The 139449-nt window shown below is 41.2% G+C and overlaps 1 protein-coding gene across 1 annotated transcript; it reads left to right on the top strand.

The window, feature by feature from the left end:
* The first annotated feature begins 39088 nt into the window (after window positions 1-39088).
* SNX10 (sorting nexin 10) lies at window positions 39089-112950 on the top strand. The gene is made up of 7 exons (XM_082662322.1): window positions 39089-39305; window positions 87168-87214; window positions 99021-99107; window positions 102908-103008; window positions 103581-103679; window positions 110448-110660; window positions 111116-112950. Exons 2-7 carry the CDS (start codon window positions 87191-87193, stop codon window positions 111195-111197), a joined length of 606 nt encoding a protein of 201 aa, XP_082518448.1. The 5' UTR covers window positions 39089-39305; window positions 87168-87190; the 3' UTR covers window positions 111198-112950.
* Window positions 112951-139449: the final 26499 nt, after the last annotated feature.

The raw sequence follows: 139449 nt of genomic DNA, 5'->3' as shown, positions 1-139449 counted from the left end.
AGGTCACTTTTAGTATCTCAAAGCTCTTAGCCATTTTGATAAGCAGTAGGAGAGAATCAAGTGGGAAGAGAAACGAGGGGCAGATATCCAGGGGAAAATTCTAGGTGAGAATGGGCATGGAGAAATTTGAGAATGAGATTGGTAAGCCAAAGAAGATTCATATTACATTCAGGATCCAGGCTAGCACTTAACAAGGCTTTTTCGGTATTTCAGAAACTGAATACCTTTGGATAGATCCCAAGGTGGACTCACTTTAAAGTGAATTCATCTTTCTAGCAAATAGTGTCACAATGAGGCTCCTATTATACCTCCTCACTCCTATGGTCTCTCTATTTAGCTTTCATGGATATCTGATTCCTCTACACCAGGAAAGCTTTCGGAGTACTAGAAACTTATCTCTGCTGTGCTGAAAGGGATAAGTGTTTGTAAATTTTGCAGAGCGAGTGCTGTAGCTTTCTTGCACTTTGCTATACAGAGTGGTAACACAATGAAAAACTCAGTTTTACTCTGAAATCTCAGTTGTTCTCCAGAGAAAGCCACTCTCAGCAACCTTCTAGCACCAGAACATTACACCTAACAGGAGAGGATTCTTAAATTACACTTCTCTCATACTATCATAGATAAATAGAATATTGATCTCTCTACAGGTGGGTGTTATGCAACTGAGGGCAGAGGAGGACTCTGAACTTCTACTTTCTCCCTTCTAGAATGTAAGTGCTATGGGAGCAAGTACTTGTTTTTTTTTCACTGTAGTGTGCCTAGTACCTACAAGAGGGCCTGGCATCAATTTGAGGAAGGGAGTGATGGAGAGAGAGAGGGCCCTGGATTTAAATTTGGGCTTGTAATATAGTGTTTTTACCATTCAAAAACTGAAAATGGATCTGCCAAAAGAGTAAACGCGTAAACTAGGTGTGGAGAAAAGGGAACCCTCCTACACTGTTGGTGGGAATGTAAGTTGGTGCAGCCAGTATGGAAAACAGTATGGAGGTTCCTCAGAAAACTGAAAATAGAACTACCATATGATTCAGCAATCTGGCATAAACCCAGACAAAGTTATAATTCAAAAAGATACATGCACCCCTATGTTCATAGCAGCACTATTCACAATAGCCAAGACATGGAAGCAACCCAAATGTCCATTGACAGATGAATGGATAAAGAAGATGCAGCATATATATACAATGGAATGCTACTCAGCCATAAAAAATAATGAAATAATGCCATTTGCAGCAGCATGGATGCAACTAGAGATTACCATACTAAGTGAAGTAAGTCAGAAAGAGAAAGACAAATACCATATGATACCACTTATATATGGAATCTAAAATATGGCACAAATGAACCTATCTATGAAACAGAAACAGACTCACAGACGTAGAGAACAGACTTGTGGCTGCCAAGTGGGAGGCAGGGGAGGGAGAGGGATGGACTGGGAGTTTGGGTTAGGAGATGCAAACTATTACATTTAGAATGGATAAACCACAAGGTCCTACTGTATAGCATAGGGAACTATACCCAATCTCCTGGAATAATGGAAAAGAATATAAAAAAAGAATGTATGTATGTGTATAACTGAGTCACTTTGCTGTACGACAAAAATTAGCACAACATTGTGAATTAACTATACTTCAGTAAAGAAATTTAATTTAATTTAATTTAATTTTAAAAAGGCAGGGACTTCCCTGGTGGTGCAGTGGTTAAGAATCCACCTGCCAATGCAGGGGACACAGGTTCGAGCTTTGGTCTGGGAAGATCCCACACGCCACGGAGCAACTAAGCCCGTGTACCACAACTTCTGAGCCCGTGAGCCACAACTGCTGAAGCCCATGTGGCACAACTACTGAAGCCCGCGTGCCTAGAGCCCGTGCTCCTCAACAGGAGAAGCCACCGCAATGAGAAGCCCGCGCACCGCAACAAAGAGTAGCCCCCGCTCACCGCAACTAGAGAAAGCCTGCACGCAGCAACTAACACCCAACGCAGCCAAAAATAAATAAATTTTAAAAAGGCAAAAATAAAGTAAATCCCTAAAATAGAGCAAGCTCAGCATACGGACCTCATATTAAGGCTGAAAAGGGCAAAATTATATATTTTAAAATTTAAAGTACTGTCGTTTGGGTGAGTCAAGTGCCTGAATTAATAAAATACATCTGGGAATGTTCACTTTTTTTTTACAGAATCATGAAGCCTACTTGAATTTACTCCCATGTAATTTGTAATGGCCTTCCTTGTGCTTATCAGTGTTTTTAAACTGTTTATAATTTCTCCTTCTATTACCTCTCATTTGTCTAACTAAAGCGTATTTGTCTTCTGTAGCAAATATGCATTCCACATTCAGCATATATATTCCAAGAAAACTGGATTCAAATCGTCCTATTTTGACCTGAAAGAAGTAAGAGGAAGGAGGAGAAGTGAGAAGAACTTAGAGATTGTGAGTACATGTTCATTTTCATGGATGAATTAAATCAATGGTGGAAACTGTCATGGTCTGAGCGCAGGTTGGAAAAGAATTTCCACACACAAGGCAGAATGTAAGGAAGATAGAGTTTACTAAAGAGAACGGTCGCTGCAAGAACAGTGGGTCACCTTCCTGGTAGCCAGGCAAAGTCGATGATGAGCATGGGTTGCTTGTCTTTTTATAGCCAGGGAACAAAGGGACTTGTGAGTCACCTGCCGACTGGGCAGGGTCTGCATGTTTCCAGTGGGATGAATACCTTTATATGGGATGGGAAAGGAGCAAGGCATACTGCTTCGGAGGACTCTGGGACATTGCAATGGTCTCATTGTGACAGAGCAATAGGAGTCCTGTAACTCTTTGTTCCGACCTTTTGAGTTTATCTTGTTCTTTGTCCTTGGAACACACCACAGAAATCACTATCATCCCTTCCAACAAACAGGTTCCAGTTAAAAATGGTATAATTATTATGAAATAAGTGTTGTCCATTTGCTCTGTTCTTGCTTGGTACTGTCCTAGGTGTTGGACCCAGGTCTATTTTAGACAGACATACTTCTCTTCCTGCTGGCATTTACATTTTAAGATGAACACTGGTGAGAATACCCAATCAGGTTGGCCTGAAAATAAAGCATTGAATAAAAGACATGCAATTGTGACACCATGTTCAGCCAGCCGAAAGAAAGAATATGCCACATTTAAGAGTCATGCCTCCAGTTGAATATATTCAAAGCCATTGAATTGTACAATTTAAGCAGGTGAACCTTATGGTATATAAATTATATCTCAATAGTTTATTTTTCTTTTAAAGAAAAGGCTGAGGTAGGCTTGACAATTCTTGAGCTTTGGCAGGTTTTCAACAGAAAGTTAAAAAATATCCCATTTTTTACTGTTTGTTTACGGATTGATTTTTACTGATTTCTCCTTGACCCCCTCCCCCAAACCAAATTCCAAAATCAACATGCAAAGCCATTTCTAAAGTAACCCAAAGAAAAACCCTACAATAAAGTACTAAAAAAAGCTGGTGAATTCTTGGAATAATTTCTCCTAATGTGTCAAGTTAACTATTATTACCAATTTGTTCCTATGCAGCAATAAGCCAGGAGTTTAATTCTCAAACACAAGAAATAAATCTCTTTAGGATAAAGGCTCTAGAAGTTTGCAGACCATAGAAGAGTCCTTGATTGAAATTTTCCTGAGAGGTGTCACATTTCATGCTCATTGAAAGGATTCTTGTACTAAAGTGGTCAACTAAATTTTAGAAGAATTTTTTTTAAGTTGTGATTGTCATAGTACTTGTATTTGTAGCATAGAAAGTTGCTAGAGATGCTAAAATAAATAGGACCGCACTGCAGTCTGGCAGAATGGCTACCCATACCAATCAGTGAACAGACAATTCCAGGAAGGGGGTAGAAGGTGAAGTGAGTTAACTCTAAAATTATACCTTGATTTTATATCCCTTGATTTTCCCCTATATTTTAAATAAGGAATCACCCTAGATTAATAGTTCATATGTAGATTTATTGCATATTTTAAATTGTCTTAGCTTTAGTGATATGTTCCCTAAGGATTAATATGAATGTGAGTACATGAGAAAGATCTTTGTAAAATATCTCTCTAGTCCAACTGGTGTATAAGAAGTGCAATGATCTGTTTTTATGAGAATAATTATTTCATTGATATTAGCCCCAAATAATTCACATCGTCGCTTAGGTCTTCCGACGCCTACTAGCTTTATTTAAAGCAGAGGATGGCAAACTTTGCCTATCAAGGACCACATAGTACATAGTTCAGGCTTCTGTGGGCCATATGATTTCTGTGGTAACTACCAACTCTGCCACTGTAGCAGGAAAGCAGCCATAGATGAACGAGGGTGGCTGTGTTCCAATAAAACGCTTTATTGACACTGCAATTTGAATTTCATATATTTTTCACAAGTCATAAAATATTCTTTTGTTGATATTTTCCCAACCATTTAAAAATGTAAAACCCGTTCTTTGCTTTTGGGTCACAGAAAAACAGGCGGATTTGGCCTGAAGGCTGTAGTTTGCCAATGCTTGTTCTACAGCATTAAGCGTGTGGATAAACCTTCTCTCTAAAAGAATGGCTAAGAATCTTTACCCTACATTATCAGCGTGGCATAGCTTTTTTTAAATCATCGTACACTATTACCTTCCAGGGCCAATGTCTGGAAAATCGTGAGATTTCTATTTGAGTCCCTCCTCGTCACTTCCCGAGATTCCCCGTGCCCTCACTGGTTCCTCCACAGCTGCCCCGGCTCTCCTCCACTGGGGACTATCCACACCTGTGCTTTAAGCTGGGCCTTTTTAACCTGATGCCAGAGACCCCATGAATTTAATGCAAAACTCTGTGTGTGTGTGTGTGTGTGTGGGGTGTGTGTGTGTGTGTGTGTGTGTGTGTGTGTGTGTGTGTGTGTGTGTGCGTGCACACGTGTGTGTGTCTGGGGAAGTGGCCCATAATTGGAACATATTCTCAATTAATTCTACAACCAAAAGTTGGTTCAAGACTACTGTTTCAGTTCTTTTCTGCGGCATTTTGCAAACCCACAGATCCTGTTTCCTATCTTTCAGAACCATGTCTAAGCAACATTTGCAGGCATGTTAAATGAGATGCAGCCCTCTGCATAAAGGGGAAAGGTGGTTTGTGTGGGAGGATACGGACACAGCTGGAGCTGGAGCTGTGGGTGCTGCAGCTACATCAGAGTGGGCGCAGGGGGCTTCCATGAAATCCGTAGAAGGAAGAAAGGAAGTCTCCTTGCAAAAGAAAGTATTTTTATTCAATTGTATGTGTTAAATGGAAAAGAGGGAAATAATCTTGCACTGTCTTCTGTGGTGGAATTCAATTACTATGTTAAAAAGAGTTATATATTCCCCACTCCCCTCCTCCAAAAATACTGTTTTTCCACAGTATTTAGGCAAACTAAGGAAATACTTTGGCCCTCCTTCCTCATCCTTTAAATATGTGTGCACTTTAACAGTGTCATAAAAACGATACCCAAACACAAAGTTGGAATTACTGGTAGGCTAGAGGACTCAAAGTGCCCCTTTGAAGGCTCATATAGACTTAGACATGCCCTGCCATTCTGTGATCTCTCCCTTCTTTTACTTACCTCTTCCATTTCTTACCAGATTCTTTCTGCCTTCAGTTACCCTCTACCTACTAATTTACACTTTTCCCCTAAAAAGAAATTTATGAGTTAGACTTCCTGCCATGAGCTTCCTGTCTCTACCCCATCACACCTCTTACCTCTCATGGTATTGTAATTGCTAGTTCATTTGCCTGTTTTCCTATGACAAGCTCCTAGGCGACAGGGACTGTGTCCTGGTCACTGTTTGAGCCTCAGTCTAGCACACACACAACTGGTTCTTATTAACCATTTGACAAAGATGTGAATAAAATCTCAACCAGTTACCCCTGTTCAGGCACCACACACATCCACATGCTCCCAGAGCCTAAAGACCATTTCCGTCTAAATTTACAGGTTTATTCTTCATAATGTCCTTACCCGCCTTTGACCAAAACAATTCAACTCACTTCACAAACCAGACACTTCCAGCCCTAGACGGATGCAGTTCATGTATGTACACAACATCGTGTAAAATTCCAAATATGTCCAACATATTGTAACAGTACATCTATATCACACAGTTGTTACTGTATCACAGCAACAAGGGAAGCACTAGTCTGATTATTTATTGACTCCATATCAATAATTCATAGCTCACTTGCTCCTATGTACAGAATCCATTGTTCATTATCTATAAGCATGAAATAGATGCCCAAAAAGCTGTAAAGAAATCCACTCTTCAAAAAACAAATTGGGAGGGAGGACAAATTGCTTGAATTTATAATATTTTTAACTAGAGGGCTAAAAGCTCTACAATTTATTGTCATCTCCTGATGGCAACTCTGAAGCATCCTAACAGTATTTTAAAAGCTATAGTAAATAATAAAGTTTGGGGATTACACTATCCGATCTCTCACTCATTTTCAGCCCTTTTCTTTTAATTTGTCCTGTCTCTAAATTCTGTGTGTGCTGAGGCTGATCACTGCATTGATTCTGAAGGGAGATAGGAACTGGAATCACTAGAAACCAGGGTAGAGCTTGTGAATGGAATGGCTGACTGGAGAGTTGGGGGGGCGGGGAAGTTCCCAGGAAGATAGCAGCTCTGAAAGTGACTGCAGTCTGTACTAGGTGGGTCATTTCTACTTTTTGTCTACCTGTTGCCTGCCTTCCCCCACCAGAAGGTAAGCTCTATTAGAGCATCACTGTTTTGTTCTCCACTGTATCTTTACCACCTAGAATAAGCCCAGGTAGAGCAGATGCTTAGTAAATATTTGATGAACGAATGATTACTGGGGAGATAGTGTCTCCAGTATGTAATTAACCCAACTTTACCTTTCCCTTCCTATCCTCCATGGATTAGATCCAATTGGCTTCATGATCCTCAGGGATCACAGCTAAGGATTCCTTAATGGGTTACACCCACAACTCAGCAACTATATTACACCCACAACTCAGCAACTCTCAAACATTTTGATGGTAAATCTTAGTAAGATATAAATGTCACATGAGCATAAGTATACACACCCACCCACACACATACCTGAAATTAAAGTTTCACAAAACAATACGTTTTCTAATTTTTATTATTATAATTATTATTTTGCTGGTCCCAGACCACCACTAATTTCACGTACAACCCACTAATAGATGGGAGCCTGCAGTTTGAACAATGCTGCCATAGATCATGCTCAGTCCTGCCCAGCTGTTCCTGACTGGCAGTCAGGAGAGCCCTGCTCCAGGCAGGAGGTAGTAGAAAAAAGACCATAGCTTTTCTAAGACGTGAATGCAAATTCTCCTCCCACCACAGGGTGAAACTAGGGCAAAAACTTCTCAGCCTCAGTTTCTTGGAAAAGGAAACTGAGGAGCGGAAAACCTCCTTATCTGGAAGAAGAGGATAATATCCTTGTGGGGCTTCTGTGAGGACTAAACGAGACAGTGAATAGCACGGTTTCTCAATCTTGCCACTATTGACATTTGGGGCTGGATAATTCTTCTTGTGGGTGCTGTTCTGTGCATCGTAGGATGTTAAATAACATCCCTTGCCTCTACCCACTAGATGCCAGTAACACCCCCTCCTGCTATGACAGCCAAAAATGTCTCCAGATGTTGTCAATTCTCCCCTGGGGGGCACAAACAACCCCTGGTTGAGGACTACTGGTGTTATATAAAGTGTCTGCCACAGTCCCTGGCCACCATTATTCCCTAATGCTTCTTGCTTTGAAGAGACTGGTTTAGTTTACGGGAGAGGACATACAAGAAACACAGCACCAAGCTGTGTGTCCATCATAGTAAGTGAGGACATGAGCGCTGTGGTGGCAGGAAGACAGGCATGAACTGTGTCAGCTGTGCCATAATGAGGGGCCAGACTGAGTTTGGAGTCAGAGGAACGTTATATTGGTGAGAACACTATTGCAGGCAGTTGCATTTCAATGGAGGCTTCGGGAAGAGGGAATGAAGATCCGAGTTAGACTCAGGTGGGTTAGGATGGTGGGGCCTGCTGAGCCTGGATGTGGAGGACGAAGGAGACCAAAGCAAAAGACCAAAGCAGGCACCCGCAGCTGGAGGATTTGGTGGAGCAGAGGGGCGATGAAGTTGTTAATGTTATTGCGCAAAGTAGGAATGGGAGAGAGGCAGAAAGGCCAAAAGTCAGTGATGAGTGTGGCTGTTTCTGAGGAGTGGGCTATCTTACTCGGCACCCCAGTGCAGAAAGCAGCACACTCCTAGCTGTGAGCCAGGACTCCGGAATGAGGACAGCTTATTGTTTGAAAAGAAGTCAGAAGTCGTCATTCCTCCAATTTGCGTAACGGCCCAGAAAGGAATCCCCTCAGTCCTGCAACAGGGGGTGTACGTCCTTGGACAGTGTGCAGAAATTCTTGAATTGTGCAAAAATCTAGTAAGCAAAAGAAAACTAAGCCATAAAACAAATAAAATGTGGATTTCTATCTATAATTCCTTTTTAACTGTAAAGAGCAGTTACCTAAGATTACACCATTACCATCACAGTTAATATCCTTTATTGGGCATTTGTATCCTTTATTGAGAAACAGAATGCCTATTACCCTATGACACAAGGAGAAAGCAAAAGTATTAGTATTTTTTCCATGATCTCTCATCCCTTTTTGTAGAATGTTAGTTGTAAATACCTTTCATCCACAGATTTTTAAAAACATTTATTTATTTATTTATTTATGGCTGCATTGGGTCTTCGTTGCTGCGTGTGGGCTTTCTCTACTTGCGGTGAGCAGGGGCTACTCTTTGTTGCGGTGTGCAGGCTTCTCATTGCAATGGCTTCTTTTGTTGTGGAGCACGGGCTCTAGGCACGCAGGCTTCAGTAGTTGGGGCATGTGGGCTCAGTAGTTGTGGCACTCAGGCTCTAGAGCGCAGGCTCAGTAGTTGTGGCACACAGGTTTAGTTGCTCCACGGCATGTGGGATCTTCCAGGACCAGGGCTTGAACCCGTGTGCCCTGCATTGGCAGGCGGATTCTTAACCACTGCGCCACCAGGGAAGTCCTCATCCACAGATTTTTAAGTTAAATTGTAGGTTAACTAATAGAAGCTTTTATTTAGGTATAGGAAACTTTAAGAGTAAATTATATAGCTGCATGCCCACAATGTCCACAATGGTATGTGTGTTTCTTTTCTAAAACATGCTGGAATAGTGAATTTGAGCTCACAGTAAAACAAAGACTCTATGAAAAGATGTCATAATTATTAAAATAAAGGTAGAAAGCTTCTGGGGAAAAAAAAAAAACACCAGTAATCTTATAAGTCAAGAACTGGTAAAATGTTATATAAAGCTAGTTTCTCCGGTAAGGAAATAGAGACCTACGATAAAATAACGAATACCAACAGTACATTGTATACAACGTCGGGGTGTCAGATAAGCACAAAATGCCAATTAAATACCACCAAGACAGCAAGGAAATTTCCACTCCCAGCAACATACGCCTCTACAAACCAGATAGGGCCTGGTGAACCATGGGTAAGCTTACAATTCCCAGGGTGACTGAGTAGGAAGCTCATTGTTTAAAAGTGAAATTATATTCCCCTGTTTCTACTGATCTTCATGAGGCATAGGCAGGTTGCAGAGACAGGAAGCGTTGGTTAGGTGCTGTGGTAGCCAGCCTCCAAGATGGCCCCCAAGGAATCTGCCTCCTGGCATTCACACCCTTAGGTAGTTCTCTCTCAAATTGTACCAGCCTTGGTCTGTGTGACCAAGAGCATAGAGCAGAAAAGATGGTATGCCACCTCCAAGATTAGGTTATAAAAGATTGAAGCGTCTGTCTGGGTGCTCTCAAATTACCCCTCTCCCTTGCCCCCTCAGATCACTTGCTCTGTGGTGAGCAGTCCTACGGAGTGGTCCTCCTGGCCAGGAGCTGAAGCTTCTAGCCGACAGCCAGTGAGGAATTGAGGGCTGCCAACAACCTCGTGAGTGAGCTTGGAAGCAGATTCTCTGACTGGACTGATGAGCCTGGAGATAAATGCAGCTCCAGCCAACACCTTTACTGCAACCTTCTGGAGATACTCTCAGAACCACTGTGCTAAGCCATTCCCAGATCCTTGACTCTCAGAAACTAGTATGAGATAATAAATGATTGCTGTTTTACACTGCTAAGTTTTGGAATAATTTGTTATGCAGCAATAGATAACTAATACAGATGACTTCCTTGTCTTTCACAGAGAGAACTCTAAGAAAACTGGATGAAGTTAGTTTTGCTAATCTAGCAGAACACCAGCATGGGAAAAAATAAATAAACCTAGGACAAAAAAATCAAGCAAGTGAATAATCCTTTAAGGAGGAATACTACCTCATTAGATGGCTCCTATAGTGTTTATTCTTTATTAATGAAGTATTAACATCTGTATAATCTTCAAAAATTTTTCATTACACCCATGAAACTATGCTAGGTTGAGCATGTCTGCTGAGATAAAGGAGAAAACACTTATGTACTTCCCCTCATTTGTCTTCAGGGGGTTGGCGACTCACTCAATAATTGTACATTGAACTTCTACTTCTATAAAACTATTAAATGAGGTATAAAAATAAAATTCAAGTGGCACATGAAGAGCAAAATGTCAAACACCAGAGGAATGGTAAATTATGACACAGATATATTATGGACTTTTAATGGAACCATTTGAAAGAATTTCGATGAAGAACATTGAAATTGAGAAACGTTATGGATCTACTGCTAATATAGAACTATACCTATAGAGTATTACACTATATATATATAGAATACGTAATGTAATACTAAGTAATATACATTAAAGAAGAAAAGGGGTATGCATGAAGTTTTAATTGTGATTGTCACTGGGAGTGTGATTATAGGAGAATTTTTTGGTAGGGCAGGTAGAGCAGGAGGTGTTTCCTCATAGGATAATATAACCAGTAGGTCTGGAGTTAAAAATTCTAGCTGTGCCACTTAACAACTATATAACTTTTGGCCTGCTAGTTAATCTTTACCTCTCTATGCTGTAGTTTCCTAATCTATGAAATGGGGATAATGTTAATAATGTCAGTGCCTACTTCATAAGATTGATGTGAAGATTAAATGAAAAAATACAGGTAATGTATTTAGCACAAGGGCATGTTATATATTAAACAAGCAACGAGTTAACAACCATATTCTCTTCACTGTGTTTTCTGCATGACACATATCATTTTCATAATAAAAAGAAACAAAATAAGACACCTTTCCTTGCCCACTAAACTATCACCATGGCAAATCACAGATAACTGACAGAAAGATGTCTGTGACACACCAAAGATATAAAGTACCAATCTTCAACTTACGGGGTTATGTCCTAATAAATCTATCATAAATTGAACATATCTTAAGTCAAAAATGCATTTAGGGCTTCCCTGGTGGTGCAGTGGTTAAGAATCCGCCTGCCAATGCAGGGGACACGGGTTCGAGCCCTGGTCCAGGAAGATCCCACATGCCGCGAAGCAACTAAGTCCACACGCCACAACTACTGAGCCTGCACTCTAGAGCCCGACGTGCCACAACTACTGAAGCCCGCGTGCCTAGAGCCCGTGCTCTGCAACAAGAGAAGCCACTGCAATGAGAAGCCCACGCACCGCAATGAAGAGTAGCCCCTGCTCGCCACAACTAGAGAAAGCCCGCACACAGCAATGAAGACCTAACACAGCCAAAAATAAATTAATTTTTTTAAAAATTCAGTAACTTAAAAAAAATAGAATGTATAATATGTATGTACGTGTATAACTGAATCACTTTGCTGTACAGCAGTAATTAACACAACATTGTAAATCAACGATACTTCAATAAAAAAATTCAAAGTATGGTTTCTACTGAATCGTATCACTTTTGCACCATCTTAAAGTTGAAGAATTATAAGTCAAACCACCGTTAAGTCGGGGACCGTCTGTATTAGTAAATAGATAACACCTATTACATAACCCCTACTCATGACTGCTTTTTAAAAAATTTCTAAGTGATTTTAATTTCCTTGCAAGGTAGGGGCCACACAGATAATTTAACAGTTGAGTTCATAACTATATATTTTAGTTTGGGATTGGATTTGTGGTAAAAATGGGAGTATCCCATTGTATTGCACCCCCTAGGGTTGTGCAGAGCAAAATCTGTACAACCAAGCATGGTGGGGTAGGGCTGGGGTTGGTGGTATTAATGGGTAACTCTACATGATGGGGAGTCTTTAGAGAGGGTCTTAGAGGCAGTGGGTTTTAAGACCATTTCTTGTGGCAGAGGTAAATCAAGAGATGCAGGGACTACGTGAGCCCAACCTAGGCCCTTGCTAGCCTCTCCTAATTGTGCTGATACTGGGACCAGCTACAGCTCCAGGTGTTAAAGGCCCTGCTTTGCAAGGTCATCTGGTATGTCCCATGTCATCATGAAGCTGTGGTTGGTCACCGGACTAACCCAAGAACATGCCTTTTAGGCTAATCCTGGACTTCAAAAACTAGCCAAAATGTTATTAGGCCTGCATCCACAGCAACGAAAATAGCATAAAATTGAAAGTTTGAAAACAATCTGAATGTCCAACAATAAGGGACTGTTAAATAAAAATAGTGTTTCAAGCTGATAAACTAGTATACAGTCGTTAAAAACGAAAATTAGAAAGAGTAGGTGCTAATAAGTTTATAGTAAAGTTATAATAAAAAAAAGAGAGAAAAGTAAGTAAACTGTAACTATACAAATCATTTATGTTTATGGACAAGGTTTAAAAAGAAAAACATGGTTTCCCTGGTGGCTCAGTGGTTAAGAATCCATCTGCCAATGCAGGGGACACGGTTTTGAGCCCTGGTCCAGGAAGATCCCACATGCCGCAGAGCAACTAAGCCCGTATGCCACAACTACTGAGCCTGCACTCTAGAGCCCACGAGCCACAACTACTGAGCCCGCATGCCACAACTACTGAAGCCCGCACGCCTAAGGCTCATGCTCCACAACAAGAGAAGCCACCACAATGAGAAGCCTGCGCACCACAACAAAGAGTAGCCCCTGCTCGCCGCAACTAGAGAAAGCCCGCGCACAGCAACGAAGACCCAATGCCGTCAAAAATAAATAAATAAATAAATATTTTTTTTAAGTTAAAAATAAATAAATAAAAAGAAAAACAAAAAGATCAGAAAAGTTTGTTCAGGTGGTAGAATTAAAATGACTTTATTTCATGAATTGCCTTTATTGATAAAATATGCTTGTGTAAGTAATTTTAAAATATATTAATATTTTTAAACCCAGAAATTTGACTCAGCAATTCTATTTCTAGAAATGTAGTCTAAAAAAATAAAATAGAAAAAATATACATTTAAGATTATTCAAAATAAGCATTATTTATCATAGAGAAATATTAGAAGTAACCTATGCTGCTAAAAATAGGGTCAGTTACATCAAGAGAACTGTGTGGTGACATCCTGAGACCTGTATAGTTATTGAGATGATGCAGATTTATGTTTATAAATATGGGTAAATGTTGCTGATATGATGCTAACCTAAAGAGAATACAGCTATGCATATACCAACACAAAGTTTGAAAGGATGCAGTCCGAAATATTAATAGTGGTTATGTCTGAGCATTGCTGTTTCAGTGATTATTTGAATTTTTGCCTAATCTGGATTTCCAATTCTTCTACAATTAAAATGTACATCTTATGTAATTTTAAAAAGGGGGAGAAACTTAGGCATACAACTGTGCTGCATATTCTTTCTTATCTTCTTGCCTGAAACAATCAGAGGCTAGTTTGGTGTCCAGGTGGCATGTGGACAGTGGTGTTGAGCCCTAGTACACACCCCTGTCAGATGCACAGATGGAAGCAGCTATGGGAACCTGTGGTCCAGGGGAATGAGTAGCAATCCCAGAGTTAGTCTTAGTTCTACCCCTACTTCTTCAGCGCTTTGGACAAGTCCCTTAACTGCCACTTCTAATATTTTTTGAAAGCAGATTAAAAATAAATTCCGAGTCTTATTTCTCTGTTTACCAAATGAGAAAATAACGCCAGTCTCTCCTATCTTGCAGAGGGGCTTTAAGAATCAAGTGAAAGAATAGGAAAATATTTCTAAACATGTCAACATCATCATTTCAAAATGACAAATATGGACATTATGAAACAACGTGGGAAAATGTTTTCAAAATAAGTGAAAAAGAAAATATCACATCCGTGCACATACACACTGATGACACTGATATAAAACAGGTGTTGTGGTAGAACAGTGAGTAATATTTTTACAGTATTTTATTGAGACATAATTTACATACAATAAAATGCCTAAATCTTAAGTTTACAGCTCAATGACTTTTTCATAGGGTTACAACTATTGGACACTCACCCAGATCGAGGTAGAGAACGTTTCCTTCTTCCCACAGAGTTCATTCACGGTCATCTCCAGCCAATCCTCACCCCCACCCCAGAGGTCATCTGACCTTCATTTTAACCATAATGTTAATATTTAAAGGTTGGTCAGGAATTTCCTGGCAGTCCAGGGACTCTGTGCTCTCACTGCTGAGGGTCCAGGTTCAGTCCCTGGTCAGGGAACTAAGATCCCACAAGCCGCGGAGAAAAGGTTATTCAAAAATCCATTCAAGGTCATTTGACATGGAACCTGAAGTCCTGGGTTCATGCCTGAGATCTGCCCTTTCCTATGGGGAAGTCACAAATGCTTTTTGTGCCTCCTCATCTGTTTAATGGGAATGATAACTCTCCCATGGCCTTCGTGGCTGTGGGGAAATTTAAAGCACCATGAGTGAGTCCTGTTGCGATGCCTGCTCACGGGATGCACTTCACAAACGTTTGTTGCTTGTGTATTTTTCCTGTAGTGATTAGTGTTCCAGGGGCTGAAGTCCTGGGTTTGGATCTCTGTTGTCTCCCAACCCAGCTGAGCGACCTCGGTCAACTTTTAATCTATCTCTTTCGCAATTTCATCATCTGTAAATTAAATACCTTATTGTTTTCAGAATATATAACGTACAGAGAAAGGCACAAAAATCTGCACGCAAAAGGATTTTGAAAACTGGAGCTAGGGCACTATTCTGAACACTGCGAGGCTTTCCCAGGTTATTTTTTTAAACCCTTTTGGATATGGGCTCAGAGGACCTTGAACACAGTGGATTAGTGACGGAAGTAAGATCAGCTTTGTGTCATGTCCAGGTTTGACCTTCACACCACCAGACATCTTTCTTCATAGCCATATAATTTAAAAAGAACAATGAAAGCATAAAATACTCTAGGGAAACCAGTCAAATTTTTCACTGACAATTTTTTTTAAAACAGGATCTATTTTGTCTCAGGGACTACATAATTACTTTTTGTTATCTTGTCATCACATAGGCTTATTGAGTCCTTCTATGTGCCAGGCACTGTTCTGGGCACTGGACACAAGCAGTGAACAAACCAGACAGAGACCCTATTCTCAGGGAGCATACATGCTGGTGTGGGAGGTGGTGGTTGACAGAAAATATGTACAGCTCTATGATCTCTTATCTCCAGTGATGAAACTGAAAAGGCTACGAAGAAGTAGTACCCTTGTCCCTAAACAGTATTCTTTTTATAAGGAAATATTTGTTTGGATTTACCTAAAAGTCAATCACTTTCTATGCTCACCATCTTTTCTTGCGGTTTTTTTTTTTGAATTTTATTTTATTTATTTTTTTATACAGCAGGTTTTTTATTAGTTATCCATTTTATACACAACAGTGAATACATGTCAATCCCAATCTCCCAGTTCATCACATCACCACCCCCCCACGGCTTTCCCCCTTTGGTGACCATACGTTTGTCTTCTACATCTGTGTCTCTATTTCTGCCCAGCAAACTGGTTCATCTGTACCATTTTTCTAGGTTCCACATATATGCGTTAATATACGATCCTTGTTTTTCTATTTCTGACTAACTTAACTCTGTATGACAGTCTCTAGATCCATCCATGTCTCAACAAATGACCCAATTTCGTTCCTTTTTATGGTTGACTAATAATCCATTGTATATATGTACCACATCTTCTTTATCCATTCATCTGTCGATGGGCATTTACGTTGCTTCCATATCATCACATACTTCTGAGCCAACATGGTGTCATCTATATCCATGACAACAGCTTCCAGTGCCTACTTCTGCCTTCACCATGGGAACATGGAAAAACACAAGCATAATTGAGAGAAAAATCCCCAGAAAACTGGATTTAATACAAAGTAAAAAAGGCAAGCTTGGCAAAGCAAGAACTATTAGTAAAACACCTTGATGGTAAGAGCAAAGTGGAAACTGAGTATTTACAGTATATTATTAAAGGCAAAGCAGGAGAAGTTGTGCTTAGAAGCATTTCTAATAGCATTGTTTTATTTTTCAATTCCAAAGGTAATTCTTATTCATTCTAAAAAAGAAATGCTAAAATTGAGAAAAATTCACTATGTATTTTGATATATATTCTTCAATCTTTTTCATGCATACTTTAAAAAATCTTAGAATCATATTAGATATAAACTCAGCTGTGCAAGGACTGTAACTTTTGAAACTCTTCTATATAAATGAACTTAATATTTTTTTCAAGCCCCCTTCCATCTAGGAGTAGAAATTGACTCTCAGTAGAGTTCATATCCTTCCCCTTTCTCTGCCCAAGGCTGGGGGGAGGGAAGAGAAGGCTAATGTCAGGTCTGAGCTCATTTTCATCTATCTACACTGGCTTCCTCAACTTTTGAATCTTAAAAATCTTCATCTCTTCCACTGAGATGACTACCACATATTGAATGGGGAGAGAGCAAATGGTTCTAGGAAATGTGGGGGATCCTTTCTTAATCTCCCCAAAACATAATTACATTTTGTTCAACTGCAACTTATTCCCCATATGGATATTATAATTTATTTAACTACCTTCTATTATTAGATATTTTAGTGGGAATTTTATTTGCTTCCTTAGCACAAATTCCTTCAACTGAGATTGCTGCATCATGTGATATGCTAATGTTTAAGGATTTTGAAACAAAATGTCAAATTATCTTTGATTGTAGGAATTTACCCTTCCATCATACTATGAATTTCTATTTATTTGTACATTCCACACAATATGGTTTTGATCTTTCAGAATTGAAATAAATCATAAAATTGATATATGTTAATTTAAAAAATTAAGCAGTACCAAAGACCAATCAGCAGAAAGTGAAAACCCTGCTTCTCCCAACTCTACTCTCCATTGTTTTATCAATATCTTTCCAGGATTTTTTCAGATAGTAAGGTAGAGATAGATAGATGATAGATAGAGAAAGTGGGGGGTCAGAGAGACAGAGACATATATAATATATATAATATAATGTAACACAGAGATATGCATGTTTTTAAAAAACAAAAAATGGAAACATACATATTGTTTTATAACTTTTTAAACCTAATATAAATGAATTCATGTAATAAATATTACTGAATATCTACAATAGTATATAAAACATTGTTTTATATACTATTTTTCCATGTCAATAAATATAAATCTGTATAATCATTTCAATGGGAGCATAGTATTCCATGCTATAATACACCATAAGTAATTAACAAATTCTCTACTATTATCATTTAAAGCTACATTTAATTCTTGTACAACCACCTTTGTATTTTTGGATTATTTTCTTAAATTAAATTTCCAGAAGGGGAAATGCTGAGGCAATGGACATGCACATTAAAAACGTTAATACATATTCCCAGATTTATCCCAAGAGATGGTTAACCTCACCAGTAGGGTATGAGAATTCTTGTTTCTCGACATCTTTACCAAAATGGGCACTCCTTGTCTTCCTAATTTTTGCCAACCAGATAGTCAAACAAACAAAATAAAAACCTCAGCTTGCTATTCCATCTTGGTTTTAATTAGTACTTATTTCTATATGCAGTTGAGAGAGCCAGTGAAACTTCTGAGCAGGGAAGGAAGGACTTTGCTCATCAATGTGAGGGCTGGAGTTTCAGGAGGAGGCCTAGAGGCAGGGAGACCTGATGTGAAATACTGAGGTGTGAAGCACTGAGGTGTGAAGCAGGCTGTGAAGGTGGGATTGGCACTTCAGGGTAGTCAAAATCCAATTAAAATCATCTGGATGAAATATCAGGACAGTGTGGACTGATGTGGTTATGACTAAGGAAGATCAAACTGAATCATTTATATTGTGGTTTAAGAAAGAATTAACAAAAAGAGGACGATATGCATGACAAATTTGGGTGCATTTAGCCAGTTGTATGGAGGGGAGAGGGAACCTGACCCTAATACTCATAAATGAATAAATGACCTGCCCCAGGGTACCCTGGGGGGAGAGCTAGATAGTTCATTCAAACCTACCATGACCTGGATTTTTTTTTCAATTTAGCAGAATAATTTTTTTCTCCTGAAGGAAATCATGCTCACAAAGGAAAAAAAAAATCAAAGATTACTAATATTTATACAGCAAAAAGCAAGTGTCCTTGTCTTAAGATTGCCAGTTAGACATTGCTTTCCTTCCCTCTCTAGGTATAGTAATGATAATAGCTCACATTTTTTTTAGTGGTTACTATGTGCCAGAAACTAAACTTCCTACAAATATTAACTCATTCAACTCCTCCCCAACTCTCAGAATATGTTAAGTTTATGATCTCATTTTTCAGCTGAGAACACTGTATCACAGAAAGTTCAGTAACTTGAGCAAGGTCGCAGGATTTATGAGCCGTGGAGCTGGAATTCAAACCCAGATGGTCTGGCTTCACAGCCCGTTTGCTTATAATCTAATCACACTGCCCAAAAGTTATTTTCAAGATAGAGGGATGGACATTTCTGGACACAAAGAGACAAGGGCCACTAAAAGGGCTTTACATTATTTCCTATCACAGGGATGCTAAGCAGATTTCATCTACCTGACTTCAAAGCTGGTGTGGCCCCCTGACTGGTAGGGGTGGACCCAAGTGGTTTGTCCATAGCTGCACATTATTACCATTTCTCATCTGTCCTTCCTGGGTTATATAAGTATAGGGATAGTGTCTCTACATAACTTTTAACAAAGTGGTTACAAATTCATCTTGGACATTATTTTTCAATCCATAACTAACATTCTTTTTTTTTTTTTTTTTTTTTTTTTTTCCGGTACTCGGGCCTCTCACTGTTGGGGCCTCTCCCGTCGCGGAGCACAGGCTCCGGATGCGCAGGCTCAGCGGCCATGGCTCACGGGCCTAGCCGCTCTGTGGCATGTGGGATCTTCCCAGACCGGGGCACGAACCCGTGTCCCCTGCATCGGCAGGCGGACTCTCAACCACTGCGCCACCAGGGAAGCCCCCTAACTTATTCTTTTTTATCAACTGATATTCCATTTCCTTATTTAACCAATCCTCTGGTAATAGATATTTAGATTGTTTCTAAACAATGCCGCAATGAATATCTTTGGGTAGAAGTCCTTTCCATAAGTGAAAGCCACACTATATTCCTAGTTGTGAAATCATTATACCAAAAGGTATATGCATTTTAAAGTTTAATAGATTGTACTTAATTGCCCCCCAAGGTATACCAATCTGCATTGCCATCAAAGTGTATGAGAGCATCCACTTCGTGGATTAAATACAGTTGACTCTTGAACAACTCGGAGGTTAGGGGCGCCAACTTCCACGAAGTCAAAATCCACATATAACTTTACAGTCGGCCCCCCATATAAGTGGTTCTGCATCCTGGGATTCAAAGAAATGTGGATCATGTAGAACTACAGTAGGTATTTAGTGGAAAACAAAATCTGGTATAAGTAGACAGCACAGTTCAAACCCTTGTGGTTCAAGGTAAATATACCTCTGTCAGACCGTCCCCACCCTCACCTCCATAAATCCATACGCTGATTCCATGCTTCCAAGAAGCCTTTTGGTCAGTAATTCTGCCCCCTGGGCAGAAGAGGAATACAGTTGATAGAGGACATGCCTATTCCCTTCACTGGATACTTATGTGCTCTTCATTGTAAAATTAACAAATAGACATGGTATGGTTAACCTAAGTCTGTCTGCTTAACTGTGGCTTATGGACAAAAGCAAATTTCTAGAGCCACAAATCTATGCATGAGACCCCAAAATGCTCTGACAACATCAAGGCACTGGTCATCACAGGTGGGGCCTTATGCTTTTGATGATGAGTTTGTTTGTTTGTTTTTCTTAAGTCAGATATGACTCCAGTTGTCTTTTTTAAAAAAATATTTATTTATTTATTTGGTTGCATTGGGTCTTAGTTGCAGTAAGCAGGCTCCTTAGTTGCGGCTCACCAGCTCCTTAGTTGTAGCATGCAAACTCTTAGTTGCAGCATGCATACAGGATCTAGTTCCCGGACCAGGGACTGAATCCGGACCCCCTACATTGGGAGCGCGAAGTCTTAACCACTGTGACACCAAGGAAGTCCCTTGATGATAAGTTTTAAAGTTAACATTACTGGGGGTAGAAGTGGTAGAACATGTAGAACCTTGTAGATCACTGAAAGGACTTTGGCTTTTACTCTGTAGTGGGAAACTATTGAAGGATTGCCATCAGAGGAGGATCATTAAGGGGGAAAAATGCAGTAGAATTATCCTTTTCTCACTGGTCCTCCAAATGGGTTTTGTGAGAACTTGGTTAGTTGGTGTCGCATTTAGAAGCCCTCTACTTAGGTGTTCTTTCAAGTCAGAAAATAAATCAATCAAGGTTTTATATGCAGTATCATCTTTTAGATTTGGTGCTTACGTTATATGGCGTGGCTGTGGCTGGATCTGCTCCACATAAGCAGATAGGGACGATGCATCATCTTATAGGGAATTTCACCACTGTTCTGTTAGGACCAGCAAGGATCTGGTCTTCAGGTATCAGCAGGACAACTTAGATTTGCGGTTGGATACTTTCTATGCTTTGTTCTCCTTGATTTCTGCGCTCCAAGGAGGTAGTTAGGCTCTTTAAATGTCCTTGCCTTATGTCTTTTTTACAGGACTTGAAGAAAGAAACTTCTTGAAAATGGCTATTCCTGCCTTTTGTGAAGAGATTATGCTAGGAATCCAGGAGTGGGCATGGAGGACAGTGGATCGGGAATAGATCCCGGCAGAGGTGGGCAACAGGCCACAAACTTGGTAGTGTCCCCAGCAGGGGGCAGGCAAGCTAGACCCAGACAAAGGGATCCTAGCCTCTGCAGGGATTCCTGGTCCCCCACTCGCACTTCGCAGGGTGGCTAGACTTAACAGGGACCATGTGGCTTGGAAATGATTATATGAGTGGTGACTGATGGAATGGGTATGACCTAGAAATCTGAGGTCCTCTGTTTTCTAGATGCCCTGGAGCCCTCCAGTCTCTTGTGTGGAAGGTAAGGGAGCCCCAATAATGACTGAGATTGAATTTCTCACCAGTGTGGTGGGATGAAGACTCGATAATAATTAGATTGATTTAGAGAAAATAAAGAAAGGCAATACTTTGTTCATAATCGTTTAGAAAGAACACTGCATAGGTGATATTGTGTATTTCTGATTGCATCACATCAGAAGATCCCCTTATTTTAATTCTGTTTACACAAGGGTCTAGCTGTGTCACCTTGAGCAAGTTACTTAAACACTCTATGATTCAAAATTCTCATTAATAAAATGGGGAAAATAATGGTACTACCTTATAAAGTTTTATAAAAATTAAATAAGTTCATATATACAAAGCACTCAAAATAATGTCTGTATGTAGTGTTTGTTGCTATTATTATTCTCTATTTAAGTCATTATAATTCTTATTATAACCAAAACATTAATTTTTGGCTTGACACAACTAGCTGGTGGGAGCTCATCATGGCTATAGAGATGAATGCTGATGGATCTGGAAATATTTCTCAAGTCAAAACCAAAGCTTTATATCTGTACAACTGTTACTATTCACAAACTTCTTATGCATGCATGATTTCATTTGGTTCTTTAAACAAACCTTTGCAATGGGCAGATAAGGACTTCTGATTCCCATTTTATTTATTATTATTTTTTATAAATTTATTTATTTATTTTTGGCTGCATTGGTCTTCGTTGCCGTGCGCGGGCTTTCTCTAGTTGCTGCGAGAGGGGGCTACTCTTCGTTTCAGTGCACGGGCTTCTCATTGCTGTGGCTTCTCTTGTTGTGGAGCATGGGCTCTAGGCGCACAGGCTTCAGTAGTTGTGGCATGTGGGCTCAGTAGTTGCGGCCCGTGGGCTCTAGAGCACAGGGTCAGTAGTCATGGCACATGGGCTTAGTTGCTCCACGGCATGGGGGATCTTCCCGGACCAGGGCTCAAACCCGTGTCCCCTGCATTGGCAGGCAGATTCTTAACCACTGCGCCACCAGGGAAGCCTCGATTCCCATTTTAAAGAAGAGACATCTGAAACTCAGAGAGATGTCTTTTTAAAAATCTGTCCAGAAGAATTAGTTTGTATTTTAAGAGTATTAGGGCACCTGTGAAAAGGCTTGACAGATGACATTTTACTACTATTTTACATTTACAATGTACATATTATATCACTATTGTTGCGATTTATCACATATTACATATTACTTATTATCGTTGTTGTTGTTGTTATGAAGAAACAGCACTGCTTAGATTGGTAGCTCCGGTCTGGCTTCAGGTCATTTAAAATCCAGTACAGAGAATTTAAAGGCAGCTTAACTCAATCTACAGTAACAAGTCTTATTTGCACCTGCCTTAGAGGGAAAAGGGAAAGATATCTTGGTCATGCAAAGGCACAATCTCTTTGAAATTTTGCTTAATTACTGTTGGCTTCTTTTGGTTCTGGGATGCACCTTATGGAGCACGGCTCTGAGGAGCAGGCAGTCATTGAGAAGCAAAGTCCTCTTCCAGTCATTCTTATGTGCTGGTGAGCTAACAAAGGAACAATTATATTCTGTTTCTGGCTATAAAATGAAGAGAAAATTCCCATTTCTCACCAATCTGGACTATATATACACTTGAAATTTGAGGTATCTGGTAATCAAAATTGACAATAACAAGTAAAAAAGCAGCAGCAGCCTTTAACTTATGAAGAGGCTATTTTCTAATAGTTCATTTATCAGCCAGCTGTTTGGAACTAGGGCCAGAATTGCCTATTTCATCTACAAGAAATGCATAAGGCAGTTAGACTATGCTACTGGGACTAATAACATGGAAGAAAAATTCCTACTATCCCATCCTCAACCCTGCGTATATTAATATCCATGACCACTGCTTGAGCAGGTATTATATATGTCGTAGAATATATGCTATTGAGCACTTACTATTTATTGCCCTAATAGTCCTAATCAAGCCTCGAGTTGTAAGTCTCTTGGGAATCTCCCCAATACCTTGTGAGTTATTTTAAACCTCTCTGATTTCCCTTGGGGAAACGCAGGCAGACAAGAATAAACCTTGTGGTATCGAATTGGAGGCATTGATGTATCTCATGATTTTGAATACATATACATATATTAGAAGTTGAGATAGATATAAGTGTATATATGTGTATACATACTTACATTTCCCAGCTCTGTCCATTGAGAGGGACTAGAAGCAAGACATATCAGAAGCAATGAGCACACCTAGCACCCAGGTCTTCATTTCTACGTTAACTAAACATCATTCTCCCTGAAAAGGAATCAATGCTCCTTGAGAAATGACTGATTCAGGGCCAGGGCAGAGAAACTACAAATGGGCCTGGAACGTCTTATTGTGCTGAAATGTAAGGAAGTGCTCAAAGAATTATGGGGGCATGTCAAAAGGACATAAAACCAGTACTGAGGGGCTCCCACTGTACAATATGTAATAATTTGTGCTATAAAAATAATTTTGATTTATATAAGCCATTGCATCAGATTATAACCTATTGAATAAAATAGGAATCCTTGAGTCGGTTGTCACAAAAATAAATGAATAGATAAACAAATGGAGAAAGTAATTTCTACATTTTAGTAATATGCCAACAAATAAATGTAGAAGGAATGACAAAATTAGAAAAACACCAATTGGCAACCACTGTAATAGTAATAAATGAATCATCAATAAATCCTAAAGTTTATGGTTGAAAGGTAGATGAGAAACAGGATATTTATATAAAGTATCTCTTCACAAAAATAGTCATTGATTACTTATTAATAGTACAAAATACTTGCTAATTAACTTTACAGTGGGAAAACATGGGAGACATTAACTTAACCAAGTGATAAGAGTTAATATCTCCAGTAGTGGAACGAATAGACATGATGTACCTTCTGATATGTTACACTGAGAAGAACACAGCATCACTTGTGTGGTTTTTTTTGCCAACAGTGCATAGCTTGAACATAATCACGAGGAATCATCGGGCAAACCCAAATTTCAGTGCGATCTACAAAGTAACCAAACTGTTCTTTTAAAATATGTGAAGGTCATGGAAGACATGAAAGACAAACTGTTCCAGAATGAAAAGACTACAGAAGCATAACAATAAGTGCAATTTTGACCTTGGCCTGGATCTCAGACCTTAAAGGACATTATTAGAACTAACAGTGAAATCTGAATGGGGTCTGTGGATAGATGGACATACAATATCTATGTTAATTTTGTTGGTTGTATGTGGTTATGTAGAAGAGCATTTTTGTTTTTAGGAAATACACCCTGAGGAATTAAGAGGTAATAAAACTTCATGTCTGCAACTTATTCTTAAATCTCTCAGAAAAATACATTTGCAACATAAAGATAAAAATAAGGCAAATACGATCAAATGTTAACAATTGGGGGAATCTGGGTAAAGGATATACGGGAATTCTTTGTAGTGTACTTGCAACTTTCCAGTAAGCTGAAATTACTCAAAAACAAAACGTTAAGACAATGTTCAAAAAATAAAACAAATCACCACGCCTACAAGAAAATTCTGCTGAGCTTTCAAGGAATAGACCATTTCCAATTTAATAAAAGCCTTCCAAAGAATACAAAAGGGGGACTTTCCTGGCGGTCCCCGGTGGTTAAGAATATGCACTTCCACTGCAAGGGGCACGGGTTCGGTACCTGGTCAGGGAACTAAGATACCACAAGCCGAGAGGTGTGGCCAGAAACCAAACCAAACCAAACCAAAAAAACAAAAGGAAGAAACACTCCTCAATTCATTCTGGAAGAAGGGGAAATTACAGACCTATCTCATGCACGAACATAGCTGAGAAACCCTAAACAAAATATCGGTAAACTGAACCCAGCAATGTGCAGAAAAGATAATACACCTATACCAAATTCACTGTATTCCTGGAATACAAGTCTAATTTAGCATTATACGTTTTATAAATGCAATTCATTGCATTAATAGGTTAAAGAAGAAAAACCGTATATTCTCAATAGTTGTTGAGAAAGCATTTGTGGAAAAAACCTTGGCAAACCAGGAAATAGAGTGAAATTTCTTTAGCCAGATAAAGAGTATCTACAAAAAACCTACAATCAAAATAATTCTTAGTAATAAAACATTAGAAACTTTCTCCTTAAAACCCAGGAACAAGAAAAAGATGCTCACTATTATCACTTCTATTCTACACTGTACTAGAGTTTTAGCCAGTGCATTAAGGAAGGGAAAGAGGGAAGAAGGAGGGAAGAAGCGAAGGTAGGAAGGAAGGAGGGAAGAAAGGCAGGCAAACATTAGGGTCAGAAATGAAGAAACAAAATTGATTTTATTCACAGATGATAAATACCTACACAGAAAACCCAAGATTATTCAGACAAATGAATACATTTAGTAAGATGGCTGGATATAAAGCCAATATTCAAAAAATCCATTATATTTAGATTCACCAGCCACAAAGATAACTTAATTTCCAAAATACCATTAACAATAGCAAAATAAAGACCCTAGTAATGAGACAGGCTGGGACCTGGGGCCTTTTAGTGTCATGTTTGCACCTGGACACACGGCTCCTCCAGCAGCAGAATACAAAGAAATTATAAGAGACTAAAAATAAATGCAGGGCTTCCCTGGTGGCGCAGTGGTTGAGAATCTGCCTGCTAATGTAGGGGACACGGGTTCGAGCCCTGGTCTGGGAGGATCCCACATGCCGCGGAGCAACTAGGCCCGTGAGCCACAACTACTGAGCCTGCGCGTCTGGAGCCTGTGCTCTAAAACAAGAGAGGCCGCGATAGTGAGAGGCCCGCGCACCGCGATGAAGAGTGGCCCCCGCTTGCCGCAACTAGAGAAAGCCCTCGCACAGAAACGAAGACCCAACACAGCAAAAATTAATTAATTAATTAATAAAAATAACTGCAGGCATGCACAGTTGGGGCACATTATGAAAGAGATACACAAAAGCCAAAACCCAACTGCCACTTTTGAGGTGCAGGGAGCAAAAGCAAGGTACTACCACATGATCCCTACACACAGCACCACCAAGGGGGTGGGCAGACCACCTAAGCCGCCCCTCTCGCCCAACCCACAGGTCCGCCCTCAACCCTTGTTGCATTTAAAGGACCAGCTCCCCACCCCCGCCTCCGCCTCAGGGAACAAGCAAGGGCGCCTGTTACTTGTTCTCTCTCCCACTCACTCCTGCTCCACCAGTCCCAATAAAGCCTTGCCTGAATTCCTCATCCGGCCTCTTAACAATTGCTTTTTTTTTTTTTGCGGCACGCGGGCCTCTCACTGCTGTGGCCTCTCCGGTTGCAGAGCACAGGCTCCGTACGCGCAGGCTCCGGACGCGCAGGCTCAGCGGCCATGGCTCACGGGCCCAGCCGCTCCGCGGCATGTGGGATCCTCCCAGACCGGGGCACGAACCCGCGTCCCCTGCATCGGCAGGCGGACTCTCAACCACTGCGCCACCAGGGAAGCCCTATCAATTGCTTTTGATTAAAGAGTCCAAGAACCCAGGTCTTGGACTTGGTAATAAATTTAGTAAAAGTATACAAGACATTAAAGAACACTTAAACGCAGATATATCCATGTCCCTGGACAGGAAGATATTATCTTTAAAACGCGGCTCAAGATGCAGATTGCATTTGGCTTTGACACTTTGCAGCAGGCAAGTTACTTAAGCCCTCCAGTATCTCCGTAATAATAGCACTTACGTCATAAGGTTAAGAGGATTACATGTAGTAATGCGTATGAGAGGTTTAGAACAGTACCTGTCACGTAGGAAAACTTCCAGAACACATGGTGAACTCGGGGTCGAAGCCAGGCGTATTCCCTAACCAATGTGTACTGGCTTCTCAGTTCTTATGTTAGAAATACACTTCTATCTTAAGTCTCTCTTGTTTGGGGTTTTCCGTCCCTTACCCCTGAGCTTTATCCTAACTAATATACTGGCCAACTCAAGCGCCATGACCAAGCCCTGCTCTCTACTCCATCTTCCACCAGAGCTGTTCTCCCAGCTTCTCAACAGCTGAGGGAGCCCACGTGACCCAGTTTGACCAATAGGCTGTAAGAGGAGTCCCCCGAGGGCTTCTGGGAAATTCCCCCTCCCCCCAAAGGGGAGAGCACCAGGGCAATAGGGCTTCTGGTGCTGCTGTCACTCACTTCCTGTCCCCTTATAAGCAAACTCTGAAGCAATGATTTGAGCATCAGGGGTTTATTTGGAAGGTGTTCCCAGGAAACATTGGTAGGGAAGTGGGGAAGAGAGACCAGGAAGGTCATGAAGCCAATAAAAGATGAATTATCAAGGCAAGTCACCCAGTGTGGCTGAGACATATTCCCCCTGGGGGGAGCAATGTAGAACATAACTTTAATGTGATCCCCCTTCCAGGGGCGAAGGAGAAGGATTTACTCACCAACTCTCATCAACTCTTGCTTGAGTGCTGCTCAAGGAGGTTTTGGTGGCCAGAGAGAGACCTCAGCAGGGTGAGGGATGCTGGCAGTTGGAAGCTGGGCCAGCACCCCTGAAAATGGAACAGGCCATAGGAATATGGGGTGATCACATCTGCTACACACACCTTGCTTGCCCTGTTGAAATGGTTGTGAGAGCTACTGCAGCCATCTTGCAGCCATGATGGGAAGGTAGATAGAACTCAAGAGATGTGAACCCAGAATTCTGGGTATGGAAGAGTGTCTGAACCCAAAGAGCAAAGTCCTACCTCAGGACTATCTGTTGTATAAGGAAAAAAGAAACTCCTCTTTATTAAACCACTGTTTGTTGGATTAAATGCATTCTTAATAGTCATATTGATTTTTCTTGATGTGTCACTCAGGGACACTTAGGTTAATCTCAGTGGGGATAGGATTTTGGAAACCAGCCAGGAGACTTAATGATATTTCTGGTTTTTGCTTGAATGGAGAGAGAAAAAAAAAAAGGAAAGCACTGTGGATGAGCAAGAGGTGGGGAGAGGAGAAGGAAGAATATGAGATAATATCTTTAAAATATTATCCTGCCACAGTGGTTCATGATGGCTAGAGCTTAGCATGTGGAGGCCAGACCTGCATCTAGGTTAACACCCCAAGCCCAGCTCTCACCTCAGTGTGTAGTCCTGTTGTCCCTTGCAGTTCTTTGTCCCACTCTCAGGTAGAGACCTGAGAACTGACTAGAACATCAAGAATTCAAAACAATTCTGAAAAAGTCTGAGAACAACCTAAGTATGTAATTTGTTTCCCTGACCATACATGTTGGATTTAAACTGACGTGGAGAAAAATCTGACCGGATATTGGAGTGTGGAAAGAGACTACTTAGAGTCACAAGGAAAGAGTGATACTTTCTGGGGAGAAATTACACAGCCTACTCTTCTTCCTTAGGCTATCTTGGCCTCTTGTGTTTCTCTGTCAGGATTAACTTTATGGTTGCCTGCATTCGGTGGCTGAACTTCCTCTTTTAAAAGCTGCTCCTTCAGTGACTGGTAGAAATTAACCTCAGCCTTAACAGGATCCTATTCCCTTGCTTCTCGTGGTTCTGTCCCACAGTACTGTGTCCATATGGCTACCGTGTTCAGCTGAGGCTGGCAGATTTATACCTGCCTTCTACCCTTCTAGATACTATCTTCAGTGTATTGTTCTGTCCTGAACTTTTTTTTTTCATGTTTTTTTTCCCCAAACTTATCACCTTTCCAGAATCTTAAGGGAAGGGGAATGACAACATGTCAGAACCTTAGCTAGATTTATTCACATGTTACTCTCCCTGCCACCTTGACAAGGTGTCGTTCTACCCGTTGTGAGTAGATCATTGATGGAGATCATTTTTCAAGGTGTCCCAGAGGGATTGAGAGAAGGGGGTGCCTTTGAGATGTCATGTGATGGAAAGATTCCCTGGATGGAAGGTATGTGAGTCCTCCAAGAAGGACAACCAAAAGTTTGTTCTGCCTGGTAGAAAAAACTGGAGGCCCTCCTGCAAGGGTGCCCCAGCCTAAAATCTTTACATGAGTTTATATTTGGGTCCTAGACCCTCTTCCAGACTTCAGGCTGGGTAGTTTGTCTTAACTACACACAATGCCTCTTTCTGAACCCTGCCTGGAAGGACTGGGTAGCTGCATTTCATTTTCTGGCAGGTCCAGGGCCCTGGGAGGCCTATGGGCTTGGTGGTACCTTTAGAAGTCTGACCTCTGACAAATGACCTCTGGGTTTTACCCCAGATCCTTTCCTCCTGCCAGGCATGAAAGAGGCAGAGCCTGGGCTCTAAACCTGTGGGTGACTTGATGGTAACTAGCATAGGTTGTTATCTGATGACCCAAGGGCTCCTTGGTCCCTTGGCACTGTGTAAGACCCCAAGACATTTGCCCAACCACAGCAGAGGTAGCACCAAGAATAACTAAGATTGACTTTCTAACAGGTCAAGTGAAATGGGGAACCAGAGCCAGGTGGTTGATACAAAGCAAGTCAAGGTGTTTCTTGCACACCTGAATTTATAGAGTGACATTAATATGGGTTACTTATAAACAAAGAAATTAAAGCTCAGAGAGTTTAAATAACACATCCCAGACTACACAGCTAATAAGCAGCAGAGTTAAAAATGGAATGTACTTTTCCTTCCACAATCCAGGCTTTTCCCATTCTAACTTGCTACCTCTCAGGCATTATGAGAATGACACTCTTTTCTGAAATTACTGCCAACCAGACCACTTGTAGTTAATCGAGACTGTCAATTTTGCTTTCTGAATGTTTCTCAAAACTTTGCATGTTCTCCACATTCATTGCCAACACCCTAGGCCACCATCTCCTGCCTACACATTTGTAATAGCTTCCTAACTAGTCTCCTTGTATTCACTCTTCTCCATCCCACTCCCTTCCGCATTTCCACACAATCTGGAGTGATCTTCCTCCAAAAGAAAGCTGATCATATTCCTGTCCTATGTAAATTGCTTCACCGGCTTCCTGATGCTTTAGAATTTAGCCCCAAATCTCTAACGTGGTGATTATCTATCCTATAACCACCTTAGCAGCTTCATCTCCTGCTGTCATGCCCCAACTCTGTGCTTCAGCCACAGGACCTTTGCACATGCTGTTCCAAATGCCTCAAACACTCTCCTGTGTTCTTTCCCTACCTTTCCAGATCTTGTGTCAAATCCCATTTTCTCAGTGAAACTCCACTTGATTCCCCCAGGTCAGGTCTTTTGGTTTTTACCTTCATAACATTCAATACTTTTTCTTCACAGCACTTAATACAGATGATACTTAATTATTAACTTTTTGGTGATTAGATTAACATCTGTCTCTCTTATTAGACTGTTAGCTCCATGAGGAGAGGGACAATATCTAGTGAGCCAGCTAGCTTGTGGACTGACACCTAGTGGGTGCTCAGTAAATACATACTGAATGAATGAATAAACTTTAAGAAGATAAATATAAACCAAAGCAGGGGCAAAGGAAAGGATGGGAATCATCTATGGTTCTGAGTTTACTTTGATGGTCTTTCTTACACAGAGGGAATTGTGGAGAACAGAGATTTCAATATTTTTTAAAAAATAAGTAGGTATGGAGGTGATGTTTTCTAACTAGGGCATTGATATACAGCTGAAGTATATTAATTTCTGTACAGGAAAAACACTCCAGAACAGCGTGTGACTGGCTTCATCTGGTCCACACTAATTTCCAGGAAAAGTGAATCACAGTGAAACCGAAGAAAGAGAAATATTCCAAATAAGGCACTGGAAAAGGACAGACTGTGATTAACTTTGTCTCAATGCTGCCTCACTCAATTCAATGCTACTTGTATTGATTACAAAAGGAACTGAACATTTCTATTGTTAATTTCATTTTCTCTCAGCTGGAAATTGAAATAGGCTTTCTAGATAGTAACACTTAGAAAAATTCCAGAACCAAGCTATAATCTTTTTAGGGCTTGACCAAGGTGTAACCTGAGTTAGAAGAGACCTTCTCTTTCAATAACTCATATCTTTGGCTTGATGAAAAGATATGGGCTGTTTGTTTTCTTCTCAGAAAATTTGTGGGTTTTTTTCAAGGTTCCCCTTGCTTTATGAAATAGATATTACAGGAAAAATTCACAAATGCTTTCTCTATTCTCCACACAATTCTGTTATTTAGTAGGAAATGTATTTCTAAGGAAAGAAAGGTTACCTTTATGTGTTAGAAATGCACCTAGAATTTGTTTTAATCAAATGTGGTAAGACCACAGACGTGGACATGATTGTCATGAAGGAAGATGTTTATCCTCCCTAAACCCTAGATACAGGAGGCATCCCACGCCGTCCACACAGGGCCACATGGGGAAGGACCAGTGACAGTCAGGAGGCACAAGAGTGGGAGAGGGCAGAGCATGGCCCAGAGCCTTATCGAGATTCTTTTGGAAAGGAATGGCCAGGCAGAGTAGGTACACTGAAGAGATTTAGGACTGGATGGTTTGAATAATTTCAGCAGGTTCTGGACTATTTGGGTGGTCCCTACTTGCCAGCACCTGGCCCTGGGGCATTTTAGGGCAGGGAGAATACTGGCTTGATGTGTGACAGTTTGATAAGGAGAGGGCTGGGGTCAGACCGCTGCATTGTCTGGATTGGTTGGCTTGTTTGTATATCAAAAGCATACTTGCAGGGGAGTCGTTTGTTTTTTCTAGGAATTGGCTGGCCCTGGGGATGGGGTGGGGAACAGTCTCGCCAGGATCAAGACCCCAAATACCAGAGCATCAAATATAGAGAAAACAAATCAATACACCTTAGGATAAGCTGACTGAGGCTTTCTTAGCGGATTTGTTTGGGTTTTTTTTTCAGAGCATTCCTTTTAGCTCGCTTCCTTTTTCCTTTCCTTTCCTTCCCTCATCTCCTCCCCGTTCCATCCTAGTGACTATTTATTGAGGCCCTACTATCTGTGTGTCAGGCACTGTGTCTGGAGCTACAGATGTTTGCAGGCACAGTTCTTGCCCTCGGGAAGCTCATAGTCTTGTGGGGAGGGTGGACATCAGCCTTGTGGTAGGGTTGGAACTTCAAGAATCTTTTCAGACTTGCTTTCAAAAAGTTTTTCTCCCTCTTTGCTGGTGTTGTCATATCTACCTCTAACATTTCCTGTCCACTTCTGCCTTCTGGGCTACCTGTTAGTGAAGAATTGCAGTAAATAAAAGGAAAAGAGGTCTGGCTGAGTTTTAAGGGTCTCCTACCTGTGAGATGTTGGGCCTTAGGAATGGGGCTTGTACCTTCTTTGCAATAATTGTGGAGTTTTGTTGCAAGCAATTGTTCTGGCCAGAATTCTCTAGTGAGTGTTTCATCTCATCTGGAAAATGTGTAACACTATTCCCCAAGGATGTCAAACAAATGAGTTATGGCAGAGACAGAGTAACGCATAGCAGGGAATACCTGTATTTCCCCCATTTGACATTTAGGTACTTTGACCGCTCCCGTGGCAGGGGCATTGAAGGATAAAGTAAGATGGTGCATAAGAATGCCTGGCACATGGGACACCAATTCATGGCAACTGTTTTCAGAGCCAGTGCATTTTCTTGGCAACACCTGATCTCACTGTGGGCCAGAGCTGTGGCTGCTTCAAGAGCCCTGATTTTGTTTGTTTGTTGGTAGGAAATTCCCTTCATCTATGTGTATCTCAAATTTTGATTTCACTCTTGCATGATCACTTCGCTGGATAAAACGTTCTAGGTTGTCAGTTGTTTTTGCTAAGCATTTCTGATATCTTGCTACCGCTGAGAGTTCTATGGCCAGTGTAAATAATTTTTTTTTTTTTTTTTTTTTTTGCAGTACGCAGGCTTCTCACTGTTGTGGCCTCTCGCGTTGTGGAGCACAGGCTCCGGACGCGCAGGCTCAGCGGCCATGGCTCACGGGCCCAGCCGCTCCGCGGCATGTGGGATCCTCCCAGACCGGGGCACGAACCCGCGTCCCCTGAACTGGCAGGCAGACTCTCAACCACTGCGCCACCAGGGAAGCCCTAAATAATTTTTATAATCTGCTTTTTCTCTCTGGTAGCTTCATGGATACCCGTTTATCCCTGATGTTCTAGAATAGCACTTTTACTGCTCTAAGTGTAGTTTTATTCTTATTTTTCCTTCTTGGATTTTAGAGTGAATTTTCTATCTGAAGAATCATGCCTTTTAACAATTCTGGATAATTCTCAACTGTCATCACCTTAAACATCACTTCACTACCATTTAATCCAATGTCTTCTTTTTGAGCACTACTTGTATTTATTTTGGATTCTCTCAGTGTTATTATCCACATCTCTTAACTGTCTCTGTGATACATTCTGGGCAAATGCTGCAGTTATGTTTTCCAGTTTAATAATTCTTTCTTCACCTGTGTCCAGCCTAGAGTTTATCTCATGCATTGGCTTCTAAATTTCATTAACTACAGTTTTCCTCAGAGTTTCAGCTGGCAATTTTTTATATCCAATTATTCTTGTTTTTCTTCTGCCTATTATGGATTTATAATTTCTTTTTTCTTTAATGGAATTGCTCATTTGTTTGTCTCTTTTAACATCCTTAGAACATTCAGTGTTTTTTTTTCCGTGCAGCTTCATCAAATTCCATGGCACAAAAATAACATAAAAGGACCATGAGACTTTGGACAATGGGTATCTCAGTGAGAACCAGTGGAGACTAGAGATCTGAAACTTCCTCATATATTTAGCTCTGAGTAAAATCTCTGGCTCCTTTTTTAGCAGGGCACGGAAGCAGGAATTGGATTGTGGGGAAGGCATTAAGAGGCCTTTAGTAACGCCTAAGATTGACTTTCCCACTAATCCAGTGCAGTAGGGTTTAGAGTCTGATTTATTTTCATAAACAAAATAGAGAAATGGGTCATATGCTGAAAAAATGAGATTATGGTTACCACTTTGTACTTACTATATGTGCCTTCTCTAAGAAAACAAAAATGAAAGGGTAACATATAAAGGTGACATATGGTATGTCACCTTTTATAACCTGCCATTTTCCACTGCTTCTTTCCATCCTTACATATTTTCTCTTGCTTTTGTTAACTTTTTAAAATTGAAATATAGTTGACTTACAATGTTGTGTTAGTTTCTGGTGTATAGCAAAGCAACTCAGATATATATATTCTTTTTCAGATTCTTTTCCATTATAGGTTATTACAAGATATTGAATATAGTTCTTTGTGTTATACAGTAGGTCCTTGATGTTTATCTGTTTTATATATAGTAGTTTGTATCTGCTAATCCCAAACTCCTAATTTACCCCTCCCCCGACTTTCCCCTTTGGCAACCATAAATTTGTTTCCTATGTCTGTGAATCTGTTTCTGTTTTGTAAAAAAGCTTATTTGTACCATTTGTTTAGATTTCACATATACTGATATCATATGGTATTTGTCTTTCTCTGACTTACTTCACTTAGTATGGTAATCTCTAGGTCCATATGTTCATTTTATTCTTTTTATTCTTTTATTTTGTTCATTGTTCAGATCATTGTTCAGTTGCTCCTTTCTTTCTCCCATTTTCTCTTAATCCACTGTGTTTGTTTCGTTAATGAACTACTTGTGGGCACCCTAATTTTGTCCTGTGGAGGGAAGCTGGAGAGTGTGCTCCTTCAGGCCTGTCTGTTGCCATGGAGACAGAGACCAGCTGCTGCTGGGAGGCTGGTAGAGTAGAGCCAGTGCCAGCCAGGGTAGGAAGGGAAACCATAGCTGGCAGGAAACCATTCTGAAGTTGTCAGGTTGTCTGAGTCCCTGAAACGCTCCTCAAAGCTGCCTTGCCTTGAGGAAAGAGCTAAATGTCTTCTCCTGCGCAGTGACATAGCAATAGGCGGACTTGATTGGGGCGGTGTGTCTCACGCACTGGAGAGCAATGTGGGAGAACATCTGGGCAAGGTCAGGGCTGAAGTTCACACGAGAGGAAAGAGACAAAGTTTTTCTCCCAATTTGCCTCCATCACAGCAACCAAGAGGAAATTCCTTGAAGTAGATTTATGGGCAGTGGACAGTAATATGGGATTGTTGGAGCAGGAGAGGAAGCATATGACGACATGCATAACATTCATATTCTAAGGTAAGTCAAGGAAAATTTAAACATAAAAATCTTTGTCTGCCCCTTGGCCTCCTCTCCCTGCTCTACTGTGCATTGTGTATCTGCATTATGCATCTACCAGACCTACCCACCAGCAGAAATGCCTGCTCAACCATAAAGAACAACATTCTCCTAGCACCAACAAGACAACTCCTTAAAGATAACATTCCTTCTTGATTTCGTAAGGAGTCACAGTGACCCACCACTGTGTACCTGCAGATCCAGATGGTGAAAACTATGTCATTTAATATACAGCCCTCTGTCTCAAAAACCTATATAACAGTGCTTTGACCTCTAACGGGCAGAACAGTTCTCTGAGCTTTCTGAGAGGCTGTTCCTGGGTTATAATCCTCAATTTGGCATGAATAAAATTTTCCATTTCTTTCTTACATTGACTGATTAATTTTTCATCAACAATAGTCGAGTGATTATTTTTATTCACATTAATCTATATGCCTTCATACTATTGGAAAAAGATTATGATGTAAAATGAGAAATCAAAATCCAAATTATTTGTTTAAAATTTTTGCTCCCATCCCATTATTAGTTGTTTGACGATAAAACCATCTTTTGTACAGTATGCGTATGTACCATGACAGTGTTTCTCAAGAAGGCGGGACAATTTATGTAAATTTAAAGATAGAGTTTTAGATAGTATAGTATCAGTTAATTATAACTTCTGAACACCAAATTCAGGCAGCTTCCATTTTTATTGTCTGTGGATTTTGCAGTCTTCCCAGGAGATGGACGAAGAACTCAGTGTCTTTTTATTGACTCCTGAGTTAGAGGCAGGGCACAAAGCTGGCTTTCCCTAATAGGTCTAACTAAGGGCACCTTACCTGAAGATGGAAGAGATTCAAGAAGAGGATCATGTTATAATAACAGCATTATAATGCTGTCAGAATCTTGGCTCCCTGTACACAAATGCAGAAATGAGATATGGAGACAGAGTTTTGGAGGAGAAAGAAAGGGTGGCTTCATTCTTTGCCAGGCAAAGAGGGGAACCCAGCAGGCTGGCATGTCAAGAACTGTGCTCTCCTCCCTGGGGAATAGGGAGAGGTTTTATAGTCAGGGCTTGTGGTCAGGGGTATGGGATAAGGATCAAGACAGTAACAGTCCTGCATTCTTCTTTCTTCTGCAGAGTTTCAAAAGGGTGAGGTTGCTAACAAGATTAGGGGGTGTGCAGGGTCTCAGGTGGTCTCCTAATCTTTTTTTTAAATTAATTAATTAATTATTTTTGGCTGCATTGGGTCTTTGTTGCTGTGTGCGGGCTTTCTCTAGTTGCAGCGAGCGGTGGCTACTCTTCCATGCAGTGTGTGGACTTCTCATTGTGGTGGCTTCTCTTGTTGTGGAGCACGGGCTCTAGGGGCGCGGGCTTCAGTAGTTGTGGCACACAGGCTTAGTTGCTCCACGGTATGTGGGATCTTCCCGAACCAGGGGACTAGGGCTTGAACCCATGTCTCCTGCATTGACAGGTGGATTCTTAAGCACTGTGCCACCAGGGAAGCCCCCAGTCTCCTAATCTTGATGAGCTTCTCTGGTCCCTTTAATCTTGTCTCAGGTGGTTTCCTGGCTGCTCCTCCCTTGATTTGCAACTGTTGAATCTGCCCTTTGGACCTCAGGGAAGATCAAGGAGGCTGGAGTCTTGCCTACAAGAAATGGGGGACAAAAAGGCCTCCATGCCTGGGAGCCCCATAGGGCCCCGCTTGGTTTCAATAATAATAAATAAAATTTATCGAGCACTTACAATGTATCTAGCACAGTTCAGGAGCTTTACCGGATTATTTCACTCAACCCTCACAACAGCCCTATGAGGGTGGTTCTATTATCATCATTATTATCATCTCCCCTTTATTATAATCTATTATTATTATTATTATCTCCCCTTTTCAGATGATAAAATGAGGCCCATAGAGTTATTTCCCCAGGATCACATAGTGAGAGGTAGTAAAGCTGGGGTTTGAATCAGTTAACCTGACCCTAGGAGCTACTGCAGAGGCAGGATTGGGGCAGGTAAGGGAATTTCTTCTTAAAAGCAATTTTATGGTGGTTTTATTAGCATGCTAGGATTTCTTAAGCACAAGAGAGTCCCAGTTTTTTACCTGCCCACTGATGGTATAACAAAAAGTCACAATCTAAAAAAATTGGTGGTCACTTAGCTCAGTCTCCTGGATTCAGGTTGCACAGTACAATTCTTAAACTAGAAACACCATCTAGCAGCTACCCTGATGGAGTGGATTAAAATCCATTGCGTCATTCTATTCTGAATTCTTTTCATATTCTTCCTTTCTTTTAGGGCCATAATTCTAACAGATACTTAAACGACCTCCTATAGGCTCTCTAAAGGTTTTTTTTTGCTGCTCTGCCCACATTTGTAAGGGTGTGCTCTTGATGATAGTAATCCAGAAAGATTTTAATTTTGCAGAAGCTCTTAGGATCTTAGACACATATTGCATTTTGTTTTCCAGTCAATGCTTTTCTTTGTGGAGCATAGGGAAAAGAATTTGAAAAATACACTTTAATTCGATTTTCAGAAGTGATCATGTTTACAGTCACTTGTGTGTTATAACTGGGGTGCAATTTTAGGAAATTAAACACAGGTGATTCAAGATTCAGCGATGCAATGTCAGGATCCAAGATATTAAGACACAACGTTGTAGATTTAGAAGTTTTGTTGTTAAGCCAGTTGGGGTATGGAGGATAGACGTGTACATTTTCAGGTGGGCCTGTAATGGCCCTGAATGGTCATCAGAGCTGGCTGTGTCTAATGGGAAAATTCATGCTTAAATAATGAAATGTTAGGCTCCTGTTAAAAAAAGAGACAGTAGGCCCCAAATGGAGTCACTTATGCTAAGCACTTATGCGGAGACATCACCGAATCGGAACTTAGTACCTAACTTAATAGTAGTTTCAGCCTCTCCCAGTAAGGGAATGCAGTCAATCTGCAATTCCCTGGTCAGCACTGGCAAGGTGAATCTCCTTGATAGACCCCTGTCTTTTCCTAGAGAAACGACATGACCTTGCCATGACCAATCTGCTTTTTGCTGTGATAACTTCCTTGTCTTGCCTCCTTATGTCTGTAAAAGTCTTTCATTTTGTACAGCTCCTTAGAGCTCCCTCCTATCTGCTGGATTGGATGCTGCCCTATCACGAATCACTGAATAAAGCCAATAAAATCTTTAAAATGTACTCAGTGGAATTTTTTTTTTTAAACACTACATTATTCTGCCATGTAGTCACCCATTAGCGGTTTAAGTGATTATTGCGGTTTTCCATGCAAACAGGTGGGTCAGATGCAGCCCAAGGTGCCACCTGGAAAATGGTTTACTGATTCAGGTTCCTTGCCAGACCTCTTTTCTTTCCCCCCAAAGTTTCCTTGTGAAAAATTTCAAACATACTGAAAAGTTGAAAGAATTTTTCAGTAAACATCCATACGCCCACCACCTACATTCTATCATTGACAGTCTACCGTTATCTACCATCCCTCTTCCTCATTCATCAATCCTCCCCTTATCTAAGGGGGCGGGGCGGGGTTAGCAAGCTGAAGGTGGCTTTCCAGTGGCGATTCCAAGGGCGCGACTCGCACCCCTTCAGCCTCAGCTTGAGGCCAAACACTGGTGCCTCCTCCGCAGCCCCGTTTCGCGGACGCGGGAAGGGGAAGCGGGCTCCGAGCGCGCTGCGCCCCCCGGCGGCCGCTCGGCTCTCCCTAGCCCCTGGGGCCGAGGGGCCGCCTCCAGGTCCGCGGCAGGGGGCGGGGCGGGCCGGCGCCCGGCAGCACCTGGGCTGGGCGGTGCGGTGGCCAGGGAAGCGGGAGGCGGGCGCGGAGCGCGGGCGCGGGCGCGGGGCCGCTACGTTCGCTGGGAGCGCGGGGCTGCGCTCTTGTGCGCTCGCCGCCGCCTCCGACGCGCCTTTGAGTCAGCAAACTCCGCCGCCCGCCCGCCCGCCGGTCCTGCTGTGCCAGGCTCTGCCCGGAGGTGCAGCCCGTAAGTGACAGGAGACCTGCTAAGGAGGCCTCCCCTGCGCCGCCGGGGGGAGGATCGCTGCTGGGAGCGAGCCGGCCGCCCTTTCCTTTCCTTTCCCGAGGCGTGGGGCCCTTCCTGCTGCGACCAGGTGCCACTCCCTGGGGGCTGGGAAGAGGTTTGGGTCTCCTGGGATTGGAGCCGGGCGCTGCCTTCTTTCCTGCCGGGGAGGAGAAATTGGTCTGCCTGTTTGCCAGGGGAGGGCAAGGATCGGATCGATCCTGCTAAAAAGACACCCCGGGGAGAGGGTGGGGCAGAGGTGGAATCCTGGATGCTAGGAGAAGTGCTGAGGCACCTTACACCAGGCCGGGTTGTGGGTGGGTTATTTTTTAATTCACGAAAGGGTAGCTTTGAGTTTAGAAATTGGGAGGGGTACGCAGAGGGTTTTCGTGGGATTGTGGGATTGCGGGAAAAGGCCCGAGAGAAAATCCACGTTGACTGATTACTAGGTCTGGTGCCACGGGAAAGCAACAGCCTGTTTTTCAGTTCTGATGCATCATACTTCTTTTTTTTTAAAATTTAATTTAATTAATTTTTATACAGCAGATTCTTGTTCATTATCTATTTTATACATATTACTGTATATACGTCAATCAAAATCTCCCAGTTCATCCCACCCCCCCACCCCGCCGCTTTCCCCCCTTGGTGTCCATACGTTTGTTCTCTGATGCATTATACTTCTGTAAGACGGTCTGCGGGTGATTGAGGGGAATGGTCACGGGGACGTAGAGCCACACGTCCTGCTTGAAAGGAAGAGCTTCTATTTCTGCAAGGCACGTTTACGTGTAAGAATATTGGAATTAGAAAGCAGGAAGGAGGCTTTCATGTGATCTTCAAACCTTTCATTTGAGGGATGGGAAACTAAGGCCTCAGGGAGGAGAGTCGTTCAGCTGTTCAGCCGGGTGGGAGAAGAAACAGGCCTAGATTCTGGCGGACTTCTGACTCCAGCGTTCTCCCCACCCCGGGGGCCTGAGGTGGGTGTAGCCTTGGAATACATAAACAACCTTTTCTCCCCTGGGAGTGGGCTGGGTGAGTGAAGCCACTGGGGAGAACTGGCTGCTGCATCCTTGGACCAAACTCAGCTGGGGTGCCTCAGTCTGAGAATGGAGGTGAGTGAGGTGCTTCTCCTGCTTCTACCATCCCTTCCAGTGATGCCTAGTCCTAAGGCTTTTTTTTTTTTTTTAAGGCATGGGAGATTTAAGGTTGCCTAATGGGACTGTTTTGAATAAAGATACATAATAAAATACATCCAGAAGTAAATATATATAAGATGTGAAGTAAGGTGATTAGCACTGACCTGTATTTCACTGGATCACCCTGTTTCACCTGTCGGTCTATTTTATTCTCATTTCCAAGGTGACTATTGCACTAGGGAGGAAATTGGTGTTGAGAGTGGGGACTTCTTGCTCAGGTGACACTGCTTCTCACCAGATGTCTCTTGACTGACTGGCATTCTGCTTCTCCCCCCACCATACTGGACTGTGGTAACTTCCTCTTGTTTTACTTAAGGGAAGGCCTCCCGGATCTTGGTATCCAAACATAGAAATAAACACCTTCATTCTTTCCCACATAGAAGTTTGTTGTTTAAAGACTAATGTTGTGTTCTACTGCAGCATTTCTACTTGATTTTTGGAGCATTCTTTTTTCTTTTTTTTTAAACATCTTTATTGGAGTATAATTGCTTTACAATGGTGTGTTAGTTTCTGCTTTATAACAAAGTGAATCAGCTATACGTATACATATATCCCCATATCTCCTCCCTCTTGCGTCTCCCTCCCACCCTCCCTTGGAACATTCTTAATAATAGCTAGTCTCAGCCTTAGGGTCTCTACTTTCATTTTAGAGAGCTCAGTTTGTTAGTTCAGCTCTTATGGGAAATGGCTTCTTTTTCCTCTTTTGGTGTCAGGGCTGTGGTTTAAGAACCACTTGCGAGGGGTTTAGAATTGACTGAGACCAGGGTCCAGCCTTTGCAGTCTTCCATTTCTAAGAGTGGCAAAGGAGGGCTTTTGGCCAAAGTCATGGTTGACCTCCACGGAGAATACCCCGCATTTTGAACTGTTATCACCAACATCTTTTTTTTTTTCTCTTAGAATCTAGTACGTATGAATCAGCTTTTATGTTCTCTAAGCCCTGTTCAAACTAAGAGGTTATATGTGGTAGTGGTTACAGCTTCTGGTTTCAGACTCATTAGTGTTGAAATCTGGGATAATCATTTGCTAACTGAGGTACTGTCAGCAGGGCACTTAACTCTCAAAGTCTGATTTATCCTTTATTCAGAGATAAAAAAAAAAAAGAACTGATAATCCTTGCCTCCCAGAATTGTTCATAACATTAGTTGACATTTAATGAGCACTGATTATGTGCTAGGCATTGTGAAAAGAGTTTTTATGTGGCAGGCTCATTAATCCTTACAACAAACTTCTTTTTTTTTTTGTGAATGTTTGAAATTTATTTATTTTTTTATACAGCAGGTTCTTATTAGTTATCTATTTTATACATATTAGTGTATACATGTCAATCCCAATCTCCCAATTCATCCCCCCCACCCCCACCACTCTCCCCCCTTGGTGTCTATACATTTGAATCCTTACAACAAACTTCTGAAGCAGATTCTGTTTACATCTGGGAGAAAATGAGTTATCAAGATATCTATGGCTTTCCTAAACTCTTCAGCTCACAATCTTAACCACCCAGCAAATGTGTCCCAGATTTCTATAATATGGAATAGTTATTTAGGGCTTAGTGTGTGCCAGGCCTGGTTTAAAATACCATATGTATATTAACAATCCTTCAGATAGGTATTGTTTTAATCCTCGCCTCCTTTTTTCTTTTCTTTCTTTCCTTTTTTCTTTTTTTTTTTTTTTAATAACAGAAGAAGGAACAGGCACAGAGCCTAAGTCAATTAGTAAATGATGGAGCCATGATTTGAATGAGGCAGCCTGGCTCTGGAATGGGTACTCTCCCTTAGCCACTCCTCTGTGAATGTAGGTAAAGGGCTTAGCCAGACCTCAATCAAGGGCAGCTCTTAATTGGCATTTTCATTTATTTTTCCCTAAGTAACCACTTCCTCCTCCCAGTCTCTGCGGAGGAGATGCTTTTAGTTCTGGAAATGATTCAACTTCACTTAAGGTTTTGTGATTCTGCATACATTTCTGTTGTATTCTCTGTTATTTTTAAAAAGCTTAGGTCTCGGTGATCTTGACCCTGGGAATACAGAGATAGGCTTTAGGGAGTCTGTGAACTCCCTGAAAATGTATGATTTCATACTCTTGTGCAAGAGTATATTATTCTGGGGGTGAGAATGCACAACTTACTTTAGATTCTTAAAGGGTCACCCATGGTAGAAGGCAAGGTTAGTAATGACTATTCTAGTCCAATAATCTCGTTTTACAAATGAGGCAGCCGAGGCCCAGTGGAGAGGCAGCATAGTTTAATCTGAACTATGCAGCTAATTAGAAGTAGGAAGGGGACTAAAACTCAGGTCTCCTGACTTCCAGTCTCATATTCTTTCCATCACACCCCAATACCTCCTTTTGGAATGAGTGGTGCCAGGTGAATAAATTACGAAATGCCAAAAGACGCCCAACTCTCCCACTAGGCTTCCCCACTGTGGGAGAGACCAGCAAAGCTTCCTGGAAGTGCTATCAAAATATATCATCCTTGGCATGCCATCTTGTTAGCTGAACCACTCTACAGTGATTTAGGATGGGAATCTACAATGCTGAAGAATACAAGCCAAGAGGATAAAATTTGGGGAAAAGACTTGGAAAGAGTCAGAACATGCATTGGTTGAGGCACAAGGAGGCCGTTTAGGCCTCTTGGTAGAATTGTAGTGTTGGAAAGTTTTTGCTGAGAGATTTGTAAATTCAAGCAAAATTCCAGTAAGTCTGAGATTAAGGGTAGGGTGTGAATCACTGGGAAGCCAGGCCACCTCTTAGTCAAAGCTTGATGCCCCAGTGACTAAATAGGACTAATATTTAGTCTTATTACAAAGGTTTAGTCCTAAACCTCATTAATATCAGGTAAGTGTGGATTAAAAGCAGCCATGGTGGGACTTCCCTGGTGGCGCAGAAGTTAAGACTCCGCGCTTCCAGTGCAGGGGCCTGGGTTCGATCCCTGGTTAGGGAACTAGATCCTGCATGCCACAACTAAAGATCCCGCACGTGGCAATGAAGATCCCGTGTGCTGCAACTAAGATCTGGCTCAGCCAAATAAATTTTAAAAATTTTTAAAAAAAAGAAAGAAAAAAGCAACCATGGTGAGGGCATGGGAAAATAGATTGTCACCATATACTTCTTTGGGGAGTGTAAATTGGTACAACTTTTTGGAAAGGCACTTTGGCAGTATTTATAACACTTAAAACTTTGCATACTTTCTGATGTATCAGTTCCCCTTCTAGGACTTTATCCCTCAGAAATACTTGCCTCCTTGAACAAAGGAGGAAATTGCTATAAATGAGCTGATATGGAGAATGTCTATTATATATTAAGTAATGAAAGCAAAGTACAGAGCCGTAGGTATATTATGATCTCATTTTTTGGGGGAAAAAATAGTCTATAAGGATATGCCCCTAATCTTTAGACAGTGATTATGTTTGGGCAGTGGAATTGAAAGGGGTTGGTAGTATGGAGGATTTCATCCTATTAGTAGATTAGTATTTCAGTATTTCATCCTAATAGTAGATTCCTATTTTTAAAAATCTTGTAAATTTTGGGGCTTCCCTGGTGGCGCAGTGGTTGAGCGTCTGCCTGCCGATGCAGGTTCGCGCCCCGGTCCAGGAAGATCCCACATGCCGCAGAGCGGCTGGGCCCGTGAGCCATGGCCGCTGAGCCTGCGCGTCCGGAGCCTGTGCTCCGCAACAGGAGAGGCCACAACAGTGAGAGGCCCTTGTACCGCCAAAAAAAAAAAAACTTCTAATTTTGAAATGATTTTAACCTTACAGAACAATGACCAAAGGTAATAAATCTTTTTTTTTTTTTTTTTTTGGCCTTTTTATGCTTCCCTGATTCCACTGAGGCTCCTGCAGCATTTGGCCAAAGTTCCCTGGGCATCAGAGAAAACATGGAAGGACTCACGCAACTCAAGCCTCGGGGGCCCAGAACCTTAAAGGGCTGTCATCAGTGTAGGGCGCCTGTCCCTGCTGAACCAAGCAAGCTGGGGTGGATGTCCCTTCAGTCTTTTCAATGCATTCCTCTGGTGCTTAGATGTTAAATAGTAAAATTAGACTATCTTTAGTTTTGGAGAAGAAAGACACATTGTCTTCTAACCTAGGTATCATCTGAGGGCCTGCCAGTCCTTGTTCCTTAGAGAACCAATTAACCTTGGTGAGAACCCACGAGCCCATGGCCCAGGGAATTCCAAAGGCCTCCCAGGTTTGCTGCTAATTCCCTGGGCTGTGTGTTGGGGGAGGGCTCACGTGTTCTTCCTGGTTTACCTTGGTGACAGCCCTGACATGTTGATGGAGAAATCCACCCCACCACGTGCTTTGCTGGTTCAGAGGACTTTGCTAAGCTAGTGGAGCAATCACCTTGCGGGGCTCCTGACCTTCCACTTTCTCCTGGGTCCCTTTCTCGGTCTCTCAGCCCTGCCCCTCCCCCTCCTCCCTTTCCCATGAGCTCCAGGGTTTTTCTCTTTATTTTGATGACTGTGGATGCTCCCCAGTTCCTCTCAGACTTACAAACCCAAATGGTTCCAAGTGCGGAACAGAGCAGGGGGCATCGTACGTAGGGAAACTATGCTGCTTAGAAATTATAAACACAATACACAGGAAGGAGGTTTCTATTACTGATAATTATCCTCCCCTTTCTCACTGACACAGTGGCTCTGTTTGCTGTAGAGAGGCATTTGGGACAGCTGAGGAGAATGCAGGTGTTCCCACAGCCCTGGGTTCTGGTGTCTCAGAGCAGGAGACGTGGAGCCTTTCTGTGGGCTATCCCTGGGTGATCAGACCCCGAGAAATCGGGACTCCTTCTGCCCAGTTGCACGTGAAAATTCCTACACCAGGAAATCAACTTAACCTTTTACAGGGAGGCACAGACTGGTCGCTGGCTTTTTGTAGCCAGCTCATTTCCCTGACGGTTGGGAAACCTTGAAAAAATGTGACCTCTGTTTTGAGAACTTTGCCGAACTGAGTCTGTGGACAGATATGAGTCAGATGCCTAGGATTGCAGTCAGTGCTTCGGGCAGATAGTTTAAGGAATAATAAGTTTGGCATTTTACTCACTTTTAAAAGGACTTTCTCTATGTCTTATCTCAGCCTTCTTGGGTCAAGGCCAGGCACTGGACACCCCTGGGTAAGTGTGTGCCGCGGGGAATGGCCAAGGTGTGTGCTTCACTGCGTGGGCTGTTTCAGAGCATATAGATTTAAAATATTCTGCTCCTGTAAATATTACTGTCCCACCTGACAAATCAGATACTTGAAGGGGACATTTTTAAAAAGTCACAGTGCTCTGTGATCATCAGGAAGAGACCTCAGCATTTCCCCCTTCAAGGGTCTTGGAAGAATCTAGACAATAATGAGCAGTGACAGTCGCTGACACAGTGAGCTCCAGGTGCGTACCTCCACATTCGCTCATGTGATCTATCTTTACAGTGGATCCATGAAGCAGGCTCTTATCCTCATTTTACAGATGAGGAAGCTAAGGCACAGAGACGTGAAAGAATTTCCCTGGGCAAGAGGCAGAATAAGAATTCGCAGCCAGGCTTTTTGGCATTCACTGTGCCCTTCCTACTCCTGTTAGGGGGACACTCTTGCTCAAAAGTGAAATCTCCCTTCTTGCTGGCCCCTCAGATGACTTGCCAGTTCTTCCTATCTGGACTGATGTCACGTTGGGCAGAGTTGACTTGACCAGTAGATCACTACCCCTGGTGCTGCTGTCTTCCCATGTAATTGAACTTGCCTCCCCAGTGGCAGTTCTTTGTGACAGAGGTGGCGAGCTTGGTGGGAAGACTATTTCCAGTGTGTTGCAGTGATTTCCTTTTTGAAAGAGAATTTATCACTCAGTTTAAAAGGGGAACATTTAATGCTGACTTTTGTCTCCAATTTGCATGCCTGTACCCTTTTCTTATCTCAGCCCCAAACTGTTCTCCAGGTGCCTGAAGACTGTTCCATGTGGATATCCATCATCATCCTAGCTTGTTCCCAACTGAACTCAGCTTCTTTCTCTCTTACCTCTAAAAACAGACCTCCTTTCCAACTTCCCCATTGCCTACGACCCCAGCCTTCTTCCAGTCACCTGGCTGGTGAGTCATCCTTGACTCCCTTTCTTCCATCATGCTCTGTCTTCAAGTTATTCTTGCTACGTACATCTTTTTCAATAAACTTGATTTTTTTTTTTTTGGCTGCACAGCTTGTGGGATCTTAGTTCCCCGACCAGGGATTGAACTGGGGCCCCCTGCAGTGGAAGCACAGAGTCCTAACCACTGGACCACCAGGGAAGTCCCTAATAGACTTGATTTTTGTTTTGGTTGTTATTTATTTATTTATTTTTAAATTACCATTTCGTATTTATTTATTTATTTATTTTTGGCTGCGTTGGGTCTTCGTTGCTGCGCGCGGGCTTCCTCTAGTTGCTGCGAGAGGGGGCTACTCTTCGTTGCAGTGCACGGGCTTCTCATTGCGGTGGCTTCTCTTGTTACGGAGCGTGGGCTCTAGGCGCACGGGCTTCAGTAGTTGTGGCATGTGGGCTCAGTAGTTGCGGCCCGTGAGCTCTAGAGCACAGGGTTAGTAGTTGTGGCGCACGGGCTTAGCTGTTACGCGGCATGTGGGATCTTCCTGGACCAGGGCTCAAACCCAAGTCTGTTGCATTGGCAGGCGGATTCTTAACCACTGCGCCACCAGGGAAGTCCCTAGACTTGATTTTTGAGCGCAGTTTTAGGTTCACAGCAAAACTGAGGGAAAATACAGAGACATCCTATGTCCTGCCTACCTCCCCTCTCCCATTATCAACTTCAGCATCGGAGTGTACATATGTCATTACAGTCAATGAACCTGTACTGACACATCATTGTCACCCAAAGTCCACACTTTACATTGAGGTTCATTTAACTCATAGTGTTGTACACTCTGGATTTTGACAAGTATATGATGTGTCCACCATTATAGTATCACACGGAATGATTTCACTGCCCTCCAAATCCTCTGGGCTCTGCTTCTTGTTATTTTCAAATGTGCTTGGCCATCCCCCCTCCCACCTTGAGTTCATGATCTCTTCTGCTGGCCGGTGCATTCCAGCAGCCCTGTGATGAAGCTCACGGCCTATCAATCCATCTTCCACCCCATCCCCAGATGAGTCATCACCATCATGGCAGGCTTCTGTGTACTACACCCCTGCCTTCTAACAGAGGTCAGCATTCCTCCTCTCATCATTCAGGACTTCCCCATCCTAGGATGCCCACTGAAGCTCTTCCAGAATTACCTCCTTGTGATATTCTGCCAACACAGTCCCTTCACTCTTGGTTGACTGGACCCCTAGGTATACTGAAAGTGGAGGTGCTGCTGCTGCTTTTTTTAATTTTTGCACATGCCATGTGGCTTGCGGGATCTTAGTTCCCCAACCGGGGATCGAGCCCGTGGCCCCTGCAATGGAAGCTCGGCGTCCTAACCACCGGACCGCCAGGGAAGTCCCATGTGGTGCTGCTTCTTAATCACCCCAGGCTGGTCCTGTTTTCTCTTCTTGTCCTCATGCATTCATCGAGGCCTCATCAAGTGCTACGTTCTTTGTGAAGCTTCTCTCTCTCCACTGTCCTCCTTCCTGTAATCCTGTTACCGGTGCTATTTTTTTGGGCACATACAGTGAACTTTGCATTAGAAGCAAACTGTTTCATATCTGTGTCTGGACATCTTTAGGTCTTAGAACTCAGGGAGTGTGACTTAACCCTCGCCAGGACCAATCCTAGAACCATCACACAGTGGGCTCTCAGTGATTGCTCATTGAATTGGATTTTTGTTGTCCTCTAGTTATTCTTGGGGGTCCTCCTTTATAGCTAATGACCCTAAGGAGGTCATATGAAGGCACTACACTTCTCTCAACATTACCTCCTTTCTGAGGATGAAAAAGTCATTTCCAGATGTTTGGTTGTTGGCTTTCCCAGTTCATGTATAGACAGAACCCTGCCCCCAACCTGACATCCCTAAAGCATTTGAGACATTAATAACTCAATGTGTTGGTTGATATTCTCCACTCATTGCTATCTTTTAAGCATTTATCTCTAAGCATGTAGCTTGGATGCCGTGTTAGATGTACGCAGGTACCGTGTGGTACCTAGCTGGGTTTGGACCCTGGCTCCTTCACTTACTAGCTGCGTGACCTTGGACGCTATTTCCATATTGGGGCTATCTTGAGGATGAGATGAGATCTTTCATGTTATAGTCTCTGTACAGTGTCTGGTGCCATAGTTAACAATCAGTTATTTTTTCTTGGGTTGCTGTTTTTGATTATGAATGGTGTATCTTTAACATCATTCTCCAGTCTCATCCTCCACAGTCTAGTGGAGTTAGGTCAGGAGGAAAGACAGAAAACAATAGAGGACGGCACATGGCCTTCAAGACATTCCATCCTGGAGTGTTGCTGGATAAATCCTTTCTTTTCTCCCAAGGTGAATGAGTAACCATGAGCAGAGGTGGGCTGCAGGAGGGGCTGGGAACGTGTTCTCTGTCCATCCTCCCAGCCCATGTGGTTGAACTGCTGAGAAACTTGATGGTGATGCAGAAAGGGAGAGAATTAGCTGGGACTAATTCAATCAACTTAATTGACCCTATTTTAAAAAATTTTTTTAATTTAATTTTTTTATACAGCAGGTTCTTATTAGTTATCAATTTAATACACATCAGTGTATACATGTCAATCCCAATTTCCCAATTCATCCCACCATGACCCCCACCACTCCGCCGCTTTCCCCCTTAGTGTCCATACGTTTGTTCTCTACATCTGTGTCTCTGTTTCTGCCCTGCAAACTAGTTCATCTGTACCATTTTTCTAGATTCCACATATATGCGTTAATATACGATATTTGTTTTTCTCTTTCTGACTTACTTCACTCTGTATGACAGTCTCTAGATCCATCCATGTCTCAGCAAATGACCCAATTTCGTTCCTTTTTATGACTGAGTAATATTCCATTGTATATATATATACAACATCTTCTTAATCCATTCGTCTGTCGATGGGCATTTAGGTTGCTTCCATGAGCTGGCTATTGTAAATAGTGCTGCAATGAACATTGGGGTGCAATTGTCTTTTTGAATTATGGTTTTCTCTGGGTATATGCCCAGTAGTGGGATTGCTGGATCATATGGTAATTCTATTTTTAGTTTTTTAAGGAACCTCCATACTGTTCTCCATAGTGGCTGTATCAGTTTACATTCCCACCAACAGTGCAAGAGGGTTCCCTTTTCTCCACACCCTTTCCAGCATTTGTTGGTTGTAGATTTTCCAATGATGCCCATTCTAACTGGTGTGAGGTGATACCTCATTGTAGTTTTAATTTGCATTTCTCTAATAATTAGTGATGTTGAGCAGCTTTTCATGTGCTTCTTGGCCATCTGTATGTCTTCTTTGGAGAAATGTCTATTTAGGTCTTCTGCCCATTCTTGGATTGGGTTGTTTGTTTTTTTAATATTGAGCTATATGAACTGTTTATATATTTTGGAGATTAATCCTTTGTCCGCTGATTTGTTTGCAAATATTTTTTCCCATTCTGAGAGTTGTCTTTTTGTCTTGTTTATAGTCTCCTTTGCTGTGCAAAAGCTTTGAAGTTTCATTAGGTCCCATTTGTTTATTTTTCTTTTTATTTCCATTACTCTAGGAGGTGGATCAAAAAAGATCTTGCTGTGATTTATGTCAAAGAGTGTTCTTCCTATGTTTTCCTCTAAGGGTTTTATAGTGTCCAGTCTTACATTTAGATCTCTAATCCATTTTGAGTTTATTTTTGTGTATGGTGTTAGGGAGTGTTCTAATTTCATTCTTTTTTTTTTTTTTTTTTTTTTTTTTTGTGGTACGCGGGCCTCTCACTGTTGTGGCCTCTCCCGTTGCAGAGCACAGGCTCCAGATGCACAGGCTCAGCAGCCATGGCCATGGGCCTAGCTGCTCCACGGCATGTGGGGTCTTCCTGGACCGGGGCAAGAACCTGTGTCCCCTGCATCAGCAGGCGGACTCTCAACTACTGCATCACCAAGGAAGCCCCTAATTTCATTCTTTTACATGTAGCTGTCTAGTTTTCCCAGCACCACTTATCGAAGAGACTGTCTTTTCTCCATTTTATATCCTTGCCTCCTTAGTCATAGATTAGTTGACCATAGGTGTGTGGGTTTCTCTCTGGGCTTTCTATCTTGTTCCATTGATCTATGTTTCTGTTTTTGTGCCAGTACCATATTGTCTTGATTACTGTAGCTTTATAGTATAGTTTGAAGTCAGGGAGTCTGATTCCTCCAGCTCCGTTTTTTTCCCTCAAGACTGCTTTGCCTATCGGGGTCTTTTGTGTCTCCCTTCAAATTTTAAGATTTTTTGTTCTAGTTCCGTAAAAAATGCCACTGGTAATTTGATAGGGATTGCATTGAATCTGTAGATTGCTTTGGGTAGTACAGTCATTTTCACAGTGTTGATTCTTCCAATCCAAGAACATGGTATATCTCTCCATCTATTGGTATCATCTTTAATTTCTTTCATCAGTGTCTTATAGTTTTCTGCATACAGGTCTTTTGTCTCCCTAGGTAGGTTTATTCCTAGGTATTTTATTCTTTTTGTTGCAGTGGTAAATGGGAGTGTTTCCTTAATTTCTCTTGCAGATTTTTCATCATTAGTGTATAGGAATGCAAGAGATTTCTGTGCATTAATTTTGTATCCTGCAGCTTTACCAAATTCATTGATTAGCTCTAGTAGTTTTCTGGTGGCACCTTTAGGATTCTCGATATATAGTATCATGTCATCTGCAAACAGTGACAGTTTTACTTCTTCTTTTCCAATTTGTACTCCTTTAATTTCTTTTTCTTCTCTGATTGCCGTGGCTAGGACTTCCAAAACTATGTTGAATGATAGTGGCGAGAGTGGACATCCTTATCTTGTTCCTGATCTTAGAGGAAATGCTTTTAGTTTTTCACCATTGAGAATGATGTTTGCTATGGTTTGTCGTATATGGACTTTATTATGTTGAGGTAGGTTCCCCCATGCCCACTTTCTGGAGAGTTTTTATCATAAATGGGTGTTGAATTTTGTTGAAAGCTTTTTCTTCATCTATTGAGATGATCATATGGTTTTTATTCTTCAATTTGTTAATATGGTTTATCACATTGATTGATTTGCATATATTGAAGAATCCTTGCATCCCTGGGATAAATCCCACTTGATCATGGTGTATGATGCTTTTAATGTGTTGTTGGATTCTTTTTGCTAGTATTTTGTTGAGGATTTTTGCATCTATATTCATCAGTGATATTGGTCTGTAATTTTCTTTTTTTGTAGTATATTTGTCTGGTTTTGGTATCAGGTGATGGTGGCCTTATAGAATGAGTTTGGGAGTGTTCCTTCCTCTGCAATTTTTTGGAAGAGTTTGAGAACGATGCGTGTTAGCTGTTTTCTAAAAGTTTGATAGAATTCACCTGTGAAGCCATCTGGTCCTGGACTTTTGTTTCTTGGAAGATTTTGTTTGTTTGTTTGTTTGTTATTTTGCGGTACGTGGCCCTCTCACTGTTGTGGCCTCTACTGTTGCGGAACACAGGCTCCGGATGTGCAGGCCCAGCGGCCATGGCTCACGGGCCCAGCCGCTCCGCAGCATGTGGGATCTTCCCGGACTGGGGCACGAACCAGTGTCCCCTGCATCGGCAGGTGGACTCTCAACCACTGCACCACCAGGGAAGCCCTCTTGAAAGATTTTTAATCACGATTTCAAATTCATTACTTGTGATTAGTGTTCATATTTTCTGTTTCTTCCTGGTTCAGTCTTGGAAGATTATACCTTTCTAAGAATTTGTCTATTTCTTCCAGGTTGTCGATTTTATTGGCATAGAGTTGCTTGTAGTGGTCTCTTAGGATGCTTTGTATTTCTGCAGCGTCTGTTGTAACTTCTCCTTTTTCATTTCTAATTTTATTGATTTGAGTCCTGTCCCTCTTTTTCTTGATGAGTCTGGCTAATGCTTTATCAATTTTGTTTATCTTCTCAAAGAACCAGCTTTTAGTTTTATTGATCTTTGCTATTGTTTTCTTTGTTTCTATTTCATTTATTTCTGCTCTGATCTTTATGATTTCTTTCCTTCTGCTAACTTCGGGTTTTGTTTGTTCTTCTTTCTTTAGTTCCTTTAGGTGTAAGTTTAGATTGTTTATTTGAGATTTTTCTTGTTTCCCTCTTAGAACGGCTTTTGCTGCATCCCACACGTTTTGGATTGTCGTGTTTTGTCATTTGTCTCTAGGTATTTTTTAATTTCCTCTTTGATTTCTTCAGTGATCTCTTGGTTATTTAGTAATGTAGTGTTTAGCCTCCAAGTGTTTGTGTTTTTTACATTTTTTCCCCTGTAATTCATTTCTATTCTCATAGCATTGTGGTCAGAAAAGATGCTTGATATGATTTAAACTTTTTAAAATTTACTGAGGCTTGATTTATGACCCAAGATGTGATCTATCCTGGAGAATGTTCCATGCACACTTGAGAAGAAAGTGTAATCTGCTGTTTTTGGATGGAATGTCCTATAAATATCAAGTAAATCTATCTGGTTTATTGTGTCATTTATAGCTTCTGTTTCCTTATTTATTTTCATTTTGGATGATCTGTCCATTGGTATAAGTGAGGTGTTATTGTGTTACTGTCGATTTCCTCTTTTACAGCTGTTTACTATTATTGTGTTACTGTCGATTTCCTCTTTTACAGCTGTTAGCAGTTGCCTTATGTATTGAGGTGCTCCTGTGTTGGATGCATATATATTTATAATTGTTATATCTTCTTCTTGGATTGATCCCTTGATCATTATGCAGTGTCCTTCCTTGTCTCTTGTAACATTCTTTATTTTAAAGTCTATTTTATCTGCTATGAGTATTTCTGCTCCAGCTTTCTTTCGAATTCCATTTGCATGGAATATCTTTTTCCATCCTCTCACTTTCAATCTGAGTGTGTCCCTAGGTCTGAAGTGGGTTTCTTGCAGACAGCATATATATGGGTCTTGTTTTTGTGTCCATTCAGCAAGCCTGTGTCTTTTGGTGGAGCATTTAATCCATTCACGTTTAAGTTAATTATCGATATGTATGTTCCTATGACTATTTTCTTAATTGTTTTGGGTTTGTTTTTGTAGGTCCTTTTCTTCTCTTGTGTTTCCCACTTAGAGAAGTTCCTTTAGCATTTGTTGTAGAGCTGGTTTCATGGTGCTGAATTCTCTTAGCTTTTGCTTGTCTGTAAAGCTTTTGATTCCTCCATCGAATCTGAATGAGATCCTTGCTGGGTAGAGTAATGTTGGTTGTAGGTACTTCCCTTTCATCACCTTAAGTATATTATACCACTCCCTTCTGGCTTGTAGAGTTTCTGCTGAGAAATCAGCTGTTAACCTTATGGGAGTTCCCTTGTATTTGTCGTTTTTCCCTTGCTGCTTTTAATAATTTTTCTTTGTCGTTAATTTTTGCCAATTTGATTACTACCTGTCTTGGCATGTTTCTTCTTGGGTTTATCCTGTATGGGACTCTCTGCGCTTCCTGGACTTGGGTGGCTATTTCCTTTCCCATGTTAGGGAAGTTTTTGACTATAATTTCTTCAAATATTTTCTTGGGTCCTTTCTCTCTCTCTTCTCCTTCTGGGACCCCTATAATGTGAATGTTGTTGTGTTTAATGTTGTCCCAGAGGTCTCTTAGGGCTGTCTTTGTTTCTTTGCATTCTTTTTTCTTTATTCTTTTCTGCAGCAGTGAATTTCACCATTCTGCCTTCCAGGTCACTTATCTGGTCTTCTGCCTCAGTTATTCTGCTATTGATTCCTTCTAGTGGAGTTTTCATTTCAGTTATTGTATTGTTCATCTCTGTTTGTTTGTTCTTTAATTCTTGTAGGTCTTGTTAAAGATTTCTTGCATCTTCTCGATCTTCGCCTCCATTCTTTTTCCGAGGTCCTGGATCATCTTCACCATCATCATTCTGAATTCTTTTTCTGGAAGGTTGCCTATCTCCACTTCATTTAGTTGTTTTTCTGGGGTTTTATCTTGTTCCTTTATCTGGTACATAGCCCTCTGCCTTTTCATCTTGTCTATCTTTCTGTGAATGTGGTTTTTGTTCCACAGGCTGCAGGATTGTAGTTCTTCTTGCTTCTGCTGTGTGCCCTCTGGTGGTTGAGGCTACCTAAGAGGCTTGTGCAAGTTTCCTGATGGGAGGGACTGGTGGTGGGTAGAGGTGACTGTTGCTCTGGTGGGCAGAGCTCAGTAAAACTTTAATCCACTTGACTGCTGATGGGTGGGGCTGGGTTCCCTCCCTGCTGGTTGTTTGGCCTGAGGCAACACAACAGTGGCACCTACCTGGGCTCTTTGGTGGGGCTAATGGCGGACTCTGGGAGGGCTCATGCCAAGGAGTACTTCCCAGAAATTCTGCTGCCAGTGTCCTTGTCCCCACGGTGAGACACAGTCACCCCCCGCCTCTGCAGGAGACCCTCCAACACTAGCAGGTAGGTCTGGTTCAGTCTCTTATGGTATCACTGCTCCTTCCCCCTGGGTCCTGGTATGCACCCTACTTTGTGTGTGCCCTCCAAGAGTGGAGTCTCTGTTTCTCCCAGTTCTTTCGAAGTCCTGCAATCAAATCCCAGTAGGCTTTAAAGTCTGATTCTCTAGGAATTCCTCCTCCCGTTGCTGGACCCCCAGCTTGGGAAGCCTGACGTGGGGCTCAGAACCTTCACTCCAGCAGGTGGACTTCTGTGGTATAAGTGTTCTCCAGATTGTGATTCACCCACCCAGTGGTTATGGGATTTGATTTTATTGTGATTGCGCCCCTCCTACCATCTCATTGTGGTTTCTCCTTTGTCTTTGGATGTGGGGTATCTTTTTTGGTGAGTTCCAGTGTCTTCCTGTCGATGATTGTCCAGCAGCTAGTTGTGATTCTCAATTGACCCATTTTTTATTGGGCATTTACTATATGCCAATCATTCTGCTTAGTGCTAAGGTTATAAAGTGTGAATGATTTAGACAAGTCCCTGACCTCATGGCACTTCTGAGAGGACAGGCAATAAACAAGAAGGTAAATTAATAGATAAAAATAATACAGACTATGATACATTCTAGGGAAAAAAAAATAAAAGGATAGGGCATTACTGGGGAAATTTGCTTTAGTGGGTGGTCAGGCAAGGCTCCTCTGAGGAGGTGTCATTTAAACCAAGTAGCCACCTTGGTGGGTTGGGCCGGGGAGGTGGGGGGATGTCAGAGGGAACAAGAGGTGCAAAGGGCCTGAGGGGGGAGTTTCAGAAATTACCTGGTTAGGGTGAATTCAAAGTGTGATGGTGCGGAAGAGCTGGGGTTGGTTGGAGAACCAAAGGGTGTGGTGTATAGGGATTGTGCAGACACAGACCCTGTCCTCTGGACAGTGATTTTCAAAAATTTTCTACCATCAATACACTTGAAGGGGCATGCTATGCACTCCTGGGGTGGCACTGTTGGGGGGTGGGTGATGGGGAATGCTGGGGTATGTGTGATTTGAAAAGAGCCCTCCATAATTTAAATATAACTCACCTTCTCCCCCTCCATAAATTGAGAAGTACTGCTCTTGATGACCCACTCAGAAGCCTTGGGATCTGGGGACATTTACATCTCTTACTTTTCAATTAAATTTTGCAGGGTTATATAGGCACACTGTAGAAACACGGAATTCTGTCTGTTGCTGAGAACATTGGCACGGACGTTTGAGGATGAGTCACTGTTTAATTGGATCACTGTGTGGCCCATTTAAATAAATAAATACTGTTTTTTGAAAAGAAAAGTTATTCACGTTCTTTGGCCATTATTCAGAAATGCCTTTGGAGATGTCCTTTAAGATTTTAACGCATGTGGATGTTGTCCTTTTGTGGAGAGAGGCAGTGGAGCAGAGAGGAGAGAACAGCTTCAGGAGTCCTCAGTGTGAGTCTGGACCACACAGTGCAGCTTTGGGTGGTCGTTTACCCTCTCTGGGTATTGGCTTGGGAAGTTCTCTTCTGTAAAATTAGACAGATAAGTCCTGTGCTGCCTGTCTCACTGATTGTCATGGGACAATGTTTTATAAACTGCGAAGTATCAGAAAATAAAAGTTTCTGTATAAAAATTAAAATTTGTTTGCATATGTTATGGCCAGTAGCACATTATAACCAGGATGTAATCCAAGACCATAGAAAATAACTTTTCACTGCTCATAGTTGACTGGTCTCTAGAATAATCTAAAGGAGCATATTTTTATAACTTTGCAGTAGGAATGGGCTTTCTAAGTATGGTACAAAACTTAGAAGACATAAGGAAAAGATTGATAAAATTCATTGCTTCAAAACAGTTGGCATAGCAAAAGCCCTGTAAGCAAAACAAAAGACAGATTACAAATGGAAGAATATATTTGCGCTTCATGTTATGCATTTAGGGATTAATTTCCCTAATACGTAAAGAATTACAAATCAATAAGGAAAAGAACAGAACTCTGTAGGAAAATGGTCAAAGGATATGAACAAATAATCCATATAAAATAAATTAGTGGCTCTTAAACACATGAAGAATGCTTGACCTCACACACAATTTAAAAAATACCAACTGAAGTGCATTGAAATATACTACATTTCACCTATCTGGGGTTGGCAAAAATAAAGGATCTTGATAACCATCCGTGTTAGGGAAGATGTGGGAAAACAGAACTCATATATACACACTTGGCGAATGTGTATTAGTTCCCCACAGAGGGCATGTTGCCAGTATCAGAGTTAATAATTCACATGGCCTTGCTTGACTCAGACATTCCACTTATAGAAATGTATCCCTCAGACAAATTCACAGGTATTCGCTGAGCACTGTTTCCAATAGCAAAAGAGTATCTATCCGTGGGGGCTGGTGAAATGAATTATGCTGTGGCTGCACAGTGGAATAGTACACAAAAAGAGAACCAGGATGCTCTGTGGATAGCTGTGGAGCAGTCTATGCTGTTAAGTAAAGAGGGAGGCATGGGAAGGACTGTATGTGATGCTACCATTTACAGAAAAGAAGGCGGGGGAGGTAATAAACAGGAGTATATTCTACTTGCAGATGCATAAAATTTCCCTGGAAGGATACCAAAGATGACTAAGAGGCAGAAGAGAGAGAGTGAGAACGTTTATTCTTGACCCTTTTGCATTTTTTTTTACATTTTGAAACAAATGTTGTTTTCAAAAATAATAAAAGTAGGGGCTTCCCTGGTGGCGCAGTGGTTGAGAGTTTGCCTGCCGATGCAGGGGACACGGGTTCGTGCTCCCCGCCGGAAGGATCCCACATGCCGCGGAGCGGCTGGGCCCGTGAGCCATGGCTGCTGAGCCTGCGCGTCCGGAGCCTGTGCTCCGCAATGGGAGAGGCCACGGCGGTGAGAGGCCCGCGTACCGCAAAAAAAAAAAAAGTAAAATACAAAGCAAAAAGCAGAAAGTAGTGATGAGGTAGGAATTGAACCGAATTCAGTAGATTCATAAGCATTTTTTTTTGTTTGTTTGCGGTACGCGGGCCTCTCACTGTTGTGGCCTCTCCCATTGCGGAGCACAGGCTCCGGACGCGCAGGCTCAGCAGCCATGGCTCACGGGCCCAGCCGCTCCGCGGCATGTGGGATCTTCCCGGACCAGGGCACGAACCCGTGTCCCCTGCATCGGCAGGCGGACTCTCAACCACTACGTCACCAGGGAAGCCCTAGCATTGTATTTGATCCTCAGATTATCAAACATCTTTATGTGTCCACCATGTACTATCACTATCACTGTTTGGGGATACTCCTTCAAAGAATTCTCAGTTGACTTGGGGGCACAGAACTAATGTCCACCTCAATCAGAGGCCAGTGAGAGGACCATATAATCAAGCCTTCAGGGGCTGGTGCAGCTGAAGTATGGTGGGGACCATGGTGTTCAAGGTTTATGTACAACAATTGTGGTAGGTAGAATAACGGCCTCCGAAGATGTTCACGTCCTAACCCTTGGAACCTGTGAATATTTTTCCTTGCATGGCAAAAGAAACTTTGTAGGTGTAATTAAGTTAAGGACCTCGATTGATGGGGAGATTATTCTGGGTTATGCAGGTGAGCCCAATCTGATCACGGGAGTCCTTAAAAGCAGAGAACCTTTCCTGGCTGTGCTCAGGGAGATGTGACCACAGGAGGGTCAAAGGGATGATGTGTTGCTGGCTTTGAAGATGGAGGAAGGGGCCATGAGCCAAGCCTCTGGAACCTAGAAAAAGCCAGGAAACAGGTTCTCCCTTAAAGTTGCCAGAAAGAACACAACGCTGCAGACGCCTTGATTTTAACCAAAAGAGATCTGTGTTGGATTTCTGACCCACGAAACTGTAAGATCATAAATTTGTGTGGTTTTTAAGCCACTAAGTCAATGGCAGTTTGTAACAGCAGCAACAGGAAACTAATACGAAGATGATGTAGAAATACCCCGAAGGTTTACTCGTGAGCTTTCTAATCTAGAAGGGGAGAGAAGACAAGAACCTAGCCAGTCCTCACGCCCAGCCAGTGTGGAAAGTGGCATGGAGATTTGCAAGGGGTCAGGGGAGGGCTGGGGAGAAGGTGGCAGTTGAGTTGTGCTGTGAGAGGCACTGCAGCTCCCTGCTTGGGGGCAGGGACTCTGGTGCTGCCTGCTGGCTCTGCCTCCTGCTAGCTATGGGGCCTTGAGACAGTCACGTAATCTCTCTGTGCCTCAGTTTTCTAATCTGTAAAGTGGGGATACTAATGATGCCTCCTGAAGGGGCTGTTGTGCAGAGGAAAGGAGTGGATGTGTGTAAAGTGCTTGGAGTAGTTCCTGGCCTCCCTAAGGGATGTGGGAGTGTTTACAGTTGATGTTTTGCCCTCAACTGGGGTGGGTAAGGCAGGGGCAGGCAGAGAGGGGAAAGGGGGCATCCAGGGATGCCAGGCCTCCTGCCGGGGAGAGGAGGAGGGGGGCGCTCACCTCAGTGGTGGGAGCACTGGTGAGGAACATGGAGCCAGACGATGGTGGCCTTGGAAACTGGGCTGAGGCACGTCCACTTAGTGCCTGAGGGGGTTCAGCAGGTAGGATGACAATGAGTGCAGTTAGGGTGCTGATCAGGTTTCTTTAAGTGGGGAGGCAGGCTTAGTTTCTGAGCCCTGACTCCAGAATCTGCTTCCCCCTCCCCTTGCCTTCTCTGTCTCCTTACCCTGAGTGGCCTGACCTCTAACCAAGATGATCACATCTCATCCTCCCTCTCTGCTCCCCGAGCCACCCTGGAGGTATGTCCGGATCAGGGGCCACCACCTAGTACCTGGTACTAGACCCCAGGGCTCAGTGTTTCTAGAGAGAGAACACTCTGGGGTCTGTAATGGCTCTCCTGCACGGACACTCATGGTTACCTGCTACTTCAAAGCCAGTTTTCTGCCTCTGCTGTGTCCCCACAGAGAGAGGAGCAGAAACCCCAGCCCTGTGGCTTTGGCAGGTCCCCAGGGGCTGACGGCTGGGCCTGCCGTGTTGTCTTTCAGAAGCTGGCTTCCTTCCGGCCTCGGCCATTCTGGGCTTTGCCTCTCAGCACGTAGAGCTGCTGAGCCACCAGGCTCTTCGGGGTTTTCTTGGAGAGAATGGCCCTGGGGGAGGGGCACTTTAAGCAGAAATGGGAATCTGGATTTCCCAGATCCAGGGCCTCTTCCCTGTGTGTTCTCCCTCTGCCTTGTGGAAATTCCTCTTCTGCCACAGCTGCTCAGATTCCTCTTGCTGACTCTGGGCTGCCCAGGGCCCAGAGGTTAGGGATCCGTCCCGAAATAGGGCACCTACCTAGTGGCTGGTTCTGTGCCAAGCAGCTGGTTACAGCTAGTGATGAGACAGACACAGCGCCGGCCCTGCTCTTATGGGGACAGATAACAAACAGCAAATAAAAGCGTTATGTGATGTCGGCTTACAGGTACACGGTAATGTCTATGACAGGGCCGAGTTGTGATTTGAAATGGTGGCCTTTGGTTGACCAGGACCGAGGCCTCCCCGTGAAGCAGCGGCCTGGCTGGTGGTCTCCTTGGTCCTGGGCGGTGGTGGGGAGACGGCTGAGAGCGCTGTGCTTTTGCTTTCCCTCAGCCGGTTTCCCCACCTGGAGCACAAGGTATCACATGGTACATCCTGCACCGCAGGCACATCCTGCACCGTGCTGCCTCTCAGGAAAGAACCGAGGGGTCACATGAAACAAAAATGTGAAGTTAGCAAGGAAAAGGAAAGAGAAGCTAGGGTGTGTGTGTGTGTGTGTCAAAGAGGCATGAAGGGGTGTTTGTGTCAGCGGCATTTTAGGGATATTGGTGTTTCTCTCCCTTAGTCCTTCCTGAAGGGCTCACTAGAAAACCGCTTAGCAGATACCTGATTATTAAAAAATAATAATAATTTTATCGTGGTAAGAACATTTAGCACGAGATCTACCCTCTTAGTAAAATTTTAAGTGAACAATACAGTATCATTAACGATAGGTACAAGGTTGTATAGCAGATCTCTAGAATGTATTCATCTAGCAGATACTTGATCTTGTTAGAACTCATAAATGGAATTCTTTCCTCCCCAAGGCCTCCCCAAGGTTTCACTCACCTGAGGCACTTTTCTTGGTCAGGAAGTTGCTTAACTGGGCTTTTCAAGGTGGTTTTGCTTGTCTGGTAGGACCTGCTTTATCCGTAACTCTCTGAAAAGACTATGCAGAGGAATTATCTACCTATTAAAAAGGGACAAATAGTTTAGGCCTTACGTGAGTTTGAGGCTCTGCCAAACGAGTGCAGCTAAGTTTGTTATTTCCCTGTTTTTCCTGAACATTCATGTAGCAAAGCTCCACCTCCTGCTTGTCTCTACTTTCTCTCTCCTCTTAAAGTTCGCTGTTCACTTGTGGCATAAAAATAAAAACATTATGAAATCGAGCCTGTCATCGTGATAATCAAATCCTGAGACCCTAAGAACCTCACTTTTTGACAGGCAACACATATAATTTTCTTTTTCTTTTTTTTTTTTTTTTTTTGTGGTACGTGGGCCTCTCACTGTTGTGGCCTCTCCCATTGCGGAGCACAGGCTCCAGACGCGCAGGCTCAGCGGCCATGGCTCACGGGCCCAGCCGCTCCGCGGCATGTGGGATCTTCCCAGACCGGGGCACGAACACGTGTCCCCTGCATCGGCAGGCGGACTCTCAACCACTGCGCCACCAGGGAAGTCCCCTTTTTCCTTTTATTAAAAAAATCTTTTTAGACTAAAATAAGTTGCCTGTGGATGTGTTTTCAAAGGGTAGTCTATTCTCGTAAAGGACTTAATCCTTCTTCTGGTTTAATATTTTTATACTAGGAGCGAGTATAATGTGGGATGGTGCTATGTGACTTGCTTAAAATATAGTGTTCTGAAACCCTTGGGCTTTTCCTTATGATAGTGACTTGTGAAGAAGTGCTGAGATTTGATAATGGTTTTTGTTTTTGTTTTTGCTGCATTGGCTCTTCCTTGCGGTGCACGGGCATCTCATTGCAGTGGCTTCTCTTGTGGAGCATGGGCTCTAGGCGCGCGGGCTTCAGTAGTTGCGCAGGTTGGCTCAGTAGTTGTGGCACATGGGCTTAATTGCTCCACAGCACGTGGGATCTTCCTGGACCAGGGATCGAACCTGTGTCCCCTACATTGGCAGGCTTATTCCTAACCACTGCACCACCAGGGAAGTCCCCTTGATAACTGTTTTTTGTTGTGTATATAGCTTCCTTTATTTCAGTTGATTTCAGTTTTCTAGTTGCGTGTTAAGAACCTAGCCTGTGAATGGCATGTGATTCTGCTTAAAATATTTTAAGAAAAAAGATATTCAAGGAAGGGACTAGAAAGCAGATTACAATAGCGGGAAAAGTAATCAAAACAGAAATGAGCCATACGTAGTGAAAAGAATCAACCAAAATGAATCAGAAAAGCGATTTATTGTTAACAGTGTATTAATTGGATTGATGAAGAGTCCATACCTCGCACTGCCCTCCTTCAAATGCGAAGATGCTGCTGTGTCCGTCTCACCACTGCAGCGCTTTGTACCTGAGATCCTTTTCCCGTTCCGAAAAAGACCTCTGCCTCAGCGTCATCTTGACCCTCCGAGTGAGCAGCTGGCGTGTGGTGCCTGCACACTGACGAACACTGGGCTGCCTGTGCTTCCTTAGTGCGTTGCCCAAGTGGCTGGGTGATTTCTGAGCACTGTTTTTTCCCATTTATTTGTTCAATCAGTGTAAATGTGTGCAGAGGACCCATTAAGTGCCTGGTACTGTGATAGAGGCCAGAGGCCCTAGATGAAGAACAGTGAGAGTTGTGTTGTCCCCAAGCCTACAGTTTGGTGGGGAGACAGACATTAATTCAATACTTAAATGAATAAGGGTAAGACTATCGCTGAGATCAGAACTAGAGTTAGACCCATGGTACAGCGGAAGTGTAACGAAGGGGATTTGCCTGTGCTGGAGGAAGTTAGGGCAAGCCCCCCTGAGTTAGTGAGAATGGAACCGAGATCTGAAAAGTGAGTAGCAGTTATCTAGTGACAGATGGGTCTGAATTCCAGCATTGCCCTTGAGCAAGTTGGTGACCTTGTGGTGGTGACCTTGAGCAAGTTACTTCCCCTCTCTAAGCCTTAGTGTCTTCACCCGTGAACTGGATGGTTGTGAGAATTAAATGACACAGTGCACAGCATATACTCAGCATGGTGCCAACGTACAGTTGACGCTTGTAAATGGTAGCTGTTTTTATTACTGTCTGTGCTTTCTGTTTATTTTGCTGGAAACTTTGAAAAGATACTTACTTAAATCTTTCCTTGTTCTGGAGTAGCAGAACAGTAGCAGGAGTCACTAAATAACTGAGAATAGTTTACTTGGAAAATGGAAGCTAAAGGGAGATTTAATGATGGGCTTCAAATAGGCCAAGTGTCCTCAGCATCTAAGATGTGGGAAAGGTTCTTATAGAGCCTTTGGTGTGAAGTCACATTCGTGATGGGGCTGCCTTGGAAGCAATTGGAATATACTAGGATTTTAAGACACGAGTATTATTAGATCACATCTCCTACATTTCTCATGGCAGTCAATCATACGTAGCTAGGCTAATGTGTATTTTCTGTTCTAACACCATATTCTATTTGCCTAGTGATTTTTGCTGCAGTGTTTGTAGTTATGTATGGATATTTCTTATAGCTAAATGTGCAGGGGTCCCTGTGCATCCTTTGGGAAAGGCAAGTCTTGCTTTTCTCTCTTTGATCTATGGAGATATACATGTATATGCATATATCCAGTCCAGCTTTTTACTGGATTGGATATGTAATTTTATGCATTTTCCATTGTCCTTACATTTTGAAAAGAAAGGTACCAGTGGTCAAACTTAATTTTTATTGCATGCTTGCTAAGTGCTTTAATTACTTACCTGATTTAGTTCTCACAGTAACCTTATGAAATAGGCACTATTAAGGATGCTTTCTCCCCCTACAAGAAAATGGAAGCTCAGAGAGGTTAAATAACTTGTTCAAGGTCACACAGCCATGAGTGGCATAGTTGGGATTGAACCCAGATGTGAGTGGCTCCAAACCTGAGCTCCAAACACTCTGATGCTGCCTTTCAAGCTAGTTTTTGAAGATTATCAAACCCCTGTGTCAGCAAGGTAGGTATGTGTCCAAAGATTTATTATACTTTTTATATGGTCATGAGAAAGGCTTATGAAAAATGTTGGTGCCTCTGAAGAGCATGAGAAAGCTTATGGAATTTAGATTTATTCAGTGAATCAGAAGTGGACACTGTAGCAATGTCTTCTAGATGATTTTCCTGATTGTTATAAACCTTGGTTTTGCAATACAGACCTTAAGGAGCATTAGTGTATATCAAGCAAAAATTAAATATGCTTATGTGTGTTAAGGGTTTAAACTTAAAATAACATTTTAGTTTTTTCCTTATTCTTACCTCAATTCCTATATTAATAGCTTTACCATCTTCAGGTCAACCATTGTTCGCTGCCTTGAATCTATTGGGGAACTACTTCACATTCATTTGGAAGCAAGGGGAGGATGCATTATAAATAAATAGTATATTCAGAGATGGGTGCAGGCTCTGTGGGTGGAGTTGGAAAGGTATATCAATGAGACCTTCGGCCAAAAGAGCTGTTGGCTGTCAGTGCCTGATACTGCGGCAGACTGGCAGAGCTCACTTCTAAACCGATGTGCTCTGCACTTCTTGTTTTCTTTTCTGCTAATTCAAATCCTGCTTCAAAAAGTAAGTGTTCTTGATCAGAACTAAATAAAAATCCAACCTGACATGTCAGCTAAGGGAGGGAGAAATATCAAACAGCTGCTGGAGAGAGGGCTTGAGTGGTCCCTTCTCCAGCCTTGCTTTCTGTCCTAGTAATTGGTTTTTCCTGATTCAGCAAGAGGAATAAAGATGACTTGGGGGGGGGCTTTTGTTTATTTTATATATGTTATATGTACTTATATATTTATTTGATCTATATTTTCAAATCACAAAGGTAATATATTAAAAGAAAAAGAAGTTAACAATCCAGGAGTGTATAAAGTAAAAAAAAAAAAAAGGAAGTTCCCTTCCCCTGCTCCAATTGCATTCATTTTTTTTTAAGTTAAAGATTTTTTTTTTATTGGAGTATGGTTGCTTTACAATATTGTGTTAATTTATACTGTACAACAAAGTGAATCAGCTATATGTATACATATGTATACATATATCCCCTCCTTTTTGGATTTCTTTCCCATTTAGGTCACCACAGAGCATTGAGTAGAGTTCCCTGTGCCATACAGTAGGTTCTCATTAGTTATCTATTTTAGTATCAATATCTATTAGTTATCTATTTTAGTATCAATAGTGTATATATGTCAATCCCAATCTCCCAATTCATCCCACCCCCCCTTTCCCCCTTGGTATCCACACATTTGTCCTCTATGTCTGTGTCTCTATTTCTGCTTTATAAATAAGGTCGTCTATACCAGTGTTTTCAGATTCCACATATATGTGTTATTATATGATATTTGTTTTTCTCTTTCTGACTTACTTCACTCTGTATGGCAGTCTCTAGGTCCATCTATGTCTTTACAAATGACCCAACTTCGTTCCTTTTTATGGCTGAGTAATATTCCATTGTATATATGTACCACATCTTTTATGTTTTTGAATTTTATTTTATTCATTTTTTATACGGCAGGTTCTTATTAGTTATCCATTTTATTTTTTTTAATTTAAAAATTTTTTTATTTTTTAAATTTTATTCATTTATTTTTGGCTGTGTTGGGTCTTTGTTGCTGAGTGTGGGCTTTCTCTAGTTGCGGTGAGCGGGGGCTACTCTTTGTTGTGGTGCACAGCCTTCTCATTGCGGTGGCTTCTCTTGTTGTGGAGCATGGGCTCTAGGCACGTGGGCTTCAGTAGTTGCGGCACACGGGCTCAGTAGTTGTGGCTCAAGGGCTCTAGAGCACAGGCTCAGTAGTTGTGGCACACGGGCTTAGTTGCTCCATGGCATGTGAGATCTTCCCGGACCAGGGCTCAAACCCATGTCTCCTGCATTGGCAGGTGGATTCTTAACCACTGCGCCGCCAGGGAAGTCCAGTTATCCATTTTATACATATTAGTGTATATATGTCAATCCCAGTCTCCCAATTCATCACACCACCACCCACCCCCTGCCACTTTACCCCCTTGGTGTCCATATGTTTGTTCTCTACATCTGTGTCTCTATTTCTGCCCTGCAAACCGGATCATCTGTACCATTTTTCTGGGTTCCACATATATGCGTTAATATACAATATTCATTTTTCTCTTTCTGACTTACTTCACTCTGTATGGCAGTCTCTAGGTCCATCCATGTCTCTACAAATGATCCAATTTCGTTCCTTTTTATGACTGAGTAATATTCCATTGTATATATGTACCACATCTTTTATGTTTTTGAATTTAAATTCTAAAATACTTTATTTTTTGAATTTAATTTTTATTTTTTTATACAGCAGGTTCTTACTAGTCATCAATTTTATACACATCAGTGTATACATGTCAATCCCAGTCACCCAATTCATCACACACCCCCCGCCACTTTCCCCCCTTAGTGTCCATATGTTTGTTCTCTACATCTGTGTCTCAGTTTCTGTCCTGCAAACCAGTTCATCTGTACCATTTTTCTAGGTTTCACATATATGCGTTAATATACGATATTTGTTTCTCTCTTTCTGACTTACTTCACTCTGTATGACAGTCTCTAGATTCATCCACGTCTCTACAAATGACCCAGTTTCATTCCTTTTTATGGCTGAGTAATATTCCGTTGTATATATACACCACATCTTCTTTATCCATTCGGCTGTCAATGGGCATTTAGGTTGCTTCCATGTCCTGGCTATTGTAAAAAGTGCTGCAGTGAACATTGGGGTGCATGTGTCTTTCTGAATTATGGTTTTCTCTGGGTATATGCCCAGTAGTGGGCTTGCTGGGTCATATGATAATTCTATTTTTAGTTTTTAAGGGACCTCCATACTGTTCTCCACAGTGGCTGTATCAATTTACATTCCCACCAACAGTGCAAGAGGGTTCCCTTTTCTCCACACCCTTTCCAGCATTTGTTGTTTGTAGATTTTCTGATGATGCCCATTCTGACCGTGTACCACATCTTCTTTATCCATTCCTCTGTTGATGGACATTTAGGTTGCTTCCATGTCCTGGCTATTGTAAATAGTGCTACAATGAACATTGGGGTGCATGTGTCTTTTTTAATTCTTCTGGAATCTTTTTCTGTGCATCTCCAAGCATATCAGTGTACACAAGTGTACGTACACACTGAAACAATGGGATCACACTGCATGTTTTTCTGCAATTTGTTGTTTCCGCTTAATGCAGCATGGGCATCTCCCCACCTCAGCACTTCCAGATTTCCCTCTTTTTTGAACGACGGCAAGGTATTCCGTGAATGCGGCTCACTTTAATCACTCCCTTAGGAACGGGCATTCGGTTGTCTCAACCTTTTTAGTTATAAACACGGCCACAGGGAGCAGCCTCACATGTGTGGCTTGGCGCCTGGGTGCTGGTCTTTCTTGAGGGTCCCTTCCCAGAGGTGGGGCTGCCAGGTCGAAGGGTGTGTGAGCTCTAGACTTCGGAGCCAGTGACCCTGTGTTCCGGTCAGGGTGAAGGTGCGAGCTCTGGCCTGACTTGGATGGAATCCTGTCTTGGTTTCCATGAGGTGGACAAAGCAGCGGCACCCGGAGCCCTGGGCCTGGACAGAGCTAGTTAATGGGCGTGATGCTTGTCCCAGCTGTTTCACCCTTTTCCAATTTACGAAGGTGACAAGTTTCAAATCTTGACTTCACTCCAGATGAATTCACAGAGAACTCCAGTATGCCAGGTCTGCTCCTAGAACAAGGCTGGTCTTGGTTTTCTTTCCCACTCCCCAGCCACCTGCATTTGTTTTCCTTCTTGGTATTTTGTTAACCGTTGGACTTTAAAATTGCTGACAAGATCACAAGATTAGCCTTCTTTGAAAATGACTCCCACTGGCTTAGTTTAATTTGGTCAGTTTTGTGACCCCTTTCCCCCTGAGCCCTTTCCTGGCCAGACTGCCTTGGCCAAGGCTCCTTCGCAGGTGCACCGCAGCCCGGTGAGCTCATGGGTTCCGCACCGACAGCTTCCCACGGTTTTGGTGAGGCAGGCAATGAGTCACGCACCAGGAGGTAGCGAGGGAGGCTGGCTGACCGCTGGGCACCCTCGTGACTTCATTGTCCTCACTTCTCTGTGTTCAGCAACGACTTATGTTAAGGGGCTGAACAAGTCACTTAGATTTCTCACTTATAATTTTCCAAGTGGTTTTAATATTGGGCTCTGACATGTCTTAGGGGAGGGGTTATTTTTCTAGACGCATTGCTCATGCCACTCTCCCTCCACTGCATCTCCCATCTCCTGCCCACCCTCCTCCTCATCATGGCAGGCATCACTAATTGATCGAATCATTGATTGATCCTGCCTCTTTCCCATAGAGCCAGAGGGCCTGGCACTCTAGGATTAGAGTTGGTACAACTGTGGGCTTAGTAAAACTTCCAAGGGCCACAGCTGAGAAGAAGGAGTGAGGGGAATGCAGAGATGAATGGTACCCAGATCTGTGGAATTCTTGGATTTTTAAAATGATAAAAGAAGGTTGAGACCTAGCACAGGATCACTAACCTTTTTTTAAAAAAAAATTAATTAATTTATTTTATTTTTGACTACTTCGGGTCTTCATAGCTGCACGAGGGCTTTCTCTAGTTGCGGTAAGTGGGAGCTACTCCGTTGCGGTGCACGGGCTTCTCATTGCAGTGGCTTCTTTTGTTGCGGAGCATGGGCTCTAGGCACGTGGGCTTCAGTAGTTGCGGCACGCAGGCTCAGTAGTTGTGGCTCGTGGGCTCTAGAGCACAGGCTCAGTAGCTGTGGCTCATGGGCTTAGTTGCTCCACGGCATGTGGGATCTTCCCAGACAAGGGCTCGAACCCGTGTCCCCTGCATTGGCAGGCAGATTCTTAACCACTGAGCCATCAGGGAAGCCCCAGGATTGCTCACCTTTTGCTTTCCATATAAAGGGCATAAAAACCTCCTCACACCTGTTGGATACAATCCCTGTTGTTGTATAAAAGAATATTTTGATACCCCAAAAGTAGGAAAGGCATAATCTAAGAATAATGGAGAGTCCTTTAAATTGAAAGATTTTAGCTTTCTAAAAATTCAATGCATTGTCTTCTTTTCCCCATTTTACTGTGGACCGTTAAAAACTTGGTCATGGACCTAAATGCCATATAGGGACCCCTGTTATATATTTCAGACTGCTAGAAGTTTTTTCTTTATATTTTGGTGGGGGGGTCCTACAAAGCAAAAATTTAATTCCTTTAATCCAGGTGATATTGTTTATTGGTGTTGATGATGTGTTCTTGGATGAATATTTTGTTTCATTAATTTCATTATTTCCACATAATAGTACTGGTTGATCATTTTGCAGAATAACAAAAAGGGGTTTGTAGTACTTTGCTGATTGAATAAGGATCTGTTCTCACGGCAACTCTCCTGTCCAGAGTCGTTCACTCATTCTAGTTACTTGCTTTCCATCTGCTATTACGGGCTGGGCACTGGGGTGCAGCAGTGAACTGGGCAGAGTCTCTGCCCTCTTGGAGTCCACATCACAGGGGAAAAAAAGTACATATAAACAAATAATATAGATTCAGATTGCGTTGAGTGCCATAAGGAAAATAAAATAGTGTAACTGGAAAGAGACTTTGGGAGGAAATTTTAGTTAAGGTATTGCAGCAAAGATGACTCTGGTGACATCTGAGTTGAGGACATAGTCAGAGAAGGTATAGAGAATAACATTCTAGAAAGAGGGACTAGTAAGTGCAGAGGCCCTGGGATGGAATGAAGTTGGTATATATGAGAGATGGAGAGAAGGCCAGAGGGGCAGAGAGTAAAGAAGAGAGGGGAAGCAGGTGAAGCAGGAATGTAGGCTGGGATCAGACCACATGGGGCATATAAGACACGGCAAGGACTTTGGAGTTTATTCTTATTGCAGTGGGCAGCCGTGGGGGGACTTCAGGCAGGAGAGGCGTTTGATCTGAATTTTGTTTTGAGAGGATCACTGCATGTGTGGCACATGGATTGTATGGGCAAGAATGCAAAGGCCACACACATACTGGAATGGGTCTGGGAACGCTTGATCAGGGAAGAATGAAGAAATTCGTTGGTCTAGAAGGGAACAGGGGACTCCCTTGTTCATAAAAAATAGAATTTGTGAAATTTCCTCCTAATTACTATTTTTTTGACTCTTCCTCACCTATACACTGGTCCTGTAAGTACCCCACAAATTCATTTCCTTTAAAACTATCTTGAAGCCACCTAAATGTTCAACAATAGAGGAAAGGTAGCATCTACCCAGTGGAATGCTATGACTTATTATCTAGGAACATAGAATGCTATTTTTGTTGTAATGAAAATTGAAGAAAAGTATATATAGGTTTGTGAAAACACTTGATTATGATGGTAAAAAATATGCATGTGAGAAAAAGACAGCAAAGAAATATACCCAAACTGTGGTGACGATTGTTTATAGCAGTGGATTATGCTAGGGTGACCAGAAATAACTTACCATTTAAACCACAGTACTTTTGAGCACTCTTAAAATGTGTGTGTATGTGTGTGTGTGCTATTAATAATTACAGTGTGTTGAGTATAAACCAGGACTGTCCTGACTAACCCAGGGTATGTGGTCACCCTAATTATGGGTGGTAATTTTACTCCTCTGTTTTTCAAACTTCCTGAATTATACTACTTTAAATTTAATTTGAACTGTAATATGTAAAAATAATTATTTTGCTTTGGAATATTTACTCTCGGAGGTCAGAGACTATTTCTTTGGGCTCTTTTACTTAGTCCGTCCTCCTGACCATATGGAATGACTATGTTGGTCTCCTTCAAGCTGGGAGGCTTCCCAGTTGTGATCATTTTTTCCCCCTAGATTTTCATGCAGGAAGGAACTAGAATAGCACTTGCAGATTCCAAGATGACCTTTTCCTGTGACTGATGAGATTACGACCCCAGTATGTTCAAAATGACCCAAGGGCTTGCTTAGATTACTTGGCAGACCTGGTCTTCTTTTCTTTTCTTTTTTTTTAATTTCCCAAAGCAGTTTTCAAATTAAATGTTAGTTTTGGGGATCTGCCTTTTAATTGCTTCTCCTAAAGTGTTCCTAATATAAATTTATATTTGACTGACTTTTATATAACCTTGTAGTAGTGAGCTGTAAAGATGGCAGTGTATTGGCTCACACTTATAGTACCAGGAAATAAAATCAGAGACAGATTTTTAAAGTATGTGTAACCTTTTCAAACTAAATCTGTATCAAGAATCAGTGCCGGGACTTCCCTGGTGGCGTAGTGGATAGGAGTCCGCCCGCCAATGCAGGGGACACGGGTTCAAGCCCTGGTCCGGGAAGTTCCCACATGCTGCTGAGCAAGTAAGCCCGTGAGCCACAACTACTGAGCCTGTGCTCTAGAGTCTGCGAGCCACAACTACTGAGCCCGCGTGCCACAGCTACTGAAGCCCGCGTGCCTAGAGCCCATGCTCTGCCACAAGAGAAGCCACCGCAATGAGAAGCCCACGCGCAGCAATGAAGACCCAATGCAACCAAAAAAAAAAGGATCAATGCCAAGGGATCATGGCACTGATATTTATCTGCATGGACTGTGGGGGAGAAGGTCGTACCGTCTAGTTAACGGTAAGACCAACAAATCAGTGATTCCTTTGCCATTTAGCTTTTCCACCTTCAGATGCAAGAGAATGAAATACTTTGTTAAGAAAACAGAGCAAACGTGCTCCTCCAACTGTTCACTACCTTGTGAAAGAGGGAGGAACTTTATATATCAAACAAGACAGGCCAAGGACCTGGGCCAGGTGACAGGAAGCCGCATGTCCCATCCCACCTTTGCCTGGAGTCTCACTTTCCACCACTCCCTGGAGCCCAGCCACAGCGAGCCACTTCCTGTTCCCCAAAGTGGCTTGCAACTTCTTGCCTCCCTGGGGGTAAGCAGACTGTCCCCTTCACCTCGAACCCACCTCTGCCATCTTACCTCCATCCTTAGGGCAACACAACAGAAGCTTAAAGGGATGACCAGCATGGGCACTGCAGCAAGACCGCCTGGGCTCAAATCTCAGTTCTGTCGCTTAGTAGCTGTATGACCTTTGACAAATGACTTGTTACCTTCTTGGTACTTCTGTTTTCTTAACTCTAAAAGGGGGATAATATTCATATCTGCTTCATAGGATTTTTATGAGGATATATGTAAAGTGCTTAGCACAGTGCCTGTTGGTCAGAAGGACTCTCTGGGTGTTGGTTATTATTATTATCTCTTGCAGTCTGGCCTGTCCTATAAGCCTGTGTCCACCAACCAACGTGGGATTTAGGGACTGCAGACCTAAGTTTGAGTCTGAACACTGCCCCTTATGTGTTGGGTGGCCTTGGATGGTTGCTTAACTTCTTTGAATGTCGGTTTCCCCATCTGGAGCACAATATATCACATGGTTTCTGGGTGAGTCATGTGTGAACCATGTGTGAAGTGTCTGGCTTAGTACTTGACAACTGGAAGACAATCTATATGTGTTCTTTTCCGTTCCCCTCCCCCCCATAGCACTCTGTTTATCACCTGATGCCTTGTACCTGCTTGGTTGCATCTCCTCCATTAGACTATATATTCCTTAGTTTTCTTTATTTCTACACAGCATTCATTGATTCTTTTGTTTGATTTCCTCATTCATCTGTCCGCTCAGTCATTTTCTTTATTCATGCATTCTCTCTCATTTGTTCAAAAATCATTTATGAGCAGTTGCTAAGTGTGTTGGGCCCAGGAATCTACCATGGTTCCAGCTCGGGTCCAGGAGAAAAATGACAAGAGGCTGAATTAGGCCAGTGACATTGGGGGCTGTGAGAAGGGAATGGACTTAGCAGGCAGTTAGAGAGAGGATGGTCAGGGCTTGCTGACCAGCTGGATTTGGAAAGTAAGGGAAAGGAAGCAATCAAAGACAGCCTCTGAGATCTCACTTGAGTCAACGTGTGGATACTGACACCACTAACTAAAATGGACGGCATAGGAGGTGGTAAATTGGCTGCATTTTGGAAGGGCCAGGAAGAGGTGTCATGTGACAACCAGCCTGGATTGGACACAGTCAGTTTGAGGTGCCTGAAGGATGTCCACTAGGAGGTTCTGATTGTGGACCCCTCTGCATGTGAGATGGGGGTGGTGGCCAAGACGGAGACCGAGTGTAGAGTGGAAGAGAAGAGGGCTGCCAGTGGCCCTTTGGGGCATTGCCCTGATTAAAGTGGAAGGTGACAGTGAGTCTGTGGCTTCTCCTGGGAAGCCATGTGTGGTTCCTCACCACAGAAACTGCTCATGTCCTCCTCCAACCACACACCGCTCACAGTCTGCAGGTCGAGACCAGCCTTTGTGGTGTCAGTGCGGAGGTGGGGAGAATGCCCTCTTCCCCATGGGGGCCTCACTGCATCACCTGCAGGCCCTAAGCTGCAGCGAGTGTCTGTCTCCTTCCCCTGCAGCATGTCTCATAGGACCCTTCTTGAATAGATGCTGTGGTCCCTCTCTCTTAGCAACTGTGGCACGTCACTTTCTCTCTTGTCCAATTGGATATGCACAGATGAGGAAGCACACCAATAGCTACTTCCCCTCATACACACCTCTGCTGCTATTCCTGTGTCTGAGCCACCATCACCTCTGGTCTGCACCATGTCAGTAGCCTCCCAACGGGCCTCCCTGCTTCGGCTCTGGCCCCTGATAATCTATTCCCCACCCAGCAGCCAGAGGGATCCTGCTAACGCATAAGTCAGACTATGTCACTCACCTGCTGGAGATGCTCTTGTGGCTTCCAGATTCTTCACTGTGGTCCACAGGGCACCTGCCTCCCTCTCTGAGCTCCTCTGTCTCATCCACCACACTCCGTCTGACCACATGGCTTCCTTGGCTCCCCAGGTAGGCCAAGCTTTTTCCGCCTTGGGGCTTTGGCACAAGGTTATTGCTCCTCCTGGAGTGCTCTTTCCCCAGACTGCCTTGCACTGGCTCCCTCCTGCCTTTCAGGTTTCGGCTCAAATGTCACCTCAGAGAAGCCTTCCCTGATGACCCGAATGTGAAGTTGTCCCCACCAAGTCCCCATAATGACTGTTGATCACATCATCCTATTCCATTTTTGTCATTAAGCTTGTTTATTATCTTTTTAAAAATTGAAGTACTGTTGATGTACAATATTATATGTTACAGGTGTACAATATAGTGATTCACAATTTTTAAAGGTCATGCTCCATTTTTAGTTATTATAAAACATTGATTATATTGCCCGTGTTATACAATATATCCTTGTACCTTATTTATTTTATACCTAATACTTTGTACCTCTTAATCCCCTACCCCTATATTGCCCCTCTCCCTTCCCTCTCCCCAATGGTAACCACTAATTTGTTCTTTATATCTGTGATTCTGTTTCTTTTTTGTTATATTCACTAGTTTTGTTGTAGTTTTTCGATTCCACATATAAGTGATATCATATAGTATTTGTCTCTCCGTCTGACTTATTTCACTAAGCATAATACCTTCTGAGTCCATCCATGTTATTACAAATGGCAAAATTTCATTCTTTTTTTATGGCTGAGTTGTACATTTATTGGAGAACTTTCCTTCTCCTCCCACTCTGATGTAAGTGAAACCCGGGGTTGTCTTGTTTGTTGCCCCATCTCCAATGTCTGCAACAGCGCCTGGTCTTTCATAGGTTGATGAATTAGGCAGGGCTGCCCATCTACACCGGGATGAGAAGAACCTGAGCTTGCTTGTTGGGGAAGGAGAAGGGACTAATGAAAAGAAAGAAGCTGTAGTTATTAAGGGGGTGGAATAATTGATGGGCTGAGGTCTTGGAGGAGGTCAGGGAGATAAGATCATGAAGACAGGAGAGAGCTTGATGCTTTTCTTTGAGACTAAGGGAAGTGGGTGAATATATGGGTAGATTTCAAGGCGGCAGAGGATCAAGATGAAGATTGTAAACCTGATGGTCTTACTATCTGATGAAGTGGGAGATACAGTTATCAGATGATAGAGGAGTAGACTGGGAGGAGGAAGGAGGCTGGGTATGAGAGATAATGGTCTGAAGCTGCTGGATGAGTGGAAAGACCCCTGAACCCTGGAGGGCCGCCCTTAGGCTGGAACTCAGAACCTGGTGATGGAGCCTCTCACAGAACGACTGGATTTTTCTTCAGTATTGGACAGGACAAGAGAGAAAGTGGAGGAGGCAGAGGCTATGTTGATCCATGTTTGGGGGACTGGCAGGTAGAAGGAGCTATGTGTCAATGGAGCAGGAAAAAAAGGATGCTGGAGGGGGGAGGATAATTGAATGGTAGAAGGAAGTGAAGTCCAGAGGGAGAATAAGAAGGGTAGGATCAAAAGTTCTGGTGGCTTTTCATTCAAATGGAAGAGCAGATTGGGTGAGAATGAGGAAGTGAGAAAACGAAGGGTGGGCAGGTGGTGGTCAGAGGGGACTTTTTAGTTTTCCATTTCAAAGAACAGTTCCTGGTTGGGATGTAGCCACATGGTAAATACATTGTTGGTAAACAAAGTGTTAGGTCACAGGAGTGAAGGAGAACAGGCTAAGGTGAGACCAGGGAATGTTAGGTCATTCTGTGAATGAGGTCCTCCTTGGAGGGATCACGAAAAAGTGGGGAGGAACACACAGAGGAGGTCCCTAAAAATGTAGAAATGAAGAGCAGGAGCCTGGAGAGAAGGAATTGATGCTAGGAAGTGAGGAGAAGGGAGTTCGTTGGTCCCATGCCTAGGTTCTGGGTACTTCTTGGTAGGTTATTGTCTGGAGATAACAGTGACCAGGGAAATTTGGTTTCTCCTGGTCCTGAAAAACAGGAGTGCTGAGGAAATGAGCAGCTTTGACTTGGAGGGTTACCATGGAAGGGGAAGGTGGAAGAACCAGGACCCAGCTAAGATAAAGCTGCTGAGATAAGTGCAAATGTGGGACATTTGCTGGCTCTAGACTGAGGGCTCCAGGGGCATATTGGAAGGCAGGGTTAGGAGAGATGGCAGAGGGACAGGAGCCAGGTCGGGATGAGAGAACCCCAGGGGAGGGATGATGCCTGGAGGGCCTTCAGCTTGGCAGACATTGTGGTTGCAGGAGGAGTGACACTAGGGCCACGAATGAAGGGTTTCAGATAGTACTTTACTTTTTTTTTTAAGTGGCTTTGTTGTGATATCTGCTTACTATACAATTTCCCAATTGCAGTGTACAATTCAGTGGTTTTTAGCATATTCACAGATACGTGCAACCGTCATCACAGCCAATTTTAGAATATTTCACTACCTCATTTCACTGTCCTTTCGCTATCACCCTCTGTACCCCCAATCTCCACCCTTCCACCCACTCCACCCAAGCCCCAAGCAACCCAAATCTCTTTTCTGTCTATAGAGTTCCCTATTCTGCACTTTTCACGTGAATGGAAGTCATATAATATGTGGACTTTTGTGACTGGCTTCTCTCACTTACCATGGTGTTTTCAAGGTTTATCTCTTGTAGGATGTGTCAGTATTTCATTCTTTTTTATTGTCGGATAATACTCCATTGTATAGATATACCACACTTTGTCTATCCATTCGCCCATTACTGGACATTTGGGTTGTTTCCACTTTTTGACTATTATGAATAATGCTGCTATTTATATACCAGTTCCTCTGTGGACATATGTGCATATACCTAAGATAGAATTGCCGGGTCAAATGGTAAACTATGTTTAATTGGTTGAGAAAATGTGAGTGTTTTCCAAAGTGGCCGCACCATTTTATATATCCACCAGCAATATGTGACAGTTCCAATTTCTCTACATTCTTGCCAACATTTGTTATTATCTGACTTTTTGATTCTAGCCAGCCTAGTGGAAGTGAAGTGGTATCTCATTGTGGTTTTGATTTGCTTTCCCCAATAGCTAATGACATCAAGCATCTTTTTATGTGCTTATTGTCCGTTTGTATATCTTCCTTGGAAGAATGTCTATACAGGATCCTTTGCCCATTTTTGAATTGAGTTGTTAGTCTTTTTATTACTTTTTCCAGCTTCATTGAGGTACAGTTGACAAATTTGTGAGATATTTAAAGTGTACAACATGATAATATGTGTATACGTTGTGAAAGGATTCCCCCACTGAGTTGATTAACACATCCACCACCTCACTTATTTACCTTTTTTTTTTTTTTTGTAAGAACATTTAAATTCTACTCTCTTAGAAAATTTCAGTTATACAATACAGTGTTATCAACCATAGTCACCATGTTATACATTAGATCCTTAAGTCTTTTTATTACTGAGTTGTAAGTGTTCTTTATATATTTTGGATAGTACAAGTTCCTTATTAGATAAATGATTTGCAGATATTTTCTCCCATTCTGTGCGTTGACTTTTCACTTTCTTGATGGTATCCTTTGAAGCTCAAAAGTTTTTAATTTTTGTGTAGTCGAATTTATCTATTTTTTCTTTTATTGCTCATGCTTTTATTATATCTAAGAATCCTTTGCTAAATCCAAGGCCATGAAGATTTACCTGTTTTCTCCTAAGTCTTAATAGTTTTTGCTCTTAACATTTAGGTCTTTGATCCATTTTGAGTTAATTTTTATATATGGCATAATGTAGGGGTCCAGCTTAGTTCTTGGCTATCCTCTTGTCTCAGCACCATTTATTTTTTATTTTTTTTACATCTTTATTGGAGTATAATTGCTTTACAATGGTGTGTTAGTTTCTGCTTTATAACAAAGTGTATCAGTTATACATATACATATGTTCCCATATCTCTTCCCTCTTGCGTCTCCCTCCGAGGTGCTCCCTCGGTCACAAAGCACCGAGCTGATCTCCCTGTGCTATGCAGCTACTTCCCACTAGCTATCTATTTTACGTTTGGTAGTGTATATATGTCCATGTCACTCTCTTGCTTTGTCACAGCTTACCCTTCCCCCTCCCCATATCCTCAAGTCCATTCTCTAGTAGGTCTGTGTCTTTATTCCTGTCTTATCCCTAGGTTCTTCATGACATTTTTTTTTCTCAAATTCCATATATTTGTGTTAGCATACAGTATCTGTCTTTCTCTTTCTGACTTACTTCACTCTGTATGACAGACTCTAGGTCCATCCACCTCATTACAAATAGCTCAATTTCGTTTCTTTTTATGGCTGAGTAATATTCCATTGTATATATGTGCCACATCTTCTTTATCCATTCATCCGATGACGGACACTTAGGTTGTTTCCATCTCCGGGCTATTGTAAATAGAGCTGCAATGAACATTTTGGTACATGACTCTTTTTGAATTATGGTTTTCTCAGGGTATATGCCCAGTAGTGGGATTGCTGGGTCATATGGTAGTTCTATTTGTAGTTTTTTAAGGAACCTCCATACTGTTCTCCATAGTGGCTGTACCAATTCACATTCCCACCAACAGTGCAAGAGTGTTCCCTTTTCTCCACACCCTCTCCAGCATTTATTGTTTCTAGATTTTTTGATGATGCCCATTCTGACTGGTGTGAGATGATAGCTCATTGTAGTTTTGATGTGCATTTCTCTAATGATTAATGATGTTGAGCATCTTTCATGTGTTTGTTGGCAGTCTGTATATCTTCTTTGGAGAAATGTCTATTTAGGTCTTCTGCCCATTTTTGGATTGGGTTGTTTGTTTTTTTGTTATTGAGCTGCATGAACTGCTTATAAATTTTGGAGATTAATCCTTTGTCAGTTGCTTCATTTGCAAATATTTTCTCCCATTCTGAGGGTTGTCTTTTGGTCTTGTTTATGGTTTCCTTTGCTGTGCAAAGGCTTTGAAGTTTCTAGGTCCCATTTGTTTATTTTTGTTTTTATTTCCATTTCTCTAGGAGGTGGGTCAGAAAGGATCTTGCTGTGATTTATGTCATAGAGTGTTCTGCCTCTGTTTTCCTCTAAGAGTTTGATAGTTTCTGGCCTTACATTTAGATCTTTAATCCATTTTGAGCTTATTTTTGTGTATGGTGTTAGGGAGTGTTTTAATTTCATTCTTTTACATGTAGCTGTCCAGTTTTCCCAGCACCACTTATTGAAGAGGCTATCCTTTCTCCACTGTACATTCCAGCCTCCTTTATCAAATCCAGCACCATTTATTAAAAAGACTGTTCTTTCCCCATTGAATGGTTTTGGTACCCTTGATGAAAACAGTTGATCATAGAAATATGGGTTTATTTCTGGTCTGTCATTTCTATTCTGTTGGTCTATTTGTTTATCCTTGTGCTGGTCCCACACTGTCTTGAGTACTATTGCTTTGTAGCGAGTTTTAAAATCAGGAAGTGAGAGTCCTCCTACTTTGTTCTTCTTTTTCAGGGTTGTTTTGGCTGTTTTGGGTCCCTTGCAATTAGATGTGAATTTTAGAATCGGTTTATCAATTTGTACAAAGAATTCAGCTGGGATTCTGATCAATTGCACTGAATCTATAGATCATTTTGGGGAGAATTGCCATCTTAATAATGTTGAGTTTTCCAATCCATGAACACGGGATGTATTTCCATTTATTTAGATCTTCTTTAATTTCTTTCAACAGTGTTTTGTAGTTTTCAGAGTATACGTTTTGCACTTTTGGTAAATTTAATCCTAGGTATTTTATTCTTTTGATGCTATTCTTCAGGTAGTGTTTTGATGGGAACTTTTGTGGTAATACTTTTGCAAAGTCTTCTTATCACGTGAAGGGGTAGGGTGAGTGGAGAGTTAAAAAAAAATGTCTCTCCAACTGTTGGCTGGAGAGAGGAGCAGGGCATTTTCTGTCATTCTTTAGGAGGCTGTGTGTTTAGGTCTTTCATGGTCCTGTGGCAGGGCACTGAGGGATACATCAGACTGCAAAGAACTCCATAAACCCAAAAGCCGATGGTTTTGTGTGGTGGGGGAGGAGAGTGAGTAGCTGAAGATTGATCACTCTTGGTTAATAGGAATGCAATCCGATTGGACTAATTCACATTAATATTTAAGTTACTAATACCCCTCCCCCAACTTCTGAGACTTGTCTGCTTTTCTAAAAGGGGAAAATGAGTAGCCCAGACGCATCAGTAATAGGAGAAACTTAGTAGCATAAAAAAAGGAAGGAGACCGTTTGGGAAGTGTGAAAAATATTTTTGGATTTGATCTGGGAGGTTAAGGTTCTTGTGAGGAAAGAGGATGTGACAGCACAAGTTAGAAAGTCCGTTGTTACCTGCCTGTCTGCTCTAGCGGTCTGCTCCTCTCTCTTACATCTGCTTTTTATGGTTTTTTTCCTTCCTCTGTTTATCCTAGTTGTGTTTTGCTCTCCCCTCAGTGGCTCTCCTTAGCGTGTGTATGAAGGGAGGTGGAAGTCAGGCCCAACATGCACTTGCCTGTGTCCGGAGCATCTGTAAATCTAAGGTAGCATTTTTCCTAAATGCCACCAAAATGGTTGTGATGCTAAAATTATATATATATATATATATATATATATATATACACACATGTACACTTTTTTTTTTCTTTTTCTTGTTTCTGGATTTCAAACCCTAAATTTGTCCTAGCATCATATTCATGACCATAAATGGAACCCATTGTAGAGATTATATCATAGAGATTAGCAAGTTAGTGGTTTCATTATTTTATGTGTTATGAACCAGTATTGTTTTAGACTGCTAACCCTCTTTAATATATTTTTGTGTATGTGTGATAAATGCTGGAAAATTTTAATGGTAATTTTATTTGTCTTTCCAACATTAACTGAATTTCAGATTTCTGCTTTTTTTTTCCATTTTGGTTTTGCCTTTTTAAAGTTCTAAGATCAGATTGAGGAAGAACAGCTTGGGCCTGATTTACACGTGGTTCTGCACACCTTGCCGGCCCTCCTCAAAAGTGCATGGCTGCCCCACTTCAATCCATTCTCATGTTTTGGTGTAGCTCTTTTTTCTTTTTCTTTTTGGTTGAGCTCTTTTGATTGCACAAATTGGGATCTCCCTCAAGCTACCTCGAGTACGGGGTTGCTTATTGTAAGGACACTGTGCATGGGGACCCAGGAGACTCTGGGCACTTAAGCCACTGGGGAAGTAAGAACTCTGGGTTACGGCGCTGGCACCAGGCAGCCCTGCGGACATCAGCAGCTGAAGCGGGCTTCTGTAATTCAACTTTTCTGGTGGCCAGTTTCTTTAGTATCTCAAGAGATCTTTTATTTACGTCATGGCTTCTGTTTAAGTATAAGCTCTGGTCCCTTAGAACTCCAGTTAAGACGTCGTTATCTCTCCCTTTTCTCATCATCATTTCCTAGCTTCAGGACCCAGAGAACTGCCTAGTCTTGGTGCTTCCTAGTCTAAATGCTGGGAGGGAGCTGGTGCCCAGCCATCCCTGCTTTCCATGCCAGGCCATGCCTCAGGCACCTGGCTAACCTGTGCATGGGCCTCCCTGGAGTCTGATGCCCATCACTGATGCTGGTTCCTGTGTCCGAGGAGGGCCCCCCAGGTGCTAGAAAACAGGGCTACCTGTAGAACTACCCCTCCAGCAAGACCCTGGCCAAGAACTTCCCCCTAGGGGAGATTTGGGAGGGCTATACCAGCCCCCCCTGCCCCGCCCCTATCCCCACTACAGACCTGCAAAGGACATAGGTAGGACCGAGAGCAGGTCTGGGGAAAACTGGCACTAAATTAAACTTTGAATTTTAAATAACCCCACTGATGTCATATCCTTGTACAGATGAAAGTAAGAAGCCAGTGATTTTTTAAATTTAAGTAGAAAAATTGCTGAACATTTAGGAGGAAATGAAACAAACACTGAAAGTGAAATTAACTATTGTTTGTTTTTTTTGGAGGGGGGAATAATAAAAGTAATTGAATACATTGTTTACTATCTTTTTAAAAATATATGGTTTTCTGGGAGTTCCCTGGTGGTCCAGTGGTTAGGACTTGGTGCTTCCACTGCTGTAGGCCTGGTTGGGGAACTAAGATCCTGCATGCCGAGCCATATGGCAAAAAACCCATATATATATAGTTTCCTTTTTCTTTTCCCACTTTCTTATTGGGATGTAGTTGATTTACAATGTTTCAGGTGTACAAAGTGATTCAGTCATATATATACACACACACACACACACACACACACACACACACATTTTCAGATTCTTTTCCATTATAGGTTATTACAAGATATTGATATAGTTTCCTGTGCTATACAGTATCCTTGTTGTCTACCTATTTCATATATAGTAGTGTGTATCTGTTAATACCAAATTCCCAATTTATCCCTCCCCCCGCTTTGGTAACTGTAAGTTTGCTTTCTATGTCTGTGAGTCTATTTCTGTTTTGTAAATAAGTTCGTTTGTATCATCTTTTAAGATTCTGAATATAAGTGATATCATCATGGTTTTATTACTTTAACAAACGCATTGTAAACTTCTGGAAAAATACAGAAAAGAAGGAAATAAAACAGAAATGACCACTGTTGACTTGTCACATGTAGGCTTCGGTTCTTAAATAAATAAGTAAAGAAATAAAAACATATATAAAAAGATCACTTAATACTTCTTGAACAGTCCCTATCATTTAGTATTCTTCTGTAACATAATTTGGAATGGCTACGAGGCGGTCTCTTATGCAGCCCTACCATAATTCACTTTTCCTAGTGTACTACTTATGGACATTTAGGTTTCTATTTTATTTGATTTTTTAAATGAAAAATACTGCATTGCGAACATTCATATAAAAATTATTTGCACATGTCTGACCAGTTTTTTTACATTGAGATTCCAGATGTGGAATAATTGAGTCAAAGAACATAAGTAATTTAAAAATGCTTTCGGGGCTTCCCTGGTGGCGCAGTGGCTGAGAGTCTGCCTGCCGATGCAGGGCACACGGGTTCGTGCCCCGGTCCGGGAAGATCCCACATGCCACCGAGTGGCTGGGCCCGTGAGCCATGGCCGCTGAGCCTGCGCATCCGGAGCCTGTGCTCCGCAACGGGAGAGGCCACAACAGTGAGAGGCCCGCGTACTGCAAAATAAATAAATAAACAAAAAATGCTTTTGAAACATATGGCCAAATTGTCTTTGAGAAATATTGAAATAGCTCACATTCCTACCAGCAGCATTCAGTCTCATTTCCTGTGATGCTTGCCAGCAATGGATTTCATTGAAGAAACATTCTAATTTGATAGACAGAAATATGGCATCTCATTTTTATTTGCACTTACAGCAAGGTTAAACATTCAAAATAGATTATTGACCTTTTTATTAAAAAAATGTTACTTTTAATTGTGGTAAGAAACATAAAATTTACCATTTTGCCTGTTTTAAGCATACAGTTCAATAGTGTTGAGTATATTCACATTGTTGTGTAACAAGTCTCCAGACCTTTTTCATCTGGCAAAACTGAAACCCTATGCTCATTAAACAAGAACTCGCCATCTCCCCTTCCTCCCAGCCCTGGCAACCACCGTTCTACTTTCTGTTTCAAGGTTAGCTGGGATCAGATCTCCACACTGGTTCCTGTAAGTCTTTCAGTGAGGCAAGAATTCTCCATATCCATTATTTTGACAGGCATAGGGGCTAGCCTGGGGAATTTGGAAATCTAAACAAATGAAAAATTTTACAACCCACCAGGAGGGCATCGTTTATCAGGGGGCAGTTTCTGACTAGCGGCTTCTGTTTGCTAAATTACAGACATCTAACCTTTTCTCTCAAACCGTTCTATGGTGCTATCATTTAATCTCCTTCCCCTCATCAGTAAATGCCATGGCAAGGTCCAGTACCTGATGACATTTTCTATTGAGTTATAAAGCTAGCATCTTTTCCTATGTTTGAATCTGCATAGGAAAATCTTCCATAATGAAGTAAAAATCTTCCATAATTTATGTTTGAGTCATTATTTCTTCTGTTGAATAACAAAAATTCAACCAAGTAAAAATCTTCCATAATTTATGTTTGAGTCATTATTTCTCCTGTTGAATAACAAAAATTCAACCAAGTAGATTTAAAGATCTAATTAACATTATTGAACGATTCATGAATTGGGCAGCATCCCATCTAGCAAGTAGAGGGGAGCTCCAGAGGGCTGCAGAGAGGGAGAGGTTTTCAAAGGCAAGGCAAGCCATAAACAAACAAAAAGATTATTTCTGGCTTAGGTAACCTCCCTATGGGGGACAGAAGGAGTTACCTCATCTTCCTTTGGGGGGATCAAAAGAATGACCTAATCGGTGCTGACTTGAAAATTTCACATTTTCTAGTTGGGATTACATTCCTGGGGAAGGTTGTAATGGCAGTTTGGTTAGGTATTAAGTCTTGGTTTTGGCACAGGTGTCTCCATTTTGGGCCTGTCATTTCTTTTTTAATACTTCTGATAGAATTATTGTGTTTATTTTTAAATGATTGTTACCTGAAAAAGTGTAAAATTAATTTGTGTTCACTGGAAAAATTCAAACAATGTGGAAGTGGATGGAGTGGAAAATGAAAGTCTTCTCCCCTCTAACCACACCCCCATCCCTCTATTCAGCTTTAAAATATTAAAGCTTGACTGTGTGTTCTCTGTGATGTTTTGGAGCCAGTTTAAACTTTCAGCTTCCTATTTGTACAGTTTGACTTGGTCTCTAGCATCTCAGGTGGCCAATGCCCTGTGAGAACTGTTGAATCCTCCTGCCTCGGGTGGGGGTGGGTGAAAAGCTCAAGTCCCTTGGGGAGAATTAAATTAAAGACCCCAAATGTGAACCATTTGTCCAGCCACACAGTCATGGAGGCAGCCTCAGGCAATGGGAAGACCTGGGCTGGGAAGCAGACTGACTTGAGTTCACACTGGACTAATTGAGCTCTCTCCCTCCCTGTGTGACCTGGGGCAACCTGCTCCCTCCAGCCTTCTGTTTTCTTACCTGTAAAGTGAGGACACTCAAATCTCCCTCACAGAATGGTTGTGAAGTTTACACAAGAAAATGCAGATGTGCTTTGTTGGAGACATTCAGTCAACTGGGAGAAGGAGAAGATACAAATATTATAATGCAAGTGAGGTTCATGCCAGCAGGGACTTGCACAACACGCTGTGTAATGGGGGTGAAGAGCTGGGGCAGGAGCGGGGAAGAGGGGTGGGAGTTGGCAGGACGATCTGGAAGGGGTGGAGGCTTGGGGTCAAGGACCCACCCGATCAGTGTTTCGGCAGAATCCCAGGATGGACGTCACCCATGGCCTAGCCTTCAGCCGATGCAGGGATTCCTTCAATAACCTGAACTCTCGAGCTGCTCCTCCTTCCAGCCTCCGCCCCTTTGCACACGCCAGTCCCTCTGCTTAAAATGCCTTTCTCCTGTAGCCTTCCTGGCTAAATGACACCGCCCTTCAGGCCTCAGCTTAAGTGCCACTTTCTCAGTACAGCCTTCCCAGGCGACACTCCCCCACTTCCCCATTTAGTCTTTCCGTTCTTTCAAGAGGCTGTTCTTTCCTTTCCTTTCTGTCATTTCTATACTATATTTATGAAGTCATCTCGTAAGCTCTGAGTCTGCTCTGCCCTCCACTGTGTGTCCCACTCCTACTCCAGCACATGGCACATAAATACCGAGTGAGTGAGTGAGTGAATGAATGAATTCCCCCTTCCCCAGCTACGTCCCCAGCCTACCTTTCTAGTCTAATCCCCAGGGAGCCTCTCCGTATTAGTTTCCTGTGGCTGCCATAAGAAATTACCACAAACTTTGTGGCTTAAAACAACAGAAGTTTATTCTCTTCACCATTCCTGAGGCCAGAAATTTGAAATCAAGGTGTTGGCAGGACTGTGCTGCCTCCGTTGGCTCTAGGAGAGAAGGCTTTCTTGTTCTTCCAGCTTCTGGTGACCCCAGGTGTCCTTGGCTTGTGGCTGCATCACTCCAGTCTCTGCTTCCATCTTCACATGGCCTTCTCCTCTGTGTGTGTGGATGATTTCTTCTCTTCTGTCTCTTATAAGAAGGACACTTGTCATTGGATTTGGGGCCCACCCACCTGCAAAGACACCTTTTCCAAATAAGATCACCTTCACAGGTTCCGGAGGTTAGGATGCAGACCTACCTTTCTGGCAGCTTCCCACCTCCCATGAAGCCTTTCCCTCAGCTGAACCGGCCTGGTCCCCATCTCTGGATTGTCCATCACGCTTTTCCCCCATCCTCTGTGTATGCCACTGTCACACCTCTTCCTCCTCTTTCCGTGAACCTTGAAATTCCCCTGTGGGTCCTCTTGCTCGCTCACTCACTCTGGCTGAAAGGACCTTCCTTCCCCTTGGCAGCACAGCTCGCTCACCTCCTTCGGGAGCTCTTTCCTCTGCCTGCTCTGGGTTCTCCTCCCCGACACCCACCATGTGGGAAGCACCCACGTACTTCCTCGTATTCCCTACAGTGCCAGGGATGTTCGTGGAGACTCAGGAAATACTTGTGGATGATAATAATCATCTGGAAAGTGGGGTCAGACTTACATTATCAAAATAAAGGCAAATCGTGACCACGTAGCCATAGCCACCTTTCTGTTGTAAAATACATGTGCATACAGTGAGGGGATTCATTTTTTTTTTTTTTTTGGCAGGGAGTAGGTGTTAAGTCCAACTAGCTAAGTGGGGTTTTAAGGAACAATAGACAGTCTTAGGAACATGCAGGGCCTGGAATCAGCCGAGTGGCTGACTGCACTGACTGGAGGCTCAGAATCAAGTTTCCCATCTTCATCCCTCTTGGGGCCACACCAGCTCTTATCTGAACTCTGGAGTAGTTTAAATGTCACAGGAGTGACTTGTTCCTTGAAAGCTTGGGTTGCTGGTGAAACCGTCAGGGCTGTTCTCAGTGGTGGATCGCTGGGCACCTTTTCCATTCTCTTCACCTCACTGCCAACCAGCATCCCCTGCTGCCCCTCATGGCCCTCTGCTCCCCAACATCTCCAGCCTCCTCTGATTTCCCCAAGGCTCCAACTCCAGCCTGACCCTCCCTGGCCTTCAGTTTGAGGGCCGGTCATCATCTGGCTGTCTTGGCCTTGCCGTAGCCTAAACTCCCAATTCCCAGGTGGACCGATGTTCCCCTTGGTTGGGTCAGCAGGAGACAGGGTTAGGGGAGAAGCACAGGTATACTTTTCAGAGACTGTGGGAGGGCGGGCTCTCAGGGGGGATCTGGGTGGGAGGTCCTGAGAGGCATATCTGCTCCTGTATGGAGGTTCCAAATCACTGAGTGTTGGTATCTTATTTTTCAGATCGATCGTGTCCTGTGTTGAAGATGTTTCCAGAACAGCAGAAAGAGGTATGTCATCAGAAATCCCCAAATAGATAATCCACGTCCTTTAACTCACTACAGGTTAGTTCTTCATTCTCTGACCATAAATCTGTAGAGGAGAGTCAAGATACCACAGGACGTCATAGACGGGGGCTAATGAAAGAACAAAGCAGCTGCCCTCCTGAACCTCCTGACCCCCACTCCCCAGCATCCGTGCAGTCTTCTTGGCCCTACCCAGTACGAAGACCAGGCATGCTTCTTCCTTGTCCCTGTGTTAAACAGTACTGGGACCAAGGTGCTTGCTTCAGGAAATACCTCCTCTGTGAAGGTGGCCAAACTGCAAGCCTCCACACTGCCCTCACTTCTGATACCAATTTCAGATTTGGAGGTTCCCCAGACCATCTTCAGTTTTGATAATTCACAAGAAAGACTCACAGAACTCACTGAGAGCAGTTATACTCACTGTTATGGTTTATTACAGGGAAAGGATACCAGTTAGAACCAGCTGAAGGGAGAGATGCAGAGGGCCAGGTTGGGAAGGGGCCCAAATGCAGAGCTACTGCTTATTCTCTCCACAAGGAGTCGGTGTGTGATAATTTCCACAGGGAAGCTCCCCTGTGCCTTTGGTGTCCAGAGTTTTTATTGGGGCTCATCTTGCCTGCATGACCGACCTTTTTGTCTGCTCCTCCTGGGATCAGGCTAATACCTTTAGTCTCTAGTTCCTCCAGAGGTCACAGCTGATACAGCGTGGCCCTAAGCCTCTGTCATATTCACATTGTTAGACTGTCCAGTGGCCAAACCCAGGCAAACAAAGATACTCTTGTCAGGCAAGACATTCCAGGGGCCTAGAGATCACCTCCCAGAAGCCAAGGGCAGAGGACAGACCTCCTTTCAGGTAAGCTGAATGCTTCGCTACACACCTGTATTGGCCTGAGAGCGGAGCTGTGCTGACAGCCGGCACTATTCCAGAGGCACATTTTAAAAATTGTTCTTGGGGGGAGAAAGCGCCCCATGAAAGCAACAAAGACGTTTTTCCAATAAGAAGCTTTTTTTTTTTGGCTGGTTTAATCACGATTTTTAAAGTTCATTTCAGTTAATAAAAACTAGACACAGACTTTAACCAACTGCATAAAGAAAGCATTATATTGACCTTACAAGTCCTTTATTATAACTAATTATATAATAATAATATAACATTAAGCAGTTTTAAACTGGAAAGTCCTTCAATTGAAAAGGAAAATACCGTTAAGTTGAGAAAGGGGTATAATGCCCAGAAATATACTTGAGTCTCCGTCAGCAAGAAATAAGCACAGCAAGACCAGATTCTGGATGTACCGTAACATACTACTGTCCATCACATATCAATTCATTTTCTATGTGTGGCCAGAATTTCTTGGTTTGTCTTACGTTGCTCTTAGAACAAAGTCCACACTCCTCAGTGTGATTTCCAAGGCCCTGTGTGATCTGACCCTGCTTCTTTCCCCAGGCTCGTCTCCCGCTTCTCCCTCCACCCAGTACCCTTCTCACGCCTTATTCTGGAAACTTGATTGCTCTGTGTGCCCTGGGCCCCTGGGCTTTCACAGATGTTTTTCCCACTGCCTGGAATAATCTCTGTCCCCAGCCTTCACACCACCTTGACAGGCTGACGACTCCTTATCTTTCAGGCCTCAGCTTAGAAGTCAAGGGGAAGCTTTCCTAAAGCCTCAATTATCAAGATATTTTTATCTCAGCAGCTACCCCATCAGCACCCTGTAGTTAATGCCAGTTAGAAGTGGAGGAGGTTTTGGCTGAGCCTTTAAATATCCTAGTGGCTGGTGGTGGTTTAGTGGAAAATAATTCAAGTCCCACCTAACTGCATATATCAAGGCTGAATGCAATATCCCTGATTGTTCTAGAATCTAGACCAGGGGGGCAGTGTGTGTGTAAGCCCTTTGCACTTGGTGCCCACAGGAGACATTGCTAATTAATCGTAAGGTTGACATGTGAATTGATACCCAGTTACCATCCTTGTTCAAGATGCAAATGGCCCAGGACTGACATCTTGGTTCTACCTAAGCTGGTAGTGCCAGTTTAGAAGTTTGGTAAAAATATTTTTTTTTAAGATGGGGGTGGGTAGAGTGGGGAGTCGATTGCAGTCTCTCTTGTTAAAATAGCTTTATTACCGCAATAAATCTAGAGAGAGGAGAACAGGGAGGGAGAGGCTCCCTTGTTAGCTAAACATGTTCCATTTGCACATTGGTTTGAATTCCCACGAGAGCAGTATCTGTGCTGATGGATCTTCCCCGTAAAAAGGCCTTGGCATCAGGCCATTGTAAAATTAAAATGAATTCAGATTCATTCATGCATGCCGCTTTAATTTACAATTAAAATATTATGGTTACATATTTTAATAAGAATAATTAGGTGGACCCAACTGAATCAACTCTTCTGTTTAATGAGACAGAACCCGGAACCCTAATGAAAAGGCAGGTGGCTGTGACAGGAAACGCGTTTCAGACGGCGTCTTGTGTGGAGCCAGGCGTTTTCGTTCTCTTTATATTCTAACACCCGGAATGAACAGGTTGATCTTCCTGCGTCGCTAAGGACCCTTGGCTTCAGCCACATTGAGCTCATCTTATGTGATATGTAAATAAGCAGTTTACACTCTTTCATGGAGTCTGACATTCTGGCCCCTCCAAGGAACTGTGTTTGTGTCTCTGCCCAGGGCTTGCTTGGTGTAAGTGGGATAGTCCTACATATGTGATGTGACTGGAAGGGTGGGCTGAAACCTCTTTTCTCTGTGTGTGTGTGTGTGTGTGTGTCTCCCCAACTCTCCTGGATCATGATGGCTGAATTCTACCTTTAGAGATTCATACCTTTTGTATAAGAGTTTTTTCTCCTTCAAAATGTACATACTTGGTATTGGATATAATGGCAATTAACATTTATTGACACTTGAGTGACAGTAAATCTACAACTCCGTGGCAGGAGATACCTTGAGTGGAGCAGAACCAAGTGGGCCCAGGACGGTTCCAGGCACCGTGAGGACCCTGCCACACAGGGCCCTACAGGGAGAGATGGGAAGGATGTGCTGCTGTTTTGGCCGTGTTGGCTCTAAGCTTAACATTTAAGTGTTCAAGATACACTTACACTGATTGATGGTAACATTTTGGGCTTGCTCTAGGAAAGCATGGTTTTAATATTGATTTCTGATTGGAAACTGACTGAGCTGGGACCAGTGAGTAACATCAAAGGATATCCCATAAGCAACACCTCCACCTGGTGTCCTGCGATGCTGGGGACTTTGAAGGGAAGTGACAAGACAAGACCCTTTCCCAATCCCCAAAACTCAATTTGTTCTTCCTTCCTCCTTTCCTCCCTGCCTATGTGACGTGATGTAATAATAGGGAAAACTGGGTATGGGATACATGGGAATTCTCTACTGTCTTGGAACAATTTTTCTGTATATTTAAAACTGCTCTAAAACAGTTAGTTTTAAAACAGATAACATTGAATTATACGTGCTCACACATAAAGATTTCTAAAAGACTGTGCAATGAATAAATCAATAAATCAATACAAAACAGTATTTACAGTGTGCTCCCATTTGCATTAAAAATTATATATACATGTATATACACACACATATATATACATATATGTGCCAATTATGTGTATAATAGAAGAAGTATGTAAAAGTCCTAGATAGGCTGAAAAGAAACTGGAAGTCCAGTAGGAGGGGGACTTCATTTTCAGGGTGTTCTCATCTGTACTTGAAATGATCTCTCTCTCTTTCTTTAACCACATACATATTTTATTTTTATAATAATGAAAAAATCTTATTTTTCAAAGGTAGATAAGTATTGGGATGTCATTATGTTAACGGTGTCAGTACCTGTTGAACTCATGGTTAATGCTTTCAGATTCATGTTTCTGACTTACTTTCGCTTTCAAGTGCCACATGTGTCTCTTTTCATAAAGCAGTCCCCTTGAGATGACCTCTTCCCTTCCCTTCCTCCCTTCCTTCTTTTCCTTTACTGGTTTTAACTTTTCATTATAAATTTTAAACATACACAAAGTAGAGAGACTAATATAATGAGCCCTTATGTACCTGGGGGTTCAAGAGTTAACACATTATTAATTCATGACCAAGCTATCGCCCCACCGCCACCCATTCCCTCCTGCTACCACACAGTGAATTATCTGAAACGAATTTTAGGCATAGTGTAATTTCATCTGTCAATATTTTAGTATGCATTTATAACAAATGACCCTTCTTAGAAACAAACCACATTATCATACCTTAAATAATTAACATTAATTCCTTCATATCATCAAATAGTCAGTGTTCAAGTCTCCCTGATTACGTTGAAAAAAAAATTGTATATTTGGTTGTTCTAATCTTGATCCAAATAGGAACTACCCATTGCATTTGGTTAATATATTGCTTAAAACCTCTCATTCTGCCCATTTTCCCCCTTGTGCAATTTATTTGTTGAAGAAGCTGCATCTTTTGACCTATAGATGTTTTCACATTCTGGATTTTGCTGATCGTGTCCTTGTGGTGTAGTTTAGCACAGGTTGGTAATTATTTCTTGTTGTAAAAGATGAGTTTTTTCCACTAATGTATTATGAAATACAAAAAGGTAACTCTCCTTAATTCTGGACACTGCTTGTGTAAAGAACTCATAACATCATGAATTATTATAAGTCATGTAAAAGGCAGGCCTAGTTGAATTTCACTCACAGCTATTTATCCCGACGTAATAAAAGCTTTCTTAAAAGTCATCGTTCAAAACTGCCAGGGAATGGCATTTAAACACACTCCAAGCTATAAAGTGACAAGAAACATTCCTTGGAGGATGTCTTTTATGTTATTTGTCATAAATATTATTAGGAAATAAAGGAAGGTTGCTTGATACATTCCTTCTGCCTTTCAAGCATGTTATTTGTAGAGAACGTAGTGTGTGTGAAAGGGGCTAAATTTTAGTTTTGAGATTGTTATGTGGGAGCCCTGGATAGAACCCTGGTGAATAAGACATTGGTTAAATGTCAGTGCCTCGCTCAGAACCAGGACTCAATGCATTTTAATTGAATGAATGAGTCTCCAGTTCAAATACATAAACATATAAAATGGGTATATACTTTGGAATAGGATAAAAACGGCCTGAGAAAGTGAGCATAAAATGAAACAAGTTTTCATTTTTGTGGTAGAAGATTCTCATCAAGGCTATGAAAAACTAATACTAACACCTAGAGATTCTTTGTTTGTTAGCTTTTGTCTGTACTCATCTTTTTGTAATAAGAATATTTTTACAGTCAGCACACAGTTATGTTTACTGTACTATAAAAATAGAAGAAACTGTGATAGGTATGTAGTGACATATCACTGTGGTGTTAATTTGCATTTCCCCTAATGGATAATGATCTTGAACATCTTTTCATGTGCTTGTTTGCTATCTGTATGTCTTCCTTGGTGAAATGCCTTTTCATGTGTTTTGCCTATTTTCTAATTGAATTCTTTGTTTTTTTTACATGTTGAGTTTTGAGAGTTCTTTATGTGTTCTAGCTACAAGTCCTTTGAGGGATGAGTGATTTGCAGATATTTTCCAGCCTGTAATTTTTCTTTTCAACCTCTTCACAGGAGGTGCAGAGCAAAGCTTTTTAGGTTTGGCGAGGTCTAATTTCGCTCTCTTTCCTTACGTGGATTATCATTTCGGTGTCAAGTCTAAGAACTCTCTCTAATCATAGGTTGCAAAGATTTTCTCCTATGTTTTTTTCTAAAGGTTTTATGGTTTTATGTTTCCATTTAAATCTACGGTCCATTTTGAGTTAATTTTTACGTAAGGGGCAAAGTTCAGGTCAGGATTCCTCTTTTGGCCTGGGATGTCCAGTTGGTCCAGAACCACTTGTTGAAAAGGCTATCTCTCCTCCATTGACTTGTTTTTACACCCTTGTCTAAAATCAGTTGGGCATATTTGCATAAGTCTATTTCTGGGTTTTCCGTTCTGTTCCATTGACCTGTGCCCCTCTACCCATACCACACTATCCTGATTACTATAGCTGTATAGTAAGCCTTAACATAAGGAAGAAGGATTCCTCCCACTTTATTCTCTTTCAGAATTATTTTGACTATTCTAGGGTCTTTTCCTTTCCATGTAAATTTTAGAATAAGGTCAGCTGTGTCTTCAAAAATCTGGCTGGGATTTTTACAGGAATTGCATTAAACTTATAGATCAATTTGGGGAGAATTTATCTCTTTACTATGTTGACTCTTCCAATACATGAACACAGTATAGAATATACTTACACAGATATATACAAAGAAGTGTATACTTCTTCGATTTCTTTCAATAGCATCTTATAGTTTTCAGCATACAGAACCTGTACATCCTTTGGTTTTGAATCTTCTTATAATCAGTTGGTTAATTCTCAGACATTTCATGAGCACTTACTAATGAGTGCCAATACTGTGCTTGGTGCTAGAGATATAAAAATGAAATACAAGGCCTTTGAGAAGCTAGTGGGACAGAGTTTCAGAAGAACATGTTGTTTGAATTGATGTTTTAGCTAATAGCAAGAAAATAATTTTTTCCCCTCCAAAATAATGCACTTTGGTGAAATTGGAAATATAGTGAAATCAGAGATTTATTATTTATTGTTAAAGAAGCACCCAGTAGAACATGTTTGAGAGCACAGGTTTTGGAGCAAGGCAGACCAGAGTTTGAAACCTAGCTCAGTCTGTTGGCCATTTGACTTTGGGCCAGTTGCTTAAGCTTAAGAAGCCTTATTTTTCTTATCTGTAAAAAGGGGGGTGATAATATTACTGACCTCTTAGGATTGTCGTAAAGATTAAAGGAAAACATGTATAAAACACTTACCACAGTGCCTGGCACATGCACATGCCTTGTTCAGTATGGTTAATTTTATTGTTGATTTATTCTCATATATCAGGGCTAAGGAAAAAAGGATGAGGTAGATGGATAAAGGTTGAACTGGGGTGGGAGTTGGGGAGGGAAGGGGGTACACTGAAATTGAAGAGTGATTATTATAAGACAACACAGGAACTAGACTTTCAAACTTCTTCAGAAGTTTGTTTTCACATGGAGAACAGTAGGGATCAGTTAGCTTAAATTTTTAATTCTACTCTGCCTGATTTCTTCCTTCATACTAGATATAATCATTAGGCCCAAGAAGTCATTAAAGTGTTTAATAAGGTTATTAAATTGACTAACTGCTGCTACTGAAGCAATTTTCATAGGAAATCCATACGATTCTAGTTATGGAACTTGGAGCTGTCCTTTGTGGCTGACAGGCTGTCAACATTCCTTTGAAGGATGGTGGGCAGCATCATGAGGGATGCGTCTAATTAAGAGATTACAGGTGAACCTTGGCTTCCTGGGTGTGCTATTCGTAGCTGGAAGTATCCTGAAACTTCACTAATTCCTACTAATTGCAGATTGGGGGAGGGGGGCCCATCTGAATTATAGAATATTTTAAAATAAATGTACTTTTATTACTTTCAAGTACATATTTTAACTCCAACTATGCAAACAAATCATTGTCTGGTACAAGTCTTAGGAGACTCAAGTTACTGGTGCTCTCAGAATGATTTTCAATTATTTCTATGGAAATAGGTGCTTCTGGAGTTCTTTAGGGTGCTTGAAAACAGTTGATTCTCATAGACCTTAAACATTGCTCTTGTAGCCACGTGCTGTTAATTGGCACACCCTTAGAGGAAGGGGTTTGTTAAATTAAGATAAACTTTAGACCAGCTGCTAAATAACATCATTAATTCATGGAGTCCAAGAACCCAAGTGGATGAGGTTTTTATTTCAGTTGAAGTTTGATCTCATCTTTTTTTTTTTCCTGAAGCCAGTTCATTTATTCCTGCAGACATGCATTTATTCATTAAATGATATTAATGGACTGCATTGGGTGTGCCAGGTGCTCAAGTCATGCTGGACAGCCTAAGCTACCCTAAAGGAGCTTAGCATCTAGTGGAGGAGGCCTGCAGGTCATTACAGTGCAGTAAGGCATGGTGAAGAGGGAGGATGCCCAAGGTCTGCCCAGAGACAGTAGGGGCTTGGAGTAGAGTCAAATTAATCAGACTGGGTGAATCTGAGGATTTCCAGAGGAATTCCAGAAGGATTTCTAGAGACTGAGTTGCCTTTTGAAAATGGATTGGAGTTAGCAGAAAATAAAAGAAAGAACCAGATGATGGCGATGAAGGAAAAAGCAGAAACTGGGGTGAGGACAGCAGTGCAGGCAGAGAGAACAGCATGTTCAAAGGCGTGCAGGTGTGAAATTGCATGCTGTGTATGGGGATGTAAGCTTCGCCTTTGGAGATTAGGAGAGTGAAAAATCATGAAAGGCTATATTGTGCTAACTACAGAGTTTGAACTTGGTCTTGAAGGTTATGGGGCAGGTTTTGTAGGATTTTCAGCAGGAAAATGACACCATCAGATGTGTGCTTTGGAGCCATTCTTGTTTTAGTGTGGGGGCTGAATTACGGGCCCAGGGATCAATTAGCAGCCCATGCATTAATGTTGGGCAAGCAGTCCTTGGGTCAAAGCACTCACAGAGGGAATAGAGTTGTGGGTGGGTCAAAGAAGGGTGAATCTGGAGGACGTGGTCAGTGAGTCAGATAGAGAAGTCTGGGGACTCTGGGTTTCTGGCTGGGGTTGCTGGGGATGAGATGAAGAGGAGGATGTGGGAAGGGCGTGGATTCTTTGTGCTTGTGGGATTTCCCAGTGAGCTGTCTAGGCAGAAGCCTGGATACGTGGGGAGATGCCTGGACTGGGATGGAGAGAGAATCAATAGCTCACGCTGAGCACTTGAAACCATATGTTCGGATGAGGTCATCCTGGAATCCTAACAGGGTGTGAAGAACAGCAGCCTGGGATGGCTCTCAGGGCAACAGCAACGTTGAAGGGAACGAGAAGGAAGAAAGTTCGCCATTTCGCACTTCAACCAAGTTAAAGATTTTCAGGATTGAAAAAGCGTTTGCAGCCTTAGCTCCACAGTTAATGTTGAGCGTTCATTTAAAGTGCATTGCTGTGTTCTTAGGGGATTCTTTTTCCAGCATGGCTTTAGAATATGTTTTCAACATATCTTTCCTACATAAAGATTAGTCATAATGAGTAATAAGAATGGTACAATCCAAGAATTACAATCCACTAAGATGAGGAAAGTAGATTCTTTACTGTAGAATCTACAGTGTTCATTAGGATGTTCATTCCTTTTACACATATCATGAGGGGCCTGCTCCAAGCAATTTCTGTGAAATCTTTAGGTCACTCTGCCTTTCACTGAGAAATGACAGTATTAAAGTGTTTGCAACTAGGTTCTTAAATTAATCAATTTTTACTTAAAAAAAGGTAGACATCTGGATTAGCTTTTCTGAATTGCTTATTGCCAAGGTCTATGGGAAGACCTCTGTGCTCTGGGTTTATAAGCATTTTCCTTTCTACGTAATAATCGTTGACTTTCATGTAGCACTTAATGAAAATTTTCCCAGTGCTCTCACAGGTATTTTTTAATTTGATCCTCCTAACCAGCAGTTGAGATGGGCCGGACAGGCATCATTCCTATTTTCCTGATGTAGAAGCGGAGGCTCAGTGGATAAGTTCATAATTTAGGAAGTAAGTGAATCAGAATTTACCCCTGGTCTTGTGACCACAATTTCAGTGCTCTTTCCATGAAAAGGGACATGTTACTCAAAGTGTAGATGTCAGTAGTTAGACAGTAGCGAACAGATACAGGGGGAAAAGTCCTGATTTTTTTGAGAACTATTTGTCATTACTACCATCTTCAATTAATAATATGTTGAGTGTTCAAGGGGTCTGTGATGCTGTGGTAATTGTGGACTTTATAATTTTAGTTCAGAAACCTTTTTTTAAATGACAGGTTTGTAGAAAATTGACAAATGCATTTCTTTGTCTTTTCATTTTTGTTTTGCCTGAGTGGAGGCCCACTATTTCAGTAACAGGTGCATATCTTCTACTGTTAATATGGAACATTGAGCTGTTGGAAATATTTAATTTCCCCTGTGGGATATTCAAGAACTTCTGCCTCTCCAGTGGAAAAGTGGAACTGCCAGCACCCTGTGAGGGAGTGTGGCTTACATGTGACCTGATGACTAGCAGCCTTCTCCCTTAGGCTGGCTTAACGGGGGTAGGATAACCTTGTCAGCCCTTGTCAACATTCTCCCTTGCCCTGAGTGTGCTGGGGGCATTTGGAGGGTTAGATGTGGTCTACCCTGGATTCTGGTCTTCTCTCCTATTCCTGACCTATTTGTCCTTCTGTTCATTGATTCATTGGTGATTGATTCACTCTTTCTAAGAACTATGGATGTGTGAAAAGCACTCTGGGAAAATGAGTTACACACAGACACACACACACACGCACACACACGCACTAAGGGCAGGGTGCCTGGGTTCTGTTTCATTTCCACCTCTGGGCAGGATCTACTTTACCCTGACCCAATCACGCTATATGTAAGAGGGCTTCTTACTAACAATTGTCTTTACAGTCCCTCTTATAATTTAGAATATGCTTTTAAGAAAAAATGGCCAAAACGTTTAGAGTATTGTTATATTGTTGTCTTGTTTTTATTGTCTGTCTTCTAAATGACTTTAAGAATACATAATGAAAAGATTTTAAAATAAGCTTTCTGGAACATTAACTCATCATCCCTGTATATATACTGAGGGCAAGCAGTGGGGCAGAAGTGTCCAATGCAAGAGCAAAGCATTACTTTAGAAGGCGAACTTGATAGGTGGCAAAAGCGATTTAAGGGAATGTGGACTATTTTTCTCCTTCTCTCTTAATCCTCTGTCCTGAAAAATTCTCATTTTATTATCTGCATAACAGAATGGAGGTGCTCTGTCCAGAAAACCTCATGATCTTTTTTCTTCTTCTGCTGTAGAGTGCTGACAGCCTGCTTTTCAGATGTGCCAAAGCAAAGCAGTAAGGAATGCCTAAAATTTCAGCCCTGAAGTCTTTTTTCAAAACAAAAAGTTAAAATATTTAAAATGAAATTCAGTTAGCAATGAATTGTTGTGCCAAACATAACACTTTTTTTGTGGTACGTTTTCATATTTTAAAATTGAGCTGATTTAATGAAGGGCACTTTAAAAAAATATTGTATTTGAAATTTTACCCCCATTTCCTGTTCTTACTATCTTTAAAGAGGAACAAAATGATCTACTTTGTATTTTTTTTAACTTTTCTAACTCTTATCTATAACATGAGGTTGTTATGAAGATGAAATGATTACACGGGAAGGTATATTTTAAAAATAGAAGAGGGTGTCAAAGGCGCTCATCTTTCTGTTACTAAGTTAGTAGTGCTTATTCTCAGGAAGTTGGGGTGCACACACAACGTCATTTTCAGCTCTCCTTGCTTGCTTTTCACATGGCCTTTGTCACTCTTTCTTGTGTTCTAGCAAGTGATTTAGCAGGCAGGGCCTATAGTTTTAATTCAGAGAAATGAAGAAAGTAAGAAATGACCACTTTTACAACTGGATAAAAATGTGAACCTATTTTTCATGATGCACAATTAAAAATCAGTTTTAGAGTATCTGTTCTTATTGTCTTCACATAACCTGTAAAACTATCCAAAAGTGCACCCAGCTCGGTTTTGCGTTATTGTAAAAATTCCATTTGTGGCAACAGCGTTTTTTTAGACTTCCTGTGGTGCTTGATTCATTAACTTCTTGTTTTTTAAAGGATTACAACCACATCGGTTAAAGTTTATTTCAGTTTTGTTCTTGTACAGTCATTTCTCTCAGCCCTTCTTAGCCCTACTTGCCATTCTGAAACCTATTTCTTTGCTTGTGATGCCTTTACAGGAATTTGTAAGTGTTTGGGTTCGAGATCCTAGGATTCAGAAGGAGGACTTCTGGCATTCTTATATTGACTATGAGATATGTATTCATGTAAGTATGCCGTCAGTAGTCCATAGAAATCACAGTAATTTTTAGGTAGCATACATTTGATGGGATACTATGATATACTTATAATTGAAATTTATAAAAAATTTTCTAATTCAAAGAACTGAATTTGAATGATTACAATTAGTGCTTGTCTCTTAAATGAAGTAGTACGATGGTTCCTAAAGTTGTTTATTTGAATTCCTTATTGTACCTTTGTTAATATTTTAATATTTATTGCCTTCATGTATGAAGATGTGAATACATCTAAAATTCAGAAAGAGTTTTTATAGCTCATTAATGGTATTTCTTTATGATCTGTTATAGCATATTTCTGGAGACTATATTGCCTGATAAATCTTAGGTTTTGAGAGGACGTAGTGTTCTCTGGAAAAGAGATGTGCAGTGTTTTATATGTAGAACAGGAAAGTAGGAAATGAATATATGGAATTATTTTGCCTTAGTCTCAATTCTGAGTAATTAAGATAAGTAAATAACTAGAAATGATTTACTTTACTTGGAAATAGTACTGTATCATAATCTCTTGAACAGTGTTGTGTGGTGTGTCGCCTCCTCTGATTATCTTGAATGAGGGTCAGCAATCTTTTTCTGTAAAAGGCCAGGTAGTAAATATCTTTGGCTTTGTGGGCCATACAGACTCTCAAAATTACTCAGCTCTGTTGTTGTAGGGTGAAAGTAGCCATAAACAATACATAAATGAATGAGTGTAATTGTGTTCCAATAAAAATTTATTAGTGAAGACAGGTGGCGGCTGGATTTGGCCCACAGATGTATATAGTTTATTGGCCCTTGATCATGAAGATAGTCACTTCTTTTGTGTAATTTAGTCCAGACTTTTCTTGAGAGCATAGAAATGGGCTCAGATTTTATCTGTGACTCTGTATAGAACAGGTGAGATAAAATTTAGCCATCCTTTGATCTGCACATTGTTAATAGCTACATTGGTATATTGGGTACCCAGATACCACCCACAAAACTTCTCTTTTTTCTCCTCTCTTCCCTTTTTTCTTTCAAAGTTCCCCAACTTGGAAAATAAAGTAAAAACTCAGAACTGTTTTCTTTGATGATTGTGTTGAAGCCCATGGCCAGGGTACGCCTTGTATTTTGATTTTGTTTTCGTTTTACTCATGAGGTCACACCAGATATGCATTCTGTGTGGAAAATTATAACACAAGTATGTAAGACTAAGCATTTGAAAACGAAATGAAATTCTTTAGTTGCCTTTTGACTCCCTCTAAAAAATTTGTGGGTCCTTATGACACACTTTAGTAGGTATGAAATTTAATTATCTTCAGGAAGTTAATGAAAGTATAGATCCTTCTCTTCTACATAAATAATATGACGTGAATTCAGAAATGTCCATCTAAAACCAGAAATGATGGGTTCCACACATGTTATTTGGTGGCAGCTCTGGTGTTTCTCTGAGATGCTTATAAATTGACAAGGAATGAATGTTCGTGGCTTGATAGATAGCAGAAGCAAGCAACTAGTAGAGGAACTTGATAAATTAGTGATCTCAGTGTAGCCTGATCCTGAAGAGGCTTCTACCGCTTCTACCTCTAATCGTATTGTTGTACGATTAGGAATGGGTGGGGAGACTGGAGAGTTCTTGTTACCCTCATTTAGATGCTGTACCCATAGAGCTTTGCAGGTAGAGAAGCTGGTGTTTAACGCACTTAAATTAACCTCAAGGGAAATGATACCAGGCAACTCCGAAGTTGTAGCATTTACTTGGAATTTTAAACTAGTGGACTGTCAAGGTGGGTGGTCCTTCATATATCCTCTCCTGAGCTTGTCCTGCAAATGAAGGACTTATAGATAGACCTTTGTCTGGTGTAAGCACCAGATGGATCTCCAGTTATTGCATGCACAGTGATTCTGAGCAGAGAAATGAAAGGCAGTTGAACTGAACTCCACCTCTGCCTGAGGTTCAAGAGGCCCTGCAGTGGCCTGGTCCTCTCTGGGGAGAGAGCACTGAGAGGATACTCACCCAGGCCTTGTTAGGGCACGAATTCTGGAGTAAACGGCCTGCTGCCTGAGTCCCTAAGGGTCACGTTAGAGGGAGGCCCTGGTGTGCTTTGAAATCCACACACACAACATTATTATTATTTTTTTAATAAATTTATTTTACTTATTTATTTATGGCTGTGTTGGGTCTTTGTTGCTGTGTGCAGGCTTTCTCTGGTTGCGGGGAGCGGGGCCTACTCTTCGTTGCAGTGTGCAGGCTTCTCATTGCGGTGGCTTCTCTTGTTGCAGAGCACAGGCTCTAGGCACGCGGGCTTTGGTAGTTGTGGCACGCGGGCTCAGTAGTTGTGGCTCGTGGGCTCTAGACCACAGGCTCAGTAGTTGTGGCACACGGGCTTAGTTGCTCCGCGGCATGTGGGATCTTCCCGGACCAGGGCTCGAACCTGTGTCCCCTGCACTGGCAGGCGGATTCTCAACCACTGCGCCACCAGTCCCACAACGTTAGTATTGTGCCACAGACTCCATCCAGTGCTTTTTCTGCCATATCGTCCATGACAGGATTTAGGCCAATAAGTTTTTTGGGGGCAAGTCTCTTAACCTCTCTGCATCCTGAGGTTCTCTGAATTTTAGGAAGTTCAGGAATACCAGGAACTGTGCCATACATTTCATGGGAACGATTAGGAACTAATGTACACCATCCCTGACACTTTCCAAGGAAAACAGCGGCTGGGTGCTTATTAAGTGGTAGGTTGATAACAGTTTTTGAAATGATATAAATCTTGGGGGCAAAACAATTTCCCATTTGGCAGTGTAAAGATTATAAAATAGAAATTTGAAATTAATAGGTAGAATAGAGATCTTCTTACAAAACCAACAGACAAATAAGCCAGTCTCTGGTTTTACAGAAAGGAGAAACACACATATTTACCAGCCTTGTGTTTACCCAAAGGAGAAGCATTGCTGTTTTGCTTTGGGTAGGGACTCTGAGGGTGGCTTTTTCTAAGTTTGCCTTAAGGTAGCTGGAAGGAAACCAATGTCCAGTAACTAATAATACTATTAAGAGATAACATTTGCCATGTGCATATTATCAGTCCTAATAACAACAACCCTGTGAAATTGGGATGTACTATTTCATCCCCATTTTACCATTCAGGGAACTGGAGTTGAAGTGACTTGCCTTATAGCAGAGCCAGGACTAGAATTTGGGTCCTCCATGCACATACTCGTCCTGTGCACCACATGTCTCTTTTTACTTGATCACGCTTCCTTGCACATCTAAGTAGAGAAGGGAAATGCTGAACTCTTGTTTAAAAGTGATTTCAGGATTCTGGGTGATTTGTGTGATCTGCGGCGATGGCCATATCAAGGACACAACAGCTTCTGCGATGTCATGTGAAGGACCAAGAGAAGGTGTTTCTAATCCCCAAAGGCTTCTCCACGGATGGATGGATGGGGTTGAATGCAGTGGATGACCCTGAGCTCTTATTGGTCATTTAATCTTCAGGATTTGTTTAATGTTTATGATTTGTCTCTGAAGGGAGTGCTAATAGGTGAGCAGGAAGCTACTTCAGGACTCAGGGAAGGGCAGGGTCATGCCTTGCCCCAGGACAACACTGCTCATTTATGTCACCCCAGCTGTCTTCATGGATGCTATATTGGTGGGTTATGTGCACTATTTGAGTCTTGCATAAATGCAAATGTATTTTTGATTTTTAAAATCCTACTTTAGATGAATATTGGGGGGCATATAGGGAGTTATAGATATAAGAAAAGCATTTTTTCCTCAAGTGAGGCTTATATTTTTTGTTTTCTTTAAACAGACCAATAGCATGTGTTTTACAATGAAAACATCCTGTGTACGAAGAAGATATAGAGAATTTGTGTGGCTGAGGCAGAGACTCCAAAGTAATGCATTACTGGTGTAAGTGATTTAAAGAGTGTATTGAGGGACCTTATTATTATATTCAATATTTTAAAATTTGACATGCCGCTATATATAAAATAAACAACAGTGGTTTACTGTATAGCACAGGGAACTATATTCAATATCTTGTAATAACCTATAATGGAAAACAATCTGAAAAACAATGGAAAACACCTGAAACTAACACAGTATTGTAAATCAACTATACTTCAATTAAAAATTTGACATGTATTAAGATATATAAAATACGAAGGATTTCGTAGGCTTTCTTCTTGATCGCAATATATAGCGTTAGTTAGTTTTTTTTGACTACTGCATCTGAATTCAAAATTTATCACTTGAATTATACCGACTTGTATGAGTATTGACCATGGAAGTCCTCAAAAATGTTTTTTTTTGTTTAAGTTAATTGATTTTCTCACACCCTTATTATATAATGTAACCATATAACATGTATATAATAGTTGTGTGATAATTATCATGCACAGTTTGCTTTCATCTTGAGGGATTTCTGTAACGAAACCACCTTAATTGGATGATTAAAAGCATTTTTTTTTCTTTCTCATAAGACAACTGCCAGAACTTCCATCTAAAAACCTGTTTTTCAACATGAACAATCGCCAGCATGTAGATCAACGCCGTCAGGGTTTGGAAGATTTCCTCCGAAAGTAAGTGTGCAGAAACGTTTGCAGCCAGACGGGAGATATGAGCACAGTGCTTTGCAAGAGATGAGTGTCCTGTGATCAAGTCGGGGAGAATGTTTCTGTTTCTAAAATGCTAGTGATCTGCTCTGGAGGGACGCTCAGTAGTTCATCTCCTATATTAGAGCACCATCTTGTGGCTCACATCACACAATGCATATCCGGGACCAAACTTTCCAGAAAGAAAACAATAAACTAATTGAATCAGATAATAAATATATACTCCCTTAAGCTATAAAGCAGAGCCAAATTGCTTGGGAGTTTAGCTGACAAGAGTAAAATTTGCCAGGAAACAAATGTGCCTTATTAAAAAGGCACTTCTTAGAAATTCTCTTTATTTACAACATTTAGGATCAACAGACCGAAGTCAGCTGTACGATGGGCTGCTAATACCCTTCTGAGCTCCTCTAAATGAATAGCTTAATGATACTCTTTGGAGAGAATGTTTATAAGGGAGTATTAATTGGTGTTTGAATAGTCTCAGTGGGTTATTAACTCTGGGGTACTTGGTGATGGTTGGTACTGCAGTGAAAGTGACTTGAATTCACACTGCTATAATTCCCCTCTTTTTGGAATGCTGGAATACCTACCTATCCCACGGGACAACACAGTGGTTTGCACACAGACCCTATGGCCAGACTGCCTGAGTTCCAATCCTGCTTCTGCTACTTATTAGCTGGGGACTTGGGCAAGTCTTTTACCTCCTCTGTGCCTGTGTTTGCCCATCTATAAAATGGGGTAATAATAGTATCTACTTCATAAGGTTGTCGAGAGGATTAAATTTAACGAATGTAAAGCATTCACAACAGACTGACATATAATGTGTGGTAGCCAAGTATCGGCCATTATTTTAATGCACTTAAATGAAATAGCTTTGAGCTAATTTTGCTATTTTGCTATTTTGTAGATAAGGAAATAGGATGAGTCCTATGACCACTAGTTAGTGGCGGGGCCCAGTCTCCTGAACTGTCTTTTTCTACTAGCTTCAGGATCTGAAGCCGTCTCCTTTTGAGTTTCCTACACAGTAACTTTGAGCTAGCCTGAAATAATATACTGCCCTCTCCCCACATGGCTCACTCATCAAGGGTTTGGGTATTAAGTATCCACATGAATATTAACATTTATTTCTATTAGATTGATATCATGCTTTTCCTTTGAGGGGGTCATGGAGACATACAGAAACATCCAAGATTATAAATTGAGGGAGGGTCGGAAGAGAAAAAGAAGGCAGAGGAATAAAAATGACAAGAGACCAGAAGAATGGATTAACCGAGCCAAGTTCTCAGAAAACCTCACACTGGTGTTCTTTGGGGTATCATAGGCATGACAAAGACCCAGTCAAATTTCTTCTGCCCTTTCCCTTTGGGGATAGCTCCAATTTTAATTGTCTGTATGGGACCCAGGTGGCTAATGGCCTCTCCCTTAAGACGTGGTCCCCGCAGCCAAGTTTGCAGAGTGACTTGTCACTCCAGATGCTGCTCAGGGAAGCTGCAGACTGGCCATCGCCAGTGAGACCTGGACAGAGCTAGTCAGATCCTGCAGTTTCCAGAAGCGTTGGGGAGCTACATGTTTTTGGTAGAGAAATCTCCTTATTTGAGATCAAAGGACAGTCTGTGTCTCTATATTTATGTTGCTGGTTAAGTGCAGGGCATGTGTTTTTCGACCAGGAATCACTTCATTGTTTTAAACATGACCTTTCCTTGCACAGTTGGTCAACCAGATTCATGCCAGAGTGAGAGTCACTGGGCTGCAGAGAGGTTGTGCTTAGTTACTCTAGGTTGTTTGGGCGTGCTGTGTCGTTTCGCAGTTAGCTGGTTGAATCTGATGCAGAGGTCATAATGGAAAGTGTCGTGGGTCAGGGGCTTGAGGAACTGGGTTCCAGGTCTCCTGTGAATCTTGGCTCCTGAGTGTTTTCTGACTCTTCGACCTTGGAAAAGTCACCTCATTCCTGTGAGCCTTGGTTTGCTAGAAAGAATGCAATAATGTAACATATGTATTGCCGACCTCGTGGGTAGTTAAGTCATTCAGAGGATGGCTTGGAAAGGACTCTGCAAACCTATTTATTAAGTGACTGCTTTGGACCAGGCTGGGTACTGGGGATATAGGACTGCACAAGATGGACACATATCCTTGACCTCTTGAAGCTTCCATTCTAGTGGGAAGCAACTATCTATGTACCAGGGATGGCTAGATTCATTAAAATTGGATCTGGATTACCATGCAGAAGTCAAATCATGAAACGGACACCAAGTTCTCTTGTGATGTTATTTGTTCCATTATGGTCTGTGAACATTAGTCTCCAAGTGATGAGTTTCACGTTAAAAATGAAAGCTGGTGCTTCCACGTGGTTTGAACCTGAAGGAAGTAAGGAGTCCAATACCACACGGTTGGATTCAGTCCTGACCTAAATGCCCTGACTACTGTGACCCTTCCAATCCTCGCCACCTTCCTTTTTGTGCCCCTCAGATTCTGATGCATAGTCTTCATGTTCTTTGTCTAGTTTGTGTAGAAATAGCAACCTCGCATGTCTTTGCCCCGGGTACACCCCCTCTGTCACCCCAGCCTAAGCCCGCTTTGGCAAACTGGATGTGACGTGCAACTCAGCCAGCCATCTGTGTCCTGACTCCACCTTGCTGTCCTCTGAGGCCCTGATGGTTACCCATTAAGTAGGGCCACCGTTAGTAGCCTGTACCTTGCTTGTAGAGCGCTTTCGGAACTTGAGAGGGAAACACCACAGCATTAAAATGTGAAACATGCCTGTGTTGTAGATTTTTAGCAGGTACTTTTAAGACTTGGTTTCTAGGTAAGTTTTGAAGTTATGAACTAAGAGCGCTATATATGTTCAAACCCTTTGAAACCAAAATGCTGCTGTCACTGTGCATACATGTATGTCTGTAATACAAATATATATTTTTCCATTTTAAGGTCATTTGTGAAGTAATGCATAATTAATAGCAAAGTACATATCCAGGCCACTCTTCATAGAGGAATTAGAAAGTTGTTTCTTTGCCAGGATATCAAATAAGAGTAATTTATACTATTTTATTGAACACTGGCTATGTTTAGCTTTTTACATATTTTATCTCAATACTTACCATGTTAGGAGTCAGGTTTCATCTCAGTTTTATAGACAAGGAAATTATAAGAAAGGTAGAGGCACTATATTAATCCCAGGAACTGGCAGGTTCATAATTAGAACTCTTAAATGCTAGCTAAATTTGGTCAGTATTGATTGTGAGATTTTTCAAATATATTCATTTTTCCTCAATCTTGGCTATACTCTCCCTTTTGGGTCTCCCCCCGCCCCCCGGTTACTTTTAAATTGTAAATCACTTTTACTAATAGTTGTGAAAAAAGAAGTTATAGACTAAATGATAAATTCTGTTGGTAAGTTTCTAACTATGAAATTGGCATTCCTACTAACTTTTTACATTTGATTGCTATCACAGATGGGAGCCAGCTTTCCTTCTTTACTGAATCCACCCCATTAATATAACTACATGTACCTTACAATGTAGACTTTTGTATTACAGTTTTGTATTTCTTAAAAAATTAAGGAATTGAATAAAAAATTTTTTTTGCAAAAGGATACCATGGAAACACTACAGCTAGTTTTATACACAGACACACACACACACACACACACACACACAATTTTTATAAGTCTTTGTGTTCAATAGAGGGCACCACAGCACAGATCATGAGTGTCTTCAATGAAGATTTGTAGGTTTTATTTTTTTCTCATGGTAAGAGGTAAACAGGCTGAATTAATTTTTTTTTCCTACATCAAACTGCTAACCTTCCACACGCTATACAGATGTGTATACATATCATTATATTGGGTTCAGTAGACTCAGGGCATCCTTAGTTAGGTTTTGCATAGCTATATATATTCTCAGCTGAACCAATATATAATACACCTAATAAAATCACGTTGAGGAAAACCAGATTTTCAGCTCAAGGAAAAACAGGTTTTGCTTTAAAAACCTGTTTTAAAAGTTGGTATGGAGAAAGGAATAACTTTTGACTTGTGTTGTAAATATCCTTTCAGAAATTCCTTTAAAATTCTAGAGGCTATTTATTGTTCCTTTTATAAAGACCTGAAAATTGTATACATTTATTTTTATGGAGGCTTATAAAGATGACATTTTATTGACTGTTTTACTAAATACTCTTTATATTAAGTTTGAAGTTGATTTTCTGCTGTTAGATTTGTTGGTGGAAAATGTGGCACAAGTATGACTAAGGTAAAATAAGGTTTAATATTATGATGGCAGTCACAACACTCTCTGATATATACTAAACCAGATATTACTTATGAACTAATTACTAATGAACTAATTATGCTCACTGAACCAGATGGGAAAACACTCTAAAAATTTTGTATTTTTAATTTTGGAATGAAATACTGGACTGCAAATAAAAATCCTAAATACAATAAAAAAGTATTTTTGCTTATTTAAAACTCATACCCATGGAGTACGGTGACATAAATTTAGCCAATCAGACAGAAGCCATTCAAAAAACCTAAACTGTGCCTGGCACATGTTTTTGAACTCAGGGCCTGTGTGGGTGTTCAGATGTTCCCTGAACATCCTTCTCCCAGTTCAGAATTGTGAGCTGGGTGTGAGGGGCTCCCTCTGGCTGTTCACCTGTGTGTCCTCCAGATGGCAGTATTAAGCAGAAAAGAAAACACTGGGAAATGAGTTTAATGCACAGTAAAATTGGAAATTGAATTATAGCTCAAGAAAAAGGACAGTAGCCTTGAGGTGCAGATCAACCTCGACTCTGATCACTTTTGTTTGCTGTACCCATGTGTTAGGTTACTAGCAAGTTAATAACAGTGTGTGACCAGTTCAAGGCTCAGTAGAATTGCTTTAGACATGAAATAAAGCTAAAATGAATTTGTGTCCAATATCATTGGCATTAGCGCTCATTACTTTTGTGGTGTAATGCCTCAAACCATCTAAAATCAGTTTTAAAGATTACCCATTATTTTATAAAGAAAATACATTTCCAGCAGAAACAAAGCAGTAAGTATAATCCTATGAACAGTTACTTGTAACATCGCTGGCAGGAAACCACTGACAAAGGACACAGGAAACACTCCGTTCAAACTTCACAGCAAATGCAAGGTAATATTAATGGCTCGTTGCTATATAAATCTTCTCTTGATTTGAAGCATTCAAAACAAGAGTCGTAAACATTTATAAAGGTAGAAAATAAATCTCAAAGAGTAATAAAAGGGATTTATTACTTTACTCCTTATACTTGGTAAATTAATCTTTATCATGTGATATGGTCATCTTCTGAGGGCACCCAGGGCAGAGGACATGGAGGGAGTGTAAATATTTAACTGCTTTGCTTGAGACTTTGCCTTTTAAAAAGGCACGAAGGTTTTCCTTTTCCTTTTAGTAGGTCAGTAAAGAGTATTTCTCAAACTACATTTGTAAGCCTATTTGAAGCAAAGAGGACAGCTAGATTTTGGTTTTGATCCTGTGCATTTTTAGACGCTTGCCTTCTTGAAGAAATAATTCTGTTTTATATGGAAGAGAAGGAAATACTCCAGTGACCTTGGATTTTAAGTAAATTAATATGAATGGCCAAAAGAGATTTACTTATCTAATTACTTGTTTAAAAAATGCAGAATATAAAGTAAGTTTCGTTTGGTATGAAATACATACTCTGTTTTTCGTAGATCTCTATATGAAAAAAATCCCATGTTGGACAGAATTATACTTGGGTTTCAGTGTTTCAGTTTTGTCCCCTATATCTGGTCTTAGTGTCTGTGTTATATCATTATCGAGCTATTAATAGAGACTAAATTATCCTACATCAAAATCTTTGCTAAAAAGAGAAAACCAGTTTTTATTTAAATATAAGGGTATTCTTTGACATGCATTTCAGAAAAAGACACATTCACCGCTAATATGAATTTGAGCACGTGCAGATTCTGCTACAGGGCAGTTTTTCATTCTCCATGCAGTTCTGATGCACCTGCTGAAATTTGTATTCTCTTTGTAAACTTTGATCTTGCGTGTGGGAAGGCTAGTATGTACTTATTACAAAATTATCATACTTTAATTACATATATGGTAAAATTGGCTGGGAGCAATTTTATTTAGGGACTCATTTTAAAATAGATACGTAGTGCTGCTGAAGATTTTGTAGAAATTTCTAGTCAATCTTAAGTATTCAAAAAAGCCACCTCTCAACTGAGCCCTTGTGAACGTGTATATAAGCATCCTTGTAAAGTCTGAAAATGTAAGACATGCTGAGAAATCTATTGACTTTTCAATATAGTTTTTAATAGTTGTTGAAAGTTTTGATGTTTTATGACAGCCTAGCCAATAAAGATCACAGAATTGACATGCTGGTTGGCAGTAAATTTTTTAAAAGCAGAATAAATTCCTGTGACTATCTAAGCAAAATATTTCCATAATTAATCCACATGGTCATAACAGATGGTTAAATTGAAGAAATGTCCTTGAAGTTATTCTTTTAACAGATGTTCTTAACTATTAGCTTCATGTTTTTACTCACCTAAATTTCCAAATCATCGAATAAAAGTTAACATATGCTTTCATCCCTTTAATAGGCAGAGTCGTAATTGATGCCAAGTTTGCCATAGTAGAGAAATTACTTCAGTGGCATATTTCTAATGTTTTTCTCTTTCCCACCCTATAATTGTCCATCCCCGTCCACTGGTCATGTCTCCTTTTTTCTTTTACGTAGGGTCCTACAGAATGCACTTCTGCTTTCAGATAGCAGCCTTCACCTCTTCCTGCAAAGCCATCTGAATTCAGAAGACATCGAGGCATGTGTTTCCGGGCAGACTAAGTACTCCGTAGAAGAAGCAATTCACAAGTTTGCCTTGATGAACAGACGTTTCCCTGAAGAAGAAGAAGAAGGAAAAAAAGAAAATGATATAGATTATGATTCAGAAAGGTATTTCCTTGCATTTTGATTTAATGTATACGTATTTATATAACACCTTGTGCACATATGCGTGTGTATAGATATATACACACACTCCACTTTTTTGTTGATGTAATACTAAGATAATGAAAAAATTAATTGACTGAGATTTTATTGAGCTGTGACAGCTCATCATAGTAGTCTTCACACACACCTCCACACTGAATTAATGAATGCAGTAGAAATTCAATTATCTGCATTCTGATTATGTGACTTTCATTTAGTCAGACTTGAATTATTCGCGTTTAAATTATCTAGCTAAAAAAATATCCAACTGCACTCCAAATGGCTAATTAAAAGTCCAAATTTCCTGTCTCTCTCTGTGACTGGAGATAATTAAAGTTCTCCTCTGTTACTCAGGCTTTGAGTGTGTTGTGAAAACCAATTTCCTCTTTTTATTATTTTCCCCCTCTCTTCTTTTCCAGTTCATCCTCCGGGGTTGGACATAGTAGTGATGACAGCAGTTCACACGGATGTAAAATGAGCACAGCTCTGCAGGAATCCTGAAAAATAATTCTAATGTTACCATTTTAGGAATAGCAAACTGTGTCTAGTCGTAGAGCAGAAAGCTTGCTAATAATATATCCTTAACTAAAGCTCACTGTCATATTAAGTATTTAAATTCGTAAAGATGTTGTGTTGTTTATTAGTGGTATTTTTATGTTGTCCTATTTTGGCTAAGCTTCTGTAAAAAGCTAAAAGCCAGTGAATGCAGTATTCTCCTTGATAGGCGCACGCTATTGGTAAAACAAGATCCTGCCCTCAAATGAAATGATTTATATGTTTAAAAAAACCTAGTTGGCTTTATTGTATTTTAAAAGATAGGTAAATAGGTAGCATTTGAAATCCAGATAGAGCATTCCTTCTTGTACCACTGGGGCAGTGTTAGCATAAACCCAGCAGGTATGGTCTTAGCCGCTAGGAAGACTTTCGGCACAGACCAGAATGCCTCTCTCAGACAGGCGGCTGGAATTCTGTGGGTACCTCCCCTGCACTGGGAAAACACTTACTTTTGGGGGTGGTTGATTGAAATGTTTTAAGAGTGTTTAACCTTTCCAGTATTCTATTTCACACGTAAATGGAAAATGTATCTTATGAATAGAGAGACGTTAAAATTATGTTTACATCTTAGAGAAAAAGCCCAGAAATAGCACTAGTCATTTTGCTTATATTTGCAATATATAGATTCAGAAATACATTTTCATTGTCCAAAATCAGCTTTAACACATGGTTTCTGGAAACAAACCATTTGTTTTCATTATCTGTGTGTAATTAGAATTATAGGTTCATGATTTATTTTCTGACTTAATGTGCAATTTCTTATCACTAGATACCTTTCAGTGTCAGTGACAGTTGCTTGTTACTTTTTTAAGTTAAAAGTAGGATCTTATAAAAATTAATAAATTTTGCCAACAAATATTCCCATAATTTAGAAAAGGATATGAACTTGCTAATTTCAGAATTAATTATTCATTTTTAAAAAGTCCTTTCTTTAAAGGCATTTGCCTGAGCATCTATAAATGCTTATTTTATGAAGCAGTAATTAAATGTCTTTTTTTTCTTTTTTTAGTGGCCCAAAGATTAAATGTCTTAGATAAAGTACATTGAACTTCAAATTTCAGATAAAGCAGCATTTTCTTGAGATAACTGTTCAAGTTTCTTCCTGGTTGAATGGTACAAAATATCTCTGAAATTAACAGAAAGATATTTTTACATAACTGGTATAACTTGTTGCTTTAATTAAATATTACCTCACCTCATTTTATTTTAACTAGGAGTTTAAAAGTATTATTTAAAGAGTCTTTGAAATGCTTGTAACTAAGAACCAACAGAAAAAATTAAATTTAGAATACGAATGATCTCCTTAATTTCGCCTTTTTGTTTTTTGTTTGCTCTAAAACATTATTGAACTTTTCGTAAATATTTTGATTTAAGGTATCTTGGATCTTGTTACTTTGTCATCTAAGACTCATTATTTTAATACGGGGGAAAAAAAGATTTAGCAGTTTCTTTTTATCTCGCTAACATGTAAAGTTAGCCATCCAGTCATTTGAGTGTGATCCCTAGGTCCTTGGCAATACGTATTTGCATTCACGTTATTTCTGTTTTACTGCAGTTTTGAAAAGCATATAACGTGCCACCAATCGTCATGTGATTTTCAGATGATGTAACTATAGCTATCAAAATTGATATTAAGTAATGCCTAATACTGTGATATGTAAACTTCATGAGATCTTCATTTTCACATTAAACATGAAAAAATCAACTTCAGTTTGTTGGATCGCTTATTTTATACAAGAGAATATATTTCTTCTGTCTTAGATCTAAATTCAGTGTGTTTTGAATGATTAGTAATTTTTAATGCATAATTTTGGTAAAATTTGGTTTCATATTCACTGTAGTTGTGTACATTTAAGGTTTAGCCTTGGTTTGGTTGTTTTGATATCTAAGCACTGGCTTCTTTAAACTGATTTCCTGCAGCTGAAATATTTAAATGAACTTCAGCCCCCAATGGCTTTCTTGTTTTGTTCAAGTCTCTTATTTTTCTCCGCCATATTTTTATAAAGCTTTCTTTAGAAAAAGAAAACAATTACTTAAATAACTAAATAGCATAGATGTTTATTTAAAACTATTTTAAATGTAACAAATTTAAAGAATTCTAATCCTGGTTGCTTTATGATTTACATACAAAAAACTGTATTTCCCTGGCTAATTCTTAAAGGGCACACTTATTCACCTATAAAGATGGTTTATGTGTTCTGTTTGAGAACTGGTTTTATATATAACCCAAAGGTGTCAACAATGAAAGTCAATACCTGTTACTTAGGGCTTCTTTTAAAGTCTCACTTGGAAGAAAGTGATTTAAATTCTAGTTAAAATTTCAAGTTTTAAAAATTACTAAGGAAAAACAGAAATGTTAATCTTTAGTATGTCCCTTAAGATATAAAATATCTTGCAGGAGCTTTTTAAGCCTAGTTCACATTTTACTAAGTAATTAAATACAAACAAGTGATACGCAATAACCTTACTATAGTCTGGTAAAAAAAATAAAATTTCTTTCATGGCTCTTAAGAATTTAAACAAATTCATTTATCCTAGCCACAATTACCATTATATCCCAACAGTAAACTGAATGTTGTTTTGAACTCAGTTTATGTTTTTTGGTGCCTTAAGGAGTCATCATTATTGAGCTACTGTGGTACAAATAAGGTTTTCAGTATTTCAGCTATAATTGAAGACCCTTTTCCACGAAAGGCCTCTAAAATTTTAAGATAAAAATAACAAAAGTTTATTCTATTTCTAAATAGTTTTCCTCTTAATATTTAAATCACTTAGTTGGTATCCTATGAATACAATGCAGCATCTTTTCAGTGTAGGAACAATTTATTTCAATACAATTTTCTGCTTTTGTTTGGAATATAGACCTTTATTGTATATATAATATATACACATATTTTCAAATACACAAAGCTGTCTGAAATTAGTTATTGCAGTTTGACAGTCAAAGCATAGATACAATTTCCTTTGCACATAAAGGTCATAAGAAATTAATACATTTTAGTAGAATGGAGTTCAAAAAGTTTAGGACGTAAATAAGCAACAATTTCTTTAAGTTTGAAGTATTTACAAAGGATTTTGGCTCTATTCTTTGCCATATGCAGCTCACAAACGAGTCACCATTGTTCCTTTAAGTCAGGCACAATTGCTCTTCACTCTTGCTGGAAACTTTTCTAGATCATTGTTATGAACAGTGCATTGGACACTATTTTAGCTGCGCAAACTCTGGTAGTGACCCTTTTCTCTTTCTTCAAAATTCCAAAGACTGGTTTTCAAAAGATAGGAAACGAGAAAAAAAATTAAGCTACAGTTTTCTAAGGAATTTAAACTCTGGTCTAAAGAGACTATGCAAATGGTTTATGCCAAAGAGGAAAATACCCTTTCTCCCCCGACGAGAAGTGTAGACGCATCCAAAGCCCCACACCGCTTGTCTTTGCCGCTAGAGGCACAGCACGGGCATAACTTGCGGTTGTTTTTGCTTGTTTCTTACCTCTGGGCCTTCTTTATAGCTCTGCCCCCCACCCCACCGGCGGCGGCGCTCCCGCGGCTGCACCCGGGCCGCCTGTTGGCTGCAGCGCCCGGCCGGCTCGCGCACACTCCCCGCGATGCGGCCCGCACACGCGCGCTCCCGCTGCCTCCCGCCCTGGCCGCTCAGCCTCCGGCGGCGGCGGCGACTGCGTGGCAGGTAGCGAGCCAGTCGGCCTCGGTCCGGTAACCCATGGCAACCGCCCTGGTAACCCATAGCAACTGCGCGGCGGAAAGAAACGGGGGGGGGGAACCCGGGTGGAGGGGGGCAGCGGGTGGTGAGTGGGAACAACAACCGCAAAAAGACAGGATTTACAGCACCGACCTGCAGCGCTCTCTCCCCTGCCCACCTGCCTCGAACGTGGGCACCGCGAGGCCCCCTTCCCAGGGTTAGAGTGACAGCTTGGCAGCTTGAAAAAAATAAATAAAATAATGCACAGGGGCCTGGGGTGGTGGGTTTGGTGCAGGAGGGAGCTTTGAATACCGATGACCCCCTGGGGCCTCCGGGTTCAGTCGTCTCCGGGTCCCCGCTGGTTTGGCGTGGAGCCGGCCCCCGCCGCTCGGGTGGGTTTCGGGCTTGGCTGGGTCAGGGCGGCCGGGCCGGGGAGACGGCGGCGGCCGTTCTCAGTCTAGGGCTGGACCCGAGTCTTTGTTCTGCAGATGCTCGCGCGGCACTGCGGCCTCCGCCCCGCCGCCCGGCCCGAGAAGGGGCGACGACGCGCCGCCGGCGCGGGTGTGGTTCAGGCCTAGAGCGGCCCCGGAGCGTCCCGGGGTCGCGGCGGGGCTGGGGCCAAGCCCACGCGTTGCGAAGGTTTTATCTGCGCACGCACCGCACACATTAGTCGACCCCTTTCTTCTCTAGTCTCCCCAGAACCCTAAATAAAACCTGCGGGTGGGCGCGCCGTCGCGTTAACCCGTTAATCTGTCTGGGAAGGGAGGGGACCGACGCTGCTTGGTGTCGGGACTTGCTCGCCGGGGAAGAAGCGCGTGCCTCTGGGTCCAGAAACGGCCCTGGGTCAGGGTTTAATGTGTGTATGTGGGAGGGTGGGGGACGTATAGGGAGGGAGAAGTCCCTCACCCCATCAGGCCTGGAGCCCAGAGGCCGAGCTTCCTTTACCCAGGAAAAAAGCGCGCGGCCAGTGGCGACCCGATGCAAGGCTGCGGGAGGACAGAGGGGGGCGCTGCTGGGCCAGCACGGTGGCCCGGCGGTCCGCGGCAGAACGCGCCGCCTGGGGTCTGGCTAGCTGTCTGTGTGGTGGCGTGGTGTTAGGGCTCCCAAGTGGAAAGAACCCACGCTTCACACAGCTTTCCGTCGGTGCTTGGGAGCATCATCTGCTCGCTTGTGTATTCGCCGAACACCCAGCTCTCAAAAGGATGATGCAGGAAACACAACCGGAACAGGTTCCATTGGATACAGAGTACCTAGGTACTTAAAAAGTCCACTCCATCAGGAAATGTAGTGTGGTGAAGAGAGATGGCACTGGACGCCTATAGTTCTAGGTCTAAATCTAACTAGTTGTGATTCCAGGTGCATTTTGATGTTTTAAGAAGGATAAGGCCCGGATAATTTTTGAAGTCCTTTGAGATCTTAATCCTCAATTATTCTCCCTCTGTAGGTGTGTGCCAGTTACAAATACAAATAGCAAAGCCTACACAAAGACCTGCACAAGTATATATTTGTACAATATATGGTCCTGAAAAGGTGAGTAGATCAACAGTGTTTTATATATCTAATACTTTTACTGGTAAACAAAAGGGAAACTGGCTAAAGAATCCTATTGTAATCCTTTCATAAGGAAAAGAATCTTCTGAATATATGCTTTTGTTGCCTCAGATCTTAGGGAAGCTTTGGTTTATTTGCACAAACGTGCACGTTCTGGGCTCCGCTGCCTACTGGGCACCAGGTACAAAGGAGACTGTAAACTCTCAGACCTGTGTAAACTGTAAAAGATAGCTTGCCTGCCCTGGGATCCATTCAGTACAATCCCAGCCCTCTGCATAGTGGTGTACTGGGATCCCTGTGCTGTAGTTTAATTTTTTTTTTTTTTAACAAAAGCAATTACAGAAAAGTGCAAATTTAACGTGTGACATTTAACATTTTGCTGTTGCAGGCAGCCTCCACTTAAATGGGGCCTTTCTGCAGAACAACAGGAGCCAAAAGGCCTTGTGTCATGGAGTAATGTAAGACACAATCTGGGCTGCAAATGCACAATGAATCGGGAAGGATTTATGTAATTAATTGACCAGTCTTAACCTGTTATCGTGATGTAAGGAATTTGGAACTCATTAATTTGGGTTCTGACAGATTTCATATTAGAGCTGGCAAATATGGATTGAGCCTCTTATTCTTGTAGCAGCTGGAATTTCCATGACAGTGAGGATTAGTGAAGAAGACCTATTGCTGGAGTCAAACTGCCTCTTTGTAATCAGTAGCCCTGCTCTGTATTAAAAGGATAATGAGAAAAAAAAAAAAAAGTAAGAAAAAAAAAAAGGCAAAAGCATATTACCTGGCTGAAGGAGCGGAAGGGGCTGGTGCTCACACTGCTGGCATGTGTACTGAGCACAAGCATCTGCAGCTGAATGAAAACATTAATTTCAATCATAAAGTTAGCTGGTTTCTCAAGCACCTTGAGAGCAGGTGAAGGTAGAAGGGTCTCAGGGTCAGGTTTAGTATAGTTGTCAAAGTTAGAAGGGATTAAAAGATGGAGCCTTTGAATTTCCTCTGTGTGCACACAGAAATGGATGCAGAAGGACATAGAAGTCTTATGAGGGGCAAATGGCATTTTCTGAATATCATATCCACAAATGAGCGATTCAGAGCCCTGAAGGAGAAACTGGCTTTCTCAGGAGCCACTGACTGTCTCCTAGTCAGAGCTCCTTCGTGGACCTCATGAAACCCAGAATTCACATAATGAGCAGTTCGTCGATAATCTAATTTGTGTCCTTTTCACAGAATACAATGTTTAATGAATCACCCATTTGGAACTCTCTAGTTTCTTCTTTGAGATTTTAAGAAAATCCATTAAAAATCTAACTTTCATTTTCACCCTCTTTGATAATCAGAAAAATGCTAGGTTGGAAAAAAGTTCGAAGATTAAACTAAATGCTTTTTCTTTTCCTTTCTTTCACAATAGGTTTCCCCAATTACTGTGCAACGTGATAAGGTTAATATAACAACTGCCATAAGGATCATTAATACAGGAAGATAAGCAAAGTTGCACGTTTAAAACATTTTCAGGGTATCATTTGCCTCCTTCTGCTAATGCAGAATACAAGCACTGCATATTTAACTTTTAGACATAAAGCCCAGTTGACCTTTTCTAGTATGTTATTCATACTAGAATATTCATAAATACTATTCAAAGTTGGATACTGACTGCTCTTGAAATGTGTTTTTAAATTTGTATATTACTTTAAAAATTTTCCAAACAACTTTAATTTTAATATAAGAAATATTGTTACAATGTGAATCTTTGCAAAAACGAAAGGATTTCCAATCTCCTCTCCCACTTTTTTTGCTGTCTTGATTCCAACCAAATTCCAAAGTAAAGAATTTTTTTTTTAGTGATAATGGAATATGATCTAGCAATGAAGTGCTTGGTACCAAGGTTTGTTTTGTGATTATCTTGTTAAGGTGTGATTTCTTCAGCTTTGGTTCCATTTAAGCGCATGCATAAACACTGGAAATTTGCATCAGTATATTAATGTTTTCCTTCACGTTGAGAGCAAAAAAAGAGCTAGTAGTTGTTATTGGTATTATTATTTCAGTGGGAAATCTGTGAAGATAAACAATTGATATCAGCAAGACTTGGATAACTAGTATAAACCTTGACAAGGGCGATTAATAGTGTATATAAACACACTTCAAATTTGTATACACTATCTCAGCTCTCACCTAGGGATTTCTTTGTATTTTTTTAAAAGGGTAATTTGTAAGTTGACAATTACAAGGTTATCAGCTTATGTGCTGTATGTACTGTTTATATATTGGAGGTATGGAATGGACACTTTGAAGTGTGATTTAGCCTAGAGGGTGTTGACAGGAAGGAAGTCTAGTGAACAGAGTTCTGGCTATGCCACTAACATATACCCAAAGGCAGCTCCCACCCTCTGTAGACTGCAGTTTCCTCATCACTACAATAAGAAGACAATACAGAATGTCTTTAAAGGTATTAATAAGGGTTATAGAAAGAAAGAAAGGAAAGAAAGAAAGGAAAGAAAGAAAGAAAAAGAAAGAAAGAAAGAAAGGAAGAAAGGAAGAAAGGAAGAAGGAAGGAAGGAAGAAAGAGAGGGCGGAGGTTTTCATGGTCTATTACATTATTTCTGCAGGACTTCTCAGTGCCTTTCATATGTTGATATACAGTGAGTGAGTGAGAGAGAGAGAGAGAGAGAGAGAGAGTGTGTGTGTGTGTGAGATACTGTTTTTTAAAACCGTATCCAAGAAGACAATACAAATTTTATGATCTTTTGAATCTATAATACTTTGGATTCCTTCCCAGAATGGTTAAGGGACACTTGTGTTCATCCTAAGTGTTCCTGAGGCCAAGGTGTGAGGGATGTGTGGACATCACCAAATGAGAAGGAATCCCCTTCTTAGACTAGGTTCTGTAAAGAGTCAGGGAGTATGGTGCTAAGTTTAAATCTTAGGCTCACTGCCTAAAGATGAGTGACTTGGGGCAGGTCCCTTAACTTTTGGAGTTTGTTTCTTCATTTACCACATGAAGATAATAATACAACCTGAGGGCAGGTGTGAGGTGCTGATGAAATCACTGCGTGTTCCTGGTACTTGGAAGGGTCTTTTCATTTCCCCTCCTATGCCTTCTTGCTTGGCTAATTTCTCCTTTTCAGGACTCTGATGAAATGCCTCCCAGTGCAGATGTCCACTCTGACAACACCCTCTACAGGGCAGGGACACTTGCAGTGTTTTCTGGGCAGGACCTGCCTCATATTCGCACATGCCTTTCTGGAAGCACCCATCCCCCTGTGCTGCATCGTTGTCCACCCATCTTCTCTTCAGGCAGTAGTCCCCGGAGGGCGAGGACTGCATTTTATCTCTGACCCGCCCCGCCCTCCCAGCGCCAGCCACAGTTTAATAAGGAGCACGTTCCAGAGTCAGGGATGAATTACTGTCCTACGTAGGCCCCCCTTTTTTTTTTTAATTAATTTTATTTATTTGTTTGTTTGTTACACCTTTATTGGAGTATAATGCCTTTACAATGGTGTGTTAGTTTCTGCTTTATAACAAAGTGAATCAGCTATACATATACATATATCCCCATATCTCCTCCCTCTTGTGTCTCCCTCCCATCCTCCCTATCCCACCCCTCTAGGTGGTTACAAAGGACGGAGCTGATCTCCCTGTGCCATGCAGCTGCTTCCCACTAGCTGTCTATTTTACATTAGGTAGTGTATATATGTCCATGCCACTCTCTTACTTCGTCCCAGCTTACCCTTCCCCCTCCCCATGTCCTCAGGTCCATTCTCTGCTTCTGTGTCTTTATACCTGTCCTGCCCCTAGGTTCTTCAGAATCATTTTTTTTTGCATACAGTATTTGTTTTTCTCTTTATGACTTACTTCACTCTGTATGACAGTTTCTAGGTCCACCATCCACCTCACTACAGTAACTCAATTCTGTTTCTTTTTCTGGCTGAGCAATATTCCATTGTATATATGTGCCACATCTTCTTTATCCATTCATCCGATGACGGACACTTAGGTTGCTTCCATGTCCTGGCTATTGTAAATAGAGCTGTAATGAACATTGTGGTACATGACTCTTTTTGAATTATGGTTTTCTCAGGGTATATGCCCAATAGTGGGATTGCTGGGTCATATGGTAGTTCTGTTTTTAGTTTTTTAAGGAACCTCCATACTGTTCTCCATAGTGGCTGTATCAGTTTACATTCCCACCAACAGTGCAAGAGGGTTCCCTTTTCTCCACACCCTCTCCAGCATTTATTGTTTCTAGATTTTTTGATGATGGCCATTCTGACTGGTGTGAGGTGATACCTCATTGTAGTTTTGATTTGCATTTCTCTAATGATTAGTGATGTTGAGCATCCTTTCATGTGTTTGTTGGCAATCTGTATATCTTCATTGGAGAAATGTGTATTTAGGTCTTCTGCCCATTTTTGGATTGGGTTGTTTGGTTTTTTTTGATATTGAGCTTCATGAGCTGCTTGTAAATTTTAGAGATTAATCCTTTGTCAGTTCTTCATTTGCAAATATTTTCTCCCATTCTGAGGGTTGTCTTTTCGTCTTGTTTATGTTTTCCTTTGCTGTGCAAAGGCTTTGAAGTTTCATTAGGTCCCATTTGTTTATTTTTGTTTTTATTTCCATTTCTTTAGCAGGTGGGTAAAAAGGATCTTGCTGTGATTTATGTCATAGAATGTGCTGCCTGTGTTTTCCTCTAAGAGTTTTATAGTGTCTGGCCTTACATTTAGGTGTTTAATCCATTTTGAGCTTATTTTTGTGTATGGCGTTAGGGAGTGTTCTAATTTCATTCTTTTACATGTAGCTGTCCAGTTTGCCCAGCACCACTTGTTGAAGAGGCTGTCTTTTCTCCACCATATATTCTTGCTTCCTTTATCAAAAATAAGATGACTGTATGTGCGTGGGTTTATCTCTGGGCTTTCTATCCTGTTCCATTGATCTGTATTTCTGTTTTTGTGCCAGTACCATAGTGTCTTGATTACTGTAGCTTTGTAGTATAGTCTGAAGTCCGGAGCCTGATTCCTCCAGCTCCGTTTTTCTTTCTCAATATTGCTTTGGCTATTCGGGGTCTTTTGTGTTTCCATACAAATTGAAAATTTTTTCTAGATCTGTGAAAAATGCCATCGGTAGTTTGATAGGGATTGCACTGAATCTGTAGATTGCTTTGGGTAGTAGAGTCATTTTCACAATGTTGATTCTTCCAATCCAAGAACATGGTATATCTCTCCATCTGTTAGTATTGTCTTTAATTTCTTTCATCAGTGTTTTATAGTTTTCTGCATACAGGTCTTTTGTCTCCTAAGGTAGGTTTATTCCTAGGTATTTTATTCTTTTTTGTTGCAGTGGTAAATGGGAGTGTTTCCTTAATTTCTCTTGCAGAGTTTTCATCATTAGTGTATAGGAATGCAAGAGATTTCTGTGCATTAATTTTGTATCCTGCTACTCTATCAAATTCATTGATTAGCTCTAGTAGTTTTCTGGTAGCATCTTTAGGATTCTCTATATATGGTATCATGTCATCTGCAAACAGTGACAGTTTTACTTTCTCTTTTCTGATTTGGATTCCTTTTTCTTCTCTGATTGCTGTGGCTAAAACTTCCAAAACTATGTTGAATAATAGAGGTGAGAGTGGACAGCCTTGTCTTGTTCCTGACCTTAGAGGAAATGGTTTCAGTTTTTCACCATTGAGAACAATGTTGGCTGTGGGTTTGTCATATATGGCCTTTATTATGTTGAGGTAAGTTCCCTCCATGCCTACTTTCTGGAAGGTTTTCATCATAAATGGTGTTGAATTTTGTCGAAAGCTTTCTCTGCGGCTATTGAGATGATCGTATGGTTTTTCTCCTTCAATTTGTTAATATGGTGTATCATGTTGATTGATTTGCGTATATTGAAGAATCCTTGCATTCCTGGAGTAAACCCCACTTGATCATGGTGTATGATCTGTTTAATGTGCTGTTGGATTCTGTTTGCTAGTATTTTGTTGAGGATTTTTGCATCTATGTTCATCAGTGATATTGGCCTGTAGTTTTCTTTCTTTGTGACATCTTTGTCTGGTTTGGTATCAGGGTGATGGTGGCCTCATAGAATGAGTTGGGCAGTGTTCCTCCCTCTGCTATATTTTGGAAGAGTTTGAGAAGGACGGGTGTTAGCTCTTCTCTAAATGTTTGATAGAATTCGCCTGTGAAGCCATCTGGTCCTGGGCTTTTGTTTGTTGGAAGATTTTTAGTCACAGTTTCAATTTCAGTGCTTGTGATTGGTCTGTTTATATTTTCTATTTCTTCCTGGTTCCGTCTCGGAAGGTGGTGCTTTTGTAAGAATTTGTCCATTTCTTCCAGGTTGTCCATTTTATTGGCATATAGTTGCTTGTAGTAATCTCTCATGATCCTTTGTATTTCTGCAGTGTCAGTTTTTACTTCTCCTTTTTCATTTTAATTCTATTGATTTGAGTCTTCTCCCTTTTTTTCTTGATGAGTCTGGCTAATGGTTTATCAATTTTGTTTATCTTCTCAAAGAACTAGCTTTTAGTTTTATTGATCTTTGCTATTGTTTCCTTCATTTCTCTTTCATTTATATCTGATGTAATCTTTATGATTCCTTTCCTTGTGCTAACTTTGGGGTTTTATTAAATTCTTCTTTCTCTGCTTTAGGTGTAAGTTTAGGTTATTTATTTGAGATGTTTCTTGTTTCTTGAGGTAGGATTGTATGGATATAAACTTCCCTCTTAGAACTGCTCTTGCTGCATCCCATAGGTTTTTGGTCGTTGTGTTTTCATTGTCGTTTGTTTCTATGTATTGTTTGATTTCCTCTTTTGATTTCTTCAGTGATCTCTTGGTTATTTAGTAGTGTATTGTTTAGCCTCCATGTATATGTAGTTTTTACAGATCTTTTCCTGTAATTGATATTTAGTCTCATAGCATTGTGGTCAGAAAAGATACTTGATACGATTTCAATTTTCTTAAATTTACCAAGCCTTGATTTGTGACCCAAGATGTGGTCTATCCTGGAGAATTTTCCATGAGCACTTGAGAAGAAAGTGTATTCTGTTCTGTTTGGCTGGAATGTGCTATAAATATCATTTAAGTCCATCCTGCTTAATGTATCATTTAAAGCTTGTGTTTCCTTATTTATTTTCATTTTGGATGATCTGTCCATTGGTGAAAGCGGGGTGTTAAAGTCCTCTACTATGATTGTGTTACTGTCAATTTCCCCTTTTATGATTGTTAGCATTTGCCTTGTATTGAGGTGCTCCTTTGGTGGGTTCATAAATATTTACAATTGTTATGTCTTCTTCTTGGATTGATCCCTTGATCATTATGTAGTGTCCTTCTTTGTCTCTGGTAATAGTCTTTATTTTAAAGTCTATTTTGTCTGATATGAGAATTGCTATTCCAGCTTTCTTTTGATTTCCATTTGCATGGAGTATCTTTTTCCATCCCCTCACTTTCAGTCTGTATGTGTCCCTATGTCTGAAGTGGGTCTCTTGTAGACAACATATATACAGATCTTGTTTTTGCATCCATTCAGCCAGTCGATGTCTTTTGGTTGGAGTATTTAATCCATTTACATTTAAGGTCATAATTGATATGTATGTTCCTATTACCATTTTCTTAATTGTTTTGGGTTTGTTATTGTAGGTCTTTTCCTTCTCTTGTGTTTCCTGCCTAAAGAAGTTCCTTTAGCATTGTTGTAAAGCTGGTTTGGTGGTGCTGAACTCTCTTATCTTTTGCTTGTCTGTAAAGGTTTTAGTTTCTCCGTGGAATCTGAATGAGATCCTTGCTGGGTAGAGTAATCTTGGTTGTAGGTTTTTCCCTTTCCTCACTTTAAATATGTCCTGCCACTCCCTTCTGGCTTTCAGAGTTTCTACTGAAAGATCAGCTGTTAACCTTATGGGGATTCCCTTACATGTTATTTGTTGTTTTTCCCTTGCTGCTTTTAATATTTTTTCTTTGTTTTTAATTTTTGGTAGTTTGATTAATATGTGTCTTGGCATGTTTCTCCTTGGATTTACCCTGTATGGGACTCTCTGTGCTTCGTGGACTTGATTGACTATTTCCTTTCCCATATTAGGGAAGTGTTCAACTATAATCTCTTCAAATAGTTTCTCAGTCCTTTTTTTTTTCTCTCTTCTTCTTCTGGGACCCCTATAATTCGAATGTTGGTGCGCTTATTGTTGTCCCAGAGGTCTCTGAGACTGCCCTCAGTTCTTTTCATTCTTTTTTCTTTATTCTGCTCTGTGGTAGTTATTTCCACTATTTTATCTTCCAGGTCACTTATTTTTCTGCCTTAGTTATTCTGCTATTGATTCTTTCTTGAGAATTTTTAATTTCATTTATTGGGTTGTTCATCATTTGTTTGCTCTTTAGTTCTTCTAGGTCCTTGTTAAACGTTTCTTGTATTTTCTCCATTCTGTTTCCAAGATTTTGGATCACCTTTACTATCATTACTCTGAATTCTTTTTCAGGTAGACTGCCTATTTCCTCTTCATTTGTTAGGTCTGGTGGGTTTTTACCTTGCTCCTTCATCTGCTGTATGTTTTTCTGTCTTCTCATTTTGCTTATCTTACTGTGTTTGAGGTCTCCTTTTCACAGGCTGCAGGTTGGTAGTTCCCATTGTTTTTGGTGTCTGCCCCCAGTGGCTAAGGTTGTTTCAGTGGACTGTGTAGGCTTCCTGGTGGAGGGGACTGGTGCCTGTGTTCTGGTGGATGAGACTGGATCTTGTCTTTCTGGTGGGCAGGACTGTGTCCGGTGGTGTGTTTTGGGGTGTCTGTGACCTTATGATTTTAGGCAGCCTCTCTGCTAATGGGTGGGTTTGTTTTGCTAGTTGTTTGGCATAGGGTGTCCAGCACTATAGTTTGCTGGTCGCTGAGTGGAGCTGGGTCTTAGCATTGAGATGGAGATCTCTGGGAGATTTTTACCATTTGATATTACATGGAGCCATGAGGTCTCTGGTGGCCCAATGTCCTGAACTCGGGTCTCCCACCTCAGAGGTGCAGGCCTGACACCTGGTCGGAGCACAAAGACCCTGTCAGCCACCCATCTCAGAAGAAAAGTGAGAAAAAAAGCAATAAAGAAAGGAAGGAAGGAAATAAAATTAAGTTATTAAAATAAAAAATAAAAAAATTAAAAAAAATAGAGAGCAACCAAACCAAAAAACAAATCCACCAATGATAACAAGTGCTAAAACCTATACTAAAAGAAAAAAGAAAGAAATATCAACCAAACTGAAAAACAAATGCACCAATGATAACAAGTGCTAAAAACTATACTAAAAAAAAAAAAAAAAGGACGGACAGAACCCTAGAACAAATGGTAAAAGCAAAGCCATACAGACAAAATCACACAAAGAAGCATACACATACACACTCACAAAAAGAGAAAAAGGAAAAATATATATACATCTATATATATAAAAATAAAAAAGGAAGAGAGCAACCAAATCAATAAACAAATCTAATGATAAACTCTACATACTAAACTAAGATAAACATAAGACCAGAAACAAATTAGATGCAGAAAGCAAACCCCAAGTCTACAATTGCTCCCGAAGTCCACCACCTCAATTTTGGGATGATTCGTTGTCTATTCATGTATTCCACAGATGCAGGGTACATCAAGTTGATTGTGGAGATTTAATCCGCTGCTCCTGAGGCTGCTGGGAGAGATTTCCCTTTCTCTTCTTTGTTCGCACAGCTCCCGGGGTTCATCTTTGCATTTGGCCCCGCCTCTGCCTGTAGGTCACCTAGGTGTGTCTGTTCTTCGCTCAGACAGCACGGGGTTAAAGGAGCGGTTTATTAGGGGGCTCTGGCTCACTCAGGCTGGGTGGAGGGCAGGGTACGGAATGCAGGGCGAGCCTGCGGCGGCAGAGGCCGCCGTGACGTTGCACCAGCCTGAGGCGTGCCGTGTGTTCTTCCAGGGAAGTTGTCCCTGGACCACGGGACCCTGGCAGTGGCGGGCTGCACAGGCTCCCAGGACGGTAGGTGTGGATGGTGACCTGTGCTCGCACCCAGGCTTCTTGGTGGCGGTAGCAGCAGTCTTAGCATCTCATGCCCGTCTCTGGGGTCCGTGCTGATAGCCACGGCTCACGCCCGTCTCTGGAGCTTGTTTAGGCAGTGCTCTGAATCCCCTCTCCTCGCGCACCCCAAAACAATGGTCTCTTGCCTCTTAGGCAGTTCCAGACTTTTTCCCGGACTCCCTCCCAGCTAGCTGTGGCGCACTAGCCCCTTCAGGCTGTGTTCATGCAGCCAACCCCAGTCCTCTCCCTGGGATCTGACCTCTGAAGCCCGAGCCTCAGCTCGCAGCCCCGCCCGCCCCGGCGGGTGAGCAGACAAGCCTCTCGTGTTTGTGAGTGCCGGTCAGCACCGATCCTCTGTGCGGGAATCTCTGTGCTTTGCCCTCCGCACCCCTGTGGCTGCGCTCTCCTCCGCGGCTCCGAAGCCTCCCCCCTCCGCCCCCCGCAGTCTCTGCCCGCGAAGGGGCTTCCTAGTGTGTGGAAACTTTTCCTCCTTCACAGCTCCCTCCCACTGGTGCAGGTCCCGTCCCTATTCTTTTGTCTCTGTTTTTTCTTTTTTCTTTTGCCCTATGCAGGTATGTGGGGAGTTTCTTGCCTTTTGGGAAGTCTGAGGTCTTCTGCCAGCGTTCAGTAGGTGTTCTGTAGGAGTTGTTCCACATTTATTTCTGATGTATTTGTCAGGAGGAAGGTGATCTCCATGTCTTACTCCTCCGCCACCTCGAAGGTCTCCTCTACGTAGGACCCTTCTTAAAGCCCCTTTCCTGTGGCAGAACCAGCAAAAGTAGTAGAAGAAGAACTTCAGGAATGGTCGTAGGTAATTCAGAGATGTCTGCCTCCTTGAACTTGAAAATGTTGGTCGTCCTGAGGGTGTAGGAGAACCCTCTGTTACAGTGCCTCATTTCCCGTTTCTCTCCAGCAGTAGACCTTGAAATGGTGATGTAGTTGTCCATTTGTGAGGTCTACGTGGCAGTCAATCAACGCTTTGCTCAAGATTCCTCTTTTCTTTGATCAAAGAGACCATTTGATGAAATACTTTGGTGAAATATTTCATTTGGTCGCCTCGTTTCTAAGGCATTGTTCCTAGCGCAGTGTGTACATACTAGATTGACATTCAAAAAATGGTTGATGATTAAGTTGAAATACTTGGCTATATGGACAGACTAGCATGTTCTCCAAATGTATGCTGCTATGTCATATAACCCCATAAAGCTGAAACCCAGTCTGGCTTTCAAAAAGCAATTGAAAAATAATTTAAAGCTTTACTAAGTTCTCCTTAAAAAACACTGAAGGATTCTAATATTAACATCCAAAACTTTCTTAAAAGCCCCAGTGCCTCTTCCCTCTCTATCTCTAGATAGATATAGGTCTATCTATCTATGTACACCTCACATTCCTTGTCAGCTTTTTTCAAACTCCTGACAACTGTAGCCTCTTTCCAAACTTCCAGATCCCAGCCCGCACTGGCTCTTGTCTTTCTCCTCCTTTTCTCTAACCTTCTTTGCACTTCTCCCAGTAGCTCTTGGTGTAAAGCCAATCCTCTCGATTTCTGCCCACACTAATTCCAACCTGTGCAGCCATAGCTCAGGAACTAGTCTGGCAAAGACAGAATTCTCCTGAAGGGTGGGGGCAGGAGGGCTGGGAGTGGAGTGTGGAGTGTGCTGGGGGGCAGAGGGTGGGAACAGGTCAGCTATACTCACAGCTGATTATTTTTTTTCCCTGTGAGCGAAAGTGGGCAAAGTGAAACCTGCAGTCTAACCCTGCAAAGAGAACTTCCCGAACCTCCTCATTTTGTTTAGTTTTAGTGAATAACAGACATTAGTTTGCATCTCATTTTTGCTTTCCTCTTTGTTGGTTTACCTACCAAGTTCACCCTCTGACCTTTACAGGACCTCCCCTAAAAGCCATTGTGTGAAAATCTACCTTATTTCTAAGGACTATTGGAGAAAGAGTCTGTGACCTTCTTAGGCAATTTATTACAAGGATTAACGACTCCTTTTAGAAAATTATTTTAACCCACACGCCTCATGCTACATGTTAAGCCCAATCTGTGGTCAGGGTCAGTGTGGAACAGGCTGCTGTGAGGCCACAGGGAAGGGCAGAAACTCTTCTGGACTGGAGAGCATCTTCCCTGTACACACACTGAAATTTAGAAGTCCTAAAAGCCCTGTGCTGGGCTGTGCCAGCCCTGGAGAGGGAGAGACAAAACACTGATGGGTCAGATGCAGCCTAAATGGTGGTTTAGAATACAACCATATTTTGTGTGGAGAAAATTAAATTTTTTCTTAACCTTTTATTGTCTAGTTGAAATGTTTTCAACGTTACTATTTCATACTAAGTTTTGCTGTAATAACGTAGGGTTCTTTTTTTGAATAAAGTTTTATCAATAGCTATATTAAATAGTAGACTTTCAAACTCAAAAGTGACACTTTTGTAAGGGTTTTGACAGTGAGTTGGATTGTGAGCAATTTAATTTAAGTTGGTCTTAGTGCAATCTAGGTGTTTGTGTGGCTTGTGGTTCTGCCTGATCTCCAGAGGAACAAAAAATGTAACCATAGTAAAGGTTGATTGAGTTCTAACACTCTGCCAACCTATAAGAGAGCCAGAGAAAAGTAAAGGAATGGGGAAGGCCGGTGAGATTCTACTTTCTGTTAGAGTAAAGGAGACTTTTGAAACAGAATGTAAGTAAATAGGGAGCTGGATTATGTAGAGAACTCTGTAGCTGTAACAAAGAGACCCCACAATGCAATGGCTCAAATGAGCGAGAAATCAATTTCTCTTTCAGTAAGTCTCCAAGGCAGGTGGGTAAGCCCTGCTCCAGGAAGTCAGTCAGGGACCCAGTCTGGTGGAGTGGCTCTGCCATCCTCCACAGGTGCTTTCCAAGGTCACTCCAGTCATTTCTATTTCCAGCCAGTAAGAAGGAAAGGGGACAACACATCTGGCGCAAGCACCTTTGAATTTATTTTTCAATAGAAAATTCCAAACATATCCATATAAAGGTAGGGATAATGTAGTATAATACATCCCCATGTGCCCATCACTCAGCTTCAAGTTATCTTCACATGGTCGGACTTGTACCATTATATCCCCCAGATATGTCCTCCTTTGCTGGATTATTTGAAATCAAATCCCAGACATCTTTAAGCAGATGATCTGGAAGTTGTACACATCGCTACATCACTTGGTAGGAACTCAGTCACATGGCCACGTCTAGCTACAAGCAAGGCTGGGCAGAGTCTCTAGCTGGGCAGCTGCAAACCCAGGAAGAAGGAAAGAAGGCCGTACTTGAGATTATAGTCTTTGAGGGGAGTCCTTGAGAAAGGCCAGAGATGGAAATTAAATGACTCAAGGAAAGAGTAAGGACATTTCTACACCACAGTAAAAGCCAAATGATGACAACTGCATACTAACACCTTGTGAACGGACACAGAGTTGTAGACACTTGAATTTTCAGCAAATACAGCATTTGCTGAACAAAAACAGAACAGCAAAATGAAATGATTTAGAAAGGCACCGCAGAAGCTTGCTTTTTCTCACCTGTGTAAAGTTAGCTGAGGGAATGATTTTACAGGACAGTCAATATATGTGTAAATTATGAACATAGGATATTTGCTTCTGCTGTTGAAATCCTGTCTCTGATGGTGTTAAAAGGTGTATGTGTGTGTGAGATTTTATGTATATCCATGTAGTAAAAAGAACAAGGCACCACAGAGCTTAAAATGAGCAAAAGATGAACTGGTTTAAACTAGTTTAATGAAACAATAATGTCTAGAACTATTTACTGGGCTATATACTATATTCGGAGGATTGTCCTGGGTCCTCCAGGAGATACAGTGATAACAAATACATAGTCCAGATACATAGTTCTCAGGGGCTCTCAATCCTAGGGCAGATACACATGAAAACATCTAACCATAATGCCAGACAGAATGAATCAGAGGCGGTAGCTGAGGGACAACTAGTAGACATAGTAAACATCCATTGTTTCACCTGCCCACTGTCCCTTCTCTTCTCACAAGTCGCTTGGTTTTCTTTGGGCCACCCCTTTCACTCTCAGTTCACAGTGGAGCTGATTCAACCTCCACGTCCAGGTTTCCTTACCCTGTAAAATGGGTATACTGACCCTACCTCGAAGCATAATTTTGAGGATGAATGGAATTACTGTCTGTGAAAAGCATGTATATATGAGTTATTACCATTATTTCTGATTTGCAGTGAGTAAAATAAATATATAAGAATAAAGAAAGTCATGACATTTTCTACTACCAATATTGTTTGGGAATAATTGATTTCAAGACAAAACAAAATACAGGATGATTTTTGCTGTCATTTTCAAACACCATGTATATATTCATTTGAAAGTGAACACTTTGTATTTACGAATCTGAATTTGGGGCATTTTCTGCATCCTGCCTCTTTCTGGTTTCCCATGACGCTTCTTGCCCAGGCTGTTTATGCACATGCACCGCCCTGAAGCCAGGAGGCAACCCTTCAGTCCTCTGTCAGTTGGGCTGGAGAGCCGCTTGCAACCGTTCCCTTCCCTTGCCTGCTCGCAGGGCATCTTGTTCTTCTGCCCTCTGTAGCCAGGAGGTTGCATATCTTGTGTCTTTCTAGAAAATCATTGATTATATTTATGCATTGGCTTTTTATATAATAGGTTTTGAGTTAGATTTAGTCCCAGTGGCTGAAAGTTCAATGTTTCCTGAGTATCTTCCTCCAAATCCACAACCATATTTGGCAGTGAAGAAGCTGAGGGATGAATAGGCTTCCATGTTGCTTGGTTATAGATAGGGAGATGCTGGCAGAAATTTGCAAGCATTTGCATATATACAATTGTCTGTCTGATGTTTGCTTGCATGCTTGCTCTCTTCCTCTGCCCCCTGTTCTCTTTGTGCAGTGAATTACTAATACAAATACAGATGATGAAATTTCTGATCCCAGCTTGCAAAGTGGATGCACATTTTGGAAGGTATCTGGGGAAAATGGATAGATTCTCTTGATCTTGTTGCTTTATCCAGACAAGGAAACGAAGGGGAGAAAGTAATTACAGGGACTTGTCTTTGAAAGCAGAATGAGTGGCACTGACACAATTTCTTTTCAGAGAATCTTGTAGAGATGCTATTTTCTTGTTAATACCAATAGGTATTTCCCTGGAAATAGAGTTTCCTTATTAAAATGTGTGTTCAGCAGATGGGACGCTGTCCACAGGAAGCAGGACAAGTTCCATGCTTATGGCTCCAGAACAGAGCAGGTCTAGGAGCAAATGAAATGCGCCTCCACGATGGAGGTACTCCCCAGGGAAGCCATTATAGTGCAAATCCTAGAGGCACGGAGGAAAGCAAATTTGCATCTTTTGGTAAACCACTGCTCCTGCACACTCAGGAATCACAAGTTCCTTAAAGCAGAAGCCTGATTTGCTGGGCAATTGTAGGTAGTGGCCCAGTGGCCCTGATTAGGTGGCAGTAATATCAAGAAATCTCCAGAATACATTCCTATTAGCTATTAGAAAGTTCCGTGGAGAAAAAAGCTGAAAAGCAACTTTAATTGGGAACTTTTCAGGGTAATAAGAATTTTCTTATACCTATTCCTGCAGTGAACCAAAAGTTAACATCTGGTAAGTAAGCAACTAAAATCAAGCCCCACATTTTCTTAAACAATCAAATGAATAAACAAGGAAGTTTTAATTGTCAATTTACTATATAAGTTATGGCATAATGTGATCAACTTTGGTTCCACAAATGCAGGTCAACTCTTTATTTCTTTTTCAGTAATCTTTAATTTTACCTACTGTTGACCTTTTACCATATGTCATGTAGTAAATGCCAATTCTGTTTGTCCGAACAGGTTTCTAAACAACCCAAGTTTGTGCTGACAGCTTGTATGAAAAGAACAAATATTTGCTTTATATTTCATGTAAATGCTTGCATGCTGTCAAACAAGACGGGCTTAAAGAGGCTAAGATTTTGTCTTTCATGGTTCACTAAGGGACAGCTAATCTATATCAGAAATAATTTTAGATGTAGAACTGCAGTGTGGAAAATATAGATCTCCCACTGGTTGAAATGACATTAATAGAAAAAAAATTTAGCTGAAAAAGGTTATGAAATGTTTATTTTGTCATACAGCTTAAAATATGTTGGGAATAAAATAAAAAAAGAGAGAAATAGTTTAGAAGACTGTTTTAACAGCTATTACCCTATTGGAAATAGTTTAGTGGTATTATAACCCTTTAAGTAGACATATAGGAAATGATATAACTTTACATTAGAACAGGGTTAAGTAAAAAACAGAGATGCATTATTTTAGATAAAATAGATGGATTCCTTAAAATTACTGGTATTAAAGAAGTCATTGGGCAATAGTTGGGCTCCTTGCTTTCTTTCAATTCTTTCGTGGCATAGCCTTTATAGTCCATAATGAGGTAGGTAGAGGTACACTGTTATAGCTGCAGTTTTGTAGCGGAGAGTGAATGAAAGAAAATTTCTCTTAAAACTAAAAAGAGTGTTCATCCTAATGGTGATGTGGAGGTTTCAGCTGGTGCATGAAATTTGTTTGCAGATATAATGGATACCAATCTGAATATGAAATATTCATTATGTACCATATTATTTCTGTTAGGATTCATGCTGTCTGCCATCTTGGATGGGATTGTGGACTGATTTTCCCCTTTGACTCATTTCCTGTTTCACGATGCCTACTGTGCAGTATTACTGGGATATGTCAGCCATGAGCTACCTTACTGGTGTGACTGTTGTTCCCACTTTCCTTTATACAACAAAGAATGAACTGTTCGCGTACTGCCATCTGCCTTAAACAACACACTTCATAACACAGAACAAGAATTTTAACAAGACCTCCAAGGGGTCTGCTGCCATTTTTAGAGGGAAGGTTTCCTACAAAGGAAGTGCATGGAAACTCCCAAGAGAAAGCTGTTGAAAACACCCCCGGTGAGAGGAACCGGTGTCATCCCATCTTACTGTCTACCTGTCACCACAGTCTTCTCGCGTGATTCTGACAGGCTGCTCTTTTCTCTTGTAGCCGGTGCTGCTTGATGTCATTTTCTTGGTTGAACATCTTTATATTTCTGACTTGTTACAAACCATTAACTAGTTTCTAGGTTTCAGTGTCCTGGCTACTTTTGACTAGTAAGTCATTTAGCATAATAAGGTTTCCCTTTATCTTCTTGCTAAGGAAAATCTCTACATGGAATGATCAATGTTCCAATTTTTATGAATCCTAGCAGATAGGAAGTGCCTGTCATCGGATGCAAGGCATCTTTCTGAAAGCATATTCTAGTTCACATAATAGAACTTGACAGACACACTAGGTAACCATTACACTGAAGTTTGTAGAAGGCTTCAAAAAATTTAGGTGAAAAGCAGAAAATTGTATAAATTATACTTACCTGTGGTTTCAAATAAATATAACCTTGTTTTTAATTAGATTTCCTAGATGAAATGTTTTCAAACATAAAGTTCTTTGAATATATTTTGAAAAACATTCAGTGGTTTAACAGTTGTCAGTCTCTATAAACATCCTTAGTTATGGGTAGCACTGCTAGAATGAAGACTGGCTGCTTTGGACATGGATGTTAAAAATAGTATATACAGACAGGTGGCTTGATGACATATTGCTAAACCGTTAGAAACAACTTCGGCGTTAGTCTGCTTTTGCAGAAAGCTACTCACATATGAAATTAATGTAACTAAAACCTTACATAATCTTTTTCCTAAATTTCTTCCTATTCTTAAAATTTTAAAAGTATGTTTTTTAAAAATACACTTAAATATTATGAGCACATCTATTAATGAAATGTTATAATATTTAAATCCTAAATGGTAATATTTATTGATTCTCGCCTAACTGACCGGTTAAGGGGATTTAAACAATCAGTTACTGACCTAGCAATTCCACTTCCAGGACGCTGTCTTAGTGACATAGTTAAGCAAGTGCATAGTATGTTCAGTGTATGTGGCGTTGTTCTTTAATTGTGAAAAATCTGAGACAGCTTAACAATCTGTTAATAAAGGGATGGATAAATGAGCCATGGTACCTCTATAAAATAGAACACTATATTGTTGTTTAAAAACTGAACCACAAATGTATGTGCTGATATGGGGAATGTCTTTGATATATTGTTGAGTGAAAAAAGCAAATTGCAGCGCAGTATGTAGAGTGTGATACCATTTTTGAGGGTAGGGGAAACTCTATCCCTACCTCCACGATCTTTGTGTGAGCATAGAACACAGTCTGAAAGGATCCACACCAGACAAACTCTGAGTGTGAAGGAATGTGGGAAGTAAGAAGACCTGACCTTTTGCTTTCTACACCTCCATATTGCTTGAATGTAGATTCTCTAATGTTTATAGACACCATGAGTTCACTTGGAAATCTGATTAAGTAATTTAAAAAGGAAATTTCATGACATGTAAAGGATAGGATGAAAAGAGATAAATGTAGCTGCTTGAGATTTCTAACAAAGAAGCATGGCTTCCTTCCATTCACTTAGCTCTGGCACTTAGAGCACTTGTGTCCCTCTACGTATTTTAACAACAGAACCTCAAAATCCGGGTGCACGTGCTGTCAAAACCGAGTATATGTCATTCCAGGCAGCGGCAGTGGTCCTCAGTTGGTTTCTTGGTGCTGTATTTCAAGTCAGCTCATAAATTATTAATAGTACATGTGTAGGTCAGAGACACACTAACCCTGACAATCATTCTATAATATTCTCTCTTTAGCATTAGAAGAGAAGAGAAGGGAGTAATCAATATGCAACATCAGAGGTACATTGCACACAGATATGGTATATGCACTTCGAAAAAAAGAGTCAGATCTTTACAAAAACCTGTCAGCCTGACATTAATCTTGTATTATGAATAATGTGGCTATCTATGAATCTTTAATATTTTTTAAATGATGAAATTGTATGGTATGCTCTACCAAAGCAAATCTGATAAAATGTGAGAATAGTTTGATCAGTGAAGATGTTGATATACATGAATTAAAAAATTTAAACCTAGCTCATTAAAGCAGAAAAAGTAACAGCTATACTTTGATCTCAGGGTAAATGTTCAGCTGCAATAAATTTAGTTCTACTATTATCCAGAATGCCTAGAAATTTTTCTTTAAACAAGTTATATAATTATTGTGTGATTAAACCCATCATCCCATAAGACAAGAAGCTCTGGTAATATACTACTAAGAACCAATATGGTGCTGGTTCCTAGTTTATAATAAAAGCTATATTTGAAAATTCCTTTTCAAATTCTTTTAAAACACACAGATTAATGTTTCGTATATAAGATACAGCAGTGCTCGAGAAAGGTTATGGATCCAATGGCTTGTTAGAAATACTGTTGTATTCCTTTTTTTTCATGAAGTAATCCTGGAATAATTTGGTCCAGGTTTAATTTTCAGTGAAAGTACGAAAAGTAGATCAAGAACTTTTCTTATGAAATTTGCCTAATGAAGACATTTTAATCAGTGCTTGTTGAACTGAAAATAAAAATATAGTTTGTTTCTACAGATCTGAGGAGAATTAACATGTATCTGATTGTTAATATTTGATTCTTGTTCAATTATTTATGATATCAAGGAATGAATCTGTCAAGTAAATAATGAAATGCGTACATGTAGCATATGTAATGAGGTTAGGTGCATAAATCCTAAGTGTTCACTTTATAGTTGTCAGTGTAAAATTTATTAATAATGAGAAATGTTAAGTGAAGAAAATTCTTAGCACAGTCTACCTCATTACTGTGGATTTTAGCAATTGCTGCTCAAAGAAGAAGAGGCGGAGGAAGAAGCTTCATTCTCTAGTTGTGCTTTAATTGTTAAAGATATTAGACGGTTAGAGCGCGTTTTCCTTTCTCCTGTTTAGAAGTATACGATTTGAACAAATGAGTTGTGGGCTTAAATAAATGATGCAAATGGAATAATTCCATATTGGAAAAATACGGGCCCCAGGGTTTCTAAATCCAGATAATTATTTAAGGGGGAAAATTCAACTAACATTTGAGAACGAAAAACCTACTTATATGATTGAGCTGTCAGATTCTAATCTTAAAATTCACTGCGATGGTGAGAAGATGGAGAGCAATGCATCATCAACTGCATTCTTCCATTTTCCCCTTTCCTCACTAGCTGAACAGGCGTGGAAGAGAGAAGCACCTTATCAAGTACGCTTCTTGTACCCTGGTTTTGCCTGGGCTGCTGGGACATGTAATAAAACAGGGATTTGAGGAGACCTTGAGGAGATCTTACCGGTGAGTGGGGCTTGATGGTACGTAGTGCTAGGTGGGGTCTCTGGATATGATGGGCTGGAGGTAGACGATAAGCTCTCTGCCCCTGAGGATATAATGGGAACCCTGACCCTGCAGGGACTAGGCTGAGTGGGTGCCACCAACTCCATAATAAGGAATTTGACTTGATAACCTGGTTAAACTTAGTTCTGTACTAAAGGTTAATCATGAATAGTATTATGTGGTGTAAAGGGCAGTCAACCAGGAAAGAAGATAATGAGATCTCACACTACCACTAACTAGCCTGGAAACTTCCAGAAAATTCTTTAGACTCTTTCTTCATTCATCAAATGAGAGGGCTGTAATTCTGTCTTTAATGGTCTACGATTCACAGAGGTGATGTTGAAATATATCCAATTTTGTGCAAGCAGTGCCATGAGCTTCTTGGGAAAAAAGGGGTGAGAGGTAGCATTAATATATGAACATTCATCATCTGACTACGTATTGTTATAGAGGCAGCTATACATTTATAAGAAGATAGAAGATATAATCACAAAAGGAAGTCCATGTATTATTTTAGTAAATGATACGAATCTAACTATAGCCACCACTTAAACTTTTTTTTAACCTCAGGTATATAAAAGTTAAAAGAGAACTAGGGGCTTCCCTGGTGGTGCAGTGGTTAAGAATCCGTCTGCCAATGCAGGGGACACGGGTTTGAGCCCTGGTCCGGGAAGATCTCACATGCCGCGAAGCAGCTAAGCCCGTGCGCCACAACTACTGAGCCTGCGCTCTAGAGCCCATGAGCCACCACTACTGAAGCCTGCCTGCCACAACTACTGAAGCCCGCGCGCCTAGAGCCCGTGCTCTGCAACAAGAGAAGCCATTGCAATAAGAAGCCCGCGCAATGCAACGAAGAGTAGCCCCCGCTCGCAGCAACTAGAGAAAGCCGGTGCGCGGCAACGAAGACCCAAGGCAGCCAAAAATAAATAAATGAGTTTATAAAAAAAGAGAACTAGAAGGCCTATTTAGGATAAGGAAGTGACACTACAAAACAAAGAATGTATGTTGCAATTTTCCTACCTGCCCTGATGAAAGCGGGAGATGGTTATTTAATAATTTAATCTTCAAAAGCTTCTGTGATTTACTGATTTTCAAAAGAGTAATATTCTGATGGTGAGCAATTCAGTTATCAAATTATTTGCTAAGTCAAAGGAATTATTTGCTATCCTCCTGATCTAAATTCTTAGATGTCTGCAAACTAGAGAATTTAGGGCAAAAATGACTTAGTTCAGTCAAGCATTATTATTGAAAAGGAAAACTCCTATGTGGAGTCCATTATATGGCTAGTTATTTTGGAAAAAAAACAAAGCAAAAGAGTAAAAATGATTTTACCACCCTCTAAGAAAATTACCAGCTGAATTCAGCCAATTTACTATTGGCTAAATCAATATACACCATTTTTAGAACACATTTTGTGGAAAACACCAATACAAGAATAATCTAAATATGACTATCTTTGACTTTCAGATGATAAACCATCATAAGTTGCAGAGAGACACTTTTAGTTACCAACCCAATAATCTTCCTTTCTTCCTTGGTAATCACTTCCATCTCCCCAGCACAGATTCTTGAGAAAGATAGATAATTTTTTTTAAGCCAACAAGCTTTGCAATAGTCTGTATGCAGGAATAGGTGGCTGGGAGACACACTAAAATTCAGCTTTCGTTTTATTATTGCCTGTCTTATTTGATTAATTATCAATGATGATAATCTCATCACCCTTGCAAGTGAAAGTTTAGAGATAGGCATGTGACCCAGTTGGCCAAAGAAATATGAGCAAAGATCTTCCGAGGGGGCTTTTGGTATAACTTCCCCACTCTTTTTTTTTTTTTATTATAACATCTTTATTGGAGTATAATTGCTTTACAATGGTGTGTTAGTTTCTGCTGTATAATAAAGTGAATCAGCTATATGTATACATATATCCCCATATCCCCTCCCTCTTGCATCTCCCTCCCACCCTCCCTATCTCACCCCACTAGGTGGTCAAAAAGCACCGAGCTGGTCTCCCTGTGCTATGCGGCTGATTCCCACTAGCTATTTTATATTTGGTAGTGTATATATGTCAATGCTACTCTCTCACTTCGTCCCAGCATACTCTTCCCCCTCCCCGTGTCCCCAAGTCAATTTTCTATGTCTGCGTCTTTATTCCTGTCCTACCCCTAGGTTCTTCAGAACCATTTTTTTTGATTCCATATATATGTGTTAGCATATGGTACTTGCTTTTCTCTTTCTGACTTACTTCACTCTGTATGACAGTCTCTAGGTCCATCCACCTCACTGCAAATAACTCAATTTCGTTTCTTTTTATGGCTGTGTAATATATTCCATTGTATATATGTGCCACATCTTCTTTATCCATTCATCTGTTGATGGACACTTAGGTTGCTCCCATGTCCTGGCTACTGTAAATAGTGCTGCAATGAACATTGTGGTACATGACTCTTTTTGAATTATGGTTTTCTCAGGGTATATGCCCAGTAGTGGGATTGCTGAGTCATATGGTAGTTCTATTTTTAGTTTTTAAAGGAACCTCAGTATGGTTCTGCGTCATGGCTGTATCAATTTACATGCCCACCAACAGTGCAAGAGGGCTCCCTTTTCTCCATACCCTCTCCAGCATTTATTGTTTGTAGATTTTTTGATGATG

This window comes from Grampus griseus (assembly GCF_964374135.1).
Source record: "Grampus griseus genome assembly, chromosome: 9".
Taxonomy (NCBI): Eukaryota; Metazoa; Chordata; class Mammalia; order Artiodactyla; family Delphinidae; genus Grampus; species Grampus griseus.
The sequence above is the reverse complement of the archived record's forward strand: the minus strand, read 5'-3'. Positions and strand labels throughout refer to the sequence as shown.

Bases quoted from the DNA above. Each gene is read 5' to 3' on its own strand.
- SNX10 (XM_082662322.1), top strand. From the start codon at position 87,191: ATGTTTCCAGAACAGCAGAAAGAG. The intron at 87,215-99,020 runs GTATGTCATCAG...ATGCCTTTACAG, and splicing joins TTCCAGAACAGCAGAAAGAG to GAATTTGTAAGTGTTTGGGT. The intron at 103,009-103,580 runs GTAAGTGATTTA...CTTTCTCATAAG, and splicing joins CAAAGTAATGCATTACTGGT to ACAACTGCCAGAACTTCCAT.